At 38.3% G+C, this 144,179-nt stretch overlaps 1 protein-coding gene across 2 annotated transcripts; it reads right to left on the bottom strand.

The window, feature by feature from the left end:
• Positions 1–64,038: 64,038 nt before the first annotated feature.
• Positions 64,039–121,556, bottom strand: LOC146002117 (larval cuticle protein A2B-like). Of its 2 annotated transcripts, XM_083139835.1 has the most exons (3): positions 121,441–121,556; positions 86,308–86,406; positions 64,039–64,775 (listed from the first exon to the last, which is right to left on the bottom strand). In XM_083139835.1, exons 1-3 carry the CDS (start codon positions 121,453–121,455, stop codon positions 64,311–64,313), a joined length of 579 nt encoding a protein of 192 aa, XP_082995961.1. In that variant the 5' UTR covers positions 121,456–121,556; the 3' UTR covers positions 64,039–64,310. The 2 variants fall into 2 exon arrangements, with proteins under 2 accessions (XP_082995961.1, XP_082995962.1); XM_083139836.1 differs by lacking the exons at positions 86,308–86,406; positions 121,441–121,556 and adding an exon at positions 66,461–66,591.
• Positions 121,557–144,179: the final 22,623 nt, after the last annotated feature.

Here is a 144,179-nt window from a genome sequence, read left to right as displayed (position 1 = left end):
AATTACACCATCTGTTAAAAAGTTATATAGTGAAATCAATAGTTCAGAGCACACAGTACCACGAATAGTCAGGGATTTCAATACACATAATTGGATACAAATATGGGAAAATGTCTCCGCCAAACACCTTTCAAAAGCTGGCCAATCAATATGGTACAAAGTGGTTCATCGAGTTATAGTGACAAGAGATAGGACATACCAATATGGAATCAGTGACTCTCCTAACTGTATATCATGCAACGTGCCAGTCTGTTTAGCCAACAGGATAACGAAGTGTCGAAACTCCTCCACGGCATGGAACAAATTGCGAACAATGCTCAGTCGTATATGCCGCACCTCATTAACAAAGTTTACGGATACAGATATTGTTTTTCCTGATTTCAATTTTTTTCCACCAACAAAACAACGAGCAGTACAATGGTTGATAACTGAATACTTATTATATACATTTCACAATGACGAGAGCAGTTTTCAGAAACAATTCAGTATCTCCTTGCAAGAACAATACGAAAAAATTCCTCTCCAAGCAAGGAAGAAATGGTATGCAAATTTCTTATTAGTGCTTTATACTTAATTTAGGTCAAACAAAAATGTAAAGGTTAACCAGATAGAAATACAAATTGTAATAGCAGTAATATACTTATGTCAAAAACAATGTAATTCCAATAACTTGTATATCAGAATGAGACAATAAAAAAAAGAGAGGTTAGAACATCGCGCTGCTACGCCAAGGGTCCCGGGTTCGAATCCCGGTCGGGCTTGGTTGTTTGTGAATGTCCATTCATCAATTTCATCATTTCATCACTCATCCCCATCTTCGCAAATTAGCCAAGAGGCACAAAACGCGAAGTAAAATAAACTAAATAAATCAATCAATCAATCAATATATTTTTCTACATCTTATTTTTCATTAGTTGGAGCATGTACCAACAGTATACTAATATTTTCGAATTTACCCTTGATTCTTATTCTATATATCCTCTCATTAATTGGTTCGAATCCTTTGAACAACAATTATCGAGATAAGTGACGTGAATCTGTGAATCTGTTCTATCTCGGAAAATTGGAGGATAAACGTAAATTTCTGTTAAACAAGCGAATGCTGCACAATGTACGTACATAAACTATTACGTTTGGGTGCGTATAAGTTGCAGTTGATGCAAGAACTTAAGCCAAATGACAAGCCACAAAGACAAGACGCCTCTGATGCTACAGATACCAGGGAGAGAAATTGAATTCAGGTTGGACATCCTCCATATCACAAAAGGAGCTGATGTGGAGCTATACTGAATTGTGCTGAGTTGTAACTGCTAACAATAACACTTGGTGAGTTTATCTTCAAAATGCTTGCTTTCCTTTTTATCTACTTCTATCCATATTAAAACCACAAACTTATAAAAACTGTCAGTCCCATTCCGGACACCCTGTATAATTATTAGTTGCAGTATTGGACAATATAATATAAGAACAATAAAAATAAGTAACAAAATGGTAAAAATATCACCTGTTTTGGGGGGAATCCCTGAAAATCCCTCTCCACCCGCATATCTTTTAATAATAAACCAGGATGTCATTTTATCGTAATTACGAATACCCCGTGGTTTTTTGGCTGATTTATTACTTTTTCTGAGATTACATATTTTTTTTATTTATACTAAAAGTACTTTGGTTTTACTGGTTATCGGAACAAACAAGGTTTATATAATATAGTGATGAATGTAATTTAGTTTTAGTAGATGAGTAAGTGTTTAGTGAACCCCGTTTAACGAGTGAAAGTTTAGGGAATGAAATGGAGAGATCTAGAGAAATTTAGTAATTTTCGGAAAGGGACGACATTATCATGCAATTTAAATGTTAGCATTAAAATCTCGGTAACATTAGTTAGTGGGACGGCGGAAATATGAATTTTGGTTTAGTGGTGCATCAATCTAGACGTTTGAGAATGCCTGTCCTCATGGGCGTCCAGAAGAGGGTGGCCACGGCCCTCCCTGGAAAATGAATGTCAATCTAAAAATTCTATTATTTCACACATAATTTCATTTCAGTCACAGTAATTTGTTAATTGTTATAAATTCGTTGAGGATATATAAAAATTTCAGACTGAAATAGTGTTTTTTGACGGCCATCACTATTTTGGGGGGAAGTATGCGTCTTTTGCCCTTCCTGGAAAAAAATACCTTGTTTGCCCCTCCCTGGGAAAAATCCTGCGGACGACCATGCCTGTCCTAGAATAAATGAATTACCGTGTTTGACGGCGTATAGGACTCACTCTCATTTTCCTTTAAAAATAGGTCTGAAAAAGATTACCTTCATTTCTGGAAATTGTCTCTGTTCTGAGTTAGACGATTTCCTTGCGGTGTGTGACGAAGAATATTAAAATATATTCTTTCATAGTTAGATTAGATAATTTTTTGTTGAAAGGAGGCCTATACATTACTTTATATTTGAAATACTATAAATTAATTATAAATTCAGCGATACAGCCTTTTCCTTAAACATAAACTAAAAGAATGCGTCTTATACATTAGTTTCTTCTCAATAGATGGCAGTAAAATTGTATCAAGTATTTCTTAATTTAACTTGAAAATATACGAACTTACAAATCATTGAGATCCAAAGAATTAAATAAATAAAAATAAGTTATGTATTATTTCTTAAATATTTGCAAGGAGATGTTTCTAAAGTCGAACTCGAAGAAATTGAAGCCAACTTCTTGTGAAGATTCTTTTATCCAAATGGCTACAAAGATAGACTCGAGGTTAGCGACAATGCGTGGATTGGTTCCAAGTACGTACGTACGTACTAATCTCTTTTTGTACAGCTGTAGTAGGGCCCTGTCTGCAGCTAACTAGAAGGAAATCAAGTGCAATATGTATATGTATCGCCTGTTAGAGGAACGTGCAGAACTGGAGAATGAGTTTGGTGGATTTAAATAGATCTTGAACAAAATCTCTTCGGACGTAATTGTTAAGTGTTCCTGAAAATGCCCAAGTTTCCCTCCCTGTGATAAGCTCCCATATTGCAATGAATGCATCTGATCAGTTTTTCGACCGTAAATATTACACTATTTTTTAAAAAAAATATTACCTACATTACTATACACCAAATATAAATGATTATCAGCATATATTTCTCTAGGTGCAACCATGTTGTTCTAATTTCAGATTAAAATAAAAAAATATATATAATTAGGATGAGGAAATTAAGAGTAACGTATTACAAAAACAAAATGTGGAGAATGTTCAAAGGATAGTAAAAATGTGATTCCAGCGAAGTCGTGTTGGTACCCACATCAATGTGCTCACAAATTTGTTGAACCTGGACATACTTCTGATGTTCCCTCGCTTGCAGAATCAAGAACGAACTTTCAGGGAAGATCTATGTCGCTCCTTGCCCATATGTGGCGGCGGCTATGTGAACAGGAGGGGATTTCCCATCCAAAATCAATCTTGTCCTTAAAAAAACATGCCAAAAAATTCTGGGCTGGGCGGGGGTGAGGGGGATTTTTTTTTGTTATAACAAAATATAAGAAATTAGTTTTTAATAAAATATTCTTTACTAAAGATATATCGAAGACACATAAATGTGTGTGTTTGCGAGTGTTGCATGCTCTCTCTCCCTCTTTCCCTCCCTCTCCCTCTCTCTCTCTCTCTCTCTCTCTTTCAAGACGTCACTATGGCCTGCTTGTCACTTTTCAAATTTTACATTGCACCTTGTATACCACATATGAGAGGTTGTTGAGTTGGTGTTTTAAGTCCACTTTATGCACAGAAAGGCTAATCGGGACTGGACCTACAGTTTAAAGTGGCATCTGAACCACTATGTGCCTCCACCGGGAATCGAACCCGAAACTCCTTGAATATCATCGGAGAGGCCCACGTACCGTAAGACAGTTGTGCGAGAAAGTTTCTTTCATTATTCCCAATTAAGCACTGCAAGTGACCAGGGGTTCCAAAACTTTTTCGTTTCACGGCTCCCTTAGTGTTTCAAGATTTTCCCGCGGCGCCCAAGTCAGAATGTAGGCGTATCTAACACATGCAACGCTCAGGTTGTTTATCTTAAGTTAAAAAAATAAACATACATACTAAATAAGTACATAAGTACACATTAGGAACAATCATATCATTGATTAAACTTCTGTGAAAATATTGCAACATTTCGCGGTGCCACTGTACGCTAGCCCCAGACGCCGCGGCGTATACTTTGGGGACCTCTGGGTAGCCATTGCTTGGAAAAACTCACTCAAAGTTAGTCACAAAAATTGTCAAATCTTAGGTGGGCCATATTCGGGTCATCTACCCTATATATTTAGTAATTTGCTTTTCATATGTAATTAATATATTAATACGCCACATATATTTGTGAGTGTGTAAAATATATCTTTCCCCAACAGTCTTCGATGATTTCGCACTTGCATTCACGGATACTTTCATAAGACTTCCCAAGAGGTTTCGTTTTGTGATTATGTTTGCCAACGTACACGTGCTAGTTTTAAATTTAAAAAAAATGCGATGATAGCTTTTTGAAAAATTCAACGGTGTTTCATTTCTCTCCAGTTAGCTATTTGAAGTTGAGATGTGAAACTTCCACCGGGATCCAAATCGGAAACCCTTGAGTACAAGGCGACAACCTTAACCGCCAGGTTATCGAGGAGGTCCTCACTTTCTTCTTGCTGCTTTATCTACAGAATTTAATTGTTATTTCTATAATAATACAACAAAAATTCTGCGTACCTCTCGTTATGTATACTCACGCATTCGGTGCATTACGAAGGAACTTTCGTGTAGTGTGTTACCATGGAGAACGTAACGTCATGTCTTTTTGGTGGCTAGCTTTGCCTTTTTCTATCTCGTCCTGGCGGTTAGGTCGATCTCTTTCCATGTGAAAATACCTGAAAAATATACAGGGTGATTGAAATTTCATTATCATTGTATGTGAACAAGAATAAAGCTAGCAACAATTAGTTATGTCTGAAATGTAGCATAGATATGGGAGTTAATAACCTTTACATAGCATGCTGAACCCTCCCCCCCCCCCCCCTCTTGAAGGCATAGGTTGACACGTTGTTCCATGTTCCTCGCCGTTGGTTGGACTATTCTGTTGTCAATACTGGTTATTTCTTTTGTAATGATCTCCTTTAATTCGTCCAATGTCCGAGGGTGTGTTGCGTACACGCTTTCATTGCGATACCACCACAGAAAGAAATATGGGGGTTTAAATCAGGTGATCTGTGTGGTCATTAGTTTCAGGAAATTATCCGGGTCCTCAAAGAAACAATGAATCAGCTCCAAGCACTCATTTTATGTATGGGACGTGGCGCCATCCCGTTAAAAATATCCTTGACGTAGCTCAATACTATTCAATTCCTCAACAAACATTAAAATTCGTAGCGCGTACTGCATCTTTGCAGCGACTGAGGCAATATGAAGACGACAGCTACCAAATCCAACACAGCAGCGCACTCTCTTGAGAATATTAAAATCACCCAGATGCCCCGCGTCATCTGAAACTAACATGGAGAATAGTATTCTTGTATAAATAAAAGGAGTGAAAAAATATGTTAGTTTTATATGAATCGCCTTGTATATATTGTTACGCGACTAAATATTGAGGTACTGGGTCTGTCACGAGGAATGTATCAGGAAAAAAAGCAAAATTGGGTTTAGGATCGTGGGTAGTCCCTCATTGGCCCGATAGATAGCAAATTATAACGAAGGAGCAGAGTACACTTACCCAATGAGGTACGAGAGGCAGTCATCTGACTTTTCTGGACTTAGCGGCGATGATGATGACGGTACGGACGCGGTCTGTCGATGAAGGCCGAATCACAAGGAGCTGGATTCCTCACTGGAATACCCTAGTTGGCACTGGACTGGCTTGCAGACTGGCCGCTGGTCTGGTTTTGGTGACTAGGCAGTGCTCTAATTGCAACTTGCTTCTCTGCTAGATGCTGTGTTAACCCTGCCAGAACGAACGTTTGGGCATGTGAAGATAATGTATGAGTTTGACAAAGAAAAGCTGTTATTGTCTGTGATTTCAATGAGGTGCATCAGGAATGTTTCCATAGCAATGAGATTTATACACGACAAATTTGATTTGCCAATAATTAAAAGCTATATTATTACCAGCGCATTACATGTTTGACACATTTATTTGAACATTTTTTTATGAATGAATTCGCGAATGTCATGTATGACTACATTTTCGAGTTCAATAAAAAGCATGTGTAGGTTATATGTGTTGATTATACAGGGTAATTATAAATGATTCATCGGGTTTTAAAGTGAAATACTTCCAAAGTTATTAATATAATATGCGCGTGCTAATCATGAAATGAAAGAACACATCTGAAATTTTAATTTTTCATATTTGTAATCTTGGCGCCTACCAACAGATTGCAGCACAAACCTAGTTTCCAAAACTGCATCTAAGCAGCAGTTTTGGAATATGAGAAGTGTTTTTCCATTGTTACCGTACAGCGTGCATTCCCGAAACAGTTTGCAACTGCGCCGCCAGGTCACCAAAGCATTTTGCGATGGCATCGACAGTTTAAGGAAACTGGTTGCCTGTGTAAACGTTCAAGCGTTTCTGATGAAACAGTGGACCGAGTTTTGTGCGTAGCCCACAGAAGTCTACATACCGCGCCAGTCGGGAACTTGATATTCCGCAGCCAAATGTCTGGAAGATTTTTCGAACCCGACTGCAACTGTAACAGTACCGCATTGTTATTGCAAATGTTACAACCGGATGACTTCGTCAAACGATATGAATTTTGTAATTCCATGCAGGACGCTATGGAGGACGATGGTTTTCTTGAGCTTCTGCTGTTTAGTGACGAGGCGACATTCCATTTGAGTGGCAAAGTTAATCGTCATAATGTTCGTATCTGGGGTACTGAACAACCACATGCTACAGTGCAACATGAACGGTATTCCCCAAAAGTTAATGTGTTTGCTGCAGTGTCCAAATCAAAGGTGTACGGTCCCTTTTTCTTTGCCGAGATCACTGTGACGGGTATGCCATTCCCCGGTAAGCAGCAGTTGTGGTTGTTTCCACAAATGAAAGATGATTCCAATAAGTTAGTATTCCAACTTGATGGGGCACCGCTCCATTGGCACACCGAGATGCGTCGCTACCTGAACGAAGAACTCCCACGCCGTTGGATAGCGCTTTTCCCATGGCCTCCTAGATCTCCCGACCTAACGGTTTGTAATTTTTTCCTTTGGGGGCATGTGAAAATAATGGAATTAGAATTAGAAATTCTTTATTCATGGGCGAAGTTCAGTCTTAGGCTGCACTCCCACTTAACCCGCAAAATCTAGTACAATAAAACAAACAAAATACAATTCCATAAGAATTCCATTACATTTTCACATCTAAATGTATCAGTAATTAACACTCTAAAAAGATAAAAACAATTTTACTAATTCACACACATCAAAGTAATTATGAATTATAATGAATGAATTATAATTATGCTTTCAGTAATTAACACTCTAAAAAGATAGACAATTTTACTCATTGTCACACATCAAAGTAATTATGGATTATAATGAATGAGTTATAATTATGCATTCAGTAGTTAACACTAAAAATATAAAGACAATTTTACTCATTTACACACATCAAAGTAATTATGAATTATAATGAATTAATTATAATTATGCATTCAGTAATTAACACTCTAAAAAGATAAAGACAATTTTACTCATTCACACACATCAAAACACAGTGTATGTGCCACCACTACCAACAACTTTGGTTTAGATGCGGGATCGTATTACAGCTGCATTTACGACCATTAGTAGGGATATTCTAGAGCGCGTGTGGGGCGAATTTGACTAGCGCATAGATGTGTGTCGTGTGCGAAAGGAAGCCACATTGAACATTTATGAAAGTATGTCTGAAACTTGGACAGTTTCTGTTTATTTTCATGTATCATTCTTCATTGCATGTGTTATATATTTTTTTATGCAGCCCTTTGAAACCAGATGAATCATTGGTAATTACCCTGTATATTTTCTTTCGAGACAATTTCTAGACTATGTTCTTATTATTCTTAAACCTTTAATTGTTTCAATTGCAAGTAAAATACCAGCAGTAGCTATTCTCCTACGAAGTTCTTCCTCAAATGACTCGTCCATCTGCACAATGGGAACAAAAGCATGCCAACAGGCAAGGCAACGAGTATCGGGTCAGGTGAAACCTAGAAGATCAGAAAGTACCACACCACCATACTGATCGCGTGCCCAATTGGCTACTGACCTGCATAGCTCCATCTGTCAACCAATCGTCTTCGGAGGTGTATGAGTGTCAACAATCTCAGTTGCGAGGTAAAAGCTGCAGAGGTAACATCACTCTCCCGTTACAACGTTGCCAAACGTACGTCTGTTTTTGTCACTTGTTTTGATTAGCTTGTTTGTACAGTGTTGGGTGTTCTGTGTACTCAATTTACGTGCTTTGTGTACTATTGTACAAATTTTATTCAGTAACGGCGCTGACAACTATCTATCTCTCTCCCGTTTTACAATACGTTTGTCAACATGCTGTGTATCCGAAGCTCATTTGTTTCGTCCCGCCAGGAACTTTTGGTGCCTCGTGGTGACTCGAAAATGCCTGACACCCCGAACAATTTGTGGAACGCGAGCGGTGGACACAACCCAGGCCCGTACGCTTCACGTTTTTTTTCGTTTTTTTTTTTTTTCGGAATGACGTGTTAGCTATAAAATGAATACATCGCTTGAATGTGAAACCACGTGAAGCGACGGATCTGCAGTATTGCAATATGCAGATATTAAGAACCGGAACAAGAACAATCGCTAGTAAGAATGTTTACCATAGCCTGTGGAAAAGAAAGAAACTAATAACACTTCGTTGCCCTTCGACGGTGCAAATCAACAGCGGAGCGTGCATGCTGTAAGAGCTACTGCGCAGGCGCATGCTGCTCGATCGTCACGACACATTTATGGCGTGTTGCTAAGGAGGCTTTTTTAGTGCCGAAACACAAATTTCCGTTGTGCATAAATCTCCATGAAGTTTAGAATAAGATTCCTGTTATTTAATGACTTCCCCTCGTACATTTTTCAATTTGCTTACCTGATATTAAAAGTGATAATTTTAGGTATTTTCATGTTATTTGTAGTCCAAAAATTATAAAATAGACTAATATGAAGACTTGAACATCAATCACTCAGCATATAGTTGTGGTTATACCATGGAAGTCAACAAATTTTCCAAATGTCGCACATATTACAGTACAAAAATTTAATTTCCATAGGAACCCATTCCCATCCCATTATGAAATTTTGCACACAAATAGTCAATTAATGTTTTCAAATCATATATGTTTTTTTAAAAAATTAAAAATGGTTTTTTTTTTGAGATTTTCAAAAAAAAACTTATTTTCAAGTTATGTAATGATATAACCTTTGTCAGCGAAGTTACAGGATTGACATTTTAAACTTTTAACTTCGGTATTGAAACACGCGAATTGCTTTTTATTTAGATACATGATACGTGAATGTACAGTCCACTTCTGCCAATCCACGTTCTGGAAATCGACGATTCAGCTCTTCTCACGCTTGATTAGTAAAGTGGAGGGGTTCTCCAAGTGCGTGCCAAAAAGTAATCAAAGGGGGTGGGATTCGTTTGAGTTTCTTCACGATAGAAATATAATATTTTTAAAATTTTAGTTGGCTGGCCCTCCTTCAATTGATCTGCAATTGTTTTAAAGGTTAAACGTATGAAACAAAAATACTAAATTTAACAAGAATGACTTTATTATTACGACAGCAACAATGACAGAAAATAAAAATACATGAATACAATCTTCTTGAGTGACTGAATAAAATAAAAGCACTTTCAATCCATTACACATAATACATACTTCACAGAAACCTCATGACAACCCATCATTCATTCTCGAAGACCCTGTACATGTTCTTGGAAATGGTTCCGTTCAACCACCAACAGGTGGCAGGCCTGCTCCTAACAATGACTCGTGGTCAGGGCAGGATTAAGATGAAATTGGGCCTGATGCTGCATGCTGATAGCATTAACTTGAAACCTTCAGTGAACAATAAACACAACGACGATATAGTGACGTCACAGCGCAAAGAATAATAGTAACTGTATAATAAGTAATGCTGTGTCTAGGCGTCCGAAATTAGGGCTCCAAATTTCATCTAAGATTTACTTTCAAGTTAATATAGCAAAAGAAAATTGTTCATTCTCGTTTTTTTTTTGGCCTATTTCAGGAATGGGGCTAATGCTGCAGCATCAATAGCATCCACCTTAATCAGTCATTGGTCGTGGTGGCTCATTTAGTTGGAGTTACACAAGAAACGTAATTGACGCGGAGTTGAAGCAGACAATTAACATTAAGTTCTGTGTTAAGCTAGGGAAAAGACCTACGGAAACGTAGAAAATGCTACAGCAAACCTATGGCGACCAGGCATTATCAAGAGGCTGTGTGTGTGAATCACACGAAAGATTTTGGGAGGGCAGGGGTTCAATGGAAATCTATTCATGACCATGGGACCATCAACATCACATACAACTGAATATGTGAAACAGACGATGATCCACAACTCTTACATTTAACACATTTGAGCGAGGCAATTCTGCGTCGCCGAATTGGATTGTGAGCATCGGCGCATCTGCATCCTCCATATAAGCCAGATCTGTCGCCGATGGAAGGAAAGTGACGTCAGGATATTCCAGGAATCCAATAGGCTGTGACAAATCCCAGAAGAGGCTTTCTGTGCTCGCTTCTAAGACCTCTAGAGACATAGCGAACGGATCTACGTTGACAGAACCAAGGGCAATTAGTTGGTGATATAAATGGTTTTACATCAATTATGGAATATGTGTGTGTGTGGGGGGGGGGGTATGTATTATCTTTCTTGAGGTGAACAAATATTTGTAATCAGAAAATTGTTACCTAACTTGATTTTCCAATTAATTTTGTATGATGGAAAACATGATTTTTTTACAATGTCAAATTCTAAACATTTTTTAAAGTATTACAATACAAAAACTCAACAACAACAAGAGTTAAGAAATAAAAATTGTCCAACTTTTTTGCAGTCCCGTATGTACTTACATTATTTCAAGTGGAACATTTACACTGCAGGCCTGCATGTGCCAACAATTAGTCACTTCTTAACTGTACTTTGCTCAATTTATTTCCATTAACACTTTTCAAGTTCATTCATAACACTTATGGATATGTTATACTCAAATATGTTATATCGTAACCAAGGATATTGCAACAAGACAATGACTACTTTATACTGTTAGTCAGCAATGCAACTTGAAATTGTAGCACTTCTTACTACAATCAAATTCCTTAAAAAAAAAAAAAATAATTACAGGGAGTTGAATAGAAGGAGAGAGAGTGCAGAATGGTGAATATAATTTGTCGGTAATATTGAAATACAATTGTTGTATTTAATAATGGTCGTAGTGCAACATACAGGGTGGGTGCGAAGTAACTAGGCATTGAAAATTTTCTGTAGTTTTTCTAATATTTAAGCAACCTCAATTAAATTTTCTATACATATATGTTATGGAATAGGATTACATACACACGTATGTGCCAGATCAGAATTCCGTGTAGGCACCGGCGCCATCCACCAGCTTCATCCATCGAACGGGGATGGAATCTTTCCGAGTATCTCGCGGATGGCCTGCCAGACGCCCAGACCTCACGCCCTGTGACTTTTTCCTGTGGGGCTGGGTAAAGATGGAAGTATACAAGACAAAACCTCATACTACTGTGGAACAATCGGAGGCACGTGTTCGGGATGTTATCAGAAAGGTCCCGAAGCAAATCCTACAAAAGAATTACATCCCCCAATTTGTTGGAGGAAGCTGATGGATGCCGCCAGTGACTACATTGAATTCTGAGCTGGCACATATGTAATCCTATTCTATAATGTACATGTGCAGAAAATTTAATTGAAATTGCTTACATATTTAAAAAACTACAACAAATTTTCAATGCTTAGTTACTTCTCACTCACTCTGTACGTATCGTAAACAAGGGTCAAATCTCCCGCCCGCCCGCTTGAATTCCGTATGCTTACAAGAACCGGCCTCGATCATGGCTGCTCGATCCCACAATGGAACAGTTTGTGACGTAGGTGAAACACACCTATAATATAAATTTAACAACAATTTATGAACAACATTTTTACTTCCACCTCCAGGAGCAAGAATAAATAAATTGAAAGGCATTGGGAATGTCACTATTCATCTTAGCGACCCCAAAAACTATGGATTCCACACTAATATCTGTCGTTTACATGTCATCCCCACCCCTAAGGGTGCCAGAGGTGTCTTGAAGTTGAACGGCATTGGGAGTGTCCCTATCCATTTTATCGACACCGAAAATTATGTACTCAACACTAATATCGGTCGTTTTCGATTATTTTTACATGTCACCCCCCTTCCCACACACACCCCTAGGGGTGCCAGGGGTGTCTTGGAGTTTAATAACATTGGGAGTGTCACTATTCATCTTAGCGACCCTGAAAACTATGGATTCCACACAAATATCGGTCGTTTTATATGTCACACCCTTCCCAGCTCCATCCCTAGGGGTGCCAAGGATGACTTGGAGTTGAATGGCATTGGGAGTGTCACTATTCATCCTAGCGACCCCGAAAACTATTGATTCCACACAAATATCGATCGTTTTACATTTCACCTCCTTCTCACCTTCTACCCTAGGGGTGACAGGGGTGTCTTGGAGATGAACTGCATTGGGAGTGTCACTCCTCATCTTGGCGACCCCGAAAACTATTGATTCCACACTAATATCGGCCGTTTTACATGTCACCCTCTTCTCACCCTCACCTCTAAGGGTGCCAGACCTGTCTAGGAGATGAACTATGGATTCCATACTAATATTGGTCGTTTTCGATTATTTTTACATGTCACGACCTTCCCACTCCCAGCCCATAGGTGTGCCAGAGGTGTATATTGGAGTTGAATGGCAATGGGAGTGTCACTATTCACCTTAGCAACACTGAAAACTATGGATTCCACACTAATATTGGTCGTTTTCGATTATTTTTACATGTCAGTCCCTCCCCACCCCCACGCCCAGGGGTGCCAGGGGTGTCTCGCCATCACTGTATTTCTTTCAAGATTACAAGTGATACGTGTTCCAAGTTTGGTTGAAATCGCTCCAGGCGTTCGATAGTTATGTCGGAACAAACATACACACATACACACATACACATATACACACATACAAACACATACATCCATTTTTATATATTAGATCGTTGCGTTACAAGTTCTTGCAGCTCCATAAACATTGTTACTCGAAAATAACACAGATCACAATACTGATAAACGACAAAACATAGTTCAAAAGCTGAAGACCAAAACAAGCATATCTGGTAGTGTCTTCGCCTTTAAATCAAGGGGTCTCGGGTTCGATACCCGGTGGAGGCACATAGTGGTTCGGATTCCACTTTAAACTGTAGGTCCATTTCCGATTAACCTTACTGTGCACAAAGTTGACTTCAAACACCAACTCAAAACTCAAAAGAAGCATATCTGAATTAAACGTTATTTCTAATTTAAATCTATTCAGGAAACAGTCAGGCGAAGCTTTCGAGATTGCGTCTGATGCAGCAAAATCTATTGGAATAACATAAAATCTATGTTCTTCTGAACTCTGACAGCAGCAACTTACCCTCCACACAGCTTCTTGAATGCACTGTTGACTTCACTATTCATTGCACTTCTCTATCTGTAGGCAGACAGATTTCCCTATTTTTTAAATAAAACAAATGCTGATGTAAAAGAAATGGGCCTGACACACTAATGTTTCATCTTTTATTTAGTAGACACAGGGGTCTCCTACACTACTGCTACTACTTTGAGGATATTTCGGGCGATCGCCCCCCCCCCTCTCTCTTTGGGTAAACCCTTGGTGTATAGGGTGATTCATAATTCCTTCCGGGGTTTCAAACGTTTAGAGTAGGAGGTATCGAACCATGGTCTCTCGCATAGTAGTCAGACGCTATCGCGGCTCATTATAATAACAATAATAATTCTAATAATTGTATTATAATTATGACAAATTAAATTGAACTAATATTGTTTGAAATCTGTAAATTCGCCATTTTATTGTTATTATTATATGAATAGGTGAAAAAAAACGGTATAAGTATAAAAATATAACAGCACAAATTCATTATCTAGCGTATGTGTAGTTAAGATAATCAAAATTTGAATTATGAAAACTGCCCTGGCACGGAAGAAAATTAATGTCAAATAGTTAAAGAATTGAATATTTATTGGATAACATAAAAAAGACTGATAGATCCAGTTGGCGAAACTTAAAGTTCTGGATTAATATTTTATGCATATTACCAGTAGTAGTTAGGATAAATCTTCCTTGTAATTGTCCTTCAATGTCATCTTATTTCAATATAATCCTTGGCTTCCAAAAGGTTAGTTCAACGGATATAAATAACCATCGATTACACAAGGTAACAAGAAATGTCTTATGTTAATGTTTTAACATAACGTTATAAAGTTCTCAGAATGATATTGGCCTGCTATTGACGAATCTGAAACTAGTTTGTCACAAATATAGATTTTTCAAAAGTTGTGTTGCATAATAGGCTTTCCATAAAAATATTTTTACAATAGCAAAACATAGATAGTTACCACGGCAACTACTAGATGGCAGTAAGAAACAAGGTCAACAAACAACATTGTAAATTTATTTGTAAACACACATATACGTATATCTGCAATTCAGAAATTATGTCATGTCTTTAATATTAATGTCATGTAATGGCTCTCATGCAAAACTATGTGCAAATGTAAGTTCCACGGAAGGGAAGTTGCTAATTCCTACTGCAGCGACTCTTGACCAGGAAGTAAAAAGTTAGCTTTTTGCAAAGTTGTAACAATCAGTACAAAAGTGAATAGTTAGTTCATCGAACACTTCAGCCCAACTATTGCCTATTTTTGGGGTAGCAGGAAAAGATTGATTAAGCTCTTCGCTTGACATATTCTCACCTAATAGATCGGTAGTGCTGGAGCTTGCCTCAAGTTAATACCTTCCTGGAGATGAGGCCTGCTCGATAAAGGTACGAGCAGGCGTATAATAAGTTGTAACCAGTAGAGGCTTCTCTCTATTCGCACATTCACACGTGCACACCCAAATAAATCTGCAATGCAAATCATGTACATTATACTTATTCATTGAACTCTATCTCCTTCGAAACATCAAGTGTTCCCACGCCGCTTCACCAAGAGAGATGGCGAAGTCTGCGATCAGTGATATCAACTCGCGTAGACCGAGGCGCGCTCGCACTATGCGAGTTTCGATCCCTATGGCGCTGTTGCAGCAGGCGCATATGATAACTCTGATTGGATCTTCTGGCTTGGGCGCCGTGCCTGGGGTTTTTGTAACATTAAGAAACCCATGAACGCAGCGGTTGATGTGTTAGCAAATGTAGTGTTGCAAACCCATTCCATTGGAGACCATGTGACGGAGTCGAGGGAACCCATACATCATTGCAAATTTAGGGATCCTGTTCCGAGTATGGCAGGGGCAAGAAAAAAGTGGAAGGGGAAGTGGGCGACTGAACCTAATTATCAACCCGCGCGGAGGGAGCGTACATCAATCGGTCAGCTCTTTTGCATTCTGTGCCTGTTACTGCGTTGAAAAATTGTTTAGCGCTGTCAAAAGGTTCATGTTTCAGAGCAAAGTGCTTGATTTCATGATCAATAGGGAAACTGTACATAGCGAAAGCAGAGACTTAATATTTAACGTTGTTGATTTTTTGGAGGGACGTTAGCTACAAAACCTGTAGCAACTGCAGTAATATATGGATAAGGCGGAAGGGAAGGAAAAATTCTCAAGTACGAAGCAGGGCAGTGTGTGGACTGAGTGCGTACTGTAATTTTCTTTAAGATTTATTATTCTCTTTATTTCGCTTCATTTGCTTGGTTCGATCAGTCTGTCATTAGAAATAAACAACAACTAGTTAGATTACAACTGATTTCATCCACGTAGAAGTTGGATCGGCTTCTTTGGTAATGTTATTATTCTCCTTGTTTATTATTATCAGAGGAGCGGGATAGGAAGTTTTGACGAAATATTTTTCAAATCGACAACAGTATTGATATTGTAGATCGGTATTTCTATGCTTCGAGTGATTTTGTCAGGTTTTCGAATGCTGAATTAAATATTGCACAATAACATCGCTCTTCTCGTGATTGGCTGGAAAATTTTGAAATATTTGTAATTTTTGTAAAAAAAAAATACGTGTTAAAATTTCATGAAATATAACTCTGTTATAGCCTCATTTTCAGTAAAAGGTGATCAGAACTGATGTTGCCAATACATTTAGCATCATTATGTACGCATAAACGGGCGCGAGTATTTGACAGGAGTGGTATAACACTTCTTCTGGACGCGAGACTGAAGTGCACACCCATAGAGCCAGACCATCAGCCGCCACTGGTTGTAACCATTTCTGTTATTGTTATTTTTGTGCTTTTTCACTGTTATGTTGGTGTGTGAAAGCAATAATCTCCACAGGAAGATTTAAAATATCAGCGAACTCTTTCTGCTATGTTTGTGGCTAGTATGTAAGTCCGAAAGAAGTGAAATGATACATTGTCTACATGAAGATAGCTGAGCTACTGACCAGCATTTTTTATAAAAATAAAGTTTGGCCAGAGATGAAGGTGCTACTTTCTGGCACACAACATTATTCACGAAGCTCTCTTCAAAATGCAGAAAATCCTACTACCACCACTCCACATAAAATTAGAAGTATTAAAAGAGCTTGTAAAAGCATTCCACCTAATTCTACTATTTATTATTACATAAGACAAATGTTTCCGTTAGTTATCTGATTCAAAGGTGAATGCTCGTGTATCTACTGGACACCAGATCCGTATGATGTTTCAGTCTGAAGAGCTTAATGAAACTATGACTGTTCAGTAAATGAATACTTGGGAGGCTTTCTTGATAACAATGGGAGTGAAAATTACAGGAAATTAGTGATAAAATTTTATGTCTCAGCATCAGCTTCTGGGTTGCAGAATGTCCTTGAAATGGCACTTCTTGGTTACTCATTGGAAATTTTTCGTCACAATTTAGCAGATGTCAGTGACGTACACTGAAAATAGACAAAATAGAGAAAAGATAACAAGCATGCTGGGACACCGATTACATTTAGACATTACTTCGTGATGAAGCATCGCCTTCCACAAGCGAAAGAGCACTTCTGCTAATTGTTAATATGCGTTAATGTAAATATAACTGTAAACTAACTATTACTATGGACGCACCCAACATTTTAAATTCAAATTAAAAAATTCAAATAGCACAGGGGAGCACTTTACTTTTTATTTTTGGATTCAGCAATCCAAAATCTATGAAGAAAATCAACTTTCGTTTATTAAAATCATTAAAGTTAAAATTTGTGTATCTGTGATAATTTTAAGTCAATAAAATTGTAATGACATCAATGGAATGGGCGAAATTCAACCTGAAAATATTCATTTACACAATATGCGAGGTGCATTTAAAGAAAAGCTCGAATATTTATAAGAACCGATTGGCAACAGGGATCAGATGGCGCCTGCGCAGTAACAACACTTGGTCCATTGGCGATCCAGTAACCATAGTTTGCTAATCAGCTATTCTTTATCGTGTGTGTCAGAGCGCGTTAATACTGTAACCACATATGCATAAGAAATGTAAATTTAAATGTAATCCATGACACAGGTTACGTGGCAGAACAGCCTCAGGCTGAACCTCGCCAACGCAAATAAAAAAAAATGAATTTCAAAATAGAAACACGAACATTTTTCTTGAAAAACGATTTTTTTTCGAAAAACGAAAAATGAAAATTTTTGGCACATCCAAAAAACTATTTTTTTCGATAAACGAAAACACGATTTTTTTTTTCGAAAAACGAAAAATCGAAAAATTCACTTTCGAAAATCGAAAAACGATTTTTTCGAACATCGAAAATACATTTCTTCGAAAATGTGTTTACACTTTGTGAAATGTCTGTAGTGGTGCAAGTGTATTTCTTTATAGCAAGGAAAGTCCGAAGTAGAACCCAAGATCAATGTTTCAGTTGAAGCAGAAAAAAATCCTGTCTTATGATTTCTATTGCATTCGCCAGTGTAGGTAAAATGTAACCGTATTTCTAAGATTTAATTAATTCGATTTCTGTTGCATATCAATTGTGTTAAATTATCGTTAGATCGATTCCTGATTTGCGTACAACAATCTACTATCATGAAAACTACAGGAAAATGTCATGAAACAACATTTACACAGGGCTTCCTTATTCAGTTCTCCAAGGGGGTCATAAAACTGTATTGCTACCGGTTTCTGCTGATGTGTATTAACATTAGTGATCTGTAATCAGGATGTCCCTCATGCGATTCCCAGTGGCGGCATGTTTCAATTTAAAGTACTTGCAATACCGATTATCTTATTTGTGCTAAACATTTCCTTTTTATTACTCGTTGGCAGGGTGGATATTATTGAAAGATTCTGTTTTATGTTGCTCGAACCCTTTCGTTATATTGGTATATAATGTTAATATCACTTTTCATAATAGTTAGTCCGCACTAGGGCCACATGGCCCTGTGTCTTCTTGCTAGATCCGCCAGTATTATAGCATTTCATCTGACGAATAACGCATGACGACATAGTTGGCTAACAATATAAATACGTCGTACGTTAGTTTAATTCTATGAAACTTTTCTATAAAAGTCGCTCGCAGGAATTTTCTCCGGGAGTGGGGTAGAGTAAGATATCTTATCTTGCTCCTCAGTCATAGAACTTATATTTTACCTTTTATTATTATTATTATTCATAATAATATTAATTATCATTATTGTTATTTTACAATACATAAAATTGAAGCTAAGTGAAAATACTTTGCCGCTGTTGACAAATTCCCAACCGAGTCCACTATTTAAACATAATTTGGATTCGCCTTGCTTCCTTTCAATAAATATCTATCACTTTGGTGATAAACAATTCTTTACCTTTTTGCATTTTTTTACGAAGCATAGATGTGAAACAGAGACCACTTAATCACCTTCATGGCACGTATGATCTATCTTTTTACGCGTGAAAGGAAAGAGTTGTTCAATAGGACCTCGCGTGATTCAGCTCTGATACCGACTTGGGAAAATGATTATCGACTTTTTGAGATCCAGAAGATACGTTAAATTCCGAAGGAACGCATTGGGAAGCCGTCAATTATATGTTGTTTTTTTTCTCCAGAGGTTCTAAAACAATCACTTCAGTGTATAGTGTGTAGAATCCGAGATTTTCACCGCGTCCGTAAATTTCGAAATTTTATCCGGAAACTGGTCCGGAAATGACAATTGTTTTCATTCCTGATCGACAGGAATGTAGCTAAACATTTCGCTTCCCAATCCCGTCCCGACCAAAAATGTTCGTCCTGTACACCCTACGGCAGTCATTGATTGATTTGATTGGTTGATTTACTTTATTTTACTTCGCTTTTTTGCCATTTTTGGTTAATTTGCGAAGATGGGGATGAGTGATGTCATGATGAAATTAATGAATGGACATTCACAAATACCCAGGCCGGGATTTGAACCCGGGACCCCTGACGTCGAAACGCGACCCCTACGGCAGTCAAGACGATTCTAATGCCTGTGGTGAAAACGTTCTTTCCTTACTTTGTTCGACATGGCTGTGAATGCTATAACTTACAGTCTGCAAATCACAGAAACAGCATTATTTCAAATTAAATATCGCCACTCCAATTACTTCTCAGATATCTCAGGAGAGAGCAATTGCCCCCCTTGCGCCCCTCCCCACCACCCATGTTCATACTTCTATTGTTTTTCGTAACACCGTTACAATGGTACACGTGCTGCACAAAACTTACATGACGTCAGTTTTACTGTTTGTGATTAATGGCGAAGCCTGCTGAGAAAGGCAGCCACAATATTTCTTTGTCTTTGGGTTGCGATCATAACAGTGGGGTGTTACTTTCCTGTCCTCTATATGAAGTGGAGTGGATTAACTTACTCTCCGAAAGCTTGCAGCAACTACCCCTTTCAATCATGGGTCACTTTCCTTCAGTAATACTCTCTGACAGAAATCTGTTAACTTCACGGATGATAATATACAATAGATTATTTTTCTTTTTTTACTTTATGTCTTTTTTTTTGGCTTATTGCCAATGATTCAATGAAATTGAGGAAGAGGCACCCACAAAGGAATATCCATGTTCAGGACAGCACTTCAGAACCGACTCATTCACTCAACAGCTAACCTCCCTGGTAGAAACGTTAGCACAGTGTGCTACGGCGCCAGGGGTCCCGGGTTCGAATCCCGACCTGACCATGCGTATTCCTTGTGAGGGTACCTTCATCAATTTCATTCTCATCTTAGCAATTAGTGAAAAGTGGCAGACAGAAAAGCGAACTATAATAAACAAAATCAATCAGTGAAACTTGATCCCTTACATTAAAAGAGGAACATAAATTAAGAGTATTTGAAAATAAAATCCTTAGGAATATATTTGAACCTAAAAGCGATAAGGAGACAGATGAGTGGAGAAGGTTACATAATTTTGAACTGTATAATTTGTATTCATGTCCAGATATTATTAGAATTATTAAACCAAGAAGATGGGCAGGCCATGTGGCGCGAATGGGAGAGGAAAGAAGAACTTACAGTATTCTTGTTGGGAAATCTTATGGTAAGTGACCTGTAGGAAGGTGGACAGATACGGTTCAGATGGACCTAAAAATAAATCGGTAAGGATGAAAAACATTGGATTGATTTTTCCCAGGATAGGGACAGATGGAAGGCTTGTGTTGCTGCAGTCAAAAAACTTTGGGTTTATGAAAGCTAGAGAGTTACAGACTTAGTTAATAAATCAACAAGCTAGGCAGCTGACGCTGCTCAGGAATAGAATAACCAATTCAAAATTCATATACGTAAAAGTGTGATTATTTGCAATTACAAAATTTAAGGGCACCTCGAAATCTACATAGTTTAGTGTCATACGGAAGTTTTTGACCAATAAAAAATGAGTGATTTCTTTGACTACAGTTCATAGTAAGCTTCATAGAGGGGAATTTTGTATGGTCTTTGTCTTTACACCATGGAACATAGGTTCCTTAATGTGATACGTTCAAAATCAATCGTTTAGGAACAACCACACATCACCCCCTCTACATCACAGAGTCTGCATGACCTTAGTGCCACGACTGATAGAGTTCAAATAACGTCGTCTTTCCCAAACATCAGGGGACAGTCAGTCCCAAGGGTGCGAAATCCTGGGGGGGGGGACCATATTGACCTAAAAAATCACCTTCCCCCACCAAAAGTTTTCTGGGGGAGAGTTTTTGTCATAGTAACAAAGATATGCAATTACATGCATTTGTCTTCTATGTTCTCTCTCTCGTTTTCAAGTGACACCAATAATAATAAATGCACAATAAAAGTAAAGCGATTGATTTACTTACTTAATTTTATTTCGCTTTTGTTCCACCGTTTGAAAATGGCTAAGATAAAAGTAAAACGAGAATGTATAGTACGAGTACATGACCTATCTCAATAAGCAATTGCAAACGCATTAATATTAAGCAAGACGGTTCAATACTGAAATTCATTCCCAGAAATAGATTAAATATTAATAATAATAATGAAGATAATAATACTGAAAAACTATCGTTAAAATGCATTTATTCACAAAAAAAACATGAACTTCCTACCAAATGATTTTTAAGATGAATTCTCCTTCTCCTGAAATGCACTTTGGTTGCAATATAAGTTTTGGGAGTATTTTCCGGGCAAAGTTAATTAGTATTTCACTTTTCACTTATCTCGTTACGTTCGTCAAAACTTACAATAGGGAGTCCTCTTTGCCTTTCAAAATTTATAGGAATAGAAGAAAAAGCAATTACAAACACCGAATTATTTTCGAAATTTATCTTCTATACGCCGACAATTTTCATTTTTGAAAAATATTTTGCTGCGGAACCGCAACACATCGATATAAACTTTCTTAACACAATCTTCAGAGATACAGTCAATATTTTACAGAATCTAACTCTAATGAAAAAAATACTTAATTTTATCATTCCTATCTTCGCCAGATTTGTACAGGGCGTTCTGTGTTTCTTTGAAATTCTTACATGCCCACTGTTATTTAGTCAGAAAAGAAAATTTTATTTTATTTGGATTTGCTTTATTTTACTTTGCCTTTGAGCCATTTTTGGCCATTTTGTGAAGACGGAGATGAGTGATGACAATATGAAATTGATGAAGGGACACTCACAAACATCCACGCCCAGGCCGGGATTCGAACCCGGGAACCCTAGCGTTGTAGAAGAAATATCGCATTACACTAATGTAGGGGACTGAGGTGAGAGTTCATATCCATGAAGGTATACAAGTCCATTTAGAGCCAAAATGACCTTAAATTGGGTTTTGTGAAAATTTTTGGTAGGGTGTTGAAATGTTTGAGTAGCGTTAAGGGATATGAGGGGATGGGAATATAAAATAAACTGGTGGCGAAATCATTGAATTTCCATTTAACAGCATGCACTCACGTGTTCACGTTTGATACAGTCACGAACACTTCTGGGTTGCAGCAACCCCATTGACATTTAATGAGATCACTAAAACCAAGAAGTGTCCGTGACTCTACAAGGATGCAAGATTGTCCATTAACAACAGGGTACACGTTAAAAAATAAGCTAAATTACCCAAAAATAGCAAAAAGTAGCAAAACTGTTCTCCCTTGCCGGTGTAACAACACTTTAAAACATCGCTTGCTTTAGAAATCATCATGGGAAATATCAGCGAAATCTATTCTCGTCCTGGGCGCTGAAGTCTCTAGTTCTGGTAAGGAAATATTTCCTTCCGAGAGACCATTAACAGATTTAAACCATTATATAGAAACAGAACACAATAATAATATGAAATGTCATTGATCATTATTAATAGAAAGCAATAATTAAATAAAATCTAACACTTATTAAAAACATTTCACCCATCTTCTAATATTTGGACATTTTTAACCAGTTGTTAAGGAATTAATTTGCTAGTTTACCACGGGAGTGTATCAAATTACAAGGTAGCCCAAAGCAACTCCACCATGATTCGCCTCTTGGGGCTGGGGTAGTAGTTACGTTAAAAAAATGCAAAATTTGTCTATTGAGGGACGTAATAATTTTTGTGGCTTGTACATATATACAAACACAGTTTCGGGGTTGGCCACCCCCCTCAAGAAAATCGTGGGTACGGTCCTGAGGAAAGATACGGATGAAACCCCCTATCATAGCTCGCAAGTAAAGCGTGGAATTAAATGCCTGTAGCCTGGAGAAAGAAGAGAAATTTGGCTAAATTTAAACAACAAGTTAAGATGTTAATATATGAATACTTACACCGTGCCTCATTTACCTCATTGCCTCCTTCACACATACTTACTTAATTTTTATTTCTTGTGTGTTTCAATTTAATAGGAAGGCCTACACTTGTAATTTTCTATATTTGTACATTTATAAACATTTGTAAACATTTAGCAGAATTGTATACCGTAACAAATTAATTCATGTAGAGCATAAAGCTGTTTTCATAGTAATAAATCTGTGTAAAATAAACTTTAAACTTAAGTGTAGCTCTACTTCAAATAATAAATAATAATAATAATTATTATTATTATTATTTCTGCAGATGATCGAAACTGATTGTGACACAGAACAATTACTAGGTATGAAGTAAATAAATAAACGGATCCAAAATATCATTTTATAGTTATAGTTAACAGTAGTGTAAAATATACTAATACTGGATCGATAAATGATGAGGTGTTTTGACTGAATAGAAATACTTAAAACTAAGGCAAAATGTCTATAAAATTTCATTGCTACTGTATAAAACCTACGATTTTTGTAAAACAAAGCTTCCGAGAAAAGATGACCCCCTCAAATTGATGTGGCTAAACCTGAATTTGCTAAAATTGCTGTTTATAAATTTGTTAAAAATATGGCTTTTTTTCGATATTGTTTTAACTACACTTAAAACTAAGCTAAGATGCTCTTAAGAGCTACACCTATACCTATAGTTATACATATTTATTTTTGGTCCATTTCTAGTTTATTTCTGGTTACAAATATTGCTGATATTGCCCTATTTTGTTAGGTATAAGTTGTATTTATACTTTTACTTATCACCGAGTGGATATTAGAAAACGACAAACAGAATTTGTTGTTTTAGAAATATCAACAGAGCCATCTATGTGCAAATGTCTGAACTTGGTGAACAGACTCGGGTCAACAAGTCAACTTTTTTCAGTACGTCAATATTTTAAACTCTCACTGCCAGCAATAGGGAATGGTAGTAAGCGTTAGACAAAGTACTTTGAAGCTGAATATGCCTTTCTTAAGACGTCGTATATTGCTAAAATATCTTTAATTCACATATTTCTCATACCGCTGTATTTTGTTCTATTAGACCACTTCAAGAAAATCGCCAATTAGTGAAAACTAATTGAGCACAACAGGTGTTAATAGGGCAAGCATACAGTGATATGGGGATATGTGAATTGTCGGTTTCTTCGACTCAGATAAATGGATCGAATTGAAACTGGGATATTTTGCATTTTTTTAATATGATAGCTAAAAAAACAGAGATTTTGATTAGCTAATAATTTATACGTGATTGGTTTAAGTAAGCAAGATTTCTATTTGCTCTATAAATCTATATAAATCAGAGCACAGTGCCGATTTCTTACTTTTGCTAGATTAGCAGAGGAACCGAGGGATAGAACATAGCTCTGCCAAGCTCTGCCAAAATATTGATCCACAGAAAACAGTGACCTACAGAAGCGATACATAACACACGCTATTAGGTTATTGCCACATCACGACGTGCCTGTCTGCACATGCAATTGGTTTAAGTCAGTGTTTCTGTAGGTCACTGTTTTCTGTGGATCAATACTTATTCTACCGGCTCAGTACTGAAGAGTGTTAGTGATCGACTTTAGGTTTCACCACTGAAGTTTCCGGGTTCGAATCCCTGCATGGGACATTTTTATAAGTGTTCTTCATCCAATTTCATCGTCGCGATTAGCTAAAATCGAAAGAAAGGCGACGTAAAATAACAAAATTACAAACAAGAAGATATAATAATAATAAGAGATGCAATGCGTAACATATAGTTTTCGAGGATTACTCTCAAGAAAGGGTCTAACACACTTCCACGCGCCTGAACCCATACAGCACAACATGGTTTCAGATACGTTAGCAACACATAAGTCGTGAAACATTGTAACATTGCGGCAATGTTGCAGAACATTACAAAAATGTTTCGGGTAAGTTTCAGTAATGTGGAAATGTCCGCGAACATAACACAACATTGATAATGTTACAGAAACATGTAAATGTAACATTACCGACATTACAGAGACATTTCCATTAGGTTGCATAATATGTCAGTTACATTACTGCAATGGTATTTTACATTGTGGTTATATTGCATGTATTCATGGATGGCATATTTGAGGGGGGTTATTGGGGTTAAGCCCCTTCAAAAATTATTACAATATTAGCTTGTAAATCATTTCCTGAAAATACAATTCACAGGATTTTACTTAGAAAACTAGGTTTAGGCAAGATATCTAAATGTATTTATTTTACCTCTCATGAATTGACCACGTATCTTAATTGTAGCAATTAATATAAGGGGAGAAAAACTGCATAAAAGTACTGGATATTAATTCATTAATATCAATTAACAGATAGAGCTAAAAAAAAAGAAACTCAAATGAAAATGAAATATTGACAACTAAATCACTAAATTCTAAAATAACATCATATTTGTATAAAATAGTGTTTTACATGCTATAATAAAACTCTCCCTGGTTTGTAACACCATGTCATGAAGAAGATTGGATTTGAGTGATGTTATCAGCATCATGCTCTAGTCGCTATCCATCCCCTTTACCAATTGATGAGAGGCTGGCAGGATGTAAAACATTTTGCAGAATCATGGTCATCTGATAATTCGATTCTGTCTGCATTTTTCAGGGATAACAGGGATAATGTTCAACTTTCATGGTTTTTCAACCTACACAGTGGTCAAACTATCAGTATTACACAGGAATATTCCAAATTAGATTTCAAATGTTACAAATTGAGTATGTGGTTTTAAAGTATATAACTTCCATATACTAAAAATTACCATGTTTAAATTCTGGTATATTCTGGTGTAACATATTGCTCTGTTTTGTAATATTCCTGTTAATAACAAAAGAATCAAGACGTGACTTCAGCCTTTCATCTCAAATAAAATAATTAAATAGAACACTTGCATGTTTGTAGTTTATCAAAACCTTGTACGTACCTACTTGAAATTCTTGACAAGTCTGCATTCTAATAATATTAATTGTGAAGTATTATGTATTATTCTATAAACTTGAAATACCTCTGGAGATCATGCAAAGGGTCCTAAAGTAACCTGAATTGGAAGACAATGTCTCTTATACTTACATAACTGGAGAATGGAGACACACATTGACCATGAAAAGAGATTCAGTTAATGAACCAGTAAAAAAATTTAAAAAACTGGGAAAAACTACCTGTTCACAAGAGAAATGCAAAATGGATAAAAGCTAAACTTCAGGAATTTTTGTGCAGTAACATTACAAAAATGAGAAAACGCCAGATAATTGTTATGATGTTTGGCCAGTTTGAGCCTACACTGTAAGAAATATAAATGAGAGCCTTGTAATCAAGGGGTGTCTAGTTCGATACACAGTGGAGGTACATATCTGTGTATAGTGTGTTTAAAGCAACAATAACAACCAAACAAATATAAATAAAAATACTTTGATACAGTTATGATGCCAGCGAGTGCTCAGGCACAATTCATGTCCAAGGGCTTCCCCGATGGCACAGTGGTAACGTCATTGCCTTGTAATCAAGGATCCCAAGTTTGATATCTGGTGGAGGCACATAGTGGTTCACATCCTACTTTAAACTGTAGGTCAAGTCCCAATTAGACTTACTGTGCATAAAGTGAACTTAAAACACCAAATCAACCAACCAACCAACCAAGCAATTCATGTCAGCATTGAAGTTCAAAAATTACACATACATTATGTGGTTATGGTTATTATGAAAAAAAAACATTTTTTCATAAAATATATCCTTTATTTTTATTTTTGTTGTTTAAATACACTTTTTTCTGTAGTTCAGAAGAATTCCATTGTAGGTTCTGCAATATACCCTCATGTTGGAGTGAAATAACATTCAGTTCCTTCCTGTAAAGGAAATACGGTCATGTGTAACATCAATTCGGAATTAACATTCTAGTCAGAACTTTCATTTAAAGAAAAATATTTTGCATCAGTAAAATAACAAGCCAGATTTTTTTAACTTCTAGTTCCCATATACCAAATATTCTTAACTTCAATTTTATTTCTAAAATATATTGTGTGTGATAATATCTGCAAAAGCTATGCCACACTAGGGCTTCTAAACAAAGATGACTTTCATCAACAAAAAAGACCAACTTCATCACAGAAAGAATACTCCAGCTGCCTCCATGATGGAGTGGAGTAGTTATCACAACATGCTATGATGCCAAGGATCCCGGACCGAAGCCTGGCATAGGTATTTGTGAGTGTCCATTCATCAATTTCAGCATCCCCATCTTTGCGATTAGTCAAAAGTGGCAGAAATACAAAGTAAAATAAGCCAATTCAATCAATCAACAATCAGGAATATTGCACAAATTTGGAAGACATTTAATTTGAAAATAAAAACGTTGCAACAATGTGAAAAGTGATGAATAAGTTATCGGGAAATTGTGATTTGACCAATGTTTGAAGATGAAATTTTGGCATTCTGGGCTGTGCAACAAGCTACTGCATAACATGCCAAGTTTTCTTGTGAGATGATAGAGTTGCAAAAAATCTAGCTTTTTGAATGAACTGTTTCTTTTTTCGATAAAAAGCAGGCTTTTTTTTTTTAAAGAAAAAACAACAGAAATTTTGGCTTTTTACCAATTGCAGCTAACCTATTTCACTTGAAGTTATTATTAGGAGTTTACAGGTTTGTACTCACATATTTTACAACTACAGTAGAGCGTCGATTATCCGAACGTCGGTCAACCGAACGACCGCTTAACCGAACTGTGTACTCGCTCACTTTCAGATATCTGTAATGAAAAAAGTACGTGACTTAGCTGCTCGTAAGCGTGTAGGCTTGCTTAGACAGACCAAAATAAAGGTTTTTTTTAAACGTTAATTTTGTGTACTCTGTGTATTGTTCATGCAAAATGCGTATGTAATATGTACATATTTTTGTTTAATAAACTGTACCACATACTATATATTCCTACTAAAGTTGCCTTTGTACGTTACTTTGTAATACATACTTAAAGAGATGCCTGTTTTTATGAATAAATTTACTGTACAGTACTTCTTTTTGGCAAATAAACATTTACAGTTCGATTATCCGAACAAACCAGTTTTCCGAACACCCATGTCCCCCAATTACTTCGGATAATCGACGCTCTACTGTAGCTACAAAAATTTTACATGATGCAGCAGCAGCCAAGAGACATATATTGGCCAATCTCAGTGGGCACATATTGCATAGTGGTTCAGCTACAATTTTAACCCTAGCTTACCGAGGAAGAGGGGGAGGGGGGTTTGCAGTCCAACCACCTCTTATTTTTTAGATTTTTCAACTGTTTGAAAATAAATTACATGGTTCCCTGGAATGTTCCTAATATTTCTGTATTACTTCTGCTCATAAAAACATAAATGTAATGTAATTAGGAGGCAAAATGCACTTGGGGGACATATCATGCGTCATCTTTGAATGCGTCTCATTCGAGATACTCATGCCAGTGACAGTGTACAATTAGTTGGTAATGATGGTAATTATTGTAATAATTATATTTAATAAACAACTGCACTTCTACAAACAAAAAATCATTAATAAAAATCATGGGTTTTGCGAGTTTTAGGGAATGATAAAATATATGTGACACACTCATGTAATAATTGGTTATTATTTTTTATTTGTGATAGTAATTTCTGTAATTATTATAATTAATAAATAACTAGCCATATATAATCAGCAAAGGAAGCAGTGATTCAATAATAAAATGGTTTCAATGTGACTCCCCCACTACCATGCGTTGCTTCAGTCTGAATGTTCTTTCTCTATACTTAACAAGATTATTAGCTACTTCATCCAAGATTAAGATTTAGTTTAGCCTGCAAATCAGAGAGAACAATTTGCAAGTACTGTTGTTGGAAAAAGGCCAGATTTTTATATAAGGTACCTTTCATAAAAATAAATGGACCTCTGGAGTGGAATAAATTAAATGCTCTTGCCTTGTAATAAGAAGGGGTCTGAGGTTCAATCCTCAATGGAGGCAGAGTGCTTTGGATCTAATTTCAAACTGTAGGTCCAGTCCCGATCTCTTAAATATTTTTTTGCCATTTGCGGTCAGTCTTATTTGCTTCTGCTTCAGTTTTAATGCCAGTGCATTTCAAAAAAAGGTCCGTTGCACCCAGGGGTTGACAACTAATTTAAATCTAATTTCATATTTGACAGCAAGCCTATACATAATTGAACTATGTATTACTCTTTATGATTATGCTATAGTTTATATATTAATATTGAATATTCATTGAGAGTGCATGTTAATTTACACAAACTTTAAAGATCAGAAATGTATTTATGAATGAAATTCTTGGGATCAGGGCATCGACTTTTAAGAAATAAATTTAGTAGGCTGTGATCTCAAAGGTGAGAACCACTGCAACAAGTAGCAAAATTATATCACTAGTTGCTCCGTGTCAAGGTTTAGCCGCCATTTAACCAAATTATACATTATGTACTGGAAAGCCAGAATACAAATGTATTTTACCGAACACAAACTTTAATATAAAGAGATTTCATACAAGATTCTCAAAAGATAGAGGAGTATATTATTTTCTGCTTCATGTAAATTATCCTATAACAAACTCAAGCATTGAAAATCATATCATACTATTAGGTTACATTAAAAACACACACAAAACTACTCTAGTTATGTGAATATTTTTATACTACATAGATATATTTAATAAGCCTACCGAAATATGAAGATTACTCTGAAAGAGCAGCCCATTCAAAAAAAGCCAGCTTTTTTGAAAACATTGTTTATATCTAGCTACAAATTTCATATTGTAAATTGTATTTTATATTTAGAAATGAGTACCTATTTTACAGTAGGGAGATATACGAAAACCATGCAACAGGAAAAGTACTGCCAACTCCTGCATTTTCATTGATTTGAGCCACTTTTGTGAAAAAGCTCAACCAAAAATAGCTACGGAGAAAAAAACTTGTTTTTTCCCCCCCAAAAAGCCAGTTTTTCCGACCACTTCCAACTCTATGATATTATAAAACAAACATGGAATGACAGTTATTCTATACATTTATATCAAAACTTTTACAGCAATTCCTTCAGTCAAGCATCTCAAACTCACTATGCCAGATCTAAGGGAAGGGATAGATGTGCCAAAATGAGACTTCTTTTTCTAATGTCTGTGATTTAAGAATACAATAGGCTCAATTTTGGAAAGGGAGAAAATAAATTAATTATGAGCTCTATATGTTTGTACAATTTCTTAAAGAACCAAAACCATTCTTGGAAAAAATTCTGCATCTCACATAAAAAATGATAACACAAACACTTTATTGCCTCCCTACTGGCATAGTGGTAACGTCGTTGCCTTCTAATTAAGGGGTCCCAGGTTCAATTTCCGGTGGAGGCACCTAGCAGTTTGGTTTCCACTTTAAACTGTAGGTCTAGACCCGATTAGCTTATCTGTGCATAAAGTGAACCTAAACAAAAAAACACTTCAAACCGCAATGAACACTTTCTTATGCTGTGTGAAAGTCACACAAAAGGACAAACAGGAATATATGTCTGCTATGTAATTTAACCAACATTTGCAAGGCTGATTTGGAAAATAAATTTGCATTTCATTGTGTCTGGATTCTGAGTTTGAAGTGGAAAATGTTAGATGGGGATGTTTGATAGAGCCTTGGGGTTAGTTTGGGGATGCTCATGTAGTTTAACATGGTGACAGTGAGACAACTAGGGTGGAGGGGTGCTTGCGAAAATGTTTTTTTTTTTATGAATTTTTATGCTTGCCATATGGAGGGAAAAAGTTTCACCAAGTTTTCTTGCTATATATGCCTTTAGCAAGCTGTCTGGTGGGAGGAACAATGGCTGATGGGAGCAATGGCAGATATCTATATCTTGCTGATGCCAATGTTCTCACTGTAAATCAAGGAGAATGTGATGGTAGATTACACTTTAAAACTAGCACAACCACAAGCCCGGCAAATATCTAATTCGTAGTTAGGTTTCTCTAACTGCAGTTTAAATATGTTAATCTGAATCAGTGTATTGCTTTTCATGACTTTTGAGAGTAAAAAAATGCAAATTATTCCAGTTTCCATTACATCATTATAACTTACTTGTTTTGTTTGTTGTTTCTGAGTTTGACTCGCATACGCCACTTCTGCCATATTAGACACCTCTTGCTCTAGCATTTGGCCAGTGTTGGTGAACAGTTCCTAAAAGAAGAAATTTTATGAATTAAATCAGTAGTAATTTATTTCTATTTAAATTGGATTCCTAATGTGGATGAATACTCAAATAAATTACTTATGAATTAACATGTGAAATGCTCGGTAGTGCATAGAAGACAAATTGCAGAAACAATAATGCAACCTTGGACATTGGGTATATTCTACCCCAGCCCGAACACAACCATTACATGCAACAGTCAACAGTCAGTAATGAACTGACAGGATTATTTTCATGGGTGACTGATAGTGGAATTAATGTAGAGTATAAAAAGGGTAGTGGTGGAACCTACCCCACATGCAAGGTTGGAGTTAATGTTTCATTTCCCCCATAACATTGCAATTGAACATTCATTCCCCCCCAACCGTGGGACCATTATTACCATTACAGCAAATTACTTTTCCCCCACAATTTAATAATGGAAAATTATTCATCCTTGTAGCATTTTAAAATAATAGGATTCAATTGTCTGGAATGGCACAGCAGCATTTATCAATCGTAGCACACTTTTGATGGACTTTCAATTCATCCAGCACTAAAATTGTTGCTTGAGAATAAGAAATATATTAGGTGTATTTTTTTAATTATTTTTTTATAAGAGGCATGTTCCTGGCTATGATGTTTATATAACTACATATTAACCATTCAGTACCACGAAGGTCCACCTAACTAGCAGACTCACATTTTAATTTGGTTGACAACCCTCAACCCCTCTCATACAAAAATTCCTGGGTGCACCTATGCATGCACATATGTTTAAAACAAATAAAACTGATTGAATTTTTTGATATTCTCCTCTCCTCGATTGCTGACCTTCCTTGGACAATTTGGTTTGATTTTAACCACATGCCTATGTATGCAGGGCATCTCAAGCCTCACCAGAAAATAAGTCATACCTCCATCCTCAAAAGACTGGAGAAAAAAAATGAGTAGAGAACATACTTTTGCTCTCAAAATGTAGATCACAAAATTTAAAAACAGTACTGCCAGATACAATGAAAGGAAAACATGCATTCTCTGCTTACAAGTGACAAGCCTAACTGAGTAACTTAACGACTGGTGCAAGTAAATAATAAATAAAATTAGAAATTAAGTTTTGATTAATGGTGAAAATATTGGAAAAGCTGACTAAATATCTAGTGATATGGTCATTCCAAATTTTTAGAGTGGTGCTTACTTAACCCATGCACATAAGTGCCTAACCTAACATGCAGCATGGAAACTAATAATACAACACAATCTCTTATGAATTAGTGTGTATCTCGTAACAAACATTCCTCATATTACAATGAATAATGAGACCAGATTCAATAATAATAATAATAATAATAATAAAAGCATTAGCTTCATCACCTGACACAGTTGGTCACTGTAATAGGAACGACTGAAGATGACCGGACCCTTCTCCGATTTTCTTCATATTTGGCATACTCACTAATTGAAGCCTCGTAATCACGAATCTGAAGTTAAAAGTTGTCGGAAATGTCTAGAAATTGCAAAATAAGTGAAAATAAGGAGTTAGTTTTCGGAATGGAAACAGTCTATTTTCACAAATTTTTTTGTTGCACAAGCAAATATATATATATTCCTGATACTACTACGACATGAAATTTTAACTATGTTTGCCTAACCTAACCACACGTCAATGGTTCGTTGGGCTAGCGTCAATGGTTTGCAAATATTTTGCAATTTCTAGACGTTTCCGACAAATTTTAACTTCAGATTCATCATTAGCAGGCCCCAATTAGTAAGTATGCCAAATATGAAGAAAATCTGAGAGGGGTCCGGTCATCTTCAGTCATACCCTGTAATAATATACATGTAACCAGTCACAGCACTGCGACACTACTGCAAGTCATGGCATGCTGTATCTTTCAGAGGGCTATGGTAGCCAGTACCATGTCTGTTTGGTCTATAATTGTATACTTAAATGTAAACAGAATTTTTATTAAGTGTCATGTACATTTTGTGTTATCAACGGCTAATTTTATTATTGCCACCAAAGGAGCTGAAGTAACAAGAATCGAGATTCAAAAATAATTTACAATTTTACTTCGTGCATGTTGTAGATCCCATCCATATTTTAAAACAAAGTCTGATTGCATAAGTTTGCAAGAATGTGACAATTATATTTTTGCAAGCAATGTAATCAAAAACAGAGTTGGGAAAAACAGCTTGGAGACATGTGCGAACATGTAACAAAAAATAATTTTGGGCCATTTATACAGTATGCATAAACCTGACCTGCCTAACCTACTCACGTATGCATCCAATAGGTGAAATAACCTAAACTTGACTTACCTATACTATTCACATATTTATTCCTGCTATAAATAGGATGCACACATGAGTAGGTTAGGCAGCTCAGGTTTATGCCTACAAAAGGGCAAAAAAGGTTTTTGTTACATGTCAGCACATATCTCGAAGCAGGCATAGCTGTTGCTACCTACTCATCTAGCCAGTGTGTAAAATTCAAAAAACTGCATGACAATGGTGCTGCCCTCAATTTACACATTGTAACTATATCGCAGAATGAATTAATTGAAACGTGAATATTTTTAGATAGAGGCTGGGAACGTAACAACTTATATGGTACAAGGTATTCTACACCTCTTCACTATACACACGAAAGATAGAAAATTTTCTTTTCCAAAGAATAGGGTAAGTTTTGTGCAAAATTAGGGGGGGGGAGGTATAATGTAAATGAAAAAGGTGTATATTTAGGCCACAGCTTCTTCAACAGGTGATGAGAATAGCATATGGAATTGCTATCACAACAGCCCTAAACCTGGCCTGCTTAACCTAACAAATGCATTTAGGAATGTAATACCCCTTCACACCTACATTGCGGGCATTGTAAAGTATTTACGGAAGAATTTTAATGCTTCAAATTTGAGCTGCCTAACCTAACAATGAAAGCATTTTGGTCTGTAATAATTATTCATACCAACGTCAAGTGACATTAGCAGCAGCAGCAGCAGTCCACAACGGAACACTTTCCAGTATTCTTCCACGTTATTTTATTTGTGCGCGCTGGAAATGTTCCGTAAGACTGCAGAATATGGGCTGCTTAGGAGGAACGCGGTTCATAATTTTTTGGTAACGTTTTGTAGTTAGTAATCGGGGAAAGTAAGTTTTAAGGTGCGGAAAAAAATTTTCTTTAAAAAAACCAGAAAAACGTGTCCAGGTTGGGCGGTATTGAAATCGTAGCAACGAAGGAAAAGGCATATTCCTGCACAAATCTAGCGAAAGTAAAAAATGCCTATGTTGTTAGGTAGCTAGGTTTAGTTCACTTAGCCTAAATAATAATTAGTCATTGTATTTATGCTAAAGAAACCTATCCTAACAGGCCTAACCTAACCTTGTAGGCATTCCTCGAAGAAATAATGAAAGAAACTGTGCGTAAACAATATGGACACGAACGAATGGAGAAATGCATTGCTTTTAGTAGCAGGAAAAACATTTTTCATTGTATTTATGCTATTGGAACCCAACCTAACAGGCCTAACCTAACCTTGTAAGCATTCCTCGTCTGAAATAATGAAAGAAACTGTGCGTCTGTGGGTGGAATCCGGAGCGACAAATCAACTCGAATGCCACGAAACGAAGGGTCTTACTTATCGCACAACATTTGAGTGCGTAAACAATATGGACGCGAACAAATGGAGAAATGCATTGCTTTTAGTAGCAGGAAAAACATTTTTTACGCGCAATAATATAATAGTAATCGTAAAAGGAACACCGGAAAATGGAAGTAGAAGGTATGTACTTTCAGGGGATATAAATTTTGTTTGTCTATTTAGAGGAAAAAAGCAGCCCATGTTCTGCAGTGAGACCAAATGTTCACTTGTCCCTCTGTACCCCAAATGAAAGTGAAATATCTTGCGTTAGTAGATAGGAGGCACCTGGGAACAAGTTATCTTATCACTCGAGATAAGATAAGATAAGAGCGGCGTACTCTTGTAGGGCATGTTGGAACCTATGTATGACGTAATCATTGATAAGATTAGAGTAGCCTTTCATGGGTTAAGTAAACCTTACTGGTGATTAGCGTTAAAATTGGATCCGCCATTTTGTTTTTCCTCTGTATTCGGAACAATGTTTGTGTTGTGTTTGATGATATGATAGTAGCAGGTCATGGGATGAGTAAACCTCAGTATGACGTTGTATAAGTAAACCTTACTGGTGATTAGCGTTAAAATTGGATCCGCCATTTTGTTTTTTCGGAACAATGTTTGTGTTGTGTTTGATGATATGATAGTAGGAGGTCATGGGATGAGTAAACCTCAGTATGACGTTGTATGCATGTCGTCAGTATGTCTGTATCGATGAGAGTTTTTGAGGTCACGGTGTGAATGAACTTTTGTAGTGGCGTCAAGCTGTCTGGGAGTTTCGATGCAAGTTTTGTTTTGACTGTGACGTAGTTGATAATGGAAAATGGTTTTTAATGTTGTAGGATATGAATAAAGATGATCCGCCATTTTGTTTTTTCTCTGTATTCGGAACAATGTGTGACGTCACGTGTTGGTAAGGCTGTGTCTGCCACTGTAGCTGAGGCATGTTCCAGCTTGATGGGACGTTATGACGTCAGAATGGTGATGTGATTTTCATATTCTTCGCAATATGTGTATGTTTCCGCGGCCATTTTGTTTTCTTTTCTGAATTGGGAACAAGTTGTGATTGGCTGATTGTTTTGTATTGTTGTCAGGCTGTCTGATAGTTCCGATGCGAGTCTGTACAAGTTGTGTGACGTAGATATTCCCATTTGGGTGTTGCGGTGTGCAAAGGAAGAGAGGATTAGTTCTTAGTAGGAGTTGGTTGTGTTGTATTGGCAGTTGTGTTTGGAATTTAGTTATGAATTCTGCATCTGGAAACGTTGTTGCAAAGAAAGGTGGAGTAAAGCGTCATCAGGAAGATGGGAAGCATGCAAAGCAATTGAGGAGGAAGTTATTTCGGAAGCAGATGGAAGCGGAAGAATATAGGACGGAGGAGGAGGAGGATGAGAAGATAGAGGAGGATGGGGAGAATGTGAAGACTCCACGTGAGCCGATTCTACAGGGTTTGTTGGAGGTATGCTATAATTTGAGTGCATCGAAGCAGGTAGTTGTTGGCCTGGATCCTTCCAAAGACTTTTCTACATTTGTACGTGTGTTTAAACCTGGGCAAAAGGGTGCAGTTTTGAACGTTGACGAGTGGGACACTTTAATGAACGTGAAAGTGATTATTGATGAATATTTCGGGAATGTTAGTGTGAAACGTGCACCTACTATAAAACTTGGTGTGAATGTGAATGTCCGTTTCTGGACTTTCCATGGGAACAAAGTGATTAGCATGGAGCCAGTTTCCAACGTTGAACATAATTTGTGTGTATGCCTGACCAAAAGGGGGTGGGAATGCTTGGTGAACCTCCGTTCTTGTGTGGATTATGCTGTGATAACCCTGCATCGGAATGAGAAATCTGTTGGGGAATGGTACAACCGGTATTTATCAACATGTGCCCGGAATGTTAGTGACAGTTGTGATGCTTGCCGAGATGATTCCCCGATCCACAGATGTCTTGATTCTGATTTTATTGAGGAACATAAGGTAGGAGGAGGATGTTTTGAGGCTATCGGGGAGGACTGTGTCGGCATTGACGGCAACCGCTTGTTTGTTGAGGTGGAGCAATTTTGCAAGGAGATGACCATTAATGTGTTGGCCCCTATGTTGCTATCAACTGCGAGGACAATTGAGTCGCCGAATTTTGATTTCAATTTCAAGTAAAGAGAGAGAGAGAGAGAGATTGTGAAATTTATGAAAATATAAAAACTTGAATTGTGAATAAAACATGGTAATATTTTAAATATGTGTTTTGTTTTTGTCAACCTGATTTTAATATTATGACAGAATTTTATTTTATTACAGTTAAATCATGTACATAGTGGAGTGCGGTATTTTCAAGTGTAGCTGTCGTACAAATTGCCAATGGCTTCTAATTGTACGAGAGTTTCACTAGAAATTGCAACGCGCGGGTCCCACTTCGTATCTGCATTAGCTATGATGAGTTGGGATGTTTTTGTTTTTTTACGGTTGAACGTCAGAGAGGAGGATGTTGGTATTGTTGGTTACAAGTAAAGGATGAGTATATTTCGAGTGTTACATTAAAAAAAAAATAATAATAAAATAATAATAATAATAATAATAATAAATATGGTAATATTGTATATTTCCCAAGATGTTTTAATATGCGAGAGCATCGCTAGAAAATGCAAGGCGTGGGGGTCCAGTTTGCATTTTACCACTATGAAATGAACAGCGTGAGAAATTTTTGAATATGAAAGAAAAAAAAATAATGGAAGATTTCAGTTTAACGTCAAGGATTGATTGATTGATTGATTTAGTTTATTTTACTTCGCGTTTTGTGCCTCTTGGCTAATTTGCGAAGATGGGGATGAGTGATGAAATGATGAAATTGATGAATGGACATTCACAAACAACCAAGCCCGACCGGGATTCGAACCCGGGACCCTTGGCATCGCCCTTGATGTGCTAACCACTCGGCCACAGGGTCGGGCTTTAACGTCAAGGAACCCGACCCTATTTTAAACTTTAGGTCCAGTCTCGATTAGTCTTACTGTGTGTGTGAAATGTACTTAAAACAGAATCTCGATGAATCAATCACTCTACCATGTTTACAAGCAGAAATAATAATAATAATAATAATAATTTTGCAAATACGTTAATTGTATTACAGCGGGAATTCACAATGTGGACGGTGATAATATTTATTCTTGCTGTATATTCCCTATGGGTTGTATTGTACAAGAGCGTCGTTATTTCATTGACTTGCTGTTTTAAGTCCATTTTATGCACAGTAAGGCTAATCGGGACTGGACCTACAGTTTAAGGAATCCGAACCACTATATGCCTCCGACGGGTATTGAACCCGGGACCCTGTGATTACAAGGCAACGACGCTACCACTGAATCATCTTGGAGGTCTATTAAAAGTTCAACTTAATAAAAGAATAAAAAAATATATATATTTTGGAGATATATGATTTCTATTAAAATGGGAATTCAAAGTGTACTTGAAACAACAACTCGAAAAAATAAACTTAAAACAACAACTCAATCAAAAATAATGATCTGTTCTACAGATAGGTTAATTGTATTACAAGGATGAAGGTAGGTAATTTCGGATAAATAATTTCAATGTGAGTTCTAGTCTGTAAACGTCTACGGGGATACACTCGGTATTCACCAGGAAAAGTTAATAGTGTGAGGAATTTTTAAATACGAACGAGATATTTAGCGTTACTATTTATAAAGTGAAGTTAAAACAGTAAATACGAGAATTGGCAAAGGCTTCTAATTGGACGAGAGTTTCACTAGAAGTTGCAAAGCGCGGGCCCCACTTCGTATTTGCATTAGCTATGTAATTTTTACAAAAAAGTGAAATAAGAAAAAATAATGAAATAGAATGAAAGTGGGGGAAATTTTCATTTTGTAATTTGTTTTCTTTTTTGTGATCTTAATGTTTCTACAAGTAGTATTGTTGATTTTTTCTGATAAGAGAACTGACTGGACATCATTATCTATCTGATTGTAAAGTCAATAAAAACATACTATATAAGACTTTCTTCTGCTGGTTGGCTTATTCTCATACAGAAGTTACATTAGTGTGGTGTATGGAAGTACTAGTTTTCTGTATTGCAACTTAGTTTAAGAACTGTTTTTTTCATTTTGTGGAAAAGAAGAGAGTGGAGATAGAAGATGGGTAAGTAAATTCAAATAATTACGGAGTTCAATGTTTTGTGGTGATTAGTATATTGTATATCTCAATTTTAAAGTGAAAACTTTTTTTTCAATTCCACTTTACACTAAATAGTGTATGAATTGGAGCTATATTTCAAACTCAAATTGGATCCATTGTATACCTCCACTGTGAATCGAACACGGAACCTCATGATTATGAACCTAGTACGTTACCTGAAACAGAATATATAGAGTCCTGGACTGTTAAAGACTTCATTAAATTTTCCGTTTCTAATTAGGGGTAGGGGGCGTATTTTGTAGAGGGTCAACCTGTAGTTTAAGCATTTCTGTTATTTGCCGTCAGTCAGTCAGTTTAGCGTAATCACGACGATATGAATAAGCGGTCTCGATCTTCCACTTTTGGCTAATGATGAGGATATATATATATGGTGAAATTGATGAAATTGTTCATAAAAAAACATACATATCTACGTTTGGATTCGAACCCAGTACTTCAGTTGTATTACTACAACATCAACTAATCTTATTCTTTTTTAGAATAATACATTGATATACAGCCATACCTCCAATTTGTATTTTTTAAATTTTTATTTTACGCTCTATTTCTGTTATATTTGGCTATTCGTAATTATAAAATGACTAGATGTAATTGAACAAAAAGAAACTTCCTAAGTAGCTATATCTATGAATTCGAGACCCAACCACTAATTTACAATCATTCAATGAGAGAAACCTGAAGTTTGAACATGTATTTTAAGAACATGTCCAAGACAAAGTAGTGTTATAATATTAAGGAGACTTGTTTCTTTGGTTGCTTGATTTATTCTTTAAAGTTCACTTTATGCAAATAAAATTAACAGGGATTGGATCTACAGTTTTAAGTGGGATTCGAACCACTATGAACCTCCACTGGGGTATCAAACCCGGAACCTTTGATTACAAGGGTTGACCTTAGTACTGTACCATCCGGGAGGCCCCAACATTTAAGGAGGGGGTAATATTACCGTTAGTTATCTGATTTCAAAGAGTGAAATTTCGAAGATTTCTATATTTGTATATTTATTTATTTATTCAGATAATCCGCAAAGGTTAAAAATTCAACACTTTTATTACAGATAAAACTACTGAGGAAATATCAACAGAAAATATTCTTCGAGATATTGAGGAATATACAAGAAGTAACAATCAGGAGGGAGAAGTTTCAACACAGTATATTATACATGAGATAGATAATTTAATTTACTCTTCAGAGACATCTCAGGAAAAATGGGGGAAAGATAATAAATCGGAGATTACTATTTCTACTCAAAATTTACTAAATGATATCAACACTTTTATTGAAACTCCTTTGTCCGGACAGGACTTTCCATTAACAAATGATGTTGTCCAAGCATGTCAAAATCGTCCAAGTACAAGCAGGCAGACAAGTATGTATGATTTCATCAATTCAGCTTTAAGAAGACCTTTAGATAACCAGACAATTTTACTGATGAATGAACTCGAGATGTTGGCGTCATATTCCTCTCAAATAATTCAAACAGATGGCGGTGGTGGTGTTACATCAACAGGAAAAAAGGAAAAATGTGGGGAAGATAATGAATCGGAGATTAGTCTTTCTACTCAAAATGTAGTAAATGATATTAACACTGTTATTGAAACTTCTTTGTCCGGACAGAACTTTCCATTAACAAATGATGATGTCCAAGCATGTCAAAATCGTCCAAGTACAAGCAGGCAGACAAGTATGTATGATTTCATCAATTCAGCTTTAAGAAGACCTTTAGATAACCAGACAATTTTACTGATGAATGAACTCGAGATGTTAGCGTCAAATTTCCCCAAAATAATTCAAACAGGTGGCGGTGGTGGTGTTGCATCAGCAGGGAAAAATAAGGAAGATGACAGTAAAATTCAAAATAAAAAAATTACTATACTTCAAGAGTTTGAAAGGCACTACAAAAAATTTAATCTTGAAGGCCGTCAGATAAATATACGCCTAACTCCTGTCCCAGAAAATGAAAATCCAATACAATGGATCCATGAAGGTCTAAATAATGTAGTTGACTATTTAACAGAAGATGTCAGTAGTGAAGATTATGTGGGGTTAACAATTAGAAACATTCATTCAGCAAGGGATCCATTTTGGATTAGTTTCAGATTAGGAACTGAGCTTACCGCAGAAGTAGTCTGGGAAAGTTTCGAAAAATTAATGCAGAGCAACACTACTTTTAAGGCATCTGACGATCTGATTTTTCATCTTCATCGTGTACGTGTACCATATGGAACAGGCCGTTTCAAAAGGGGGCTCGAAAGCATGGACGAGATATGTAGGAAACGTTCTGGTATAATCTGTATTAAAAATGTTGATAATATGTGTCTTCCTCGTGCTCTTGTTGTGGCAAGAGCGTACACAGTTCTCAAAGGTCACAGCGAGAGAAGTAGGTATCGTATGGGCCGTCCTGTAGTTCAGTCAGAAGCTCTCCAGTTGTGTAATGATGCAAATGTGACTGTTTCAGAGAAAGGTTGCGGGATACAGGAATTGAAAAAGTTTCAAGAAATAATGAAAAAATACAGAATTGTAGTATATGCAGATTTAACTGGTGAAAATATTATGTTTGAAGGTAGCACTGACAAAACCAAAACTCCTCTTTTTCTTTTACATTATGAAAACCATTATAATGTAATCACATCTCTAACATCAGCATTTGCATGTAGTTATTATTGTGACCACTGTAGAAAAAAATTTTCTTCCATGACAAACCATAGAGAATGTCCGGATAAATGCAGTAAATGTCTACATACTCACGACATGTCAGCAGAAGTGAGAAATTGCCAGGATTGCAACAGGCAGTTCTATGGTGCAAAATGTTTTGACTATCACAAAAAACAAGCTGTAAATGGAAAAAGCATTTGTGAAAAGATGTATCAATGTCTAACCTGTTTCAAAATTGTTCTTCTTCCTGGAAGAGACTCGGATCATATCTGCGGGGAAATATTTTGTAAAACATGTAAGAAATATAAACCTAGCGGCCATTTATGCTATATCCAAAGTCATCTCCGCCACAACACAATAAACCATTCATCCTTATATTTTATGATTTGGAATGTACCCAGAATACCCCATTCGCAGAATATGAAGACAGGACAGAACATAAACCAAACCTTTGCGTTATCCAACAAGTTTGTGATAATTGTGTTTCTAATTCTGATGTTTCAGTCCCCTGCTCAATGTGTGGAGATAGACAACATGTATTTACTGACTCCCCAGTGGAAGATATGCTAAATTATGTTAAAGAAATACCTAATAAATTTGATGTATTTTGTATTTGTCATAACATGAGAGGGTATGATGGCCACTTTATTCTTCGTTCAATGATTTCACAGTTTAATGTTCAACCAGAAATAATAATGAATGGATCTAAGATTTTGTTAATGCAAGTAGGTCGTGTAAAATTTCTGGACTCTCTTAACTTTCTGCCAATGCCATTATCAAATCTCCCAAAAGCATTTGATTTACCATCTGGAAAAAAGAAAGGATTTTATCCTCACCTTTTTAATGCATCGCATAATAAAGGGTATAAAGGAGAACTTCCTGATATTGAATATTACGCCCCTGAGCAGATGAGACCAGAGGAGAGGGGGACATTTTTGAAGTGGTACAAACAACAGAAGGAAATGAATTATATGTTTGATGCAGATCAGGAACTCATTGATTATTGCATTAACGATGTGGAAATATTAAGATTGGCTTGTCTTAAATTTAGAGAAACTTTTCTGGAGGATAGTGGGATTGATGTGTGGAGAGAAGGAGTGACAATATCTAGTGTCTGCAATCTTCTTTTTCGAAGAAAATTTCTTGAAGAAGATACAATTGGTGTAATACCGTCATCTGGTTACCGTTGGGCGGATACACAATCCATTGGTGCTATTGAGTGGTTGGTGTATGAAGAAATGAAAAGGGGTGTTGTCATTGAACATGCTGGAAGAGGATTGGAGAAAAGGATAGGAGGTTTGAAAGTTGATGGTTTCTATGAGGATGAAGAAGGAAAAGGACACATTCTACAGTATCATGGGTGTTTCTATCATTCTTGCGAAAAATGTTTCCCCAGAAAAATAGGTCAAGCAAGTCATGAACCTGGAGATACAATGGATGCAAGGAAGGAAAGAACTGCGAGGGTACATCAACGTTTGGAAAGCAGTGGAAATCATATAGAAATAATGTGGGAATGTGAGTGGCAGAAAATAAAAAGAGAAAACCCTGAAATTCAAGAATATGTTGGAAATCACCCAATGACAATTAAAAAGCCCTTAGACCCTCGTAGCAGTTTAATGGGTGGGCGTACAAATGCAACCAAACTTTATTACAAAACTAGTGAAAACGAGAAGATTAGATATATAGACATCTGCTCCCTCTATCCATATGTATGTAAATACGGTAAATTTCCAGTGGGGCATCCACAGATCTACGTTGGGAAACAATGTCCTCCTATAGAAGAAGTTGAAGGTCTTGTTATGTGCTCCATTTTGCCACCAAAAAATCTATATCATCCAGTTCTACCGGTAAAAATGGAAGGAAAATTATTTTTTGCTTTATGCCGATCTTGTGTAGAGGAGAAGAATCAAGGTAATTGTAATCACACAGATGAGGAACGAATGTTTACAGGTACTTGGGTTGCTGATGAAGTGAGGAAAGCTGTGAAGGAGGGGTACAAAATAACAAAAATGTTAGAAGTGTGGCAGTATGAAGTTACTAAGTACGACCAGAATACTGGTACAGGTGGTCTATTTGCACATTATATTAACAAATACCTGAAAATAAAACAGGAAGCGAGTGGTTGGCCATCTAATTGCAAAACTGAGGAAGAAAAGCTCTCATTCATTCAAGAATACAATCAGAAAGAGGGCATATCTCTAGAATTCGACAAAATAATGAAGAATCCAGGCAAACGCAGTTTAGCAAAACTAATGCTTAACAGCTTCTGGGGTAAATTTGCACAGCGCCAGAACTTACCAAAAACTGCAATTATCTCTCAACCGTGGGACCTGTATAATAAATTAACCAATCCACGTATCAATGTAAATTCAATTCTTCCAATAAACGATACTGTATTGGTTGTGAACTGGCAGTATATTGAAGAGGCAGTTGTAGAACTTCCCAATGTAAATGTTGTCATTGCTGCATATACCACAGCTGGAGCACGACTTCATCTTTACAAATATCTTGAAGAGTTGAAAGAGAGGGTATTATATTATGACACAGATAGCGTAATTTACAGCACAAAACCTGGTCAACTAGATCCTGAAACTGGAGATTACTTAGGTCAGATGACGAATGAGTTGGAAGAATATGGTGAGGAAAGTTTCATTACGGAATTTGTTTCTACAGGACCGAAATCTTATGCGTATAATGTGGTAAACCCTAGCACAGAGCATGAAACGACTGTATGTAAAGTTAAAGGAGTAACACTAAATTATGCAAACAGACAATTAATCAATATGTGTTCACTGAAAAACTTGGTACTTCATGAAACACCGACAATAACAGTTCATCAACAAAGAAAAATATCCAGAACCAGAGATTTTATAGTATATAACAAACCCGAAAGCAAAAGATTAAGGGTAGTATACACCAAAAGAAGAATTGTAGAAGACTTCAACACAGTCCCCTTTGGATATCATCACCCTCAAAAGAAACAACGACTCATGTAAAACTATCATTGTCAAATATGCCGCACACATGGAACCGTCAGAATGGAGGTACACTTCAAGACAGCCCTGCCAGAGACCTTCAACAGCATCATTTATGGAATTCCAGAACCTTCTTGAAGTGGACAAGGATTGGAATATCATCATTGACTACTCAAGTTGAAAGCATAAAAGGTAAGGTAATTATTATATAATTTCATTGTATTACAATCAACATATGTGCGGAACATTCTTCAAAACAACACTTTGTCATTTTTTATATAACCCTATTCAAGTACAAGGTGTCAGTACTCATTTATGTAATCAGTATTGTTTGTTTTACATTTTCCACCGGGGAAGGGGTAAATATTTCAATCACTTTAGAAAAAAAAATATATCATGGGCTGGTACATATGTCAAAAGTAAAGTTTCACCTCTAATTAAAAAACAAAACAAAAAAAAACAGAATTGAAGATTCAAAAACTTACACCTTCAAATTTGCTCCATAAGGTAAAGTATTTCATTTATATATATATATATATATATATATATATATATATATATATAAATATATTATTTAATACTTGTTCTGTTTGAGACATTAATATATTTTTATTAAGAAGTTTCCTTTTTTCTTTCAGGAGAGTATAAACAAATACATGGAAAAAAAATTACCAGAGTGGAAGAAAACATTAGTGTTGCAGATATAAAAACAGACTATATCTTATATGTGTGTGTGTGTTTATAAAAGAGAAAAAAAAAAACTTGAAACAATGTAGTGGACTGACAAAAATATTAAAACAAATTGTAAAGTGTGGAATGATTAAATGTATATTCTGTGGGAAAATAAAAATATGTATAGATTTTATAGTGTACAGTGAACAATATTATATTACTTATTTCAAAATTATTATCACAAAGTATCTTATTATATCCGCTATTAGTTAAAGAATAAAATTATCTACCACTGTAAATTATTTTGTTTTATTTTCAAAAATTGTTTTTTTGTTTGTTTGTTTTTTTTTTTTAAAAAAAAATAAAAAACTCTAAAAATAATCTAATTACAAAATAGTTAGAAAATCAAATTGCAGGAGCATCAACGTCACCAAAAATTACAAAATGAAAATTTCCCCCACTTTCATTCTATTTCATTATTTTTTCTTATTTCACTTTTTTGTAAAAATTACATAGCTAATGCAAATACGAAGTGGGGCCCGCGCTTTGCAACTTCTAGTGAAACTCTCGTCCAATTAGAAGCCTTTGCCAATTCTCGTATTTACTGTTTTAACTTCACTTTATAAATAGTAACGCTAAATATCTCGTTCGTATTTAAAAATTCCTCACACTATTAACTTTTCCTGGTGAATACCGAGTGTATCCCCGTAGACGTTTACAGACTAGAACTCACATTGAAATTATTTATCCGAAATTACCTACCTTCATCCTTGTAATACAATTAACCTATCTGTAGAACAGATCATTATTTTTGATTGAGTTGTTGTTTTAAGTTTATTTTTTCGAGTTGTTGTTTCAAGTACACTTTGAATTCCCATTTTAATAGAAATCATATATCTCCAAAATATATATATTTTTTTATTCTTTTATTAAGTTGAACTTTTAATAGACCTCCAAGATGATTCAGTGGTAGCGTCGTTGCCTTGTAATCACAGGGTCCCGGGTTCAATACCCGTCGGAGGCATATAGTGGTTCGGATTCCTTAAACTGTAGGTCCAGTCCCGATTAGCCTTACTGTGCATAAAATGGACTTAAAACAGCAAGTCAATGAAATAACGACGCTCTTGTACAATACAACCCATAGGGAATATACAGCAAGAATAAATATTATCACCGTCCACATTGTGAATTCCCGCTGTAATACAATTAACGTATTTGCAAAATTATTATTATTATTATTATTATTTCTGCTTGTAAACATGGTAGAGTGATTGATTCATCGAGATTCTGTTTTAAGTACATTTCACACACACAGTAAGACTAATCGAGACTGGACCTAAAGTTTAAAATAGGGTCGGGTTCCTTGACGTTAAAGCCCGACCCTGTGGCCGAGTGGTTAGCACATCAAGGGCGATGCCAAGGGTCCCGGGTTCGAATCCCGGTCGGGCTTGGTTGTTTGTGAATGTCCATTCATCAATTTCATCATTTCATCACTCATCCCCATCTTCGCAAATTAGCCAAGAGGCACAAAACGCGAAGTAAAATAAACTAAATCAATCAATCAATCAATCCTTGACGTTAAACTGAAATCTTCCATTATTTTTTTTTCTTTCATATTCAAAAATTTCTCACGCTGTTCATTTCATAGTGGTAAAATGCAAACTGGACCCCCACGCCTTGCATTTTCTAGCGATGCTCTCGCATATTAAAACATCTTGGGAAATATACAATATTACCATATTTATTATTATTATTATTATTATTATTTTATTATTATTTTTTTTTTAATGTAACACTCGAAATATACTCATCCTTTACTTGTAACCAACAATACCAACATCCTCCTCTCTGACGTTCAACCGTAAAAAAACAAAAACATCCCAACTCATCATAGCTAATGCAGATACGAAGTGGGACCCGCGCGTTGCAATTTCTAGTGAAACTCTCGTACAATTAGAAGCTATTGGCAATTTGTACGACAGCTACACTTGAAAATACCGCACTCCACTATGTACATGATTTAACTGTAATAAAATAAAATTCTGTCATAATATTAAAATCAGGTTGACAAAAACAAAACACATATTTAAAATATTACCATGTTTTATTCACAATTCAAGTTTTTATATTTTCATAAATTTCACAATCTCTCTCTCTCTCTCTCTTTACTTGAAATTGAAATCAAAATTCGGCGACTCAATTGTCCTCGCAGTTGATAGCAACATAGGGGCCAACACATTAATGGTCATCTCCTTGCAAAATTGCTCCACCTCAACAAACAAGCGGTTGCCGTCAATGCCGACACAGTCCTCCCCGATAGCCTCAAAACATCCTCCTCCTACCTTATGTTCCTCAATAAAATCAGAATCAAGACATCTGTGGATCGGGGAATCATCTCGGCAAGCATCACAACTGTCACTAACATTCCGGGCACATGTTGATAAATACCGGTTGTACCATTCCCCAACAGATTTCTCATTCCGATGCAGGGTTATCACAGCATAATCCACACAAGAACGGAGGTTCACCAAGCATTCCCACCCCCTTTTGGTCAGGCATACACACAAATTATGTTCAACGTTGGAAACTGGCTCCATGCTAATCACTTTGTTCCCATGGAAAGTCCAGAAACGGACATTCACATTCACACCAAGTTTTATAGTAGGTGCACGTTTCACACTAACATTCCCGAAATATTCATCAATAATCACTTTCACGTTCATTAAAGTGTCCCACTCGTCAACGTTCAAAACTGCACCCTTTTGCCCAGGTTTAAACACACGTACAAATGTAGAAAAGTCTTTGGAAGGATCCAGGCCAACAACTACCTGCTTCGATGCACTCAAATTATAGCATACCTCCAACAAACCCTGTAGAATCGGCTCACGTGGAGTCTTCACATTCTCCCCATCCTCCTCTATCTTCTCATCCTCCTCCTCCTCCGTCCTATATTCTTCCGCTTCCATCTGCTTCCGAAATAACTTCCTCCTCAATTGCTTTGCATGCTTCCCATCTTCCTGATGACGCTTTACTCCACCTTTCTTTGCAACAACGTTTCCAGATGCAGAATTCATAACTAAATTCCAAACACAACTGCCAATACAACACAACCAACTCCTACTAAGAACTAATCCTCTCTTCCTTTGCACACCGCAACACCCAAATGGGAATATCTACGTCACACAACTTGTACAGACTCGCATCGGAACTATCAGACAGCCTGACAACAATACAAAACAATCAGCCAATCACAACTTGTTCCCAATTCAGAAAAGAAAACAAAATGGCCGCGGAAACATACACATATTGCGAAGAATATGAAAATCACATCACCATTCTGACGTCATAACGTCCCATCAAGCTGGAACATGCCTCAGCTACAGTGGCAGACACAGCCTTACCAACACGTGACGTCACACATTGTTCCGAATACAGAGAAAAAACAAAATGGCGGATCATCTTTATTCATATCCTACAACATTAAAAACCATTTTCCATTATCAACTACGTCACAGTCAAAACAAAACTTGCATCGAAACTCCCAGACAGCTTGACGCCACTACAAAAGTTCATTCACACCGTGACCTCAAAAACTCTCATCGATACAGACATACTGACGACATGCATACAACGTCATACTGAGGTTTACTCATCCCATGACCTCCTACTATCATATCATCAAACACAACACAAACATTGTTCCGAAAAAACAAAATGGCGGATCCAATTTTAACGCTAATCACCAGTAAGGTTTACTTATACAACGTCATACTGAGGTTTACTCATCCCATGACCTGCTACTATCATATCATCAAACACAACACAAACATTGTTCCGAATACAGAGGAAAAACAAAATGGCGGATCCAATTTTAACGCTAATCACCAGTAAGGTTTACTTAACCCATGAAAGGCTACTCTAATCTTATCAATGATTACGTCATACATAGGTTCCAACATGCCCTACAAGAGTACGCCGCTCTTATCTTATCTTATCTCGAGTGATAAGATAACTTGTTCCCAGGTGCCTCCTATCTACTTGCGTTGTTTATGAAGATTTTCTTGTTTATGAACGTTTTCAGTTGATTTTAGCTTTCGGAAATGTGTTATTGTGAAGCAAAGTACGTTTGTTTCCTTAGCATGTTACTTTACTGTGAAGAAGAACAGCCCGAAGACTTCATACAAGTAAATATAGCACCCAAAACGACTTTCCACAAATGCAGCTATAATTTTACGTAGTTAGGTTAGGATTGGTACTGATAGTCATTTTCGGCGTGTTCTTTCGCTATTTTACTGTACATACAAACAATGTTTACCAACAAAAAGTGGCGAAAATACTTAGAAATTGAAGATTTTATCTTACGTGTGCCATTCTATGGTATCAAATATATCCGTTTTTGAGCTTTCCTAAAGCTGGAACCACTTTTGCATTACATAAAACATTGAAATCTGTCGATTAAAAAAATTTCTACGTAATTCTCGAGGGGTACAGTGGGTAAATAGTCCCGCGATAGTCAGCCACGCTCGGCAGAATGATAAACTCTACATCCTTGATTACGTTGCACGTAGAAATAGGAATAAATTACACGGTACGTAAGTAATTCTGTTTTGTGTGTGTGTGTGTATATATATATTGTTGTAAGCCCGTTTTACCTGGGCTCTGAGGTCACAGGGAAGTTTCATTTAAACATTTAGGTAGAGCTTAATAATGTTTGATGGCTGAACCTGCTCCGTAGGAGGGTAGAGATATGGAAAGTTGGTGTAAAAGGTTATTCACGCTTGTTCATACCTGGTAGATGTGTGTGATGTCTTGTCCTAATGCTTCTCGCAGACCGAATCGTGACAGTTCCAAGGTTCTATCCAGCGACCCTCAGTTCACCAAGCCAAGCGATCCCTTGCGCCTTGTAGCATGCTAGGCAGCGGTAACTCCGTGTTCCATCGTCGTAGTTAGCAGTGTAACGTGTTGTAGAGTAATCGGACTAGTTATCCATGTAGCGTCGATGAGTGTCAGAATCAAAAGAGAGCTAGCTCCGGGTAGGAGCTTGCTTTTATCATTCTAGGCGTCGAAAGGTTGTTAAACCTTTCAAACGCGGTAGATCCTGTTTAGATCCACGCGTTTGCCTTTCCAGTTCCTGGTTTTACGGAAGTTACAAGCTTAGCGCATTCTTGGGATCACTCGCTGGTCGGACAAGTTCAGGAAATAAACAAGTGTGAATATTAACATGACGAGGTTTTCTCGGTCTAATGGTCTCCATATCTCTACATTCCCCTTGTTGAAATAATCGAACCACTCTGTGATGGTCGACTACCTCGGCCGGAGTAGGTTATATTTAAAAATTATGATTTATTAACATATCAAAACTCGTAAAAACCAATACAGTAAACCAATCAGTAGAAGAATCACATCACCGTAAAAAAAAATTGAAATCACCAGAAGAGTCATATCATATCGTGGCACCAAACACCGTTGAGAAAAAATATAAAAACACGTAGAATAAAAAAAATGAAAACTGTAGGTTATAGCCTCATATAAACTCAAAAAGTACGAGCACAACAACTAAGTCTTGAGGCATGGATAAAATAATTGCTTAAGTGTAACACTGAACTAGTTTTGGTTGAGTGATGAAAGCACAATAATAAAGAAAAAAACAACACATGTCAGCACAGTGTGAGGAAACGCCGGGAACCGCAAGCGGTTGTATTTACTTGTTGCTGAGTTCAAAGTACACTCGGCGGAACATACACAATGCTGGGCGGAGCCTTGAGGTATGTTACCTATGGCAACTCTGTAAACTGTATGCCGCCATAGGCTGGACGTGCTGTGCAGCTGACAATAAAAAAAAAACACAAAAGAAAGAGACGTATCTCTAATCCTATATGGGTAGTACCCATGGGCACAAACTTTGGCACTGTAAATGACATATGTTTGTATTAATGGCGTGTGCCTGACGATACTGGAAATAGCTTAGCACCGGAACACTTGTAGCCGATGTAAGATAACAATAAGTATCATGTGTCGTCAGTAAACAAGAGCACAATGCACTCAGTGGGCGGGGCCTTGTCGATGTAGATCGTCATGGGAAGGCAGTCTTGAAGTCAAATTTGCAATGGCGCTTCGGGGCAAGAAACGTCCTGGGTAAAGCGCTCCACATTTGGGTCGCGGCGTGGGAGATGGAAAAATCAGCCATGGGTCCAGACGGGAACGGGTCCTTGTTGGTGCTGGAACTCCACAAGATCATTGTTGGTCTCTGCGATGAGCCTAGGTCTGTCGCTCGATGGTACAAGCCGGGGGTCGTCATGGGTCCGGTAACATCCGTGGCGATGAGATAATGAAACAAGCGTAAAAGGCAAAATTAGGAAAAAGCAAAAGGTAGTGGAGCAGATTTTACAATAAGTGATGACGGGTTATAAAATCGATTGAAAAGGGACTTTCAGTTAAAACTGGTGAATTATTTTGGGGGGGAGGGGAGGTAATATCTGATTTGAATGACGGCGAAGGGGCGTTATTACTTGTATGGTGTAGAGTTTTTAAGGGGACCTGTTTTTGATTAACAGGTTTACCTGAAGAAAAGGTCGCCGGGGCAACGGGGGGGGGGAGTAGGCGGAATAATTCCATGTTGTAAGGAAAGTTCGCCGGGGCGCAACGGGGGGGGGGGGAGTTAGAATAGTCGGCTTAGCCGGGAATGAAATGAGAAAAGAAAGGAGAATTCAGCGATAATAGAACGATCTAAGTGATTACGAGACATTTCCTTCTGTAATATGTGTAAATGTCGTTTATAAAAGCAATTGCAAGAATTTTACGTGTCTTGTGGACAAAGGTTTAAGCGCCTTCGATTCGCTGCTAATAAAAAAAAATTGAAAAAGAAATGAGAAAGAGTAAGTAATATATTTGTGTAATAGTTCATTGAAAAATAGAGTAGGTTGTAATTGCATGGGATATGAGCTATACCATGTTGTATGCTATCAATATTTGAACTATAAAATTAAAGAGAGAGTGGGAACATTTGCCTATTTTATTATATGCTTTATTAACATATTTAGTGCATTGCAGCTTTCAAAGAAGCAGTTCGCGGTACACCTGAGCGTAAATAAAAAAAATTGCTATGGCCAAAAAGCCAAAAGTTCAAGCAAGTTCTACGCAGTTCATTTGTTCTTTATTTCTTTGTACTTTTTTCTTCATTTGAGCGTATATGTACCAGCAAATGGGGGGAAAAAAATATTTGCTAGTTAGAATCATAAACACACTAAGTACTTATTAGTCAAATCAGCTAAGTGATATGTTCTGACTATTACCATGCGTTTAAACGCAATTATAAAATAACATTAAAATATCTGTAAAAAAAAAATTATTAGGCAAAAGATGTATTATAAATGTTCCGAAGATTGAGATAGCATTCTGTAATCCTGATCTTGTTAAAATAAAAATAACCATGTTGTATTAAAAATAAAATGAGTTCGTTCTAACGCAGAAATGCAGTGCGTGCACGAGGAGTGGAAGTAGGGGGGGGGGGGGGGGAAGTGGATGAGCGTGAGAAAATGCTGGATCATGCATGTGCAATGTACGCAACGAGGAGCGAGGAGGCTAAAGCGAGTGACAACGGAGTGGCGTGTTAATGAATGTTAGTGGGGTTATCATGGCACTAGTCGTAGCGGGCTTTAAGTCTAGAAATAGTGATAGTGTCAGTCTTTTGCTTATTCCTGCCGGCGATGTAAGTTACTTCGTAGGAATTCTCGTTAACTTTGCGAAGAATAGTTCCTTTATACTTATAAGAGGACGCAAAGGCTTTTGACACGCCTGGAGTTGGAGTGGCATCTAGAATCCATACATGTTGTCCTGGTGAGTACTGTATTTGTCTAGAAGTGCTGTCTACGTACTTTTTCTGCTGTTCGTAACGCTTGTTCAAGTTGTCGTGAGCGGTCTTTCGTATGGATGTCAGTAGTTCAAGTCTCTGTGCGTTCGTCTGGGAAACATTGTCGGGGTTCGAAGGAAGGACAGCGTCAGCTAAGATCCTTGGGTTGTAGCCAAATAAAGTAAAATACGGGCTCTGGAGGGATCCAGAATGGATTGTAACGTTGTGGCTGAACGCTGCGCTAGCTAAATAGTCACACCACGAAGCTTTCTTTTCTAACACAAAGACTCTCATAACCTTCTTTAAGTAACTAAATGAACTTTCAACTAATCCATTCGTGAAATGGGCACAAGTATCTACATATTTTAGTTGTACGCCTGTAATATTAGCTAACTCTCGTAAGAGTAAACTTGAATTGGGTGTGGAACGATCTAAATAGATCGTTTCCGGGATGCCATGGACTAAAAAGACTTTCTCAACTAGGGCTGTTGCTATGTTTTGTGCATCGTGATTAGCCAAAGGAGCTGTAATTACATACCTTGTACAACTATCGACTACTGATAGGAAATATTTGTATTTGTGCGTTTTTGAAGAGACTAAAGGACCACATACGTCAATATGAATTCGTTGGGAAGGATTTTGGGCTGGTTGAAATGTTTGCAGCGTATGCGGTTTAGAACCTTGTGGTTTCTTTGAAATCTGACAAGGGATGCAATGTCTAACCTTATCGTACACAAATTTCTTCATATTAGGGAAAAAGTAACGCATAAGCATTAAATTATATGTCTTCTGAGCACCTTGGTGACTTCCATTCATTTTGTGTGCATGAATAAGATCGAAAACTTGATTTCTTAATGCATGAGGAATACAAAGTCTATCCCTATTACCAGTTTTGATTTTATTAGTCCTGTATAAGACTCCATTTTTGAGTACATAAGAATACGAAAGCTTTTCTAGTTTAGGGTCACTAGCTTTATCTTTGTTTTCTAATACATCAATAATGTCTCTGAAATAGGGGTCTTTACGTTGTTCTGAACTAATATCAAAATCTACTGCTTGTGCATGAAATACTTGATGAAAGAATAGATCATCATCATCATCATCATCTTTCTTGTCTGGATTAGTCTTTTCTATAGGGTTGTCTTTGGGAATTACAGGTGACTGAGTGTTTACTGTATCATTGGGAAGGACTACTGCATGCTGGGTCATAAGGGAAGCAGATGGGGTAAAAAGTACAGGCTTAGGGGTGTTGGGTGTCGTAGTGGTGATGTTCAAATTGATATAAGTTTCTGTTCGTGGACTTAACTGAACTGTGTTTGAAAGGGTAGCTTTTCCCTCATACACATTTGCATTCTCAATTTGGGTAAATATGTCATGCGACAGCTGGTGAGTCTTGTACTTTGATCGTAAAATACTATAATTAGGAGTACGTCCTAAATGACAAAGAGTTATTGTGTTGTCTTTCAACGACATTTCGCACCTCTGCGTTCGTAAAAAGTCATTTCCTAAAAGGGGAGGGACGTTAATTGAATCTACTATTCTAAATGGGTGCGAATATTTACGCTTTCCAATTATGATAGGAAGAACGACAATTTCAGACACACTCAGTTTCGATCCGGACACACCTTGGATTGTGGATTGTACTTTGTATGTTTTTCTTTCAGTAGGGAGAAGATGGGAAGGATAAATTGAGATTTGGGAACCCACGTCAATAAGTAAATCTACCTGTTTTCCTTGTATGCTACTATTAATAAAGTATAGGCCATTTCTCTCAATTATAGGAACTTTATCTAATCTGGTATTATCTTCGATTTCGTTCCTGCAAGTCGAAGACGATTTTAGTTTAAATCACTGTCTCGTTGTGGCTTGTAAAAGCAGTTGTCGCTTTCGTGATTATAACGACCACAAAACTTGCAGGCTGAGGTATTTGCATCGTCGCGATTAGCCTGATCTCGACGTTGAAACCTGTTGTTACCATTACTTCTGAACTGGCCTCTTGAGTTCGATCGAAAGTTACCTCTGTGATTAGCTCTAGAATTATTATTATTTCTGTAGGAAGAGGACTTATTATTCCCCTTGTTGAAACCTCTGTTATGTGCGTTTTGATTAGCCGTCTTCGCAAATTCCAGCACATTTGAGCAAAGATTGAAGAGAGAACTCGCATTCATCTCTTCGTTCGAAAAGAGAGACATGCTCGATATTTGTGACGAGAGTTTGTTTATTTCGTCACCAGAGGCGGCATTTGGAGCGTGTTCTACTCTGGGTACGGCTGGTGTCGCCGCGCAGCGGACATTATCAGAACTCGGTATATGATACATTCCTTGATACACTGTGTGGGAACTAGTATTTACGAGAGCCGGATTGGACTGTGGACTTTGGACTTGATGTGTCAATGGTGGGAGAGAAGGAGCTGGACACTGGTTGTATGGTACAAAGTGCTGAGCTGGGTTGTGTGCACTACTAGGGAGGGGGGAATAGACCTGTGCATGCGAACAGCTGTGAAGTGGTGACGGGATGAATGTCTGGGGTAAGCTCGCCTGAGCGATGGCCTGATCAATTTCCAATTTCTCTTCCAACATACGGGAATTAATTAATGACTGCTGGCGTTCGAAATTCTGTAGGTGGGCAATTAATTCTTCTGTCCTATCAAAATGCTTATTGGTTAAACAGCCAATGTATTTGGCTCGCAGTCCCGTGATGATGTAAGAGAGAGTTTGTTCTTCAGTGGCGTTCGGGAAGTATTGCTGGACTAATGCCTTTTTAGCAATAACGTAGGTGTGAATGGGCTCGGTTACCACCTGTTTTCTTTGGAGAATTATCTGTACAGGATCTGCTGACAAGTATGATCCCTTAAATAGCGTACTTAGTTCGTCTTTGATATGGGTGTATGTCAAGTCTACAAAATTGGGTCGTTTCTGCATGTCATGAAAATAAGTTAAAGCGGTGTCCGTCAAAAATAAAGGTAACATCTCTTTACGCTTAGCTTCCGACCATCCTGCGGCGTGTGCTACATTTTGGAACTTGAGGAAAAATGAGTCAATGTGCTTAGGGTCATTTCCGCTAAATGGTGCCGGGTATAACGCAGTTGGAATTGAGGTGGCCATGTTAGTCGTGGGAATTTCTACAGTTAAGTGATCAGAGTTATTAACAGTGTTAGAGGAAGTTGAAACGGGAGCCGGGGTACTCGCTAAGGGTTGGGGTTGGTTTTTGTTGGGTGTTTGTAGTCCAAGGACAAATTGAGGGTAATTTCTATTAGCGGACCTTAACCGTGTTAGTGGAGGGGAGGGAATTGGGGTTAAAGGACGTGAATTTATTGGATTTGCCGTGATTGCAGTTGCTAACTCTATGATTTGGTCGAGGGAGGAATCTAGGTGTTCGTGCAACGCTATCTGTGACGTATTCATAAACGAAGGTTCGTCGTGCTGACCAAAGAACAAAGGAAAGTATGGTTATACAGTTATTTATGTCATTAATATATCGCTGGTCAAATAATTATAAGCAAATGTTCTCATTCCTGTGTGAATGATGCTTGAATACATGTTATGCAGAAGAACTAGATTTTGTTGAAAAGGGGGGGGGGGCTCGGCATAAAAGAAAAAGAGGGGTTGTTTTCCATAGGGTAATACACAAAATTGTCACTGGGTCTCACGCATCTTAAGCGTTTTGTGGGAGTATGAGTTGGAATTACTAAAAATTTACTTTAAAAATGCTCCCAAAGAGGGAGGGAGGGGTGGGAGGGAATAATTTAATGTAAAGCAATTCGTACAGGAGGGTACTTAATTGCAAAAAAGGGCCTGAAGCACCTCCACCATGTTGTAAGCCCGTTTTACCTGGGCTCTGAGGTCACAGGGAAGTTTCATTTAAACATTTAGGTAGAGCTTAATAATGTTTGATGGCTGAACCTGCTCCGTAGGAGGGTAGAGGTATGGAAAGTTGGTGTAAAAGGTTATTCACGCTTGTTCATACCTGGTAGATGTGTGTGATGTCTTGTCCTAATGCTTCTCGCAGACCGAATCGTGACAGTTCCAAGGTTCTATCCAGCGACCCTCAGTTCACCAAGCCAAGCGATCCCTTGCGCCTTGTAGCATGCTAGGCAGCGGTAACTCCGTGTTCCATCGTCGTAGTTAGCAGTGTAACGTGTTGTATAGTAATCGGACTAGTTATCCATGTAGCGTCGATGAGTGTCAGAATCAAAAGAGAGCTAGCTCCGGGTAGGAGCTTGCTTTTATCATTCTAGGCGTCGAAAGGTTGTTAAACCTTTCAAACGCGGTAGATCCTGTTTAGATCCACGCGTTTGCCTTTCCAGTTCCTGGTTTTACGGAAGTTACAAGCTTAGCGCATTCTTGGGATCACTCGCTGGTCGGACAAGTTCAGGAAATAAACAAGTGTGAATATTAACATGACGAGGTTTTCTCGGTCTAATGGTCTCCATATCTCTACAATATATATATATTTAATATGTGTATGTTCACACACCCTACTTTAATTTCACAATAAAAGTAACGTACTTTTCGCACTAATCTGAAACTCACTTTGTTTCCAATCATGGAGGAAGCAGAATTAATTATAGTAGCCTATATTTAATTTATTTCATGTTGTGAATTCTGTATTTTCGTCGTAAAAAAGACTACTGTTAAAAAAGTAAATATTAATACACTTACCTCTGCCTTTACAAAGACGATTGTTCCATGAAACAAAGCTCAAACCACGCTACTCATCTGTATTTGATTTCGTCGGTGTGCAGCTTCGTTCAACTTTTTTCGCGCAGTGGATGATGGGAAGCAACGAGTCGGCTATCGCACGTAACTACGTTGAAAGATCCCTGTGTAAGATGTAACGAGCGCAAAATATGAAAGCACCACGCAATGTTAAAGCAACCATGACAGGGAAACACTGAAGTATGTTATGTAAATGAGACTTCGTAACCTTTCAGAAACATGATTCTGACTTCGTGTGCTGTATGGGAACCCAGAACTCGGATTAGTTGGGGAGTAATTATCTGTGGGGCTCCTAATACAGCATAGTTTTTATTATAGAATAGTTATAGGAAATTTGCTATCAGATGTAGGCCTATGTGTTGGTTTTAGATGTTGATAAAATTTATATATAAATACCAGAGCTGAAAAAAATATTATAACTATTGTTTTTAAGTTATATTTTATCAATTATTGTAAGTTTAAAAGTGTTTTTTCTAATAAATAGAATCTTATTAAATTTTGACTTGATTGTGTGTTTTGTATTTTTACCCGAGAAAATTTATATATAAATACTGAGAAACTTCTATTTAAATTACATCTTGCAAAAATGACAACTTGTATAACCGACTTACCACTTGAACTGCTGTACAAAATTTTTGAGTATACAGGTGAAATTCAACAGTACTGTGGGTACAAACAAATAAAATAGTTCAAATTAGGCGATCCATACATATACATTTCAATTCGGAAATTCCTAATAGTTTCTTGCTAACAATGAAAACACCTTGCCTTCCTCTGTTGCTGTAGCACAAGACAGGAAACCAATTTTTAGTATATTTTTCAATCCTTGGTGTTTCTCGCTTCAACCTAACGCGAACAACACCCAAGTATTATTTCACACCAACGCGCTCTGACGAGCCTGCCGTGCACTTCACTGGTCGTAAATGTCCTAATACAATATTACTGTGTATAATTTGAAAGCGCAATCCACAAAGAAAGCCTACACCATAAAAATAGACCGAGCATGTTACGCGAGATATGACCATAAGTCACTCTTCCTTTCAGAATGAGTCGAACATTAATCGAAGGTAATTGCGAACGGTCCACATGGTTGAAAGGGTTAACCAGTACATGCTGTAGCCACAAACTAACAGAGAGCCAAACAGAACAACATCTCTGATCACGAACAACTTCAAGTAGCTGTGTAGGAGGGGTTAGATTCACTCTACGGCCTTATCTTGTTACTCAGATGTTTATGCCCCATTCTTTAAGATACGCAATCAAACGGAACTGGATTTCCAGAGGGCATAACCTAGTTGGCGCTTAACTGGCTACCTGGATGGAAATCATTCCCGCTGGGCTGGCTACTTGACTGGTTTTGACGACTAGGCCATGTTCTACTGTAATTGCAACTGGCTTTCTCTGCTAGATTCTGTGGAACAGTCAATCAGAGCGAAAGTTTGGCCATGTGAAGATATTCTGTGAGTTTGGCAAAAGAAAGATTTTTGTCTGTGGTTTCCTAGTGTTGGTTCTTTTTGTTCGCTTCTCGATAAAATTATGTGCATTCCTATTCAATTCATTAACATTTAGGAATTTGCCCAAAGCGATGAGGTTTGTACGCTACAAATGTGATTAGCTGATAATGAAAATCCTTATCGTTAAAAGTGTATTAAATGTTTAACATATTTAAAAATATTATTTTTATGAATGAATCCTGCGAATCTCATGTATTTATATGAATCCTCGAGTTCATTGAAAATCTTGTTTAGTACGAATTGATTACCATATTTTCTTTCAGGCAATTTCTAGCCCATACTTTTATTTTAATTATTTTAATATTTAATAACAGTAATAGCTATTCTCCTACAACTTTCCTCAAAACGCTCATACATCTTTTTATCTCGTCTGCTCTGCGCAATGCCTTCTGGAAACAAAAGTATAACGGCTAGTATGGTAACATGTGAGGAGAAAACAAGCAGCTGAGCCAGTACCACACAACTAGTCCAACTGGAGAATCCAGCAGGAGGTCTAGCCTCGTGTGATTCAGGTATTACACAGAATAAATGTTCCTCGTTCCCTTGTTGCATCATATTATAATGTAAGCCCATTACACTTGCAACGCCAACTATACGGCGTACGGTTTTAGGAGCGATATCTGGCGGGGCCAAGCAGAGAATGTCCGTGGTGACCAGCCTATAGCAGAAGAGCAACGTTGTACAGTTAGGAAACTGCGGCCGGCAAGTTTTCATAAAACTCGCCACTTTAAGGTGCATCATAAGATGGGGCAAGACATTTTGAACCTGACTATCCAAGTTCCGTAAATTTTCGTCGCCTACAGCAGGAGTTATCGTTTCTTGAAGAAACACTGGGAAACAACATGTCTCAACACACACAGATAATTCTGGTTTTTTTTTCGTTGTCACCGTGCTGACTCACTTATTTTGTCTTGGGAAAACAATGGGTTTTAAATTCGTCTCAATATACACAAATCCTCTCTTGACTTCTCCAAGAGTGCAGCAGTCCAGTGATGTTTTGTTCCATTGAGGGATTGCCCGCCCTAAACCTTCTGCATTCCAGAACAGTGCCGTTACCACTTCACCAGCTGATGGAACAGACTTTTCCTTCTTGTGGGTGGGTTGGAGAATAGATATGTTTCCATTTCTTCGACGGCTGTTTCGTCTCAGGATTATAGTGGTGGGCACAGGTTTCGTTAGCGCTCAGAAATAACTTCACAAATCAGGCACGTAGCAAGGGGGATGGGTTCTGGGGGCGGAAGCCCCCCCTTTCAAATCATACAAATATGTAAGTTAAATTGTGTATAGTGGTAATTAAGTTTACTTCATTAACAGGACTAAACATTTTGTGTAATACGTTGTAATATAGCTACCGAGAAATTCATTTTCAGGGTTTCTATTCCCCCACACTTCTTTGCTTTTAAACAGCTCCTGATAAGGGATGCGCACCCTTCAAAATGAAATTCTGGCTACGGGCCTGCCACATATCCTTCCAGATCGACCTCAAACAAAAGCACTGTTTGATTCCAACATCATTAACCTTTTAAATAGTTTGTCGTGAACATTGATAATCTAATACGGAGATATGTTCATCTGCAAATCATGGACAATGAGTTACACAGTCGATTTCCTGACATAATATCCGTGTGCACTTTGTCCACATTTTCGTGTGTCGCCACCTGCACTGGCCTGCCTCTGCGCTGCTGCACATCTCTTCAAAGTGGAAGGAGTGTTCTCCCCTAACGTTGCCACCATGTCCTCATTGATGTCTTTGGGTTGCACTACTGGAAACTCTTACTTCTCCATTTTCCTGTACTGGACCTAGCACAAAACTGGAGAAAATTGACACTCACATACACAAAGAAATGCATTATAGACTCCCCAAATTATTTTACGATTAGTGAAAATAGTCTTCAGCACCCTTTAATGATAATTCAAGAAATTAATTAATTATTTCACACCATAGAATGAAATTTGTTACTTTGTGATTCATTGCTCTCGACAATTTTACCGCCGGCCCATTTAGCGGAGTGGTTAGCACATCGCGCTACAACGCCAGGTGGCCCGGGTTCGAATGGATGTTTTTGTGTCCATTCATCAATTTCATCATGTCATCACTCATCCCCATCTTCGCAAATTAGCCAAAATGTGGCACAAGAAGCGAAGTAAAATAAATAAAGCAATCGACAATTTTACCAAGGTGCACCGTGTCTTCATTTAGTGTTGTTCATTTGTTCGTTCATCCAGTATGCAGTGAACCAAGGATGACCAGTTTCTTACTTTCATCAATCGTATATTTACAAGATCTTTGCTTCCGGTTCATCCTCAACTATTCACAACCCAAGCTACGAACCATTTAAACAGATCAATAATGTCGACTATTCACGGATTTGCTTCATTCACGGTTGATCCATCTTCCAATACAAGAAGAGTTGTGTGAGTTTGTGTGAGCTGGTGTTGTCCTCTCCCGCTGTTTTGATCGTAGCTGCCTCAAGCAACGCCTTTCTCTGGGCTGTTCTGTGCGGTGTGTTGCCTCTGTGACGCCTGTGGTGTCAAGTACACAATGTACGCATACGGAGCAAAGCGTTCGCCTTCTCCGATAAGATCGGCGCAATGTGTTTCGGTGACTCGGTGTGTAGTGGGCGTGATATTGTAGTTGTCTGCAATCAAGACGAGATCGAACAGGCTGTTCACATACTGTATTTGTTAAATATGTGTTACGCGATGTGTGTGTATGTGTAAAATTAAATGTTTTCATTCTAATGTTAAATTTAATTAGTTAAAGTAAGTTAAATTAAAAAAAAAACATGCAATTCTTGCAGAACGTTTTCATGCATGCCACAGGCTTCCGTAATATACATTCAATGCGCGACATGCAACTATTTAATTAATATTTACAGCATCCTGTTAATGAGCAATTTTTTTCAGCTTTATGATAATGCAAGTACAAAACTGAACTTCTTAAAGTTTTGGCATTTGCTTCTTTTTTTGTTCTTCAGTCAAAATTGTTTATTTTTTTTTATAAAATCATAGCTTTAGTGTCAAATAGATTCAATAATAAAATTCAGATGGTTCACTGTGATACGTAGATCTTTCCTTTACACGAAACAGTTTATTTTCAACTGGATTTTTTTTGTGTGTGTGTGTGCATCTAACAAGAACCCAGTGGTTCACAAAGCGTGTGCCGTCGCTCCCTAGGAAGCCGTGGCTGTGTTACAAGGGCGCCGCGAAATGTGATATGACTTTTTCCAAATATGTGCTTACCTAGAACTTTTTATATATAAAATGTTTCTGATTTTGAAATCTGTGTTTATTTTTTTTTAACTTACAACAAGCAACCTAATCACACTAACTGAGCGTTGCAAGTTTTAGATACACCTACATTCTGACTTGGGCGCCGCGGAAATATTTTGAAACACTAAGGGCGCTGTGAAACTAAAAACTTTGGGAACCCCTGGGGTAATAAATCCGGTTTATTGGTTCTTCTTATTGATAATACAATCAATTGGTAAACAGGGTGTAAGTCTAGTGCCTTTCCATCATAATTCACGTAGAATAGAATTTATTTTCAAGTATGAGCCTTTACAGCTGAGCATACCATACAAGAATGAAAAAATAGTGCAATTTTCCTACACCCCTCCTTCTCTCAGTCTACTTCATCATTCACACTGCTTGGGAGTTCACAAACACCGTCATTCATTTCCATTTCTTCACTACACTTGCACTGTTTCACTACAGTATTTCACTAAACTCTTACCTGAGTGATTCCTAAATTTTTTCTCAGATTTATTTATTTAGTAGCCCCCATTCACACATTTTCGCCATCCCCACTAAGCTTCTTCGCTCTATTTGCCGAAAAATAGTGTAGGAATGTTCCAAGATTCCTTATTTACGTCTTTCCCCCTCTCGGTATCTCCCTCCTAATAACGGTTGTCATTATATTCTCAGTGTTAGCTTCATTTATTTCCTCGATATATTTTTGTTTTGCCTCCCCTGTCTCTTTGCACTGGAAAAGAATGTGAAATTTCATCTCGTCTTCACCAGATAGCGGGCATTCTACTCTCCCGTCCCCCCGTTTTAGTCCCCCCAGTCTGAACCAGGCCAAACCTTGCCTTTCTTTTGCCCTACACAAATCCACGTAGTTCCTCCTTCCCGATTCTCGAGCCAATGAAAGGTTGTAAATATATCAAAATTAGAATTGAATAGACATGCACTGTTGAAAAAGTACATAATCAAAAGTTATTCTTATAAAAATAAATGCAGCACTTTAATTATTTTTTTTGTAATATACAATCCATTTAACGTAAAGAAAAAATATATATGTACACATACTAACACAACAACTCAACACGCGCATATTTAATAAGTAACAAGGAAAACGTTGCAACCACACATCGAGTCCTCACACATACTTGGATGCTCTTTGGATAAGAATGAAACCTCTCGCTTCGCCCGTCACTTGAAGATTCCGTACGCCAAGGTCCCCAGGTACGGATTCCCGTACAGGCTACTCAGGGACTCGTCGACGGTGGGGAACTGTATGGGGCCAGTGTTGTGGGGCTGCGCCGTTGCGTACGACAGCAGCGGGACGTAAGTGGGCTTCGCCTGGACCGCGTGGTACTGCTGCTTGGACACTGAGATTATGGGCTGGACAGCGTGATACTGCTGCTTGGACACGGAGACTATGGGCTTTGAAGCAGCCGCCAACTCCTTGTGCACCGACGCCCCGTGCTTGCGGACTACGGCGTTGAATCCGCTCTTGGCGTCGGCGTAGTAGTCGACGGTCCTGATGCTGCCGTCGGGCTCCATCAGGCTGTACTGGCCCTTGACGACGCCGCCGTCCCTCGCCTCCCAATGCGTCTTGTAGTCGCCCGTGTGGTAGTCCTTCACGCCGTAGTTGTAGTTGTATTTTGGGTGCGCCTGCAGAAATATCAAACGCAACATTAGGTTATATAAAAATGTAAAAGGAAACACAGACACTACTAGAAAAAATGCTTTACAAAACACTTTTGGCAAGAAATTCAAAATTAAAATTATATCCACTGCGGTCCTTGAAAATTTTCCATGGGAGAATATACAGGGTTTTCAGAAATTATTGGTCGATTTCTTGAGACTATATTTTCACTAATAGTGGACACAAATACATAATACTGCAACCATTTGAGAGAGGAATATTTGCAGTTTCACACATACCTTCGACAGGGGTCCAAGCGGTGCTTCCATTCTAGCCCATTCTCGCCAAACCATTTCAAGCATGTCTTGTGTTGCATTTCCGATGGCGATGTGATTTGGCGAGAGTTGAAGTATCTCTTGGACACCTGTCCTACCACACATGGGGTGCACAACGCATTTAATGTGTGTGCAAAATGGCAAATGTTCCTCTTTCAAATGGTTGTAGTATCATGTACTACATGTTCAAGCGGTTCCGGCGCCAACCCAGCGTCGTATAAAGTGGGTACCTGAAGGAAAAGGCGGCCAGGGGCATGGTGCTCATCACATCACCCCCAGCTCGGCCGAGATGTAGAAAGTGTAAGGCCCTAACCCCACACCACCTGTACGCCTTCATGGCGTGGTGCAAAGCACAGGGGAGCACACTTTCATTGGTGAAAATATGGCTTTACAAAATCGACCAATAATTTCTGAACACCGTGTATAAATTAACATACATACACAGCCCCCTTCCCCCTCACAAGAGGGAAAAATTAGAAATCAGAGCGGTTTACAGAAACCAGAAACACGAAACACCAATATGGGTTGCGAAACCAAGTAGTCCAAGAAAATAATTAAGTAATTTCATTCACTGACCACTCAACTATTTTGAAAAGAAAATCTTTTTTTTTCTGTATGATTTCGCGTTCAAATTTGGTAACATTTTATCACGTCTTGTTTAGAAATGGCGGCTATGTTTTCATTATGGCACGTAGTGAATATTGCGTTCGCAATGGTCAATATCTCTGGAACCGTAACACATTCACATACATCTAGACAATGCAATTGTAATTAATGGCAAAAAAAGTACTTAATATGTTTGAGTAGTTAGTCGTGGGAATTCGCACATGCGCAGATATAAGATACGCGTTTCATTCTAAAAGTTACCTGTTAATTGCGTATTATCACGAACAAAATAGATTTTGAATTCGTTATTTTTTTTAAATTAACGAAAGACAAAAATGGTACTCAAACAACATCAACTAGACTGCTATGGATATGTGAACCCCATCGTTCCTAGTAACTGCTAGGAAAACCTAGCACACAAGTTATGTAATAGTTTATTTCCAAGTTCACTTTATGCGCAAAAAGACCAATCGGGGTTGAGCCTACATTTTAAAGTGGTTTGATTGATTGAGTTTGTGTTTTAAGTCCGCTTTATGCACAGTAAGGCTAATCGGAACTGGACCTAGAGTTTAAAGTGGGATCCGAACCAGTATGTGCCTCCACCGGGAATCGAACCCGGAACCTCTTGATTACAATGCGACGACGCTACCACTGCGCCACTGCAAAATATGTCTCCACAGGGATTAGAACCAGAGACAGCTTAATGACAGATCGACAACGTCAGCCACTTTGTTACGTTACCGGTCGTCACTCTTAAAATACGTACATACCATTAAGACTTTGCGGAGAACAATAGACGTTCCAGCCACCTCAGAAGTGGGATGCATAAGGCTTTTTATAAAAATATCATAAGCTAGCAGAGCCAGGTCTCGATAAAACTACCGCTGATGATATTTCCAACAATCTACACTCACAAAATAAAATTAACATAACATAACCCACAGCGCTACAGCCCTTGAGAGCCTTGGCTTACCTACCGACTGCTGGTCTCCCTCCCACACTGTTCCTCCGTCACCTGTTATAAAATTATAGTTCGAAAAAGGCTGTATTGATTTTGAAAATCTTGCTTGACTACACTAACAAAGTCATACATTTTAAATCAACTTACATCAGCCATAAAATCATTAAATCACATCGCCTAGCAACCGTAAGTGAAACTTGTAAAGTTAGTCAATAACCATTGGGACAGATTACAAAATTGCGTCAACCAAATTATGCCGTCATACTATGACATAAGTATTTATTTTTATATTTACCATATTAAATATTGTATTTTTAAAAAATATATGGGGATGTAACAACTTCTCGTCTACAACAGTGCGGTAGTTTGTACCTTTTTATACCGGGTGTTCCATAAATAATTGAGGAGTTACAAGAATTTATTGCAAGTAATGTATTGAACTTTCGTTAATGAAAGTAGTCCGGAACGAACGAGGAACTAAAACAGTTCTTTTTTACACCTACAAATGTCCAATGTGGCACGGCACACATCGACACATAGTCTAGTTCTTTCCACACTCCCATCAACATGAGCCTGTCGATAGTGTCCATCGCTGCGATGATACGCTTCCTTAGAGCTGTTACGTATATCACGCGGCATCGGTGAGACGAATTCCCTGTCTTTAATGAAATCCCACAAAAAGAAGTTACACGGTGTAAGATCCGGAGATCTTGGGGACCAAAACATTGCACAGGACACTGTGAGTGATGTGGGTGATTTGAGTGTCGCCTAGCGGCAGAGATATGAACTATCAGCTTAACAAAACACACACGCACAAACTGCTTTCGTTCCTCGATCGTTCTGGACTGGTTTCATTAACGTAAGTTCAATAGTTTACTTGCTATACATTTGTGTAGCCCTTCAATTATTTATGGAACACCCTGTATAATGTTTGCAAAGGATGCAATTCAAGCTGTATTCTTTGGTTACCCCTTTCTAATTAAGTTTCCAGAGCATGAACAGTGAATCAGAAGGGCTCTCCGACACTCCTTGACCCCGTACTGTGGCCACTCCTCTGGCCGTCGCTCTCCTTTGATGAGGTCAGTGGTCACTTGAGGAGCAACGGACGAGTTTTGAAAGTTACCAGCGATGGTCATTTGGGCCTTCCGGATGTCACATCGCCAGTGACATATTTACAAACGACGGTAATTGACCAGCATCCAGTCCAGCGGGTTGCCCGCTCGAAATTACATGCACCGCATAAGTACAGCCGCTTATTTCTCACTTTCTATGAAGCACCCCTCGTCATGTCTTTCCTGCTCCAAGGTCGAGAAGAGGAAGAAGAAGAAATGGAAAATCTCTCAAGCGCGGGAAGTTCCTGCTTCGCTCACCCAATAAAAAGAAAGGCGAGTGGGTATCCCAGTCACTGGTCAAGTGCTTTGTAATTTGTGTTTGGAGTAACGGCCTTCTTTTAACTTATACTGCTCGCATTTCCAGCTGGCGGCTGGGAAACGTCGAATCAGCGTTGAGTTCTCTTCGACTGAAATCGGGCATTTACGTGTCACGAGGCACCCGAACGTTCCTGGCGAGACGAAAAATTAAGCGTCGGATACACAGCATGTTACCAAACGTACTGTAAAACGGGGGGAGACAGACATTTGATCAGCATCGTTACTAGATAAATATTGTACAATACAGTGGAACCTTGATAACTCGAACTTGAGGGGAAAAGGAAAATAATCGAGGTATGAAGGATTTCGACTTACCAAGGTTCGAGTTCTTGAGGGCCAAAATCGCCGAATTCGAGTTATAGAGGTCTAAAGTTTACTGACCCTTCTGAACGTCGGCACTATGTATATAACTATAACGTATTTTAAGTTAACACTTCTACAACGCACGCTAAGCACATTACGGCAGGGTGGGGAATTCAAGTCCCGACCAGAGATGGCCATTCGACTTCGGCCTAGCGAGGCCCGGGCTGCGAGTTGAAAGTCTGCCTCCGGCCTCACACGGCCTCAGACTCCGAACTCTAACTCAACTTCCGGCCTCACAGGGCCTCAGCCTCCGAACTCCAACTCGGTCTTGGCCTCACATGGCCTCAGCTTCGCAATGCTTCTGGAGGCCGAGGCTGAGGCTGAGGCCCGACCTCCGGAGGCTGGACATCTCTGGTCTGAACTGACAAGAAGTTGGCCAATTTCTTCTACAGTTCGTGGGAAATTCTGTGTGTGTTAAGAGAAGGGGCTAATGATTACACAATATTAATAATCATGTTATATTTAACATAGAATTTTTCGAGGTATGGAACGTGTCTATTTCACTTTTTTCAGAACATAAGCACCTCAGTTATAGTCTGCTGTCCTCGCGTTTCATAACACAGGTGGTGGACAGGAGCATACTTTCCTTTCCAGGAGGCACGCGACAACGACTATACAATTTCTGGCTGTGGTTTCTAGATAGTCCAGAAGTCACGGATTTTCTTTCCAGAATACACTCGAAATAACATCTGACAAAATCAAAATAGAGAAAAAGGAGCAGACTGCATCCTACGCCACAGAGAGCCAAGCGAGATGCCAAATAAAGGAATGCAATCTTCCCTCGAGGCCAAAAATCACCTGTGGCATGGCTCATATCAACAAATGGTAGAAGGCGGGCTTCCTTTCTGAAGGACAAAGACAGTTTCACAAAGTCCGAACTTCTTAAAAAATCCCGTACTACAATCCATTGGAAGTGAGATGCAGATCGGATTCTGCTATCGTGTAGTGAGAGCTGTTCATTTGATTTGCTTGCGAGACCCAACCTCCAGCCTCACCCGGCCTCAGCCTCCGAACTCCAACTCGGCCTCAGCCTCGCAAGGCTTCTGGAGGCTGAGGCCTAGCCTCATGAGTCCGTGCGACTGAAACTTCGAGTTATAGAGGTGATTAGAATTTAACTTCGACTCATAGAGGTTTTTCATAGTCTACCTTCGAGTTATTGAGCTCGATCGGCATCCATTGATGTGCCGTAGACTATAAGTTTACGTCTACATATGTTGTCTACACGTAATCTACGCGTAGATTACATTTGGTTGTAGTTTACATAGACTACGTAGACAATCTAAAGTGCATTAAAATTAATTTTCAAAGCTTTCATGAGAGGAAAGTGACACTTTCAACTATATTGGTTCCTAACGAAATGAAAATAATCCTATTTACAACAAAATTTCTCTTCTCTTCTATCATCAACTATGGAAGAAGATAAATAGTATGCAAAAAAACAACAACAGATGGCAGTCGTGAGGCAAGAGTGGTCTTTTTCCCATAAAACACTAGAATATTTCCTATATTAGGTTTTTCTCCTAGGTGAGAAATTGTTCGAATTTGGAATAAAGAGTATGAAAAGTTCTCTTCACACAACAGCAACTGATACGCAGTATAATTTTCTTTTAATTCCACGGCGCCCTTTGCTAAGTTATCACCTTTCGCCATGTTGTTTACATAGATTACCTAATCTACGTGTATAAAATAGTCTACGTGTAGAATGCAGACTATCGTTGTTTACACGTAGACGCCCATCGCTGACGGCATCCCATAAACTGTACAAAAATTCGTCTCATCAAGGTTTTATTCGAGTTGTTGAGGTACAAATAGCATTGAGTGTTATGGACAATTCAAGGGGATTACAAGAAATTCGACTTATCAAGGAATTCGAGATGTCGAGGTTTGAGTTATCAAGTTTGCATGTGTAGTACTCAAAGCACGGAAAAATAGTACACGAAGCACTGAACAAACAAGCTAATAAAAACAACTGACAAAACAGACGTACGCTTGGCAACGTTGCAATGGGAGAGCGATGTTACCCCTACAGCTTTTACTTCTCAACTGAGGTTGTTGACGCTCATCGAGGCACACTCCCCCGAAGACGATTGGTGGACACATGAAGCTACGTAGCAAGAAGTTGGTCAGCCGCCTGTTGGGCCTGCGATCAGTATAGTTGCACTGCAAGTTTTTCAGTATTTTTTCTAGTATTGGGCTTCACAAGGAGTATAATACCACGTTTGCAGGCACTATTGATTTCTACCACATCCAGAGTGTTACCTTTCATCTCTTCCAGGTGTGACCTTGTATACATCTTGGCAACATGTAATTCAAATTTCTAGCCCAATCATATTATTTCTCCTTTGATATGATTTCCACTTTTAGCAATTTCTAACATTTTCAATACTCCACCTACACACATGAAAGTAAATGCTTCATCTGAAGTAAAAAAAATGGATAAAGTTTGTAACTCAAACCTAACGTTTAAGTGCATCATGGAGAAAGATGCAGGGATGTGCACAAATACGCATCAATTGATGCATTAAAAGTGCATCTCGAAATAAAGAAGTACTCACTTGCTGCCTCGTATATTCACAAGGATTGGACAGATTTTTAAGCAAAGACGCATATTTTACGGTCATAACTTCCCTACGAAATGTAGTATAGTATTTTAGAGAATTCGACATTCTCTTTGAAGGGAAGAGTGAGTTATGATCTCGTCCTACCCGGGTACACCACTCGTGTAGTACCATATCTAGAATTGAATTCGATAGGGATTAAGATGGCCGCGGTGGCTCAGTCGGTAACGCGTCTGACTACCATGCTAACCATCCCGGGTTCGATCCCCGGCCTGAACTTTCTAACGATGGAAGCGGCCCCGGCGCCCACCCAGTGTCGAATAACATGGGTACCTGGGGGAAACCCAGGGGGGTAAAGGCGGTCAGGAGCGTGATGCTGATCACATCACTCCCACTCACGACCGGATCAAGAAAGTGTAGGGCGTTACCCCCACACCCCCTATACGCCTTCATGGCGTGGTGCTATGCACAGGGGAGCACTTTACCTTTTTTTTTAACTTGAGATGGCTTCCGTGGTGGAGATGTCATCACACCGCGCTAAGACGCCAGAGGCCCCGGGTTCAAATCGCAGCCTGGGTGTTATATGTGTGTCGTTTCATCAATTTGATAATATCATGGCTCACCCCATCTTCGCGATTAGCCAAAAGTGACGGAAATGCGAAGTAAAATAAACAAAATCAATCGATCAATCAATTTGGGAGGGGGTTCAACACGGTGTTTCCTGCACAAAGAGGTTTCAAGAATTTTCAAGAGGGTTGTGCATGTCTTTTCTCTGTTGGGGGATGGAGCTTTAATGGGCGTCCGGCTGCTTCATTTGCCCCGTACTAAAGTATGGTGTAATGTACTTTGGTTAGGTCTTTTTCAGTTGAAAAACTTCCAGTGTCGGAAATTCAGTAAAAACGCTTGCACCACTTAAATATTATATACACGAGCACATACAGACGCAAAAAAATGTACATGCAATTAAATGTATTACATTTATTATTCAACACTATCTCCTTCAAAACATCAAAGGTTTCCACACCACTTCACCTTAGGTATAGATAGTTTAATAACTAGAATTACTAAAAAAAATGTTTACAACAATTAGGACCTTAACGATTCTCAACAATATAATTCTTTCAAGATACATGCATTGTTTTGTTTAAAACTGTACGCAACGCCACTTTTTATTTTAAGAAAATATTATTTTCCGTCAATGGATTTGGGGACAACACACCCAACAGCGCCTCCCTAGGGTACGCCCATCCCTGGTAACACAATGGCTTGTCATCGCTCATTAGCAGACGATAATTAGTATTTAGGTATAGCAAACGGGTAATATAGACTATGAAAAATAGTACGAAAACTCATACTACGAGTCTGGGAAATGGAAAGAAAGAAAATATAGGGAAATGCACAGAAGAGAGAGACAGAAAGAAACAGAGAGAGATAGAAGGGGGGAGGCAAGAAAGAAAAGGGAAAGAGAAATAGTGAAATAGATGAGTAAAAGAGAGTAAAATAAAAAGGATAGAGAATGATATAAATATAAGGAGATAGGACAAATAGACACAAAGAAAGAGAGAACTAGAAATAAAAAGAGAGAGGAGGATAATTAAAATAAGGAGATAGAGGCTGAAAGTAAGAACGAAAAGTAGGAAAATAGAACAAGAAAAGTAAGAGAAAGAGATAGAAAAAAGAAGATAGGGAAATGCACAGAAGAGAAAGACAGAAAGAGACAGAGAGAGAGAGAGAAGGAGGGAGGGAAGAAAGAAAAGGGAAAGAGGAAAAGTAAAATAGAAGAGAAAAAGAAATAATATAACAAAAGAGAGAGAAAGATATAAATTAAGGAGCTAGGACAAAGAAAGAGAGAACTAGAAATAAAAAGAGAGAGAAGGAAAACTAAAATAAGGAGATAGAGGCTGAAAGTAAGAAAGAACAGTAGGAAAATAAAACAAGAAAAGGTAAGAGTAAGATAGAGATGAGAGAATATGATCAGAGCGAACCCGAAAATATTTCGCCCAGCTTCAATTCGATCTGAAATTATGCGAAATTTTATTATGATGAAATTATCTAACGACGTCACTGGGTACGAATGTTCTCACATAGAAAGTATAATAAGCACTATTCTGTTGCTCAGGTAAAAAAAAAAAAAAAAAAAAAAAATTTGCAAAATGGGAATGGAATTTCTACAATTAAGTCTTTCATTTCGAAGGAGAATGACTCGTTTCACAAGCAATTTTCACTTTTTTATTCACCATTCTTGAGTGAAGAAAGTATTGGCACAAGCAGTTTTTCACCTTGACCCGTTGGAACCATTCAACCAGTTTGAGAGGCGCTATTGTGCTGCCAACTTGGAGGGCGCCACACGACGAAAACAATACGCGGCTCTCGAGGATGACGTAAGCGCTTTTCGGTGCAGCGTCCCTTCCACATTCTCCAGTTCAAGGAGTCAAGCGAGGAAACACTATTTCCCTCACGTCCTGCAACTTTCTCCCGACTTTCACAATGGCATCGGAGTAGCTTCGTTCTTAGCCCGTAACACTTCCGTCGTTCTCCGCTGGAGTGCAGCACATATCAAATTGCACTGAGGTGAAAGATTAAAACGATCGTTTTAATTTAGGTATGGGATTCATGGAAATTGAATGACTTTCACTGTTTATGTGTGCTTAAGACGTGTTTCCCTCTTGTTTGTGTTTTTGTTTTACATTTGATTTCAGTGGCGTAGCGGGGAGGGGGCGAGGTGTAGGAACTCCGAAATGTTCTCTGCGCTCCTGAATTTATTGTGTAATATTAAAAATTCAACATAAAATGTCGCTAAAACAAAAAAATTCTGTGGCACAATTCGTACTGGAAATTCTTTGAGACAATCACTAAATAGAAAACCATCTCCGTCGGTGAACTTCGAAGGTGCATGAGGGGGAGGGGGGCCACGGCTTCGTACCTGGAAGAAAATGATTGATTTGAATTATTTTACTTCACTTCTTGTGCCACTTTTGGCTAAGTTGCGAAAATGAGGATGAGTGATGATATGATGAAATTGATGAATGGACATTCACAAACATCCATGCCCAGGCGAGAATTCGAACCCGGGACCCCTGGCGTCGTAGCGCGATGTGATAACCACTCCTCCTGGAAAATGAATGTTCCATAAACATGTATCTCACACATAACTTCATTTCAGTCGTAGTAATTTATGTCAGTTATTATGAGGATATCGAAGGAACATGATAATTTCAGACTGAAGCAGTGTTTTTTGAGGGGGCATCACTAATTTAGGGGAAAATATGCCTCCTTTTTCCTCCGCGCCTTGGATAAATAAATTTCTTGACCCTCCCTGAAAACAATCCTGTGGACGTCCACGTGAAGGTGTATCGGTCGTCTTGACAAGCGAGTTCCCTTCGAAATGCCGAATTAACCTACTTGCTGCAAATGGACATCGATTCGGTGGTGGGAGTCGTAAATTATAGATTGTCAATTTTCTACAGTTGTAAATCCAGTGGGAAGATTCACTTGATCAGCCAGTCTGTCTCTTATTGCCAAACAATCATAGGCGCCGACTCCATGGGGCTTGGGGAGGGTTCGAGCCCCCACATTGTTAACGATGTTGGGGCAGAGCCCCCAAATAATTTTGCTTAAGAGGATCTAATGTATTATTTTGCTTCTCTTGTAAAGTTTACTCTGAATTGTGCCACAGGAACTTAACTTTAAATATACATTTGAAATATTCTAGAATCTAGACCATCAACTTTGGGGGGGGGGGGGGGACATGACCAGAGACAGCAAGACACATGACTTATTACTGTAATTATGAGTTACATTACATTCAGAACGAGATCATTCATATATTAGGGAGATCTATTTTGCGCTCCGTGGTAGCAGATAATAAAAGTCTGGAATATTTTGCTATTATGGTTGGCGAAACTTGTGACATATCCATCCGTGGACAATTAATATTCTGCATTCGAACTGTGAATAAAAATGTTAATATTTTTAAGGAATTCATGTTACCACTTATGCTCATTTTGCGTGTGGTATTTAACTTCTCACAAAATATTTCCAAGGAAGCTTCCAAGCCTCTTTCATATTCAGATCAAAGCTAACGTAAATTTTCCACATTTTCCAGACTTGTTTTATGTGACACGATATTCTCGATTTTTAACGGTTTGGTCTAAACCGTTGCTGTTCCCGCGCTCGTGAAACATTGACATCTCTATCAGAAACCTCGCAGTCTAGTAGACAGGGAGGGAGTGCCGTCTTACCGACAGACTACAAGAAAATAAACAAATGTATGCATTGCACATTAACCAGTCGCACGAGACGTGTGCAAAATGAGCTTCTTCAACAACACATAAAAAAGCGAGATTAACAGGAAAAGGAATACCTCGTCTCAGTAAATCGACTTCTCGTTTGGTTCAAACGGGTACATTTGTTGCGTGAACAATCTCTCGGCAGTTCCTGTACCAATCGGAAACGAGGGAATATGTCATCTGCTAGACATTCCAGGAACGAGTGGTAAGCAGAAAAGCATCGTAGATTAACTTTTAAAATAGTTGAACGGGGCCCATAAACTCAGCGAGAGGTGAGGTCCAGGGAGCAAATGTCTCCTTTGCTTAAAGGTTAGCAACCCCCCCCCCTACTTTCCCTGCTGATTCTATTATTCGTGTATTCTACATCCCGCTTCTGTCGCACAGGGTGCCGTATATGAGTTAAACGTACGTGTCTTGATACATGAGAAAGTATAAGAAATATATACATACATGTTCAGTAGCGTATAGAAAATACATGAAATCTTTAAAATTATGATTAATAACATCGAGGTCAACATAGGGGGTCAAATCCTTCAAGTCGGCTTTTAATTATTGAGTGTAGGTTGATCAGCGAATCGAGTCCCATAGCGTGTTTATCTCTTTCTAGTAGATTCCAATTGTCATGCGGTAAACATCGACAATCTAGAGGTCAAGTTTGCTTGAATATATTAGCCACTATTAGTATAAGTATTCGTTTGAGTGACTCTTCCTTCAATCTTGGCTGGATAAGGGAATAAATTTTGAATCCCCACTCACCTCAAAGTCTAAAAGAGAGGTGTTCACTGTTATTTAATACAATTTTTGAATGTTAGTGTATGTACAGTATATAAGTGACTTCAAGCAAAAGAAATCCTCGCTGTACCACTGTGTTGAAGTAAAAAAAATCCAAATTTTCTTTTACAATTATTTTTCTGAGATATCATCCTAACTTCTACTTTCCAGAAGCTACGTCCCTAAGACGATAGCAGAAAATGGAAGGCAGGTTATGGGGTAATATTTAACTTATTTTGTATTGTGGCTTGGTGGGGGGGGGGGGGGAGTAAAACTTGCGTCCATCCAGGTCCCTCTTGAATCATCAATGGTGTTATTGTATTATAAGTAGTATTCTAGATAAACACTAAGGGTCCCGAATATTGTACTTGAAGACAACTATCCTACGCCACTGTTTTCTTTCTATTATGTTACTACGTTACTTTTACCACATATTGAAAATTGACTTCGACCAAAATCAACTCAGAGTTATTTGGTATGTACAAGAAGTAACTCAGTTACTTCTTTAAAAAACAATGTTGCAAATAAGTAAGAAGAAAGTGAGTTGCAGTCACTTCGTTGAAAAAAGTAACATTGATGAAAGGACAGTCACAAAGAATGCCCAGGCGCGGATATAAGCTCGGGACCCTGGCGTCGTAGCGCGCTGCGCTAACCACTCGACCGCCGAGGTCGGCGAAATAATATTGATTGATTTATTATATTTTACTTCACTTTTCTACCACTTTTGGCTAATCGCGAAGATGAGGATGAGTGGTTATAAGCAGTAGCGGCGATTGAATGGCAAAACTGGGGGATGGGAAGCAAGAACAGTTTCAGAACACTGAATCGCCGCCACTGATGGTGAGATGGATGAAGGTACAATCACCAACATATAGGGACGACACAACAAGAGCTTCACAAAGGATTATACTTGCTGCAAGTCCACACGCCAGAGCCTCGCTAGTCTGCAAAATGCAGTCCAGGGTATACTACGTGGAAGGGAGGTTGACTCTTCGGTGTCTTTGCAAAGGTCACCCTTTACAGCCCCGTTAGTCGAAAAAGTAACCGTTACTGGGAAGAGGAGGGGGACGTCGTAAGAACCCGTCTCCAATTTATTAAATTCCATACCGTCTTACTTGCTGTTCTTCGTTAAATACAACGAAAATTAAGATTTAGGGATCTAGATATATTTAATCTTGTTCTTCGTAAATTATGCAAACGATCCTCGACACTCCAGATCCACTCTGGCCCCCGGCCTTGACCTACTCCTCCAGTCTACTCGCACGCGAGACATCAAGGGTCAAGATCGTCACGTGCTGCCATCTGTTGTCAGTGCGTTAACCTGCCTGAGCAATTACCAGTCCACGACGCTCAGAGTTGCCAGCGCATGGAAAGTTTTCTCGATTGAGGTTCAGGCTGTCCGAAAGGTGCAATAACATACTTGAAGCGAGCATCCTCTGAGTATGGTCTTGGAGTCCGGTCTTCAAGTCGTGGACTGGAAGTGAAAGTCTTTCGAATTGCACTTCGACTGCAGCGCCAAATACGATCAGTAGATAAAACTGAGTACTCGTTGCTATCCTCGGGTATTAAACACTTATTTCTCACCATAGAAATCACATAGCATTTTCAAATGTTCGTACACATATATTTCCACACATTAGAAGAACTATAACCATAGACAACAACTTGCTGGCCCATAACGTATATTTAACCTGTGTCGCTGGCTTTCTACCTCCCTCATTTTAAACAAATGAACAACGAGTGCGGAAATCACGTGACCTAGTCTGCAACCATCTGTACTGCGAGCTGTGCACTTGCGTGCTTCTGTTCTTGGCGCTTTCGAACTGTACTAGGTGACGTCACTTCCGCCATGACCATACTTCAATTCTGTACTTTGTACCTTTCGGACAGAGCCTTAATATTCATTGGATGTGAAACAATTTTTAAAAAACCACCCAGTGTGAAAATAAGGATTAAATACTGTAACTATTCGTCTTGATAAAGCTATATACAGTCCATACCAGCTAACTGTAGACCAGGCGAACGAGAACAAGTATCTGCGCAAGTAGTAACGCGAGATGGCTCCACCAATGAGCAGTGAGAGAAACGGGATTGCGTAATGGACGACTGGAGTTACCCGATTTTCTGCTTCTCTCTGCAATGTTGCAAACTTTCAAAAGCCACAATACCGTACACACATTGCAAACGGGCCGTATTTTTGTCTCCGCGTCCGTAGGCTTCGTTTAAGAATTTCTTAGGGAAATATTAGGGATAAAACAGGAAGTGCAAATTTTGAAAAGCCGTGCATTTAGCGTACGAACTAAGGTCTGGACCGTACGTCCGTACATGTACGGTCAGGACCGTACGGTTGGCAGCGCTGCACTTTCACCACTCGATTTCCTTCTTCTCCTCTGCCACTACGCGCGGTCCTGCTTCACAGTTAGCTGGTACAAGGTATGGTATAAAATAGAGGATCGTCGAATAGTATGATATCATGTAAAAACAAATGGTCGTACCATCCCCATGAACACAAAACGAAAATTGAGCTGGGACTTGTAAATAAATAACACCCCGTGAAAATGAAGACTCGTATAACAGAACTCTCGCTTGAACTGCTGCACAAGATGAATATTCATGCACACTTGTGATGGTGGTCACGAGGATGCCAAAAGACTCGTGAAGTTAGCCAAAACAATACTGCCAACATCTATGAAAAGAAAAGTAGTACAATCATACATTATTATGACTTATTCTTTAACGCACCAATCCACAACAATAAATCACTTAAATTGTGAAAATTGGAAGTGACGTCAACAAATTGTATGCAAATTTTAACTTTTTTTTAAAGTTGCGATATTCTTTCTGTTGTCAATTATATTTTTTAGTAGACACTAGTTTAAAAGCACTGATTATTCATCTATCATGTTTCAGGTTAAAATAAAATTAAAATGCGAAATTTACTGCAATAACACCAGGTCCAGCATCGAAGTTCCTGTGCATTTAATTGATTGATTGATTGATTGATTGATTTGCTTTATTTTACTTCGCTTCTTGTGCCATTTTTGGCTACTTTGCGAAGATGGGGATGAGTGATGATATGGTGAAATTGATGAATGGACACTCACAAACATCCATGCCCAGGCCAGGATTCGAACCCTGGCGTCGTAATGCGATGCGCAAACCACTCCACCAAGGGGGCCGGCTGTACATTTAATTGCGAGAACAGTTGCCTGTCTGAAGCGCAATCGCGCTATCACCTACAATTAGCTTTGTCTAACCTTCCCATTAACAGTTAAAGGAGCAACTCATTTTATGCCGTAAAAAAATTAAAAATTTTATTTTGTTTAGATGATTATGCAAGGCGAGTTCCGCATTTCATAGCGAAGGTTCCAACCATTATCGGCCCAGTACAGAGGGGATACTGTTTGACGTACATAATGGGCATGGTTGTCATCTTGTTGAAAATATTGAAGGAAAACTTGGGAGTGTCAATTTTTGAGTTTTATTGCGTGAATATAAAACTTCTTTTTATCTTGAGGGAACAAAATAAACAAAAAATGTAAAGAAAGTTAGAAGGTTCATCAGCCAAAAATAGTGGAATGATGAAAATTGAATATATATATACAGGGTGACCAGTAGTTAGATGTATTCCCTGAAAGGGGTTAAAGTACAGACAATTTGCAATAAATTTGACCATATGATAGCCCGTCCGAAAATTAGTAATTTTTGAGATAATCGAATTTCTATTGTTTTTTTTAAAAAATGACGATTTTCCACATAAAAAGATGAATTGAGAAAAAACTGCTCATTGTATGGCACATATTTCAGCGTTTTCTGATAGCTAACAAATAAGTGGTTCGTTGAAAAAAAAAGTTTGTCCCAAATAACAATCACATGTAAATAACGGGTGGGTCTAAACTTACTAGTGATTCATGAAAATGAATGAAGTATTATTTCTTGTACACAAATTTGTCGATTATAGCGCCATCTATCAAAATTCGAAAAAAATGTTTCAGACAAAACTTATGTATTTTTTTCCGTAAAATCCGAATCTGTAATAAAAAATAGGGGTTTCTATTTGAAATTTCAAAGTTGCCCCGCGCCCCACCTACAAGAGGGGGAGGGGGTGTTCTTTTGTTGGACCACTAAACGTCCCCCTCCAAACTATCAACTTTTTATTTCGAACATTTTTTTGTAGGATGATTTTTTTTCAAAATATTCAAATGATTCAGGTTAAATAATCACCCAGTATATATATAAAGGGTGTCATTTTAAGGCGCCCGAGGACAAGGGAAACGTACAGAGGACATCAAGACAAACAACATTTCTCAGTAACATTTTTCTCTTTGGTGCGCAATTTCGGTGCTACAGGCGCCCAAAAAAGCCCGTTTTGTCGCCTGAATGCTGGCAACCACACACAACATTTGATTGCATGTGTGACGTCATATCCCGTCGTGGTTGCCAGGAACACACATATTCTCTGAAAATTGACATAGCTACAATCAGCCACATTATGTACTGTAAAACAAAACGAGAAAACACGTTCTGTAACCTAACAAAAAGTAGACAAACAATACGAAAAATGGTAGAAAGAAAATAGAATTCAAGTGGAAATGGCCATATCGAATCTTGTCTCGGCTTATATGCCAAATATTTGCAAATCTAGTTACCAAGTTTTCATGTACAATTTAGTATATCCACTTCGTCCTTCTGATACTAGTTGTCTGTGACATACTGAACAGATGGCAAAATAGAAATGAAAAAAAAAAAAGAATCAAAATTCCAAAGGTAAGCAACACATAATATAATGTATATTCAGGGCATTATGAGGCAAGTGACAAAATGGTTGAAAATACAGGGATATAAGTAGTAGTAAAACAACTGTCCGACGATCGTGTGTATCTACGCACCGGATACACATGTAATAGTTTGCAACTGTGAACAGGGCAGTATATACGTTACTGATTCATCATTAGATTTTTACTGTGGTTGTACGTGTTTTAGCTATAATGTAACAACGTTATCAGCAACTTCCGTTATCAGCACAGGAGTACCACAATGCATCTGGACACTAACCTGTAGATATCAACCTTGCAACGACATTTGCAAATATTTGACATGTAGCTGGGCGTAAACAGCCACATGTAAGCTGTACGAGTAAGTCCAATAAAATTAATTATTGTTGATATTTGACATGTAGGCTGAGACAAAATCCGATATTGACACTTCATTTCGAATACGTTTTTACGATTTCTCATATCGTTGGTTCACTTCCCCCTTCCCCGGAGATGACAGCTGATCTTCTGGCTGGTAGACTAGGTATGATCTTCGGTCTACTGGACGCCTTTCTCGCTTCGTTTTAAAGCAAATAATGTGGTTGGTAGTTTGTCATTTGTCACAAAAATTGTGTGTTCCTTGCAACCCTGCCGTGCGTTGTTTCGTCGCAGGAATTGACGTCACAGGTACGATCAAGTGTCATGTTGGGTTGCCAGCATCCAGGCGGCAAAACTGTCATTTTTTGAGCGATTGTAGGGCCGAAACTACGCACCAACGAGAAAAATGTTTCGTACAGAGGACATCACCATTAAAATGACACCCTGTATATAGTTATAGCTATACGATATAACGTATTTACTTAGAGTCACATAGAAGGTTTCAGTCTTTCTATGAACAAATATTTGGTTCACGCACATCTTCATCTTTAGATATGTAATTAGCAGGTATGGGTTCAAATTCCTAAGAATGCAATTATGAGGCTCTTAGGTGTATGAAACACGTGTTTCGTCTCTTGAGTACAACAGAGACATTGTCCCAACTTTCTTTTCTACTCTCCTCTAATGATTTGATATTGACCTTTCCTTTTGAAATTGCCTCTTAAATTTTATATTTGAAGGTCGTGGTAAAATTACTGTCCCTTTGTTTTGTGTTACCCCTTCCGTTTACTTTCATCTTCATGGAACCACTCGGACATATGTAGGTAGATTTGAGAGTGAAAGTTTTAAAGGCGAAAATGTGTCAACAATAGTATGAAAGTAAATGTTCTTGCTTGTGAAAATATTTGCCTACCATTACAGCGTAGTGGTAGCACAGAGAATGGCGAAAGGGCTGTATAAAAACGAAGGAATGTTGAGGTCAAAAGCCAACGTACATGTTCGTGTCTATCTCTTTCTTTTAACATTAAATACCAACGTTGGCAACCGAAATAGTCAGTGGTGTAGTTCCAAAATTTCCACAGCGTAAAAGCATTTTTTTGTGAAACGTTAAGGGGATCCATTAACTTGGATTATGTTTCCATTAAATATATACATATTATTATTAAATATTAAATATATGGAATTAACATCGACACATTTTGCCGCCCTTGTTGGCAAAGTGGCGCGCTACGACGTCAGAAGTCCAGGTTTCGAATCCTGGCCTGGGCATGAATGTTCCTTCTGAGTTACCCTTCATCAATTTTATCATATATCTCACCCTCATCTTTTCAATTTGCCAAAAGTTGCAGAAAAGTGAAGTAAACAAACCAAGCCATTCAATCATCTACAAAAAGAATTAATTCGTGGGAGATTACTGATTGAGTGATTGATTTACTTTATCTTACTTCGCTTTTTGTGCCACTTTTGGCTAATTTGCGAAGATGGGGATGAGTAATGATGTGATGAAATTGATGAATGGACACTTACAAACATCCATACCCAGGCCAGGATTCGAACCCGGGACCACTGGAGAGATTACTGATGACGATGAACTAAAATACATAATAAATTAATATACAATAACTGTGTTGTAGCATATAAAACACTACTGTACCCTTTATATTTAAATGCAACCATTAAATATATGCCCCTCCTCCGTGGCCATGCTGTTTACGGCGCTGTGCTTTGGACTCCGACTGCGGAACGGCATGGGTTCGAGTCCGCCTGGGTTCAGTTTCTGAGTTCTCGGCCTGTGTATAAGACCGATAGCAAACAACCATCGTGAGGAAATTGGGGAGCTACTAGTGAGTAGCGTAACCCGATCTGGGTAATCTCCTATAACTGCTGAGGGTTCGACGTGCTGACCCCACGTCACGCCATTACTGGTTGAAGAACTCCACACCTCTAGGTAGGATTGTGGGAGGGAGACTGGCAGTCGGGAGATAGGCCAAGACCCTTCCAGGGCTGTCGAGCGGTGGATCATTATTAGTAGGGCTAAGATTTTTATGACCTCAAAAGCACCAAAATTTGCAAAATAAAATATGCTCTTATGACCTAAAATTTTACAAAATATGCACTATAATTTGAAAAATATGCCCTTATAACTTTCAAACATCATTATCTAAATGCTGAGATATTTTCACATACTATTTTTAGTTCACTTTATGGGTCCTGAGTTGCAATGCACAATGAATACTTCCTCTAAATTTTCAAATAAAAATGAAAAAGATTTTGCTACAGTCCAAAGAAAGGAACTCGAGTAAACATGGAAGTAAGAACGAATCAACTTCGAAAATGACTGTATATTTTTTGAAAATGCAAAAATATGCAGAATATGACCGAAAATCCATCAAAATATGCTATATCATTAAAAATTGCCAAATATGCCAAAATATGCCCTTAAGAAGCGCCTTAACTTAATTAGTTTCTTCATAATATGAATTTCTATATGTTTGGGGAACACTTCACCCTTAGCCTACCAAAAAATGATAAGTCATGAAAATTCTAACCCTAATTATTATTGTTATTATTAAATACATCTTTCATATTTTTTATTTTAAAAATGACTTCTCATATTGAATGAACGAAACGGAAGCACGAGTAAGATTAACCAGATGGTCGTATACCCTCGATTACAGCCATGGAAATAGGACTATTCGTTTGTTGTGTTGTATTATCATTTAAAAATCGCCTTCCACTGTAGAAATTTGCCCTGTTTGTCAGTTTACAACTTCACTCTTCATGTGTGGGCCTGATAAAGCATGTGAAGGCTCAGAATCTTTTGGTGAAAGGTATAGATTCAATTTTTTCGTTTTTACTTTAATTTTAAGCCCGCTTTATGAACAGTTAGGCTAATTTGGACTAGACCTACAGTTCAAAGTTGTACCCGAGCCATAGTGTGATTCCACAAGGTTTCAAAGCAAGGACGCCTTGATTAGAGGTTGATGACGTCACCACTACGCCTTTGTAGTTTGTTGGATGAGCTGATTTTCGATGGATATTTTTGAAAAGGTATGTAGGGTTTATTGCTGAAAAGTGGACATCAACTGCCTTCCAATCTATTTGAACATAGCTATGCAGATATTTTAGCTTCGCCATCCCAATCACTTATCTGTTTGGGCTCGAAAATGCACATTGATGCTTTTGTTGTTAAAGTTCCCTGAACCCATGGATTCTAATGGGTTCTCTTGGGTTCTGTAATAGGACCGGAACTGTTTTTCTCGCACAACTTAATTTTGGTCCAAGTTGCGTATTGTTTCGTTTCAATACCGAACTTGGACCGTCTTTAAATTGACCCAGAAAAAAAGTTTCCGAGTCCGAATGGAAATAAAAGATTCTTTAAGGTCCACAACCCACTTACGATTGCTGATTTTCTCTCCCGGACCGGAATTGAATATATTTACAAATCCTGGGACCTTTAAGAAAGCTGTTCTTTTATGTAGCACAGGTCCTCACTGTTAGCAGGTTCGAGAAATCTTATTTTGAAAATAGCAGCGTGCAAATGCTTCAAAGTCAATTACTTTACCTTCTCCTATATTTATGTGATGTCGATTGAGGAAGCCTTCGCGATTGATAATTTCTGCGAGCGTACGGGTCTTATTTGTGTAAACTAAATAATTTCAAGGGCTCTCGCACAGACAAATGGAGTCGTACTCGGTGGTGGAGTGGTTAAATAGTAGTACGATAGCAAAGGTGCCGGGTTCGAGTGTGAAAACTGATATAAGAACATTGAGAAAAAGACTGATATGGTTAGTTGACTTCGCTTTTCTGTCAGCTTTGGCTAATCTCTATGAGGATGAGTGATGACATTGGGAAATTGATGACGGGACACCAATATAGAACACCCAAACCCGGGCCTGGATTCGAACCCAGGACCCCTGGCGTCGTAGCGCGATGCGAAAACTACGGTTTTCCTTTTTAAAAATTGGCTATCGGTCTCAATTCTGGTGCAAGCAGGTCCGGGTTCGATTCCCAGTGGAAGACCCCATAATTTCGGCATCGTGCGGAACATTAGGGAGCTACTTGAAAAGAAGTAGTTAGCTCTGGTCTCTGAAGCCAGAAAATAGCGGTGGTGGGACTCGATGCTCTTACCACGCGTCGCCCAATGAAAAACGCTCTGTCCTTGACCCTTAGAATGCTGATGCGCGATTGAGTGTAGTGTAGTTCAATAAATGCACAGCACTGACACACTCACTCATTCTCCCAAATACTATCCTTTCCATCCCCAATAAAAAAAAAAAACTATAGCAAGGCTTCAGTTCTTATCAATTTCTGATATACGTGTACAGTATGCAAAGTATCGGTGGCAAATAGACTGTATTACAAATACATTATTGGAGTTCATTTTGAGTAAAGTTTTGAAGGTTCTACAGTGAAACCACAAGCAAGACAACCTGCGCAGACCCGCGACTCCTGTGCGCCGTACTCCCGCGAGGAGGGGAGGGGGAGAGTGGACCATGCTTCGGAATGGCCCGAGCTGAACGGAAGAAGGGAAGGCTGCGCGGGGACTTTTCGTCCAAGGTTTTTTTTCCTTGTGATCGCTCTATAGGAGTAAGTTAATACATGTACATTTTATTATGGAAATACTAACATTGCGGGTATTTAAAAGTAGTTTAGAGGGATGTAAGGGGTTACTCTTTCAGAAGACACGAAATGTCAACCCAACTTCCACATACTACTCACTTGCAGAATAACGAGTCTCTCGCGTCTCGACCCATAGTCAGTTAATCCTCTATGTGACTTCTGTGCAGTGTTTGTGACTATCTGTTCATCCTCATCTTCGCAATTAGCCAAAGTGGCAAAACCACGAAGTAAAATAAATCATATCAATCAATTAAAGTAGCTTAGAATGTTGGCCACACAGGTCTACAAATAGGGCATAAATAACATTAGCATTGAATAACAAAACATGCGCCCAGAATTAAATACATCTGAGTAATTGTATCTAGGCACATTACAAAGCTGAATTAGAATGATGTTAGGACTATGTGAATAGTAGGTGTTAATTTATAATGTTCTATTCATAGCGCAATTGTTTTAGGGGTAAAATGATGTCTGCCAATCATTTACTTACAAAGTAATCGATGACTTTATGTAACAAGGATGGAGCGTACAGGCTTCCAGGCCTTGGTAACGCGTCTGCTACAGCGACGGCAGCGACGAAGACGGCGAACTGTGAAAAGAAAAATGAAACAGGTGAAACTCAATTCTTTGATTTAACCATACACACAAGAAAAACAGTCTTAGCACCATTGATTACAAGCAACTATGTTTGGATTACTTTTTGGCGAAATTGTAACTGAAAGTAGTTACTTTTAAAAGTAAGTAGCTGTAATAGGGTTATTGTTTTGGAAGAAGATAAACAATTACTTTAGACACTTAAATTGTTAACCTGGAAATTTGTTAAATGGAGACAGAGCTAAATTTGACAACTCTGCAACTACTATGGCCAAGAACACAATATGGTCTATTTGCTATTTACGAGAAGTTACAATGTGAATTCAACATATGACGTTAGTATGTCATTCAGACTGTCCGAATGACGTGATTGAACCTGCTTATTGCAGTTATGGTGTAGTAGTAACTTGTGGGCAAAGAGGCGAAATAGCTGGACCAAGCGATCTAATATTTCATAATCAATTTATTATTTTCTCTATATTCCAAGTGATGTGAATTTATATCACTGGTCATTTGTACTTCCCAACAATGTACTTCGTTCAGACTTTAGTCCAAAGTCCTATTTATAAACAAAGAAAAAATGAACACCATGTAAGGTAGATTCAATATGGCCTACATAGGAAGATATCCTCAAAGACAAGCGTAAATCTGACATTTGTTAGTCTTATGTTCACGTTAAGTGTGTGGGACATGCTAAGGATCATAAAAGGCCGTTCATTTGCTCAGATTGGGATATGTAATCCACAGTTTTCTGGTGTCTAATTGTGACACGTCCCTTCCATGTTTATTGGTTTGTAAACGATGTTATTTCTTTGTATAATCTCATAGTATGTCATTATGGAAAGAAATCACTTTGTCAATGTGCTTATGTACCTATAAAAGTAACATTGCGCTGTTTGCTCTAAAATGTCTGTTGCATTTTTTGGCGTGAAAGAACAAAATATATCACTAGGACATACATATGTAGGCTACCCAATATAGTCTAAACGTTACTTTTCAATAAAATCTTGACTGCGGCAATATTATTATTTGAAACTGGATCCAATTTTCAGTAAACGCCCAGAAATGTTTCCTCTTTTGAATCCTGCTAGTGGTTTTAACTTTCTGACTTTGTACACAATTAGAAACAATAGCAAACCTTAGGTAGGCCATATTGGGTTCAGGTGCCTTATGTGTCTTCTCCGGATGCTAAGGTGAAATATTTTTTTGTGGAATCCTATAAGGCAAGGCAACTAGACTTCGTTGTATGCTACCTTCAGAACATCCACGCTTCATTGCAATTTGTCTTTTCTAATTATACACGTGCTTTGGCGATTTCTTCTTTCATTTGAAACATGGTAGAGGAACTAGAAATAAGTCATTGTTTAATTAGAGAAAGTGTCTATATATGCATGTAGAGAGTGGAAAATAAAGTTACTTATTCAAGCAACGCTGACTCCATCATTTAGTAGTTGAAATAATATAAATATGTGAAGACTTTACATTATGCAAAAGAAACATACATAAATCACATATAAACTTCATATATTTGTTGTATTTTAATGAATGATCACCAACTGAGTGTATGCAATTTGCTAGAAAATATCCAGTAGAAATTAACTGGTAAAGTTGCTCATAGTTACTCTTCAAGTTGCAGTAATTGTGAGTTACTTTTAAAGTAAGTGCGTCCTCCTCCGTGGCCGTCTGAGGTCAGTCTCTGGGTTCTCGGCCTGTGTATAGGATCGGTGGCAACCCACCATCGTGAGGAAATTAGGGTGCTACGGGTGAGTAGCGTCACCCGGTCATAAACATCTGCTCTAACGACGTGCTGACCCCACGTCACCCCGTTACCGGTAGAAGAACTCCACACCTCTAGGTAGGATTGTGGGAGGGAGACTTGCAGTCGGGAGATAGGCCAAGGTCCTTAGGGCTGTAGAGCGGCGGGTTGTTATTAAAGTAACTGCTTTACTTTTTGAACCAAATAATTGTAACTCAGTTAGTTACTTTTAAAAAGTAACTTTCCAAACACTGCAAACCAATTGACACAATTTACAGTCCATTTGAGAAGCTAATACGTTTAGGGCGTTTTGGTTTTAACAGTGTCACATAACAGTCGATCACTGTAGCCTCAGTCTCATTACAGTTCATGTTCGCATGAACATGGATATTAATTCTTGTGAGACTATGGTTTCTATGAAGGAAATTGTTCAACAACATGGAATGGAATATAAAATTGTTAATAATCTTCAACTTTTCAGAGAAATTGTAAAGGTAGAGCTTCCTTAAATCTCTTAGATCTTATGTATAGATTCAGATGAACATGTTGTATGAGGCGAATCATTACTTGATCCTTTTTTATTTTATATCATTAATTAATTAATGTAATTGGATCGGTCGGGGTTTAGTGTCATATGTTTGGTAATGTTGTGGATGTCTATGTATTCCTGTACGTATGTATTCTTGGCCGTTGGGGTAGCTAGATGTGTCGCTGGACAGCCGACCAGCGGAAAGTTTCGAGTAACGATTAGGTGAGTAGCGGGGCCTATATAAAGGAGAGGAAGGGAGCAGTCGGCCTCAGATATTTGAGTGCAATACGGCGAGGTAAAGAGGTGTCTTTTCTGTATGGGGCGAAACGAAGAATTTTCTTGATAATATGAATCGGCGGGGACACTAACTTCTTTTCTTCATTTAATTACACACACTTGATCAATTTCCCATGAATTCAATAATTCATCTCATGTGGGAAACCGGGTACACACGTACACATACCATCAGCCAACTTTTTTGGTACTGAAGGGTCATTTTTTTTACTCATGGAGCCAGTGGCTGCACGAGTTCACACACTCTCTTCGAGAAGGGGGGACAGGGTACACTGAAATGTAGATTTTGCGAATGACGGCCAAGAATTAACTTATGTAAATATAATATGAATAAACCCAAATATATCTAAAAGGAAATGGGCGTTAAGTTATAATTTGAAGAAGTACGTGTCTATTGCCTAAACTAGCATCCACAGAACTTCAGGTACTGCAACTTTTGAACCTCGGGACAAGGATTCAAAAATGTATGGTTGTGTATATTGTGTGTGTTGCTGAAAATCGCCTTAAAAGCACAAACTATACCTATACAATGTTTATGTAAAATCTATTTCAACACAAAGCAACGTACGCGTATGTATTGTTTCTTGCAACCAGATTACAATTCACAAGCCTCCCATCTGACCAAGCTTTATATTTGAGGAATCTAATCTTTGTGATAAACAACAGACTATACTCTTTGTTGTACACAGGGCCGGATTAAGGTGGGTGCTATTGATGCTGCAGCATTAGGCCCATTCCTGAAATAGGCCCAGATGAAAACAAACGAGAATTTTCCGAAAGCTGAACAGTTTTCGTTTGCTATATTAACCTGAAAATAAATCTTAGAATGAAATTTGGAGCCCCAATTTCGGACGCCTAGACACAGCGTTACTTATTATACAGTTACTATTATTCGTTGCGCTGTGACGTAACTATATCGTCGTTGTGTTTATTGTTCACAGAAGATTACAAGCATCAGGCCCAATTTCGTCTTAATCCGGCCCTGGAATTTAAAGGGACAGTTTGTGATATAACCTAACTCACTGTACAATTTGTATTATTAAGCTATGGTGTAAATTTACTATATTATATTGTATGACACTGTCTATTACAACTTGAGGTTGTAACGACAATAAATCATTCTATTCTATTCTGTTCTTCTTGCTTGTGATTATACATAATATATCATGCTCGATCTCAACATACTTTCTGGCAAATCTTGCTTTAAAATAATAATTATTATAAAATTTTTTACACGTGCAGCATTCGAAACTTTCTTTAGACTTGAAACTTATTCTAGAGCACACGTACTTTCATTTGACGATGTACTTCAACTTCTTGTCGACAGGTGGCAACCGCTGCTCCTTTAGTATCATCACAAGTAACCTACTTTCCTCTGAAGAATTTCTCTCCATTCAAGATTGTACTTGAATGATCTTATTCTTTGTTCATACACAGTGAGTTTTTTTTGTACGTTTTTGTGAACAAAATAGCTTAATGTATTAATACACTCGTGTAACTTCACATATCAGTTAATTAATTTAGTAATAGAAGTCCATAAACGTCGACCGAGATTTGCATTATAACACAATAATAATCGGCGAAATAATCTGATACACTCCATTGTTTTTGTTGCTGGAACTGAAGCGATATCAGTTGGTTATTGATATCTAGTATTTTTTTTTCGTTTGATTGAAATGATTCTTCTATCAAATAACGAAACTGAACTCAGTGCTTTGACAATAGCAGTTTATTTCACTTTGATATCTGCCATATCCTCTAGGGATCAGACTTAATTTTCCGGAAATTTAAGTTGGCTACGGCGCTTAAGTGTGTTTGATGTATTGAAAACAATATATAATTTAGCCGTACATAAGACAGCTTGTAAATTATAAACTGTTTTCTGTACATTAAAAACACGCTCATAATTTATACGCCAAATTAGTTTCTATTGGCACTTGCGAACCAAATTATTATCGCCTTCGCCATTGGTTGCCATCGGTCAGGAGTTCCATTCCCGGAGGGAGCCCCATAAATTTCGGCGTTGACCCAGTATGAGGACAATCGGCGAGCTACTTGAAGTAGAAGCATCGGACTTCTGTCTTGAAAGCAAGAAATCAGCGGCGATGGGACTTCAGGCGCTGACCGCCCGTCACACAATGAAAAATAAACTGTCCTGGCCCTTGAGGCTGTTGCGATTATATACTGTATACATATAATACCCGATGGAGGCACATAATGGTTCGGATCTCACTAAACTGTAGATAAGATTCCCTATCAGTCTATATGTTCATAAAGTGAACTTAAATCTTAATTAAACTCGAATGAAGTGTTGGAAAGAGTCATCTAAAATGACGTATAGGCTATATGAACGACAAGAGGGCATTTCAATGATTTGAACAAGATCTAACATGAACAGCGAAGTTTGGAATCATAGGAATATCTTCATGAAATAAAACAAAAAAGTAATTGCTAGTTATTAATTTTTATGAATACTTGCAAAGGGCACAGGTGAAAATGGCGCTGAATTGAATAGAATTCCGCCCTTCTCAAGAGCTTCTGGTAAAACGATCCTAAGGAAATATGATCAGGTGTGCACTGTCCCTCGATATGAATTTCTTAGTGTGTTATTTGAATACCTGTACAAAAAAGGGAAATGCATTCACAAAAGTTTTAAAACTCGTAATAATATCACAACTATACCTGCAGCTCGCCATGTTTTCAATTTCGGCAGCTCTTCCCCGATGGCGCAGTGGTAGCGTCATCGCCTTGTAATCAAGGGGTCTAGGGTGGAGGCACATATTGGTTCGGCTCCTACTTTAAACTGTAGTTCAAGTCCCGATTAGCCTTACTGTGCATAAAGTGGACTTAAAACACCAATTCAATCAATCAATCAATTTCGGCCGGTAGTGTGCAAACGGAATGGATGTTTTCTTGTGTTAGTGTAAACTATGGTTGAACTTATAATAATAATATAAATAATAATTATTATTAGCCTATCATTATTATTGATTTTCAAAGTTTTGTAAATAAATAATTTCCATTAATTTCGCTTTCTTTTAATGGAAATATATAAGCTGCGGCAATTTATATCAGGGGAGACAAGTGAACATTTCGGTGGGCTAATGCCCCACCCCCTCCACGCATTTCTAGCGAGCTTGAATTTTAGCGTTTAAATTAGGCAAATTTCGGTGTTATATTTCTATTTTTTGGCGTTATTTTCCTCAAAATTCACATTTTTAACAATCAAGCTGTACCATGCTTTCAAATCACTGATAATAGCAAACTTGTTCTCGTGCCACGGGGCACGGGCCACCTGGATTTTGATTCAAAATCGCTGTTTTACCTTGGCTAACATGTTTTAGGGAAGTACTCAAAATGGTGTTTATTTCAACCTCGTGCATACACAACAGCACTCACTGCACCGACCACTTTTGGTACTCCACACATGGACATGGGCCACAATCAATTGACAACTCTCACTGCGTCATAGCACATGCACGGTGTCCTCACCTCTTCCTGACAGTGTTGCCATTTGTAAATTTATAACACCTTTTTTTTCAAAATTGCGTATTAAACACATTTTTCTTTCATATATAGACTTAAAATTGCATCTTTACTGTGCTCTTAAACTACTATGCTAATTTGTATGTCTCATGTCCATGCCTATTCTTGACTCATTCTTTGAATAATATTACTTTGATGAATTTATTTTCTATTATTTCTCGCACAAAAATACCGATGTTCAAGGGCCTCCCCGATGGTGCAGTGGTAGCGTCGTCGCCTTGTAATCAAGGGGACTCGGGTTCGATACCCGGTGGAGGCACATACTGGTTCGTATCTGACATTAACCTATAGGTCCAGTCCCGATTAGCCTTACTGTGCATAAAGTGGACTAAACACCAAACCAATCAATCAACTACACTGTAAACTAGAGCTCCGAATAAGTAATGATTATGTAAGAATTACTGCGTCATCTGCCTAGAAGTAAATGTGTGTGATGTGAAACTAACGAATCACACCTCGCCTTGGTCTAGCTTTTATGATAGAACTTACCATTAGAAATTTGCTATTAAAATTCACTCTTCGCCGTATAGTTAGGCAACATTCTTTTATCATATTAACCACAGTCAAACTACGCAATTTTGTCTGTGAGGATCATCTTATGTGCTGAAAATAATCTTCAATGCTGAAATGTTAGTTTGCAAGGCGTGAATGCCACAAAGCACCGAAGTGACGCGAAAGTGAGCAAGACCACACAGATCAGACCGCTTTGGATTGTACAGGTAACAGTGGCACCAGACATTTTCCTTTGTTTAGAGCTTTGAAAAATCACCATGGACTTGGAGGAAGGGAAATCGACAGAGAGTGTGTTTCAAACATGTTCGTCATTGAATTCTTTCGTGATCAAACAAAGCAAATGCGTCTGTGTGACATAAAAATCATGCAAAAACCTTTAAGAATATATGAAATCTTAAGAAAATGCTTTATTTACGTGCATAAACCTAAAATAGGTTCTAACAAGCAAAATAGTGTTTTTTAGGCACTATAAAATTTCATCAGTTTTTGCGTTTTTTAACGAAACGCTGACATAACTTATTATACCTTACATACCTGTAAAGGAAAAAAAATGGTTAAAAACGTAAAATCCAAGGTTTGCTGATAACATATGCTGATTGATTGAGTCGGTGTTTTAAGTCCACTTTATTCACAGTAAGTCTAATCGGGACTAGACCTACAGTTTAAAGTAGGATCCGAACCACTATGTACCTCCACCGGGTATCGAACCCGGGATACCTTGATTACAATTCGATGACGCTACCACTGCGCCATCGGTGAGGCTTGACCCTACCATGGAAATGTTTGTTGAGTGTATTAAAAAATATATAATAACTGCAGCAACTTTTCTCCCAGTGAAAATGAAACATTCTGGACGTACTGTATAATTGCAACTTTAAAAAATTTAGAGTTTTGTAACTGAATTTTGGCATTTTTTTTAATGATAGTTTGCAAAATCTCAGCCGCCATGTTTATTTACAGTTTAATGATAATGACACTATTTACGATTTAACATGGTTAGTTTTTGTACTGTTATACACTTAATGTTTGCTATTTTTGCCTATAAAATTTATTGAATTTTAAATCAAGAAAAATTAAAGTGTATTTACAGTGTACATATTATATTTCCATTTGTATGAGTTTCACCCCATCAGTACATAGATATATTTTGTTTTCTTTCTTAGAGTCTATAAACACAATTAAATTATTAGAGATTAATGTACTTTCAACAAAAGTAATTCTCATCTACAAAACCCTTATGTACATTATTCTATATATTTTTTTTCTTTAAAGCAATTTAAATCAGTAGATACCTTATCGAAATCTTGATTGGAGAACATTGCAGACATTAGGATATGCTGACCACCTTATCTAGGAACAGAACATCGCGAATATGTCTCCTGTTTGAATCACTTGCAACATAGAAGCTATTCATTTTACACAACCGCAGATAAACATTTCAACACATCCGCGTGTGGTTATCAAAACTTCGTTAATATTATGACCAAGCCCACCACTGCGAGAACTTTTCTTGGGCTACCAGTTTTCAAAACTGCAGGAAGCCCATATCAAGAATTGGACGTCTGCTTCTGTATGCTAGGTGCACGCTTAGAGTGGTACATAAACCAGGACAGAAGCGGTTCTTCCGTAACAGTCAAAACTCCATTCTGTCAACGAAAAGCTTACATTGTAAATCCACAAAGAACACGACTAGTTCTCCATTAAACCAGAGAATAACTTCTGGCAATATTCAACCACGCTTTTTAAGCTGGCCCATTCGACAGGTTCGTCCAGCACATCGTCCTTTTATTTAGACATTACGGACGATTCAGATGTTGCCACTGTGTGGCGTTGCTGTCAGTAGCCAGTGAAAGTATACGGCCAGTAAGATATTCACAAACAGGTTTCTTCTTTTCATTCCTATCTTGCCTCCTTTTTACTCCTGCGTAAAGGAAAGAAGGTGGGGGAAAGAGGGGAAAGGAGGAGAAATGCTTTCCCAATCTAAACTAGTAAATCAACCGTGAAAACCCTGTTGCTTACAAGTGATATGTATGGGAAAAAGTGTCGAACCGGTTTCGCTGAAAGCGTTCGTGTGTACTTTCTGCCGATTGGTTCTTTTGTAAATGCCTTTTACTCGAATTAGTGAGCTTTTGCAGCTCTTAAGGGCTTGTTTAGAATGGAAGCCAGATTCGGATGTGGTAGTTTATTGGGTCATTTGACATACTTTATATCTCCCGTTAGATTAGCTGTTGGAATCAATGGTTTGTGATTAAAATGGATGAGAAAAGTGGCGAATAATTGGGTCAGACAAGGTGAACGTATCTAATTCTTAGGAATGATACTGGAAAATAAAACGCCCATGCTTTCCTCAGGACTCGAAACCAGGGCTCCTTGATTACAAGGTGACACCTGTATCACACTATCGAGCAGGATTCGAAATCGTTACCGTCCTCTTAAAAAGCTATCTCTATACAGGCACAAATGTACCCAGAATCAGTGCCGACGCCAGAAAGAAGGGAATCAGGGAGATAATTTTTCGAAGTTTTTTGCACTGCAAAAGTCGGAAATGGTTTGGAGAAGGCAGTTTCTATTCCAGAGAATGTGAAAAACAGTCACTTCCTGAATAAACATTATGTTATTACTACTTCAATCTAATGAAACGAATGTTGAGATTTCTAGCATGTAGTGTGTATAAATGATAGTTTCTGAAACAAACTGCTTCATCCAGTAACAGAGACAGAGATGAAAATATCAAATAGAGCCTGATAATCAAAATAAAAACGTAACTTATGCATGGGTATATTCTGATTTGTACAGTAGAACGCATAAGTATTACCAAGTATTTTGCCCATCACCATGTTTATTCTCTTTGAGTTACCCAATGAGAGCTTCAAGTATCGAAACAAAATGTTAATAAAACTGTACCAGCCTCCGTACCAGGATATGTAAAAATTAATTTCACTAAAAAACACGTTGTAAGAAAGGAAATTTAATGAAAAGGGCCGTGGACAATTTACCGTGCAATACTTCTGTGACCTTTGTGACGCAGTGGTAAGCAAAGATGGCTACGACGCCACGGTTCCGGGTTCGAATCTAGGCTTGGTCAAAGATGTTCTTCGTGAATGTTCCTTCAAAAATTCCATCATATCTTCATTCATTGCTATTAGCTAAAAGTGACAGAAATGCGAAGTAAAACAAGCCAAATCAATCAGAGCAATGCTTATGCAACCCAGTATACACTGCAGATAGCAATTGTTGTATTGTGAGTCTCATGTTCATTATACTTAACCAGATACTAAAAGTTTTTTCAGTCTTTACTATCAACATAGTGCTATAACTTAGCGTTTACAGATTCTAGAATAATCCTCTACTTTTGCCACAATGTAGACGTTCTAAAACACTCATAGCATTGCAATGAACTGTAAATGCAAATTTATAATTCATTTCCTCAGGAGAAATTCATCCCTTCGACTGGTTTAAGTCCCTAGTAAATATAGTTCCAATTAATGTACTTCTGTTGGACTATGTTTTATTCTTTTACTGTCTTGCGGGAAGATGTTGGAATAATATTTTCTCTGCCCTCTATATATTTTGTTTTATAATACTAAGTCATACCTTTTGGGAGGAACACTGCCTCTCCTGTTAAATCCAACAATGGCCCAATCAATCAATTATCTCCAGGTGAGGGGAAGGAGAGTTTACAGGATTCTTGTTTGGAAACCTGATGGTAAGAGACCTGTAGAAAGGCCGAGACAAAGATGGAGGGTTAACGTTGAGATGGACCTGAAGGAAGTCGGTAAAGATAGATAAGATTGGATTGATCTTGTCCAGGATAGGGACAGATGGAAGACTTGTGTTGCTGCAGCCATAAACCTTCGGGTTTAGGAAGGCTAGAGAGTTAGGTTAAAAGGAATAAGTGAGAAAAGTCTCGTCGTCGTAGGGCCAGTACGCCCCTGTAAGATATTGCTCTTCTCGGATCAGTTTCTAAGAAAATGACTCATTATGGTAAGAGTACTTCTTTAACAAGTTTAAAAAACAAAATTATCTTCAGACTCCTGTTTCTCTCTCTCCCCCTCCTTTTTTCTTGCAATCGGTCCACTTCGTGGTTGATTCTAAAGTACCTTGCAAGGTCACCAGATCAATAAAATGTTTTTTACTCTGCTACAAATTCGACGTGCTCTGTCTGACCTCTCGACTCGACCCAGAATTTCATTCAACACTGACGTAAGATTAGGGACAGGTGGGGGATAAGATTTATTGTTTACTTCTTCCACAAGATGGCACGAGCGAACCTGTTTTATGCTTTATGTGGTTTTAACATCAAGAAATATACACTGTTTTATAGTAACTGGTGTTCAAAGTGTATGAAATAGTCCCAAAATTCTGCTAAACAGCCCAGGCCTGTATAGTATCGGATATGTTTCCAGGTCACTATATTTTTCCCTCTTACTTATGGTTGTTTCTGTGCATTGCATTCTACAAATTAGGTTATATTGCTGAATAAATTTAGAATAGTATCAAACGATAGTTGAAGAATTGGCTCTTCGTGTTCGGATACTATAAACCTGCTCGAAAAGGTTTATAGTATCCGAACACGAAGAGCCAGAATAATTTGCCTATTCTTCAGCTCTCGTTTGTTACTATTCTAAATGACATTAAAGCTAACAAGATTTCTCGAAATATATTATATTTATGTCGATTAAATTGTTCCAAAAATTAAAATTAATTACGGCGCCCACCCAGCGTCGAATAACATGGGTACCTGGGGGAAACCCTGGGGGGTAAAGGCGGTCAGGGGCGTGATGCTGATCACATCACCCCCACTCACGACCGGATCAAGAAAGTGTGGGGCGTTACCCCCACACCCCCAGTACGCCTTCATGGCGTGGTGCTATGCACAGGGGCGCACTTTACCTTTTTTACCTTTTTTTTACGATTATAATTTGCTAATAAAACTTACAATTCTGTCTATCCATATAGACATTTATGCTGCTGTTTTCATTGAAAATTAGTAAATAAGTTAGATTTTCATTTCAAGTGTAATAAGAAATCATTGCGGGAACACAATAATTCAGACGTAACGGCGTTAGGAGCAGCAACCCACACAGTTGAACACATTAACAGCCTGAGTTGTAGGTTGCTTAAGCGTAGCAGTTACACGTCTTACCACTTGTAAAGGAAAATAGCTGGGGCATAAATGTCACTACACCTGCACGTCTCCTGATTTCTGCAAGACAACAAGATCCCTTTCAGACGTGACGGAAGATCAACAGTAGATACTGAATAGCGTATTGAAGGTGTTTAGTGCACTACCCGTCTACTATACAACGCTTCACTACGACAACCATAGTAAGCACATTTTGTGCGGTGTTTCATCCGTATCTTGTAAAGCTTCAATAACTTTGGAGCCAAGGATTACCTACTGTATCTGCTTCAAAGACAGCGATGAAAATGTATTATCTTCATTGTGTTCTTTATGGTCTGACACTACCACTGGCGTACGCAGAGAAGGGGGGCTCAAGGAGCTGCAGCCCTCCCCGAAACTTTTAGAAAATCAAATGAAGTTAGAAAAAAAGTTAAAATGACCCCCGATAACCAATTTTTCTTTAAATACTCGTAAAAAGAACGTTCAATATGGTAATTTCAGATCATATCTCATGTAAAGAACACTAACAATGGTGTATCGCCGAAATGGATTTATCGCGACGTATTCTATGTTCCAAAAAATATTTAATCTCACACAGATCAGGAAAGGTCAAATTCACGGTACTGAACACGCCTTCATATGGTACAATTTTGATTGTATTCAAATAATATTTGAGTGAGGTGGAAGTGTGTTTTGGATTTTCTTTGTAGATGTGAAAATCTTTAACTAGTAACAAATACACATGCTTTCGCTTACATTAAAGTTCACCTGACATGTCACCATAAAACACACGTTCTTAATAATCTAAATGACATGTGAGCGCATTAAATAGGACTACCTGTGAAAAGCCTGCAGCTACAGAAGCCGGCACAAGGACAGAACATTCCTAACGAGAGTTGGAGCTACGTTTTCGACGGTAGAGGGCAGCAGCAGCAGTGTTCCTGTTCTCAGTTTACAGCAGTTGCAGAAGCCATTCTCCCAGTGGCGTCTCGTGGCCTCAAATTTGGCCGGGGCTTATTTTTTTAAAGAATTTAAAATATAATGACAATTCACATGAATTACAAAAAATAGGTATTTTTTTCTTCTAGACTACAAAACTGGACTTACTTTTTTGAAAGAATTTAAAATGTAATGACAAATTACATGAATTACAAAAAAACGGGTATTTATCTTCTTCTAAACTACAAAACTGGACTTATTTTTTTAAAGAATTTAAAATATAATGACAATTCACATGATTACAAAAGAAACAGGTATTGTTGTGAAACATACCTTTCTACGAACGTTGACTCCTGTTCTTCTGCTCAGCAAATTTTGTTATTACTTTTACGTTGAAGCCCTCTATGTTTGAAATGTATTCTATCTCTATTGTAAGCAAGTGCCAAGGCATTTGGTCTGTCTTGTCCCATTGCATTTCTTAAGCAGGTTTTAATACGCTTCAATGTGCTGAAACATCGTTCAGATTCAGCTGTTGCCACTGGAGTTATTAAAACTATGTTTGTCATTTTTACTGTTTCTGAATGCAATCTACTGATAGAGTTTATGTTTTTCAACTCTTCACTACAATAAGGAACACGAAGTTCCCTCTTTAGTTTTCCCTCTTCTATGAAGGGATAATAAATCTGGGAAGATGCCTCTGTTTAAAGATTGTTTTTTTTCATTATGTCCTCGTAGAGCAAGTTCATGTCGACCACAGAATTTTAAGCAATCGATAATTCTATTTAATATATGCCTATTTTTCCGGACAAATTCATTGTGTCTTGTAATTGACAACCTATGTCCTTCATCAATTTGTGTTCGAACATCAACCCTGCCAAACTCACTGAAACATAGCGAATGAAAGCCACCAGAACACTACAGTACAACACATGAGATCGAACGCGACGCAACGGAAGTAGCCCCGAATCAGCACTCAAATCCATTGCACTCTCCCCTCCTCTCTCTGCTAGCATGTGACGTTCACTGTAGCGTAGGTGGGTGTAGGCCACACCTTCCTTTGCGACGTGCCCCGGAAAACGATAATTGACATCAATGCCGCTAGGAGCGCTGTCGTATCCATTGCAACAGACGATGAATTTACGTGGGTAAAAATCGCCTTTTAAAAGACTGTGTGATAGTTATGCGTTATGGTGATTGATATTCGAAATCTCTATATACTATACAGATAAAAATGGATGTATGTGTGTATGTTTGTTCCGGAATAACTCTCGAACGCCTCGAGCGATTTCAACCGAACTTGGAACATGTAATTATCACTTGCAATCTCGAAAGAAATACTGTGGGGGTAAGACACCCCTGGCACCCCTAGGGGTGGGGGTGGGAGGGGGTGACATGTAAAAATAATCGAAAACGACCAATATTAGTGTGGAATCCATAGTTTTCGGAGTCGCTAATATTAATAGTGACACTCCCAATGCCGTTCAATTTATTTATTCTTGCTTTTGGAGGTGGAACTAAAAATGTTGTTCATAAATTGTTGTTAAATTTATATTATAGTGAATTTGTAAAATATATTAATTTATAATTTGAATACTGTACTTATACTTTTAAATACCTGTAAGTAAAATTAGTTACATTTTACGCAATAGTTAGAAAGAAATAAAGAATGAAAGAAACCAGGGCAACCCCGGGCAATCAGCTAGTGTTTATATAAGGCCAAAAACTTTTATGCCATGAGCTGACTAAACTATATTGCAATATTTTTTTTCTAAACTTTAAACCCACTTAAATTATTATAATATAGCTTTAAATGTACACAAAATTTCATTAAATTTAGATGCTGGAATCGAGAAAAATTTCCTGTCACGATTTTGATTTTAGGAATTTCTTTTCTGATGTTCGAGTTAGTGAAGAATGGTCGGGAAGTTTCGAATGTTCTGTATCAAGTGATCAAGTGTCGAAAATTAAATTGGTAATATTAGTCTATTATTGCAGAATTGAGGAAATTATCACTTCAAGGAGAAAAAGTGTGTAGAATTCGAAATGTTTAATCTCAAATTCATGCATGTATGTTAGAAATTGTCAGTGCTGAAATAATAACAATAGCAACAGGCTTGGTTTGGTTCACTATACTTCGCATTTTCTGCCACTTTAAGCTAATTGCAAAGATGAGTAATGATATTATGAAATTGATGAAGAGATACACAAGGAACAACCATGCCCAAACCAGGATTCGAAGTCAGCGCTGTGCTAACCACTGTGTCACGGAGGTCGGCTATGGCAACAAGCATATTACGTACATACATAATAGTTATACACACACACACACACACACAAACTGGGGTGGCTGATTTCAAATGGAAAATGTTCCTGCAAGCTGAGGCTCAGGGTACCATCCAGCCTAACTGGGGCCAACCCTTTGCGGCAATTGCGACCGGAGCGTCATGCTGACCACACCACCTCCACAAACGGCCGAGATTGTGAATGTGTGTAGACCTACTTTCACATGTTCCCGTATGCCTTCATAGCATGTAGCAATATGAAAGTTTAGCTTTCCTGATTAGCCATACTGTGCACAAAGTGGACTCAAAACAACAATTCAATTCAATTCAATTTTCTTGTGTGTGTGTGTGTATGTGAGGGAAGAGTTACACACACACACCCAAACATACATGTATGTACTGTCAAAACTGCTATGGATATTTTTCTTCTGGGCGCGCTCCTGGTTACACTAATGTACCCTGGGGGTTGCTCTGTTGTGGAGAACTTCTCAGCAAGTGTTCTACATTCATTATGGGGCCTCCCTGATGACGTAGTGGTAACTTCGTCGCCTTGTAATCAAAGGTTCGATACCCTGTGGAGGCATATAGTGGTTTGGGTCCCACATTAAACTGTAGGTCCATTCCCAATTAGCCTATCTTTGCATAAAATAGGTCTTAAACCTTAAACAAACCAACATCCCTTATGCACGACCAATTTAGATATGAGAGGATACAACATGGAAGGGAGGGGGTCGCCAAAGGAAATAAAAATATACATGTATGTATATCAGGATTAACTGATAGAGAATGAGAGGGGGAATCAACGATTTTCAGTAAAGCGTTAATAACATTGCATATAATAGTTGTGAATCAGTACATATGGCGGATAGATGGCGCACATACTTTTACATAAAATATCAATTCATTTCTCTTAGTTGAAAATGCATATAGAGATGCATTTTGAACCAGAAAAAGTAATTTGACGTTTGAAGTAAAATTTATCTTTGCCAGGAAAAACTTTAAAGAATGAATTCTTGAAAATTGCAATAATAGTATCCCATCGTGACTTCCTTTTTTGAAATTGTAATTAACCTTCTTAGGCCTTTGTGATGAAATATGGTCTTCCAGTTTCTTCAGTTTATGACGGTGCTTAAACTTCTTCTAATTTTGAAATTGAAATAATAAACATCTTTAAGCAGCTCAAATTAGGCTTACCATACGTCCGGTCTGTTTTTTTTAGTGCTGTCCGGGGTGATGTCTGGGGTTTTGAGAATCTGAACATGAAAATAGCTACCGGTATTGAATATTCACGACCAGAATTTATGACCGGCAAGGATCGATCGATTATAAGGATCGATTACACTTTTTCTCTCTTCGAGATATCGAGTCTCGAGCAGTTCCGTTTCCGTACTTCCGTGAGCGTCTTGGTGGTCTTGCAAGCGTGTGAAGTAACTCGTCAACTCGTTTTTGATAATTATAACTATTTACAAGGGCTTTGCATTTGGCAATGGGCAAAAGAAAGTGTGTATTTAACGTTAACAAGAAAGTATTATCCCATAGCAGCACAAGGTTCCTTAGTTTGTTGTCTGCAATAGAAAGAATTCTTGCCATTTTTAATGGGCTAAGCTCATACTTCCTGTCTTGTGACAATTGCCCAAAATTATTTTTTGATTTTTTTGAAAATCCAGAAAGTGAATTGTATTTGAAATTTTTGTATGGTTCTCTACAGTTATTTAATAATGTATTTTTGAAATTGGAAGCTAATTCTACCACAGCAACGGAAGCATTTCAGACATATTCACAATTAATTTGTCAACTTCAGAAAAGAAAAACTCATAAATTTATACCATCTTCTGGCAAAGAATTGCTATACACTCTAAAAGAAAATAATGATGTTCAGGAACAAAAATCCTTCTCAAGCGTAGACAATTTTCATAATTCAAGTATCCAATACTTAGAGTTGTGGAGAAACAATAATAATAATTAATAACACTAATAAAAACTAAACCCACAGCGCTACAGCCCTTTGAAGGGCCTTGGCTTACCTACCGACTGCTGGTCTCCCTCCCACACTGTTCCTCCGTCACCTGTTATAGCGTGGAGGTCTTAGACCAGTATTGGGGTGACGGGTGATCAGTCCGACGAACCCCCAGCCGTTATTGTAGGTCTACTTGACCAGGTTACGCTCACTCACTCGGAGCTTCCCAATTTCCTCACGATGGTGGGTTGCCACCGGCCCTATACGTAGGCCGAATAAATTCCGACCAGAGCCGGATTCGAACCTACGCCGTCCCGCAGCGAACGATCCCAAGACGAGTGAACGCCTTAACCCGCTCGACTACGGAGGAGGACTAATGACACTAATAATGTTCCAATAAAATTTTAAGGCTTTTACGTAATTTCAATTTATTTTTGTAAAAGAAACTGGAATTCAGCAGTAATGAGTTGATCGCGAATATGTCCTGGGTTGGACACAAAAAAATATGGTAAGCCTAAGCTCAAATAGAAATCTCTAAGATAAATTTAAATAGAAGTTGGATGAAGCTTTGAACCTTAGTCTCTGGCATTCTACGTATGTCAGAATCACCAATTGCTATAACATTTTCCACTCTCCACTAATAGACTATTCTGTCCAAAAGAAGGAAGGTGTAAGAGTGCCCTTTTCAGAGAACCTTATGGTCTCAACCTCTTTTCAACGTAGTACACGTTTGGCTACTTTGGTTCAGACTAACGAGGCTGTGTCGATTGGACTAGCAGGTCGTATAATTCAATGTTGAACTTGTTTTGTATCCTGTTCATATTGATCTTGCTGCACGACAATGCGAAGTCGCATATGGCTAGGCGCAATGCAGCCCTTCTGAACAGGTTCGGTGGTACGATCATCCATCGTACAGCCCGGATCTCGCTCCCAGTGATTACCACCTGTTCTTGCATCTGATAAAGTTCCTGTCCGGTCAACATTTTCACAGCGACGAAGAAGTTCAGACGGCTGTCACACAGTGGTTCGGCGCACGTATACACAAGTTGTTTCATCAAGTTCAATCTATCGATTAACCAAAATTATTGGACGTGAAATAACGAAATCAATCAAACAATCAAATTCAACAAACGAAAAATGACTAATTTGCCGATTGCAGAACAAGAATAAAGAAAGAGGCTACTGTCACCGAAGGTTCTCAGTACGAAACATGGTTGTTCTTTTGTGAATGTCTTTCATCAATGTCTTTTAATTGTTATTTAGTCTTAACAAGACGAAGAACGTTTTAAAATAAGAACACAAATACAAATTAAGGTCACCGTGATGTGGAAGTGGTAATGTCATTACTCCTTCCTGTCGTCGGCATTAATATGGCTATAAAAATGTGCGACGTCCGGCCTCTACCAGGCCATCAACAGGCAAGAGAAATCTTTCCTACAGTTTGTATTTGATGTTTAGCAGTATATTGAAGGCTACCTTTTCCGTTTCGCCTAGTGGCTTATAAGCACAAGATTATCAGTTCTGACGTTTTAGGCGAAACGGGATACCAGTTCCTCAAAAAGTGACGTTCAGGTCATATATCAAATGATGTTGTGCTTAGCGAAACAGGAATAAACTACACGAAACGTTGCTTCCTCCTCTCAATAAAACATTCTCACCAGTTTTCTACATTACTGACCCTTGTAAACAAGCCCTTTAACCCTTAACTACTATGTTGATAATCTTGGAACTACTATGAAGGGGTCTGTCAGAGCGCTGTTTTCATTTGGTACTATGAACTAGCTGTTTTGCTATTTTCAATTTCTGAAGCGTTTGTTGTGACTAGATGTGGTTATAGAATACTATTATTGTTAAACAGTTTTCAATTATTATTATTATTATTATTTAGTTAGAGAAACGTTGCGAAATCTATGTGGAGAGGGAGATGATTAGTCAAGAATTGCAACAATGGCTTCTTTATTTTTTTAATATTCCCAATTTTTAAAATGTCTACATTTTTACGTTGTCAGAAGATTTTTTATTATTGATTTGCTATATTTTTACTTCGGTTCTGTGCCACGTTTGGTTAATTTGCGAAGATGTGGATGAGTGATGATATGATGAAATTGGTGAATGGACATTCACAAACAACCAAGCCCGACCGGATTCGAACCCGGGACCCTTGGCGTCGCAGCGCGTGGTGCTAACCACTCGGCCACAGGGTCGGGCACAGGGTGTTTGAAATGGTTTGATTGATTGAGTTGGTGTTTTAAGTCCACTTTATGCACAGTGAGGCTAATTGGTACTGGACCTACAGTTTAAAGTGGAATCCAAACGACTACGTGCCTCCACCGGGTATCGAACCCGGGGCCCTTTGATTATAACGCGACGACCTACCGCTGCGCCATCTGGGGGGGGGGGGGGCAAACATGGTTAGTTTCTGCACTCTGTAGCCTACCATCCAATAAGATTTTAACAAACAAAGGCAAGCCCTCAGCACCCGAACTGAAGGATATGGAGAAGGGTTCTCTTGTTATTGGAGGGGTGTGGAAAATAAAGAGGTCTCGGAGACGGTCCAAACTAGTTAAGGGTTAACTATATAAATAAGGATTCAGTAAAAAAATAAACGGGAGAACTTTGTTGTTTCGAGATGGGTTTATGCGAAAACAAAGTGAAATTTCATCGTCTCGAAAGAGTAAGTGAAACTGACACACTCCTTCAAAGGTCAGCATCTTTTAAGTGTTTTTTTCCCTCCCCGTTGTTTATCACAAGAGGTAATTTCTCCTGCAACACTGCTCGAAAGTTCCCCGCTTGGCGCTGCCCCATTTAACCGCCAGCCTGTGGACGCTCTGTTCTCGAATCGGAGGGCGCGTTCGTCCAGAAGCTCTCGCAATGGCGACGCTTGGAACTGGAAAAACTGGAATTGTGCGATTTGGTTTCCTTTCGTTTCGTGAAATAGCCTCATTGTAAATTCGTGCAGGCTCCGTTGTTTCTTTTCAAGACATTGAAGAATGGAGGCTTTCCTAACCACACACATTCTTCATGCTCTGCTAGTAGGTTCATTAAACAAGATCAGCTGTCAATTTTCTACTCCATAGAATTCCTGCCGGTGGCAAGGGGAATTGCGAAGTAATCAATACAATTGTCTGCCAACAAACAATAAATAAAAATAACTTGAATTGTGCTACACGAGTGAAATGAAAACCTCACAAGTCCAACAAAGATTCTAGGGTAGACTGTATACAGCTCAAATTCACATGAGGCATCAACTGCTATTTACAAAACGGCCTAAATGCTACAACGCTAATCAAGTGAGCTTCAAAACTCCATTTTTGTTATTTTAAAGATGGCGCGTCCTATACACACTTGCACCAGTGAAGACGAGTGGATTCTTGCTCTCTGTCGGCCTAAAACGTACAGAAATTTCTCGGTAAATGAAAATTCAATATCTCTGTGCATGCTCACCACACCAGCAAGTTTACTAATGCAGGGGAAAGTTCGATGATGGCCTCAGTTCGCAGGCAGATGGGTGGAAAAGCCTTCGCAGGCTCATAACTAAACCTCGGATTTTTATGTAATATCAAAATACAAAATATGTACATAAATATGTAACAATAATTTATAAAATATGTACCTAAATATGTATTATCTAAAGGATGTTATAAATGTTACAAGAATTTTTTCGCACGTTGTGTGATGACGTGTTGTTATTTCTTACCGCTAGGGCGGCGCTCGAGCGGGGTCACGTGATGTCGAGCAGCGATTGAGTGATCAGTGCTGCGTCGTCAATAGTCGGTTTGAAGCGTGTTGTGAAGTGTTGCAGAATGCCTTTGTCAATCGAACAAAGAGTGTTCATTGTTGAAACGTACTTCGGATGTAAATCGTTTAAAACTGTAAATGAAAGGTTCACGATAAAATATCCAGAGACAGCTGCTCCTGCGAAAAGTGTTGTGCAGAAATTGATCACGAAATTTAGAGCAACAGGTTCAGTCGCTAACGCCAAACGTAACCGTGTAAAGACAGTTTGTTTGCCGGACAATACTGAACGTGTTCACGAGGCTATGGTAAGGAGTCCACGGAAATCAACTAGACGTCTCTCCTCCCAACTTAACATCAAACGAACGTCATGCCAGAACATGATGCAGCAGTTACATATGCGACCAAAGTAAGAGTGATGCAAGCATTAAAACCTACGGATTACGGACAACGACAACACTATTGCGAATGGTTACTCAGGAATGTTGCTGATGGTTATCTGGATCCTCATCTTTACTTCCACTCAAACGAAGCATGGTTTCACCAATGCGATTGCGGAAATCACACCAAATGAAATGGCAAAAGTTTCCAGAAACATGTTTAGACGTGCTGAGTTGTGTATCGAGGTTCATGGTGAACATTTTCAGCACCTCCTGTGAACTATTGACCTATTGAATGTTCAGTACGTTGTTTTTTCATAATAATACTTTCCTACTCTGTATTGTGTATATACAATAAATGAGTGAATTGTCTGTATGTTGTTTATAAGACATCAGATCTCTTTTAGTTTGGCCACCCTGTATAACTCGCTACGTACAGGAAAGTAGCTTTTTTGTCCACCGATGCAAAGTTTTCTGGGTGCTTTGCCTAAATCTAAAAGCGAGACGAAAATATATAACCAGAAGAGGGTGGGCGTGGGGGAACTCCACTATCTTTCAATAAATAACAGTTCCCATATTATTTTCTTTCTTTCGACTTGGCAGTCAATTTTAGGTGACCGTAATCACTATGCTTCACATTGATTAAAAAATATGACGTCACATGAGATACAAATTTTCTTCATCATATTTCAGAGATCAAAAATACGGATAGGAAAAAATTACCGAAATATGTTCTTTTATGTAACTTAAATTGGCAAGGATGTAAAATATGTAATATCCTGGCAAATTTGTAAAAATATGTAACATAAAACGTATGCAAAATCATGTCAGTTATATCATTCCTTGACATTTTCCTGTTCAAGGTATGTATCTAGAAGGGAATAGAATATGTAATTACATACCAATCCGGGCTCTACTCGTAACTGACTGCACGTGCAAGTCTCCAAAGACTTATTCTTCTTGAGATATACAGGCGTTAACTCAAAGTTGAATATAATATAGTATATGCAGATCAGCAATAGGTCTGTGCTAAAGTGCAGCAAACGTGTGCAACCACATATACAGAAATCTTCTAGATAAAACACAAAAACAAATTAAGTCTTTCATTTTACCCTCCCTTGTAACCATCCTTGCGATAGAAGATACACGAGGCGTATTCGTAAAGTAAGAACCGTTTGCAAATATTGCCGCTGTAGCGATGCAGTCGCGACCGTGTGAGTTCTCGCTGACGTCCTTCATCCGTTAGTTAGCCACAGGCACGCATGGGAGCAGGTCATGCTTTTTCTTCGTAGTTTTCTCAAGGTTTGAAATGTTCAAGAAAATCAATTGGCCCGCCGACTGTGATGTCCGGTCTGTGATTTGTTTTCTCAATGCAAGAATAGTTGAATTCTTGCCTAGAGGACAGACCACCAACAAAGATGCCTGCTGTGACACATTAATCCAACTGCGTCGTGCAATTCAAAACAAAAGACGCGGAATGATTAGCGAAGGCATTGTGTTGCTTCACGACAATGCTCGTTCTCATACGGCTCAACAAACTCAAAATGTCATCACGTCATTCGGCTGGGAACAATTTGTTCATCCGCCCAACAGCCCTGACTTGGCACCAAGTGACTACCATCTCTTTCTTCATCTGAAGAAGAAGTTTCTTGCTGGTCAGCGTGTCGACGAGAATGACGACTTCGAAGCAGCAGTGTATGGATGAATTTCGTCACAGGCGGGAACATTCTATGATGATGGGATACAAGACCTAGGGCCACGCTACGACAAATGCTTGAATAATGGTGGAAACTACGTAGAAAAGTAGTTTAAGGTCTGTAAAATGCAATGCAAATAAAAAAAGGTACGAAACTATTTTACATTATTTTTACACCCTTTCGGTACTTACTTTCCGAATACGCCTCGTATGTTCCATGAGCTAAGCACAAAAATGGAATGCACCCCTGAGTTATTATTTGGTAAGTCTGTCTGTTGGTCTACTAAATATTGCTTTTTATAGCTCTTGTAGTTTTCGAGAAACCGATAGTTAGCTTGTAAAGTTCACCATCCATTAACTGGTGCTTTTTCCTATACTTATTATAACACAACGTTTCGAATTTGCGTTTTTTAAGGCTTATAAGCCCACTTTATGCACAGAAAGCCTAATCGGGATTGGTCATACAGTTTAAAGTGGGATGCAAACCACTATGTGCCTCCACCGGGTACTGAACTGGGAAACTACTTGATTACGCGATCGCGGTGCTTCGAGATAGCACCTCCTCACTCGTCTTCAAGCGAACATTTTTTTTACCGGTGATGAGGACCGAACCTGCGGTAGAACTGTGATTTTACTAGAAATTCTTCTTATATTTATCTGTCTTCATTTTTCTTTGTATGCTAATTTATGATATAATTCATTTTTGAGGAAAGGGGCCTTTATTTCAATCTGTATGTTATCACTTTGGAAGTATACTTTCCATTAGCCATGCTGGAATGTATTCACAGTTAGGTGCAGATTTTCGCTTATGAAAGAATAACATTTATTGCCATACTTATGTGCGAAACACTGTGAACACTTATGCATGAATATGTAGTTCTATCCTTGCCTAAATAAACTCTACGTAGTGGAGAGGCTACAATAATCGAACTGAACTTTAGACAACTCCGACATTACTTTGTAGCGTTTTTCAACTTTATGAATAAAATGTACCCTACACATAATTAGTAGCACAATATCATCACTTCCTATTTGGTCCAGGAGTTCGATACCCGTTGGAGGCACATAGTGGTCCTTATCCTAATTTAAACTGTAGGTCCAGTCCCGATTAGCCTTACTATGGATAAAAGCGGACTTAAAACACCAACTCAACACACAGAAAACTAAATGCATCATATCGATTTATGGACTAAATTGTGTTTTATGGCTTCTTCAAAGAATACGATTCACATTTGATGTATTTGGGTGCATTTTGTATGTCGAAACACCAAAGTGCATCATTTGATTCAAGTAAGGATTTCTTTCAGTCGAGATGCACTTCAATGCATCAGTTGATGTTCCTTGATGCACCTTCCTTATCTTTTGGATGATGCACTTAGACGTTTGGTCTGAGCTACAGAATTTAAGTGCATCATCAAAAAGATGCATTCTGGTGCATCAAAATGCATCAAGGTGTATCAACACGCATTGAAGTGCATCTCGACTGAAAGGAATCCTCACTTGAATCAAATGATGATGGCCTTTGGTGTTCCTTTGACGACATACAAAAATGCACCCAAATGCATCAAATGTGAATCTCATTCTTTAAAGAAGCCATAAAACACACTTTAGTGCATCAATCGATGCATTCTGGTGCATCAATCGATATGATGCATTTTGTTCAAAATACAAATCAAATCAAACATTACTTCTTATCATTTTGAACTTAAGGCACGTAATTTTCACAAGTTTATGCGGAAATTGGAAAGGATAATAATTACATATTGAAGGCAAAATCATTTGATTACTGAAACTGGAGAAGGGAAAGCATCGTCGTAGCCAAATTTTCAGAGGAACCACGACTCCTCTGGCACCATAATAATGTAGATCCTCACGCTTTTAAGTCTGTTTATATCATCAGCATATCGAAAATCCTGACCAAATGTCGCAACACAAGAAGCAAATTATACAGAGGCCTATATCGTTGTGTTGTGCACTATTACGTTCAACGATAAAGGAATGCTGTTCAACAAAACGACTTTCATGCGGTGTTAAACAACAGTCATGCAGTTGGCAATGATTCAAGCAAAAAGTACCAGTAATACTACACCGTGTGACTTCGCACTTCTCGTAATATGATATGAATATTCATGATGTATGTACCGCTAAGACAAGTAAAAGCGTACGTAATACGTTCACGCGATTTGCATTCGTGTAGTAAATGATACCCTCGTCTTTTATAAGTTGGTAGTGTTTTATAGCTAAGCAATTATATTATATAAAGTTGCCGTAGCACCTTCGTTTTTATTTGGCTCTCACTGCGCAGTGGCGGCGATTGGATTTCAAAACTCGGAGGGTGTGGTGCAAAGACAGCTTACTTTACCTTTGTATATAAGGTTTAACATAGTGCGGGGACAGAAGTGGCAAAAATCTGGGAGGGGCAGTTACCCCCCACGCCCCCCTAATCGCCGTCACTGAATTTACAAGGAGAACACGCACGCCTATGATTTTTGATTGGGGAGGGTAATACGTACAGTCACCATCAATAAAAATCAAATTAAGTTTTGAGTTGTTGTTTTAAGTCCACTTTATACGCAGATAGGCTAATCGAGAAGGCAACGACCATTGGGAAGGGCTAATAATTTATTTATTGAATTGAAAATTGTGAGTTCGTCAGCACTTAGGCTATTTTCACCCGTCACATTATACAGCCCCGTGCTCCCCGTGCTTTGCACCACGCCATTAAAATGAAGGTGGAGGATGTGATCAGCACCACACCCGTGGCCGCCTTTAGTCCCACAGAGTTTCCTCCAGGTACACACTTTATACGATTCTGGGTGGGCACCGGAACCGCTTAAACTGGCGGAAAAAATCCTGGTTCTCCCCCACCGAGGGTCGAACTCGGGTCTGTCTCATGGTGGTCAGACGTCCAGCCCCTTACCGTAACTAAAATAAACACGTGTCTTAGGGCTAAAATGCAGTTAGCACACATAATAACACATGACAACTCACATACAGCCCTACAGAGAATTATAGTGGCCGTAGGGCTAGACGCTAGAGCCCCTCTGGCATGAAAAAGCAGTTACCGAGGTGTACTACGTGGAAGTGTGGTTGACATTTGAGTGCCTTATCAGAAGGTCCCTTACACGTCTGGTTTGCGGCAAAAAAATGAAATATATGTTTTACTGTAACGCATTATGTGCGTTGCATAACTCTACGGCGACGAGAGAATTCCAAAAGCATGATTTCAGTAGTAGGTTCGGTCATCGCCGTAGTTATGCAACACACATAACGCATTCCGGGAAACCGATTATTTCAGGATATAGGTGTGTAATTTTTATTGTTGGTGACTGTACTATGTACGTTGTGACACCCCCCCCCCCCATAACTGGAAAATTTTCTTTGCTGTGACCTTCAGTGCTATAATGGTTGTGTGTTTTGTTTTTTTACTTATTTTACGTCGCCTTTTTGACCCTCTATGCTAATAGGGACGATGATAATGAATGATAAATAGAAGAAATTCACGAAAGCAATACAAGTAATTATCCCCACACCGGAACTCGACCCCAGGACTCAACATGCTCGGCCACAGACGTAGCATCAGTTAACCAACTAACTCTCTAGCATTCTTAAACCCGAAGGTTTCAGTCTGCAGCATCACAAGCCTTCTATCTGTTCCTATCTTCGGCATGCAATCTTTTCTATCCTTACCGACTTCCTTCAAGTCTATCTCAACATTAACCCTCCATCTCTTACCATCAGGTTTCCCAACAAGAATCCAGTAAACTCTTCTTTCCTCTCCCATTCATGCTACATGGACTGCCCACCTAAGTATTCTTGATTTAATTATTCTAATAATATCTGGACATAAATACAAACTAGGTAGCATATTTGTCAGTGTTCTGTAACAATTAAAATTTGTTGTGTAAAAATGTATCAGATGTACAACTTTACATAATTCTACTTGAATTTAAATGATTTCATGCAGGAGGACTTTACATCAAACCTTATCTTTCTCTAATTCAAAGCAGTGGAAGAGGCAGAAACTAGTCGAATTCATAATTAGGGATTTTCTTAAATATTGTTGCTCATATAAAATATTTCTTCTAATTGGATGGGATACCGGTTCACTGCGAAACTATTCCTCCCCACATGCTCACAGGTTCTCCACGTTCATGCGAATATGGAATGAATTCGAAATCCAAGAAAAGGAGTCAGCTAGGTGGACGACCAAAGTGATCGACTTTCGATCTCACCATCGAAGTTCCCGTGTTCGACACTAGGTCAATTGCCCCTTCATCAACTGCTTCTCTATTTAAAGCTACATTTTTCTCCTCTTTTTCCTTTACTTTCATTTACATTTTACAGACTTAACTCATAAAAACCTTCATAAAATAACACCGTTTCTCCTCACTATCCTAATCCTAGCTTTACACGTGCCGTACGAGAAACGTACTTACCTGAGGGTGGCCTCGCAGGCCCAAACACTTTTTAATCATTAAAATTAAAATTTTGTTATTTTTGCACTGCTTCCTAGGTTGATTACATATGTGCAGTTATTTATTAATTATAATAATTATAATTATCGTAATTGGTAAGAAATAATAACCAGTTATTGCATCAGTGTCGCACTCATAATTTACCATTCACTAAAACTCACAAAAGGGATAATATTTCTTCATGAATGTTTTTTGTTTAAAGAATTTCAGTTGTTTATTAATTATAACAATTGTTACGAGCCGGAAATAAAATGCTGTGTAATTAGAAACGCCAACAGTCCCCGGGTGATGACAGGTCGCCAAGGAGGGTCTTGGTGGAGGGAGCGAAGCGCGAGGTGTGTTGCGAGTGACAGTGTTAAGTCGGTCCATTTGAAAGGTTTGGGCGAACCCACTGAGGACACCTTCAATGGACCGATACAGCGTCACGTCGGGACTCAGCCGAGGAACCGCGAAGGAAATCAGGTACAGTGGTGACACTTTGAGTTTTATCATTGTCAGTGTATATATCTTGCTGGCTCATGCGTGATCTCCCCCCCCCCCCTCACCTGTGCGATTCTATTAAATATTGGTAAAGAGCAATGGGAGTAATTTATTCCATTCTTTATACACACATCCTCTTGCACCCAAGCAGTTTAAGCCGGCGAACGGCCTAAACTTAACACAATGGCAAAAATTACCACAATTACGAGCGAGACACTGGCATGAGTGTCTCGAATAACACGCATTCAAAGATGGCGCCTGATAGACCCACCTAGTGCATTTTGCCTCCTGTTTACATTACAGATATATTTTTATGTACAGAAGTAATACATAAATATTGGTGCATCCTAGGGAAGAATGTAATTTAATTTCAATTTTTTATGAAAATTTTCAGTTAAAAGAAAATAGAAGTTGTGGATTTGAGAGCGCCCTCCCATTCGGGTAAGCTTGGGCTAACACACTAGAACCTTCCTTTTTAATTAACATACAGGTGCCATTACTTCTATTCAATTGCTAGCATATGTGTGGCTAGAAAAAAACTGGATTGATGTTGCTGTCGACAAACGACAAGCGCGTCAAGGTCAAGCGGTACATGAGTGTACCATAACGTTATATCCTACCTATCGACTGTGTAATTGCCCAGGGTGCGCGGCGCTCAGTTCCGCTATAGCTTGTGGACGAAGTGAACCGTACATCTTTGCTCCGTCGGAAAAATGTTAAGTGTGAAAGTGGAAAAGCATATCAATTTCAGGTTTCTTATAAAACTTGGAAAATCCGCCACAGAAACTTATGGTTTGTTGAAGGAAGTGTACGCAGATTAGTGTTTATCACGCACGCAAGTGTTTGAGTGGTTTCAAAGGTTTAAAGAGGGACGAGAAGTGATCGCAGACGACTCGCGTCTTGTACGGCCTTGCATGTCAAAAGTGGAATCAAACATTGCAAATGTCGGTGAATTGATTCGAAAAGATCGTCCTTGAGTATTCGAACCATTGCAAAATAACCAACGTTATTAGATTACGGTGGTGACGACCCTTCGTGAGCGAGTAAGAAGACGACAACTTGATTTGTGGAAAAGCAAGTCATGGATTCTTCATCAGGGCAATGCTTTTGTCCACACGGCATTGTCATTCAAGGCTTTTGTGGCCAAGCATGGGATCCCAGTGTTAGAACATCCACCCTATTCTCTGGATATCACTCCGTGCGACTTTTTTATTCCCAATGGTCAAATCAGCAGTGAAAGGAACCAGATTTACGACCGTAGAATCTATAAAAACAAAAGCGACGGAGGTCATGAACATGGTTTCAGAAAATGATATCCAGCACTGCTTCCAGAAATGGAAGATTCGTATGGAGCGGTGTATGAATAGCGCAGGGAAGTACTTTGAAGGGGATAATGTTCGTATTGTACAAAATAACCAATAAAAGATTTTGTAGCAACAGTCCGGTTTTTTTCTAGAGCATACCTGTGAACCAAGCTTGTTCCTGGAACTCAGAAACGACGGTGGTCCACCATATCCATAAGACTTTAACCAGATCTGGCTTTAACGCCTCATACATGTATAATTGAAAGTATAAATAAAGAAGTCGGAAAAGAAAAACGGAGGAAACAAAATTCCGCTGATCTGATGCCCTGGTTTATTTTAAAGGCACCACGCGCCTACCCCTGGAGGTTGGACGTCTTTAGAGGTTCCCCGATTTTCATTGCGCCTTCATCAATTTCATGGTAATCTCTCAAGCTCAACGTCGGAACAGCCGAAAATGGCAGAGAAGCCGGGTAAGACTAAATAATAAAATCGAATCAAAGGAAACACCATTCTTGTTGGGAATATCAATGATCCTATGTTGAATTGTTTCTAACGAAAGCGAAATTGATGTCAGTTTGCTTAGAAGTGAACATTGGAATCAGAAGAAAGGCAAAAAATATAATTGACCGATCTGACCTCTTTTCGGTCATATTTATCTCTTAGGAATTTCCTGGCCAGTCACTGCAGTAGAAGTGGTAGACGTTTCATAACTCCTCGTAAATGTAGTAATATTAATAATATTAATGTAAATTTATTTTATTTTAGACGTACATAAATGTATATTTATTTGCAAAATTAGCTATTATCCCCTCCCTCCACCAGATTAAATATAATTGTTTTTTGTACAGAGCAACAGACAAAGTGATAAACATCTCTACGAGTTTGTTTCCTTATCTCTCAAAATGAAGTCTAGACAGCCACAGCTTTAAAAATGTCCGAAAGATGGAAATGTATTTCTCTTTGTATATTTTCTGGATGAAAGTTAAACAAAACGAAGAAGTTAGTGCAAAGATATGGAAAATAGTAGGCATACAATGCTATACCTTATTGCACTTGATAAGCACTTTGCTAGTATGCGTTGTATTTCAAATTTTCACCTTTCAAGACTTTTTCTCGAAAAACAAATTTAAAAAATCTGCTATCTCTACGTTTTAACGAATCAGTAATATATTGTAAATATAGATTATGATTAGGTTATTTTTTTAATGGGGTACATGTACCCCCAAAACATTTACTGACTATTATGAAAAGAAGATGTGAATTTTATTCACATTTTAAAAAGATACATTGAAAAACAATCACATTTGTGACGATAAATTTATATTTATTTTTAATGATTGAAGATAGGAATGAGGCTGAAAATTCATTTTCTCTTGCGAAAGAACTGTCTCAAATATGGGGAATATTTGTCCTAGAATACCCTCTCTCATTGTGTTCATGAGGTAACGTCATTGTCTTGTAACTACCAAGCCCCGAATTCGATTTCGACTTATTTAAAAAGCTAGTTAATCTATTCCCGATAAATGTATTTGTGCTAAACGGTTTTTTATGCTCTTTCTATGTATAAAAGAATGGCTCGAACATTTTTGTTCCTTGCAATGTAATGCTACCGAAACCATTTATAATACTTTTTCATCCCTCCTGCGAGGGGTACGTGACCCCATGCTCTCCCGCTAAATCCACCAATTATCCCGTATGAAAAGTAGACTGAGGATTTTAGGGTGAAGAATTAACATAATTCTTCAACATGCTGAAAAAAAATCACATGATTCCATGCTAAAATACTCCACAGAAAAGATGGTAACTATTTGTAATTCCGTAAATGTAGAAAAATAATTTAAATAACTGAGTTAAAAATAATAAAGTTACATGTCAATCCGTATGATTTGTTAATTCATGCTACAATTGTTGTTAGTTTTTAAAAGCATAAACGCATCTTATTTACACAAATGCACAATGCAGACTTTGTATATTATGATTCAGTTCAGTTACCTTATATCAATAACATGAACAATGTATAATCACGGATATTTATGGATTGTAACAACACCGTTGGCATAATTACAACTCAGAAACTTCCGTGACTGTACTTATTAACTGTCTATTAGTGTTAGTCCCCAGATTCTCAGTAACGGAGTTCACGAAACGAACAAGACAACATTTAAGACTATGCATAGTTATAGACATTTTGAAAATCAGTCAGTTGTTGTGCATTTTGTAATGAGAATTCAATAAAATCAAAAACAATTTGAAAAGTGCGGAAGTTTTCCACTGAATTCCCCCCCTGTAATTATTGTCGCGAGGTACTTTAAGCTAAAAAAATAATATTTTTACTAATATCATGTAATGGTATATGGTATATACCATATGGTATATGGTATATGCTACCTACGTACAAACAGCTATTTCTGCTATATTCTTTTTTATATAAAGTGTCATTACATTTTAAAACAAAGTGTGATCTCCATTACGTGTTTTGTAAATTCCGGGTAAGGAAAGCATTCATATTAAATAGTTTGACCCTGAAATGTGTTTTCACTTTCAGGGTAAAATGAAATTCGTTTTCACTTTCTTTGCATGATGAATGGTGGACGTTTCGAACTATATTCTTATTACTGAACTAGGCATAAAGTTTAAAAACAGTTTGATTCCAATGAAATGCACTGCTACACCATCTGTAAGAAAGAATTGGAGAGCTTTTCGACATAAATGTAATTTTCATGCTACAGTTCTGGACAAGCCTGAAGACACTCGTAAAGCATCTACCTCACACTCTCGAGGCGTCTGGGCACCACATGTCCCTTGGATGTTGTCAGTTCTTGTAGGAACGCCCACGTGGGTATATCATGACCACATTCTCTTCACGGCTTGTCAAGATTGTGATGAGATAAGTTTGCCCGGAACTTTACTAGTGCTACACGCAGAACCAGAAACGTGTCAATTGACACATACATGTTAACTCCAATAACACATTAACGTCAATAAATTGCAAATGATGCACTTTTTGGTGTGTCAAAATACACACAGAAGTGCATAAAAGAGCACATTCATCAGCTGGTGTTCCGTCTAATGCACTAAAAATGCATCAATTGGGAAGATCAGACAAGATCATTTCAAAGATACAAAATTTCAGTTTTAATGCATCAATTGACACAGCTAAATGTCTATTTGTTTGGGTTCTTTGTGTACTATTTCAGTGAAGGGTTGAACCTCGAAACCTTCCCTTTAGGTACGACCTTGCCTCCAACAAAGGTTCTGAATTCAATTCCGGACAAGGGCATGGGCGTTCCATTGTATTTCTACCTTCATCAATTTTATCTGTTGATCACCCTCAATCATCTAATTAGCATCCTGATTAACCGAAAGAGATAGAACAGCGACGAAAGATAAGAAAAATTAAAACCCAACTCTAACTAGGTAAATACCTTCAGGCATTTTTAAACTTAGAGAGTAGGGAAATTGTAAATTACGTATGGAATACGTGCACAATCCTGATAATTTTCGTCAATCATTTTCGACTGATATTCAAATAATAGCAGAAATTCTATGCCGATATACCTTTTCAAATATACTGATTGTCAGCTGGACAATCATTAAAAGAGCTGCAGTTGTTGTAGTATTAATGTTGAGTTAATGCTTCAAGCATATTAATTTTGGTAGACAAATGTTCGCATAAAAATTAATATTTTTAACTCCAGTTTACGTACAGTATGCTATTAATAGTTCGGAAAACTGCATAGTATGGATCTATATAGCATATTTGATACAAATTTAAATAAAGGGTTTTCAAGATATACCGGTTGCATCATAATATATTAAAAATATATAAGGTTTATTGTGAAAAAAATATCTGAAACACAACAATGAGAAAATTTTAAAGTTTTGATTTCATTCGCAAGACTTTTATAAACACGGTCATATAAACACAACGGTAACAACAAAATGTCCAAAACGTCCAAGATTAAAAGCTAGTTTCGCTCACCACTTCTACACCGAGTGAATATTTTTCTATCATATTTATTATATTTCGACTCATATATGCATTCGGACAATAAAGTTGTAACAGTACATCGACATACTCTTGAACTTCCCCGATGGCGCAGTGGTAGCGTCGTCGCTTTGTAATTAAGGGTTCCCGGGTTCGATATCCGGTGGAGGCACATAGTGGTGCGGATCCCACTTTAAACTGTAGGTCCAGTCCCTATTAGCCTTACTGTGCATAAAGTGGACTTAAAACGCCAAATCAATCAATCGACATACTCTTAGGATATGTAGTGAAGAATATAAAATTGAACCACGTTCATTGACACTTATTGGCTTTTTCTAAAATTTTGAGACGGTGTCTAGACAATGGGAATAAATTATTATAATGAAATTGGTGAATGATTGATTGATTTGCTTTATTTTACTTCGCTTTTGTGCCACTTTTGGCTAATTTGCGAAGCTGGGGATGAAATTGACGAATGGACACTCACAAACATCTATGCCCTGGCCGGGATTCTATTCCGGGACCTCTGGCGTCGTAGCGCGCACTCTGCCACGGGGCCCGGAAAATTGATGAATGAAATGTACACAAAGGAATATCAAAGTCCAGGCTGCGACTCAAACCTTTATGTTTCGCCAGCGAGATTATGAGCTGTCCAAATTAACTGCTCAGGCACTGGGATGTTTTGCTAGTTGATTTCTTGTTTCGACACCACGAGGCTTCGAAAAAAAGTTGTTTTCGATCCTATATGTATGCAACCACGTGGTACACTTGCATATTTTTTTCTGTTGGATAAGATTATAATAGACATATATGCTATGGGAAGAATATCATGTCGACGATCCTCCTTGAGGGTGAAGACAATGAAGTCTCTTCTCTTATAGATTTATCATCACATGGGCCTCCCAGATAACGTAGTGGTAATGTCGTTTCCTTTTAATGAAGAGGTCCCGGGTTCGATTCCCGGTGACAAAGTTGTTCGAATCACACCTTAAACTGCACGTCCAGTCCCTTATTGGCTGGTCTTTGCATGAAGTTTAATTAAAACAAAAATCAATCAATCAATCATATAGAGTTCTCTATCAAATGTTTCGGAGAATTTCATTGTCATGGACTAAGTTACAGAACCACAGCAAGTATAGTTTAATTAAATGGTAGAATATGCTTGCACTATTTTTGGAAATATCTATGTCTGTCGCGCAGTGGTTGATATAACACCTTGAGAAACGAAAAATTAACACATGCTAACGGAGAAACACATTTGTGTATTTCTTCTAATTTCATGAGATTTTCTGCTTCTTTAGGCTATTCACGACAAGAATTTTCAAATTGGAACTGGCAAAGAAACACACATGTGCAGGACAACGTTCTAACATGTAACTTTAGTTGATGATATCGAAAGGCGATCATTTATTTTGCATCCTTTCATCAATTCATTCTCAATGTATCGATTTTCATAATGAACTCTAATTTCTACATAATTTAAGTAAAGTACAATGTAATATACGGTGATGCCTGATACTCGGAAAGAAGGAGGAGCACAAAAAACTTTAACAATAACTAAGCCACAAAAAGTCGCGAGAGTCTGCACAGGGAATTATAAAACACCCTGTATAATGAATTGATAAGAATGGAATTAGAGAAAGAACGGAATGAGCAAAGTCAGACATAGAATTAATTATTGCTGTCATGCAAATTTGACGTAAACTTGACACTATAAATAAAGACTAAATTAAGTGAAAATAGTGTACATCCTAATGTAGAAAAACTCAAACCGTTGGTTTATATTACAGTACATGTTTTCACTTCTCAATAACTTATAGTATGCAGTAGACCTTCTAAAGTTCTCTGGTTAACGGCTTCGAGACGAAGTATAAGAAATTGATTAAGTCCTCGGTTCGAAATTTTCTCACCTCAACACAAGTGAAGTTTTAACATGAAGTAATATAAAGAACAACACTCGCACAAAAGAGCACCGTACGCATGAGAATCACACATGACACCTTACATGACACAAGAGCTGGACTCACCTTCGGTAGTATCATGCTTCTCGTATGTTGATGAGCAGCGGATGGGAAACCAGTGCCCTTGAAAAGAGCCAGATAGAAATTGCAAGTCGCGCACTCTCTCCAGGAGAGTTTTATATACGTGCGAGATAGCTGCAGACTCACTCTCCCTCTTGCCGTGAAGATGTTTTGAGGACAGCCCAGGAGCTATTAGGAAGAGTTGGAGGAGAGGTGGACGGTGGTGGGGACAGGAAGTGAACCAGAAGCTGGTTGTTGTCGAGAGAGTAAAAATCCTCCACTACAAGCGATTCGTTCTCATCATTACGAGACCGACTCTGAAGAAAATGAGACTTCGAACCTGGAAGACATCCATTTGAAATGACAGCGATGCAGTAAAGGTCTCTTTGGCCCAGTGGGCTGGTTAAACTGGTGTTAACAAGGGCACATCCAGATGCGCAGACAACAAGGTCTATGTGTCACCGTTGCAGAGGGGTATTTCTGGATATTTGCTGCTTTCTATAATCCAAACTGGATTGTCATTTGTCCGAATGTTGCTCCACGTGACTCATTATGCCAATTAAATAGGGAAGAGAAGTAAAAATTCATGAAAATAATATTCAGGAGGACTACTTGTAAGTAGCGACTGGTGACTGGACACTACTACCGTTCCTTTTTAGGCAACCACTACTTCAACTTGCAAGGTACAGTCACCGGCAATACAAATTGGACACCTAGATCCTGAAGCACTCGTTTTCCTGCAATGCGTTATTTGCTATTGAAATTTACTTATCACCGTACAGTTATGCAACACACATAGCACCTTGCAGGGAAACAAATATTTCAGGATCTAGGTGCACCATTTTTATGCCGATGACGGTACATTACTTTATAACCTTCACAGTGTGCAGTAACCGTTGAGTATGATCTTTACATTACGTTAATGAGAATTGGAAACAAGTAACATACAGCCAATGGATTCATTTTCCCTACATTAGTATTTTACACCATTTTCTCTTAATTTAGTCTTAATGATAGTACATAGTTTACGTCAAATTTGCATGACCGCAACTGTTAATTGTATGTCTGATTTACTCTTTCGATTACTTTTCTTATTCAATTCTAATCAATTCATTATACAGGTTGTTTCATAATTACCTCCGAGATTTCATAATTTTGTTGCTCAGAGGCCAGCTCACCCACGAGGCTGAGAGCATGTCAGCGAGAAGAGTAAGTTTTTAACCCACCTTACAAATGTTTGACAGGTCCTCCTTTGGTGAATCGACAAACGTAAAACGAACAGATAGTGCTGGACCATCGCCTGAGACTGTGGACAGCATACAAGCAATATTACAGAATTGACATCACCGAGGGAGAGCATATCTAACATTTGTAAGGTTGTTTAAAGGCTTCCGTATTTACTCCCTTCATTGACATGATCTCATTCCCGTGTGAGAGTTGGCCCCTAAGCAACCGATTTACAAAATCCCGGAGGGAATTATGAAACACCCTGTCTTTTGGATATGTTCCGTCACCTCTGTATTACCTCAGGTTAATTGGGACAATAAGATTACATAATTATTAGAAAAATTAGTCAACCATGCTGTAACCAAAAGCTTTTGAAATCAAATTGATCATTCAAGTCAACAAGTTTTATCCATTTTTCAACAACTTTTAATTATAATAGTGTAATGAATTTAAATACAATATTTTAAATAAAGAACACAAAAGTCTAATAATAGGAAAAGTAATAACAATTTATATTTTCATTATAAAATAATTCATTGAAGTTAAAACTCTGGTCGTGTGAGCAATTAGCTAGGCTCTTTACTCCCGTAAGTAATGACCATAATCCCCTCTAAATAAAATAGTGCAATATAATAATAACTAATTATTATATCTGTAGACCTAGAATACAGACTCCTCGATGGCGGAGTTGTAACTTCGTCGTCTTCAAGGTGCCCCGGGTTTGATACCCAACTTTAAATATATTAGCCTATCTGGATAAAGTGAACTTAAAAAAAATCAAATCACAGATCTGGAATACAAGGTATAGAAGAAATTCATGTGAAGTATGGAGTTATATTGAGCTGTATAAATTATAAAAATATAATAAAAAATTCGTCTCGATTACATATGAAAACCCAATATTTTAGATTCAAACAAATTACAGTAAAAATACAGTAATATACATTTTTGAATGTATAAAATTGTGTAGAAAATTTCGTAACACATTTCACACTCGTAAATAACGACAATTTATGTAAGGTAATCTAGTACACAAGAATTGGAAATGCATTACATTGATATAAAATCTCTGACAATAAAGTTTCGGTGGAATGCATATTTTACTGTCCTTCCAAGTAATACTTGTCGAAGGTAAAGCACTTCTCAGAACTAGTGTATAGGTCCTGGAAACTCTTGGTACTGTTCAGCTCCCTCGTCACTTGGCGTTGAATATCGATAAAGGTAGAAAATAGTTAGTATGAGTCAGACGTGACAACCAAATCCTTGTCCAGAAACCGCTGCAGAACTAAGGCCGTGCGAGGCCGGGCATTGTCATGGAGAAGAAACCAAGATCCTCGCTGTGCGCACCCGACGGATCCGTTGGAGTAAACACTGCTTACCTTCGGCGTAGGTAGCGATATTCAGTGTGGTCTCCTCATGGAGATATTGCTGATCATTTTCCTATATTCGACTAAACCCTCGGTAGTAGACAACCATCTCACTCTACACGTCATCGCTTGCTGCCTTGTTTCGTTACGTAGTGGCCTCTCATATGCTCAACGAGTAGTTCGTGCAATGTTAGCACGGCGGGGGATATCAGTTACTTTCTCAGTAAATTTTGATAAAATATACAGAGCCTTTTTAAATAAATAATCTCTTAGAGCTAGTGTCTGTTTATTTTTCGAGCTAATTACTTTAGTATTAGGCAAATTTTATAAAACCTGATTCCAGCATTTAGTGGTGTGTTGTTCGTTATTTTAAACTTATTTTGTTTTTAATGATAATCATTGTTACTTCTTGTGTTTAAGTATAGATAATATTATTTTTGGACATATCCAGTGCTGGGGGTAATCTATAAACCGTAGTGCGGTTGGGGGAGGGGGAGGAATGAGCAAGACTTTAAGTGGCCATTGCCATATGCTTCATATACTCAAATATGTGTATGTAAGCGTAGTTATTTATCCAGCATAGCAGAGCAGAGAAGAAAAGACCACCTAATATTGTAAGATCGAAGGACTTTTTTATTCATTTTGAGTTGACTTACGTGCATTAGCTTTCGGTTAATAACTTCTGATAAATGTTCCATACCATAACCTAAGTATGAATTTCCTTCTAACCGCCAGTTCCTTTTGTTCCCCAGTTCTGTAGTGTGGAACTAGGGCAACTACTTGAGACTATTCTGTACGTAAATATGTTAAGAGGTGAAACGTGATGAACAACACGATGGACCAAGGGACGAAAATCTCCTGCATAGAACGAATTTACTATTTGGGAAACATCAAACCTGATTTGCTTACTTAACAATCACTGCATACCCAACCCAACTCAGGACGTACTGAAAACAGAAATTACAGAAATATTATCAAACAGATATTGGTCCATTATTCCCAGCTCAATTGTTGTCTTTCTAAATACGAGCTCTCAAAAGTGACATATCAAAAGTTTCATCTGCATTTTATTTGGTAAAACTTCTGTATGAGAAGTACAATACAATTCTAAATTTGCTTTTCGGAAGTATAGTAATAAAATATAGTAAGTATAGTAATATGGCGGAGTAGTTAGCGCAGGACGATACTACGCCAGGGGTGTCGCGTTTGAATCACGGTTTGAGTCTTCCTTCATTAATTTAATCCTGTCATCACTCATCCTCACCGTCACGATTAGCTAAAAGTGCCAGAAAAACAATGCTAAGTAACAAAATTCAAATCTTTCCGGACACACTTACCCGCACACAAAATAATATATACACACACTGAAGAGAAACTGAATAACAATAAAATCTTTGACATTCCTTTGACAAGTACGTGTATTTTAAATAGGATGGCGTTATTTGAGGGAGGCTCTAAAATTTGAAGATCCTGCAGATCCGGAACTGGACACATTACTAGCATTTAAAATATTTAAGATAAGTTTATGTACGTACATAGTCATAATATACAGTTCAGAATATACAGTCATAAATAGCTTCTACTTGAATATACTACATGCAGTAATGCCAAATTCAATATAAGTAAATGTAAGTTCATAGTATGTGATTTTATAAATTCCAATTAGGTCATATTAAATATTTGTTTATACATGCACATATATGTAAAAAAAGGTAAAGTGCTCCCCTGTGCTTAGCACCACGCCATGAAGGCGTATAGGGGGTGTGGGGGTAACGCCCCACACTTTCTTGATCCGGTCGTGAGTGGGGGTGATGTGATCAGCATCACGCCCCTGACCGCCTTTACCCCCCAGGGTTTCTCCCAGGTACCCATGTTATTCGACGCTGGGTGGACGCCGGAGCCGCTTCCATCGTTAGAAAAGTTCCCGGATTTGAACCAGTCGGGGATCGAACCCGGGAGCACATATATGTGTGTGTGTATATATATATATATATAATCAATATATATATATATATATCAGTATAAATTAAGTATTTACATGTTGTATTTATTGTATTATCAATTTCTTAGTTTGGGACATGAAATGTTTAAGTAGTTGTTTAAGTTACTATTAACATATCCCATATTTCATATGTATCAGTCAATTTATAGAGGTCTTATCATACTCCATTACTCAATAATTGTTTGAGGTAATCTGTACTTTAGTACTTGATTGCCTAGTTTCTATATTGTGTGTATTTTCTTTTTGTTAATTTTTCCACATATTTGGACTGTTTTGGCAGTGTAGTCAGGAATTAGTGTGTGAATGACTTAGGCATTAAAAAGAGTATGGTGCATATTTGTAATCACACAATCAATGACCTTTACTTATGTCATTCCTCTACAATGGCTGTATAAGCACTTCAGGTTGGCTGTCAGTACTACTTTCGGTTTTCTGTATTTGTATATGATTTTATTGTCTTGATATTCTAGTATTTTTTATGTATATTCTGGTTAAACGTTTTGTGCTATGTTGAATCTGTTATTGGTGTGAAAAGTTACAATATCTCCAATTTATTTTTGTTTCATTTGATTTGGTTTATTTTACTTCGCATTTCTGCCACTTTTGTCTAATCGTGAAGATGAGGATGAGTGATGAAATTGATGAAAGGACACTCACAAAGAACACCCATGAACCCGGGATCAGGATGCATGGCGTCATTTCTTTTTCTTGTTCATTTCTTCATCACCTGCGTACGTAAGATTGGAGTACCATTTACTTCTTTTTCTTTTTCGAATATTCCATATTCTAATATATTGATTTTTAAAACTTTTATGAAGACTGGTTTTCGTTTTTCAGCTCTTCTATATCCATTGCTAGTACATATGTTCACAATAAGAACAACGGTTTTTTATTACTCATCTTAAAGAGGGTTCAATATAATGCTTCCTTCAACTTTAATACACTGGAGACAGTACAATTCAGTATTCTGGGGAATTTTCGTCCTCAATTTTCAAGTTCTCACATTTAAAGCGAATCCATTTGTCACATGAATCGCACAGAATGTCATTCTTGACAATTTTCTTACATTTTAGGACATTTATTAACATATTTTGTTAGCAATTTTGGAGGAGTTGGCAGAAGCACATCTTTGCTTGACGGCGATATCTTGAAATGACATGTAAATACGCCTCATCTGATTCGCTTGTAAACTTAGCTGTCATCGTCTTTGCTGCTTTGCGTGCCACAGACATGGTTATTTCCCATTATTTTCCTAATAAGGATTCGAGTAATTTTTGTTCTAGCTACAGCTTTAGTTATTTCGACCTATTATACTATCTCAACAAATACTACAATGGTCACGGTTTTCAACCACCAGAATAAATCTCTGCTGCTCCAAAGTGGGACTAGGTATTCATTCTTTCCTGCAAATACAGAACATGAAGAAAAGGATGCAATTTTTAGCACGCTTCAGAAACTTCTCGGAGAAAGTCACACCCTTTCTTCTACAAAATGCATAAAGCGTATTAGACTTTTTCTCTTCCACACAAATATAGCAAATAAGGACAGTTACAATTTTTAAAAAATGGACAGACACAGTAAGTTAAAAAGTTTAATGAAATTTAGTTGTAAATTCAATTAAAATTTTCATCGTGATTCTGTCTCTATCAGGCAATTTTTCGTTTAAATTTATATTTTTAATCGTTTTGTAGGGTCAATCTTTGATCTTTCACGGCTTTATTTTTACAGTTCAAAGCCTCCCCGATGGCGTAGTGGTAACGACGTTGCCTTGTAATCAATTGGTTCCTTGTTCGATGGCCGGTGGGGGCACATAGAATATCGGATCCCACTTTGAACTGTAGTTCCAGTCCCGATTAGCCTATCTGTGCATAAGGTGGACGTAAAACAACAAATCAATCAATTTACAGTTAAAGATACATGAACGATGTCATCAAAGCCCTCATCAGAGTTACCGTCGTAAAGAACAAACATTTCTGTTTCTGGTTTCAGAGATTTCAACAATGAACTGACATTTTAAGTTTTTACGAGTCATATCTTCATTCGTACATGCAAATTCTATGATATTTTAACGATACTATTTCTTAATTTCTAAACCTTCCATGTACCGTGACAAAATGCTGTGAATAAAAACTAACTACTGTCATGCTCTAGAAAACTTAAGGTAATCATAAAGTACGCGTACTTCCGACAACTGCCGGTATGTGACATTCTCTTCACACTTCCCACCAAATGTAGAAATGCACCATTTGGTGTTCGTGCAGACGAGATCCTGTCAACACTTGGTTGGCAGTGATCTTCCTGGCGTCTCTCCACTCATTCCGCCTCTCCCTACCTGGGAGTTTCCTGCACCTTCTATCGACTTTTCACTGACTGCCCTTCCAAAAGCAGAAACACCAATGGTTGTATACCAGCAACGGTTTTTAGAACTTCGTGCGAAGCACCCCAATTTTAATGTGTTTTACACGGATGGGTCCAAGACATTCGAATCAGTTGGTTGCGCCTTCGTCCTAGACTCTCAAAGTTCCAGTTACTCACTACATCCTGCCTGTTCCATCTATACGGCAGAGTTGTTCGCCATTCTAAAGGCACTGGACTTTGCAGACGTCAATGGTCTGAAGAAAGTCCTTGTGTGCAGCGATTCGACCAGCGTGTTGCAGACCCTGGATTCGCCGTATTCCCGGCATCCAGTAGCGCAACGCATATTTAGACGGCTTGTGTCCTTATCTAGCAGTGCCGATGTATACTTCTGTTGGGTCCCTAGCCACGTGGGCATCCAGGGGAATGAAGCAGCTGATGCTGCCGCCAAGTCTGCTGATGCAGACGGCAATGTTCTCGTCCACCTTTTGCCAGCTAGCGACCTGCAGAACGTGTTCCGTTGTCGCCTTCTTGACACTTGGCAGGCCGAGTGGGATACGGAAACGGGGAACAAGCTTCACGATATTAAGCCCACCACAGGTGCTTGGCGTTCCTCGTCCCGTCCCTCTCGGCGAGAAGAAGTCATTCTTACCCGCCTGCGTCTAGGACACAGCCGTCTAACGCATCGTCACTTCCTGCAAGGGCTGGACCCTCCGTTGTGTCGTGTTTGCAATGTTTTATTAAGCATTCGACACATTCTCGTTGAATGTGTCGATCTTTCTTACCTCCGGCAGACTTTTAACCTTTCAGGCTGTTTGTCATCCCTCTTGGGTGATGACAGCAGTATTTTATCAAATGTTTTTAGTTTTTTACGAAGAGCTGGACTCTTCCACCGTCTGTAAGGAGGTTTTTAGTTTGTTTGTTCTGACTTTTTAATGTGTTGTGTTTGTCTCGTGCAGGTCTTTTTACAACCTTGCACTTTTAATTTTTTCCCAAGGGGCTATTTACACCCCTTTTTAAGAATTGAGTCAGAATTTTAGATAAGGGGCTATTTCCCCGTATACATAGAAGGGTGCAAAATGGCCTTTAGTGCCGACGCACCCAAACAATTTTAAAATCAATCAATCAATCAAATGTAGAAATGCGTTTGCTTTCCTTGTTCAAGTTATTTCTCATGTTTGCACTCCGGTTTTATTTTTTTTTTACCCAGTAAGGTATCATAATCCTAAACTAATTGATTACCAAAGTAAAAATGTTAGGCGCATCCAGAAAGTAAGTTTTCCTGCACAGAAAGGAAACAATATTTCAATCAATGATGTATTGCCACACATTCAGCACTTGTCCAGTTACTTGTCAACATAATTTCCGCCAGAATTCAGGCACTTTTCATAGCGTGGGACCAACTTCTGTATACCTGCGTCGTAGAATTCCGTCGCCTGGGCCCGAAGTACTGTGTGACAGACGTCCGAACCTCTTCGTCACTGTGAAAATGTTGAGCGGAGAAGAACTTTTTCAGGTGCAAGAACAGGTGGTGATCACTAGGAGCGAGATCCGGGCTCTACGATGGATGATCGACCATCTCCCAACCGAACCTGTCCAGAAGGGCCGCAGTGCGCCTAGCCATATGCGGCTTCGCATTTTCGTTTTGCAAGATCATCCCGGCACTGAGCTTATCGCGTCGCTTACTCTGAATGGTTCTTCGCAATGTCCCCAGTGTTTCACAGTAACGGTTAGCTTTCACAATCTCACCTCTGGACAGAAACTCGATGAGCAGAATGCCTTGTCTGTCCCAGAACACCGTGCACATCACTTTTCGCTCCGGCACAGTCTGTTTGAACTTCGTCCTGCATGGAGATCCACTGTGACGCCAATGCATGGACTGCTGCTTGCTTTCTGGGGTGCTGTATGCAACCCACGTTTCATCCCCTGCGATGATCCGGTTGAGAAAATCGTCATCATCATGGTAACGCTGCAGAAATGTTAGCGCCGTGCCCATTCGTCTTCCTTTGTGTTCGGGCGTCAGTTGTTTTGGCACCCAGCGGCACACAATTTCCGGAACAAGAGGCGTTTGGTAACAATGTCGTGCAACAACGACCGACACATCTGCGGGAAATGGCTGCTGAGTTCCGTGATCGTGACGCGATGATCCTCCAATATGCGCTGATGCACCTGCTCCACAAGCTCGTCCATAACGGCCGATGGTTGTCAACGGCGCTCGTCGTCATGCACATTTTGCCGGCCTTCAGAAAATGTCCTGCACCAACAACGCACCATCTGCTTGCTCATGACGTCTGGCCCATACACCTGACACAGCTGACGATGAATTTCGATGGGCTCTATGTTTTGTGCGTTCAAGAACTTGATCACCGAACGAATCTCGCACGCGGATGGAGATGAAATAAGAGCCGCCATGTTTCATCGCTGTCGCGACGCTACTGAGAACTTTTGGGAGGCATATTCTAGGACATTCACTAGCCAGAGCATGTGCCTCTCACGCATGCGCAAAACCGGTTTCAATACGCATAGCCTGCCACCTCTGGGCTAGAGGGAAACTTACTTTCCGGATGCGCCTAATATTTACGGCAAGGTGATTAAGAGAATGAAAGAAATCATATGAAGAATGATGCACATTGCGCACCAGCGTCCTGGAACTGTGAAAATTTCCCAAATTATCCCGTGCCGCAAACAGTTAACCACAGTTTGCTCCACAGGCACTAATTAGAACATTGGAATATCCCCAGTTTCTTGGTTATAGAATTTTAACAAACTGCAAATGTAGACAATTTATATCATAATAAATTACCATTTGAATTCAATTTCATTACACAAAATTTAATCTCCGTAGCGAAGAAGGAGAATCTAAATAACCAACATTGAAAATATAATTATTTCGGAAATTTACACCAAAATAAATTTCTACTTTCATTGTTGCAGGCAGCTCTCTATAATGGCGGATATTCTCAAATTTAACTCCCATTGACAGACAGAAGGACAGGCAAATCAAGATAATCAATATTCCACCATACTAGAACCTGGTAATTTTTTCAGTCCACAAAGTTATATGTGAGAAATCAACATATACTAAAAAATAAATGGTTTGATTGATGACTGAAGTGACAAATGGAAGGTCGAATCCAGGAAATTTTCTAGAATTAAGTTCATATTTTACACATATTTCGGCCGACCAAATCACATATTTTTGTGTATATAATTCGATTGTTTACTTGTGATTGTTCGACTGTCGTAGACAATGAGATAATCAAATCGAAATCTTTAATGTACCACGTTAGGTTCGTATTAGCTAACTTTTTCTGTCCGCAGAATTTTATCTTTCGATCTCTAATAGTTTTTGATAAATCGATATGCATCAATTGGTTTTGATTGTTTACTAGAACAGACAATATGGTGGACATTGAAGTTCGAATCAAGTTTATAATTTATATTTCCAATAGATTTGGAATATCATAATATCGCAAATGTAATATAGCTTTCTGCATTCGGACATAATCATTCGACTTCCATAGAGATACGCTGGAAGAATCAAAATAATTGTGTTGATTTAAACTAGCATTTTCTGACTCTCAATTATTAAAAATTTTACATTTTCACTTTTGCTCTTTTGCTACTTGTCGACAGGTCACTTTTGAACGTTTGTTTGATCGATTATTGTGGCTAGACAGATCGAGATGATTTGTGTTACGTTGAGGTACTATTTGGAAGGCCTATCCGTGGGAGCAATTTTGCCTTCTCCAAGTCTATAAAGCATAGGAATAATTCTCTATTGTATTCTCTAACTTTCTCTATTATTTGCCTTATTGTAAATATGTAATATTGGACACCTCTCCCTGGTCTGAATCCACTCTGCCTCTCCTCGTATTCTTGTCTTAATCTATTTTCCAAAATTCTTGAATAGAGTTTGCCAGAACACTGAGTAGTGAAATACCTCTGATTTTCGCATTCCCTGTTATCTCCTTTCTTATATATGGGTATTAATATTGATACTTCCCAATCCTTCACTATGTTCTTTTCCTTCCATGCCACATTTACTATTCTGAGCATATCCCTTCCCATATCCTTGATCATTTCTGGTGCAATGCCATCATGACCAGCTGCCTTTCCTATTTTCATTTTACCAATAGCTTTCTTTAACTCTTCGCGTGAAATTGCTTCTTCTTCTACATCTTGGATATCTTGTTCTTCAGCCCTTCTCCCCTCCTCCTCCTCCTCCTCTTAGGGCCTCCCAGATGGCGCAGTGGTAGTGTTGTCGCCTTGTAATCAAAGGGTGTCGGGTTCGATACCCGTTGGAGGCACATAGTGGTTCGGATCCCACTTTAAACTGTAGGCCCAGTCCCGATTAGCATTTCTCTGCATAAAGTGGACTTAAAAAAACAATTCAATCAATCAATTCAAATCTCCTCCTCCTCCTCTTCATTTGTGACATTTCTTCTTTCATTTTCACTCAATAATTTTTGGAAATAATCTTTCCATCTTTTCATTATTTCTACAGAATTTGTTAATAGTTTCTTACTTTCATTATATATAATTCTTAAATGGCAATCTTTTTGTTTCCTCATGTTGTTCAGAACTTTGTAGAAAAGTTTTTGATTTTCTTTACGATTTCGCTCCATATTTCTTCCAAATTGCTCCCACGGATTAACGCAGGGAGACAACGACCTGACTGTCGCATGAGGATACCTTTTTAAGATTAGTTATTAGTACCCTAAGTTAGTATGCTAGTCAACTTGACGGAGTGTTACGAACATACCGCGTTACGAAATCAGAGCTTCTAGGCTAGAGAATTCCGAGTAATTTCTATCATTTTGTCCCTTCATCTACGCTCATCCTCATGGTAGAGACTATGCAAGGTAGAAAAATATTACCAAAAATACAAATAATAATATTATCCTGTAACCATAAAATTAGAAATCCGTGTATTTGTCAGTCGTAATGTTTTGATCAATGATAATAGTTTCTTTATTTTTAAATCTCATTCATTCATTTCTGCATATTTGTGTGTGTGTGTGTGTGTGTTCCGCTCGCTGGACGAGCTATTTAGTGGTCCACTTTCAAATTCTCCACCGAAGTTCCTGAATTTGAATACCGGTCTGGACATGCGTGTTCAATTTCATCCAATCATCACTTAAACTCATCATTGTGGGTAAGCAAAAGTGACAGAACAGCGAAATATATTAACAAAAATAAAAGAACTACAATTTGGCAATATTGCAAAATGACATTTTGACAATGTGATAATTAAAATGATCGTACTTCACATGCCTAAGTAGGTGCCAGGCTGTGATCGATGTTAATGGCTTTGCAATCAAGTACTGGAGTTTGTTGTTACTGGTAACTATATTGGTGGTTTTTGCTCAATGCATTCTATGTTGATAAGAATTAAAGATTTTTAATAATTTTGTAAATAGTCCGAACTGATCTACCATCCACTGATACGAATGCACCTACATTGCTACCCAACATGTAAAAATTTCACTTAAATCCATCAAGCTTAAGAAAAGTTATCGCAAAAAAAAAAAACGCGATGTTGATTCTTTTGCACGGCACTGTGCGTGTAATGGACGAACAGTCATCAGTAGAGGGCAGATTTATATGAACTAAAGAAAACTAAAATATGCATTAAAAAGGAGCAAAATGTGCGCTAAGGTAGGTGATCCAAAGGTGGTCACAGTTCCCAAGGTGGCCCACTTCACGAAAGTATTGAAGAAAGTTAACAAATTCACTACATCAACATACCCAGTCCACCTCTGGTGCACTCTGCACTAAACGAACTGTCTCGGGCTGCGAGCAGCCATTTTACGTAAGTTATTGTGTCAGGATCGAGCAGATAAGTTGTCGTTGTTATTTTAAGGCTAGTAAGAAATGTGTGTGTGTGTACGTCCTTGAAATTAACGAATGTTAATATTTTATATATATTTTGAAAGTTTGTTTAATTATCTTTCTGCTACCATAGTTACATTGTAAAAATATTTTATTGTGTCAAAAGAACGATACCTATTTTAGTTGAAAAACGTTGTCCAAAGGCGAGTTCCTAAGGTGACCCATACCGGCCTCTGGAATTTACACATTAAATTACGTTTCACTATTAAAGATTACCTGTCCTCCTACGTAGTCGAGCGGGTTAAGGCGTTCACTCGTGTTGAGATCGTTCGCTGCGGGACGGCGTAGGTTCGAATCCGGCTCTGGTCGGAATTTATTCGGCCTGCGTATAGGGCCGGTGGCAACCCACCATCGTGAGGAAATTGGGGAGCTCCGAGTGAGTGAGCGTAATCCGGTCGAGAAGACCTACTATAACGGCTGGGGATACGTCGGGCTGACCCCCCGACTATTCCAATACTGGTTGAAGATCTCCACGCTTAGAGGTGACGAAGGAAAGCGTGGGAGGGAGATCGGCAGTCGGTAGGTATGCCTAGGTCCTTCATGGGCTGTTGCGCAACGGATTATTATTATTATTATTAAAGATTACCTAATAATATTAAATTTGCACAGACTTTCGTGAATAACTAAATGTTAATTAATATGATGGGTTCATATGTTCAATACTTCAGTGATATTTTTTTTGCGGAAGTGTTTCTTTTATTTATTTCGAAGACAATTAGTAGGGTGGAACTACTGGGTGGCGCACGATATGATCCACCATTTGTTTTTAGTTTTTTTCAGATCTGAGATGAGGAATGACGTCATGTGTGCCACCAGCAGTTGCAGAAGTCATTGGAAATATCGTGTGATGAAAACTGAAGCGTAGTGCATCCACCTGTCCCCAGGGGGCTAGAGTATACAACATGGCGGACAAAGGAAGACTTACGACGGAACAGCGATCAGCAATTGTGCTATTTTTCGCCGAAACAAAGAGCATTGTGGGGACTCAGAGGCGCTTTCGTGCACATTTCCAAACTCGGTGGGTCCCCTCGAGTAAAACGATACACACTGCATGAAAAGTTTCTAGTGGAAGGAACAGTACTGGAATCAAAGCGTGATCGTCGTAAACCCGTGCGTTCGCCTGAGAATATTGAAGCCGTCCGCGACGCTGTGCAGAGAAGTCCTGGCAAATCGACCAGAAAAGCAGCAACACAACTTGGGATATCAAGACGTTCTGTTCAAAGGATTTTTAAAAGTGATTTCCACGTGTATCCGTACAAGATTACCGTGATGCAAAAACTAACAAATGAACAGAAACAGAAGAGATTGACCTTCGCTTATTGGGTCGAGGGTAAAAATACAACACTGTACAACGTGTAGTTTTCTGACGAGGCGCACTTCCATTTGGATGGTGTGGTTAACAAACAAAATGTGCGCTTTTGGGCAGCTGAGAATCCACGAGTGCTTCATGAAAACGTTAGCCATGCACCGAAGGTTACAGTCTGGGCCGCTATCTCCAGTCATGGTCTGATCGGACCCTTTTTCTTTGAGGAAACAGTAAACAGTGAACGTTACTTGACCATGCTCCGCAATAGTTTTATTCCAAACTTCTTGCCACAGCTTTACTGTTCAATACGCAGTGGTTTATGCAAGACGGTGCAAGGCCACACACAGCAAATATTGTGCTGGATTTTTTGCACATTTTCAATCATCGTGTAACTTCAAACAGATTTCGCCCGACCCTGTGGCCGAGTGGTTAGCACATCGCGCTGCGACGCCAAGGGTCCCGGGTTCGAATCCCGGTCGGGCTTGGTTGTTTGTGAATGTCCATTCATCAATTTCATCATTTCATCATTTCATCACTCATCCCCATCTTCGTAAATTAGCCAAGAGGCACAAAACGCGAAGTAAAATAAACTAAATCAATCAATCAATCAAATCAAACAGATTTCCTGATCGTTTCGCTGGTGGACAATCCTGGCCCGCATATAGCTCAGATCTCAACCCCTGTGATTATTTTGTTTGGGGTTTTTTGAAGGACAAGATTTTTCGGAAAAAACCCTCAAGATTTAATGGAACTGCGAAGACTTATTGTTCAGGCTTGCAGTGAAATTACGGAACCCATGTGCCGTAGGGTAATTGGAAATATTAGTGTTCGCTTGACTGAGGTTAAAAGTCAAAACGGTGGCCATATTGAACATGTATTTCAGTAGTACGTTTTTCCAAAGTGTAACCTTTCTGTCATTTATGTTTCATTGAGAGATTCTTTATAATATAGTTTTTATTCAACAACAAAATGGTGGATCATTTCCTGTAGATAAAATTTTGCTACAGCACGGAATTAAATACTACAGAAAATATTTCTTCCAGGAATGTTCCCCAATGTTAGGACAACACAAATCCAAAATTCCAAGAGAAGCTTGGCGGGCATAAGTGGAGTGTGCATTTATCATTGATTGAGAGTATATCACTCCGAAGAGATGTTGAAAAATTTCACTTTTGGGTAATGTCAGCAATCAAATGTATAAGACTAAGAATTTCTCTTAGAAATTATAAAAAATTGAATAATCATGAACAAATATGTTTTCTTGAGCACAAGCAACATTTTCTAAGAACTATAAGCAGTGGGCCACCTTTGGTATCCATGGGTGACCTTGGGAACAGATGTAACGGTTTTGTAATTATTTAACAAAGAAAAGTAGGAAGCAATTTTACAAAATATTTATATGGTAGATGGTGTTAATTAGTTATAAGAGTTATTTCTTAAAATTTCATAAATTTATCTCTCATTGGAGATTTGTAAATTGCCCTGGATGCTTAACTATGGCCACCTTTGGCTCACCTACCATTTATTAGAAACATGTCCTAAAATTGTGTATTTTAGTTTACAGCATCTACCGCATCAAAATCGCTATGGATTCGCGTTTGAGAGGGGGTCGTCACACCACTATCCACAAAACTTCAGAAACCTATGTCCAGGTTTCCAAAAAATAACCACAAATATAAGGAGTGAACTAGTAACTCTCTTCCACAGAAAAAGAACTCCAAGCTTTGAAAATGCTGTGTGTATGTGAATGAAATCATCCATAAGGATCGATAGTTATTTCTAAAAGTAATGACATGTGTATGACAAATGACAGACGATGATATGTCTGAAAGAGGCTTTATACACTGCACCATGTTTTAATATCCTTTGACCGTAATAGCGTACACAATAAGAAATTATTGCAGATATCTGAAATATTAAATTTACTTCTTAAATATTCAGAATAGGCTTGACATTAAAAATAACTTTAGCACCTTTGGTAACTACATTGTCGCCTTCTATTCATTGTTGAAGCAAATGTCTCTTCGTTCCTTCGGTTATTCAAATTTATAGCTATCGTCCGTCCACAAAAAGAATGGAGTGGGTGTAAACAAATGGACATGACAAGAGATAACTTCTATTAGATTTTGGATAGCGGAGTTACTGGATGTCCTGGATCTTTTCAGTTACTAGATGTCCTTGATCCATCTAGAGCAAAATAGGATACTCTTGACACAAAGGACAAAAACCGGACCACTCAAACTTGATGTGAACGATTGCATGAAAATTACTTACAATATATGCAATATGTACCTTAATCTCAAATATGCATGGACTCCTAAAATATGCCATAGTATTCCCAATCAAGTAAAATGAAGGAATCCGTTGAAAGCATATAGATTTTCCCCAAGGTAAAAAGCAACAAGTATGTAAAAAAATCCACCCCACCTCCCCGTCATCACCCATCACACTTACATATAAATTAATCTGATTACGTCATTCCACCTCTTACATGTCCCTGTGGAATATTTTATCTTAATCATAAATTTTATTTCTGAAAATGCATTTCTATTTTAAACGTCTTTCTTAAAACATATTTGAATAATTGGTAATTCTTGTTATTCAGAACTTTCTTCACCTTTGAATCCATTCCCCGCATCATCCTCCCTTTCGTTATTGTGTGTGAAAAACTGTCCATCTTTCGAATTTCAGAGTTTCAATCCCACATGAAATATTTTCTATCTGATTGTAGTCTGTGACATGCGAAAGTTCTGGAAACACTTGTTTTTCAATGACCCTAAGTTTTAAGTGTAAACGGAGGATACAAGAAAAATTTCTGTCTTCGGTAGGCTTTGAGGGCAGAGTATGCCTCCCACCAACAAAGTTGTATTGTTACATATTGTTTAAATTAACCCTGGAACTCCAGATAAATTTTTATACCTTCTAGTACCAGCCGGGTCCATTGAACCCAGGTGGATATTTTAACAAATTTTAGCAAGAAAATATTTTTGTCTTGGACAAGAACCAATTTCTTGCAATTTATTAATACCTTTTTAGTACATTAAATTAAAATGTCATTGGTTTTCTTCTTTCAGAAGGAAACCGCTCTGTAAATTTTTATCATGCACGTTTTCGTACAAAATATAAAATTGCAGTAAGTTTTTATATTTTACTACAAATATTTTCTTTCGGATAAGAGTCTTCACTTGACGGAACACGTTTTAAGGCAAAAATTAAAATTACAATGACAATATTTTCTTTCTGACAAGAAAACACTATGTTACATATTACCGTACTATACATGTTTTAGTGCAACAAACTAAATTGCAGTACATTTCAAAATTTCAAGCAAAATGCTCTGTTTAGTATGAAATGCATTAATTTTCCACTTACTAAACATACTTTAGTACAAGAAATCAACATTGCATTTCAGGTTTCATTCATGCATTTTTTTACACACAACCTTGCTCTGCTCAGAACAAACATGAATTTTACATTTTCTGCTGGTGGTTCTTGTCTTGCGATTTTTCTTGACAGGCAGAATCCGCATCGAGCTTTCTTTCTAGGTGGTTCCTCCTCGGTAGGCTGCTTCCTTTCTTTCCTCTTCAATGTTGACTACTTGTTTTGCAAAGAAAAATCAACAAGTTCCAGCGTTGCATCTTCGTGTCTCCCTTTCGCAATGACAACCAGACAATACAGGCATTGAGTGCACTCACAGCAACCATTTTGCATCAAAATGTTCTTGTCATTCGTTTTGTGCCGTAACCATAGGTCATTTGGTCCATAGTACTAACGCCCGACTTTGTTTTGTTGTGATAGAGCTAAGAGGATTATATGTGTTTCTTTGTCTGTTGTAGAGTCTCCACCTAACATTGATAGTGCATTTTTTTAGAAATAGCTGATTTATTGGCACAAAATCAGAAATTGATCAAAATAAAAGACAATGTACAATTACATGTAAACATGTACTCTAAAAGTACTAGTAGTCAAACTCCAATTGTAGTGAAACTAACAAGTGCGCAGCGCCCGTTAGTCTAAGAAGCATATATTGAACCGGAGATCATGGTATTATAAATTCTTCACGAAATACATACACGGGTCCAATGGACCCAGTTGGGACTCAAAGCTATATTTTTCTTTAGGAACCAAAATACTTAAAAAATAAAATATTTTTCTAAAACATGTTATAGAGAAGCACAATAGAGAAAATGTCACGAAATGACAATACTTGTAAATACATAGTTAGGGCATGATTATCCATAAAAAATTTGTACGGGTCCAATGGACCCGGTCTGGATTTCAAGGCATCATACACCGTAACAATACAACTTATTTGATGGCTTGCCCTTGTTCTTTCATTGTGCTATTCCTTCATGTATTTCATCAAATCAACATTCATTCACACCGTACGAGCTTATAACAGAAGAAAAAAGTTTCGTGGAAAAAGAAAAAAAACTTTTTCATGAGCAACATTGTTGATATTTGAGTCACTTCAGACACAACAATTTCTGATGTACCCAGATAACACTGTTACCAGACATACAGTAATTTTATATTAATGAAACTTTCCAAAACTTGGCCTGGACCAGAACAGTGTTTTTTTCTCCCCTGCATTTGCCGTTGATTTGGGTCAGATGATGACCCTAAGCCACGGAGGGAAAGTGGATAATTTGATACTGCTGCTTGCTTCCTTGCATTATTGTTTTGGCACCATCATCTTACTGTGACCCTGCAAGCGATGAAATTTTCACTCCGCATTTTCTGAATAGCTAAAGACGTCAGGGAATGCAGCTTTGCAACCGAAACTTAACATTCAGAGTTATTCAAAAAGGACGATACAAAAAATAAAGGCCTGTAGCGAGATGCATAAAAACGCAAACAGACTATTCGCGAAAGGAAATGGGGATAAAGGTCTCTTGTCTGTGTATGTCTGCACAGGTAATGACTGCAGATGGCGACATCAAAGCAAGAGAAGGCATTTTGCAAGATGGCGTTCGAACAGGGATTGTTCTGGCAGTGCAGTGACACTTACAGACGAAATTCAGCAAGATTCAGGGATAACCTATTTTCAGCAGAAAATACGGTTAATTCTTCACAGAGAAAAGCTTGGAATGACCAAAGAAACCAGAAAATAGTTTATAGAAATACAAACTAAGCATTTGTTTAAACAGGCGATATATAAATTACATGATTATTCATAATTACTAAATGCTCTTTAGTATCTTGCACATTTGTTTTTTGCTCATGGTTACCAAAGAATTTGTTAAAAATTTGCCAAATTTAGTAAATGTTTTGGTTTAGTTACCACAAAGCTTAACCAAAAGTGTCTTGTTGATTCCCTTGACGAAAACCACGTCGTCATACTCAACGAAGAATGTTAGGTACTGAAGAAATACAACTATTATTGTATACGACAGGAAACCCATTACAAGAAAGCAAGAAAAATTAAGAAAGTTCTCTAGTGAATTTTAGTTTCATTGGCAAATTTTCATGTTCATTGGAATTTCATGTAGTGGCTATAGCATACATGCATGTTTCATGTTTACATTGTTTTCCATCACATCCCCTAAATTTCATTTCGCACTCTATAAACACCAGTCGTTCATTGATCCTGGCGCCGCCGCTGGCAAGAATGCTCCACATAGAGACGGCAATTCGAGCTGGGTGAAACAGTTCGAATCTACTGCGGGCGCGGCTCAAGATAAAATTTTTCAACCAGGCGAAGTGGATTTTTGTCTTCACCCCCTACTTATCACCCTGCCATTCCTAACATTCCACTCCCAATACAACCTTGACCATGTTGCATATTTACTGTTTTAAATAAAAATAATAGCTAGGGCTGAGTCGATACCGACGCCGATGTATCTAGAGGCCAGCATAGTCTGCCTTTTACCTACCCACTGCCCGCTTGCACGCGATAACAGGTTTACCTGCTCGCCTGCCCACGGCAACGAGTCGACTTGCGTCTCTACCCGGGTTCTTGGTCTTCAAGGCGCTCTGCGCTTACAAGGTACCTGGGCATTCAACAAGACCCGGGCGTCTGCAAAACCTGCTGGAAGGAAACAGCCCTCCGGCAGCGTGTCGCTCCAGGTGTTTCATCACCACGTGGACGGCTGCAGCCAGTGTTGCCTACTTACGTAGCTACTAAATCCTACGAAGTCCTAGGAGGAGCTTCTTCTCCAAGGAGAATTTATATACTTAGCGATTTCAGTTCAGCGTAAGCAGTTTTTATCATATTGCCAGGAAATTCACGCAATATTACAGCTTCATTTATCTAAATGAATGATCGAGCAAACAAAAATCTCCTCACTGAAAACTAATTGTTTTTCATTGCATGGTGCCTTAACCAGGCACGCAGTGGCGCAACCAGAGGGGGCAGGGTGCATTGCTCACAACCTTGGACGAAAATTGTCTAGCGGAGGGGTCAGGGTGGGGGTCAAACATTAAAGTACAAGTCTCATCAAGTTCAATGCCGTAGCAAAGGGGTAGCGGGAGTCGGCCCTGAGCGCCGAACGATCTAAGTGAGAAAAGTTTTAAAACAGAGAATGCTATGGCGGCCCGTGATATTATTTGCTATTAATGTTGGTTTGTTACGAGTTGGATGAATTAATTATGTAATACGTCGCTCCATGTGAAAAGAAAATATTGTAGATGGAAATTTTACATGCCATATGCATGTACATTCGGAATGCATTTATCATGCACTTTCTTTCTTTCAAAAATAGTTTGTGTGCTTGTTTTCCATTATTAGCTAATGTGAAATTGACGTGTTGAAAAAAAATATTTCTAATCCTCTGTTTCAACACAAATGCGTGAGAACCGACTTCTACCCCCTTTTTGAGTGATTTATGAGGATAATAATGCCTTTCATGCTACTTTATTACTATTATTGTGATTGTTGTTGTTGTTACGTTTATCCAGGTACTTGCCCCCCCCCCCAAACGAGGGTAACGGCAATGCCCCTGGCTGGCTACGGCCCTGGTGTTCGCAGTAGAACAGTGTGTTGTTTGACTCGCGACCTCAGCGTCGAACGTGACATGTTTCAGTCCTGCCCTATATCACTATATATACGTATGTTGGTTATTTACGACATATACTTATGGATCCTGTGCCACAGAAAACCTATTTCAATGTGTGTGTGTGGGGGGGGGGGGAGCAACATTCGTAAATCTCATTTCATTCGTGATGTGGCTTACGAAGCTTTGAGTTACCTTTTTTAAGTAGTGAAAATCTATTGCAGTTGGCAACACTGCAGAACGGTGTGGGCCCGGTGCAGTTCCTACTCGAAGCAACTACGTCATGCAGAGGGAGGGGTCTGCAGTTGATGGAAAGAACGAACTGAGACCTACTAGGTATCGTAAGACTGCGGGTACCCGGCGGGTCTACAATGCCTGCCAGGAACGATCTGGACAGGTGGGCATACAAGCTGCTCAAGCGAGGATGTTGCGCACGTTGCATGGCATTTCAGGAGCGATGTCTCGCGAACGGGTCTGCTCCAGGTCTTGTGCAGGCCTCTGGATGTATCGGTATCGGAAAGTATCGGTTAGAATTCATCTGCCGATACCAGCCGACACTTTCCGGACATTCTGGTCTTTCACGGGGTCCTCAAAAATGACGGGTAACACTTTCGCGGGTTCTAATTATCCTACAAATTATGCAAAATTGAAAATTTCTTTCTAAGTTTGTATTACTAAACACTATATTTTGTGATTACATAATGCTATCTATTTTAATATTCTGATGTAATTATTGAATATTCTAAAGCAAATTTCTTGGTAAATTGATGCATAGGCTATAATTGGAGAAGAATATTTACACACCAATATTGATCAATATTTTGAACAAATTTTAATTATTGCAATTTTCAAGTATCGGTATCGGTAGGAATAGGTAAGAGTATCGGCATCGGTATCGGTTCAAAGTGGTATCGGCTCAGCCCTAAAAATGCCTTATCTTTAAATACTTAAAGTAGTATTATTGTTAAATAATACGTTTATTGTAGGTATTAATTTATTTAATACCTACCTAAAGACATAAAAATTAACAGTAATATCTAAGCTTAAATTGCTACACTATTTTGCAATGCATGTATAAGAACACTAAATTCATAAACTTCTTCCTTGGAAATATGCTACTAACGATGACAATGTTTAACTGTACTTCTGTAGTCTAAATTTTTACTTAGGGGTCTTACGCTATGTCCAACGTGGACACGGGCAGCGCGGTGCGTGTGGTGCGATGCGAGCAACGCGGCAGTCGTATCCGATCACACCTGTAGTCAGCAATGAGCCCGTCCTACGTGGACACGTTACGCGTGCGATTCGTCCGCTCGCAACGCACGCAACGTTTGATTTTCAAACAGGTTTGTTTTGTATCGCATTTGCCGTCCGGTGGCCAGTCGGCAAGAAATATATGGAAGGGCTTATTGCAGAAGTGCAAAGAAGAAATGTGTTGTGGGATAAAAGAAACCCTCGTTACAAAGATCGTTTAATTGTTGATAAGGAGTGGGATTCCGTAGCTGAGAGTACAGGAATTGCAAGTAAGTAATAATGGAATACACATACAGTCTTCACTTTTTAATTATGTGAAAGTCGTGAGTGGATGAACAAAAACA

The sequence above is a fragment of the Lepisma saccharinum genome, chromosome 18 (genome assembly GCF_977018435.1).
Source record: "Lepisma saccharinum chromosome 18, izLepSacc3.1, whole genome shotgun sequence".
Lineage (NCBI taxonomy): Eukaryota > Metazoa > Arthropoda > Insecta > Zygentoma > Lepismatidae > Lepisma > Lepisma saccharinum.
This window is presented reverse-complemented; position numbering and strand designations above follow the sequence as displayed.

Excerpts from the sequence above, each read along its gene's own strand:
- LOC146002117 (XM_083139835.1), bottom strand. Across the intron at positions 64,776-86,307 it reads ATAAAGTCATCGATTACTTT|GCGCACCCAAAATACAACTA; the intron begins GTAAGTAAATGA and ends ATATTTCTGCAG.